The 137,522-nt window shown below is 46.5% G+C and overlaps 1 protein-coding gene across 2 annotated transcripts; it reads left to right on the forward strand.

Moving 5' to 3' along the window:
• Nucleotides 1-685: 685 nt before the first annotated feature.
• FAM163A (family with sequence similarity 163 member A) lies at nucleotides 686-81,362 on the forward strand. 2 transcript variants are annotated; one of them, XM_043567725.1, is made up of 5 exons: nucleotides 686-951; nucleotides 72,895-72,986; nucleotides 76,606-76,627; nucleotides 77,569-77,683; nucleotides 78,258-81,362. In XM_043567725.1, exons 4-5 carry the CDS (start codon nucleotides 77,591-77,593, stop codon nucleotides 78,663-78,665), a joined length of 501 nt encoding a protein of 166 aa, XP_043423660.1. In that variant the 5' UTR covers nucleotides 686-951; nucleotides 72,895-72,986; nucleotides 76,606-76,627; nucleotides 77,569-77,590; the 3' UTR covers nucleotides 78,666-81,362. The 2 variants fall into 2 exon arrangements, with proteins under 2 accessions (XP_043423660.1, XP_043423661.1); XM_043567726.1 differs by lacking the exon at nucleotides 686-951 and adding an exon at nucleotides 1,370-1,493.
• The last annotated feature ends 56,160 nt before the right edge of the window (nucleotides 81,363-137,522 follow it).

The raw sequence follows: 137,522 nt of genomic DNA on the forward strand, positions 1-137,522 counted from the left end.
AGTCCAAGACTGGAGAGCAGGGTCAGGAGAAACATGAACAGATTGGAACAGGCAAAAGTTCCACACTGAGATGCTTTGGTGACGCTAAAAAGTGAGTTTCCTTCCATCTCACCCCACCTACCATGTTGTCCAGGCAGACTGATGTCAGAACTTATTGGCTGGGGGTACAGCACATAAGCTACTTGTAGAGTTTTAAAACACTAAAAGAGGGTAATTTCAAAGAAATCTAGAGCACCGTTAACGTTTTCTCCTCCTGCTGGGGGATGGGGAAGACATTGTGTCCCCTTCCCTGCCTTTTCCTGCTAGATGTCGCGGTCACACTTCCAATTACAGATTGACTCCCTCTCTGCCCGCTACAAGGACGGGGTACCCCTCAACGGCGGGGGCACCCAGGTGTGACTGGACTTCCAGGGAACAGTGCTAGCCAGAAATAGGGAAGCAGATGAGCCTTTCAGGCGGCTTTCCAGGCAAAGTCCGGTGGACAGCGACACACCCTGGTCCTTAAAACTATCATTCCCACGGGATTTTCAATGCTGGACTTGAGCTGTGGCACATAGAGTTCCCTGTATAAGGCGTTCCTAGGGGGCCCGACTCTGAGCTTACATTTCTTAGGCGAAAAGGCAGTGGAGCTACGGGAAGGCTCTTTGGAAGACGCCAGCCTGCTCTGCTTGGTCCCTTCCCTCCGCCCTCGTGCAAGCAGCCTCTCTCGCGGGGGATTCTCCCAGGACTGGGGCCAGCGCCAATCAGGTGGCTCGGAACCTGCCCCCAGCCCGGGCCACCTGGAGGGGCGATGAGGCTGTTGGCTCCGTGCAGGGGCAGTTCTCGGAGCGCCGGGGAACGCACAGGAGCCTCACGTGGGCAGCCCCAGGCCCAGGCGCTCAGCAGGACGCGCGCAGAGCTGGTGCCAGCCCAACGCGCGAGTGGACGCCGGAAAGGAGCTGCTCAGCCGCGGTAACGGGTTAGGGTGCTCCTCGAGCGAGGTTCCCCGAAGGAAGAAAAGGAGGGACGGGGCGGAGCGGGGCGGGCCGAGGATTCCTTCCCCGCCCCCCACCGGGGCGCCCGGCTCCGCGCGGGGAGGTGCCCGGCCGGGGCGTACTTCCGAGGGCGCCTTAGCACCGGGGTAAGCGCGCCCCGGGGCCACCTTCCCCGCGCGCCCCTATCTTGACCGCGGCCGTGCCGGACTGGGTCTGGGTCGCCGCTTGGCTCTCCCGCTCCGCACCGCGGGCCGCGCGCTCCGAGGGGGTGGGGGTGGGGGTGGACGTCCTCGGCCTCGTGGCCAGGCCGCCGGTCGCGCTGTCCCCGCCTCGGGGCCGGACTTGCCGAGTCCCCGTCCCCGCCTGCGCCGCTGCCGCGCGCTCCTGCTCCGCGAGCGCCTTCCGCCGGCCGGAGCGCACACGGACCCGGCAGCCGCGCCTCGGCGCCCGCCAGCACCCGGGAGCATGCGGCGGCCGGGGCCCGCGACGCTGCACGCTCGGCGGGACCGCGGGGCGCGCGTGAGTGAGCCGGGCCGGGGCTGAGCACCGCGGTGGGTGGGTGCGGGGCGGGCGGGCGGGACGCTCCGCCGCCGTCGGTCTGTGCGTGTGGGTTCCTCCGAGCGCGCGGGCGCCTCTGCGCCAGCCCAGCACCCTGGTGATCCTACTCAAGTTTGACCACGCTAGGAGGGCGGAGGTGCGTTCGCAGTGCGGGGTCGCCATCTCCGCCGGGCCGTCCGGGTCCAAGACATCCGGCGCCGACGTCTGCCTAAGGGACAGAGAAACCGGACTGTTACCCGGGCCGCTGTCCGTTTCCTCCCGAGGAGGGAGCTTGCGTCCCGCACCCCTATCCCCAGGGCCGTGCGCGGCGGGCTGGGCTGGGGGCGCCGGCCACATAGAAGCTTCGCTCAGCGGCCGGAGGAGGGTTTGGCTCAAATAGAGCAGGGCAGGAGCGGAGAGCAGTGTCGGGCTAGGCCCGGCGTTCCCCTGCTCCCGTCCTCTTCACCCTAGCCGGCTGGGGTGGCTTGGGTAGAGTGCCCAGCGCGGCGCCCCGGAGACCTCCTGCCCGGGTGGCTTCGTCCGGTCTCTGCGCTTCCCGAGGCCGCGAGGGAGGGCAGGGATGGAGCTCGGTCTTCTCTGTCGGTGCCCTTGGGCTGCATACACCACCCGTGCTTTTCTGTCACACTTGGGCATTCCTTTTCTCTGGGTGGAACTGTGGGGCCCCAGAAGTTCGCTCTTCCTAGCAAGTTGGCCGCGGCGGGAAGGTGGTGGGGGGCAGGTGTGCAACCGCAGGCAGCCCCCACTCCCCCCTGCAGTCAGTTGAGGCACTTTCTCCTGTCCTTTCCAGTCTGCCCAGCCCGGGACCCTCCTTGAGGAGGCCACAGTCGTGGCCCGGGGCTGGAGGACCCGGGTTGGAGCTGGGGGTTCAGTGCAACCGGCAAGGGTGGACGTCTACGTAGTCGGATCTCTGTGCCCTGTCCCGCGTCCTCCAGTGGTTGAGCCAGATTCACGTTTTATACCGCGTGAGAAACAATGATGGGGGGACTTCAGATCTGGAAAAGTGCACTTTGCCTGAGATTTGCTGCGATTTGGGGTGTTCTTAGGGGGGTAGAGTGGGGGTGGAAGGCAACTTCCTTTCTGTGCTAATAAAGTGCTTGGAAGTACATTTGGCCCCTGCCCCTTCCCTTTATACTGGCAGAGGTGGATCAAAGGGGAGAAAGAGCAAAGGCATATTCTCTGGGAGCAATGATAATTTCTTAGACCCCTCTCCAGAGGTTCCAGCTCCCGTGTCTGTAGGGATCTAAACCAGTACGTAGAGACAGGGGTCGTGTTGGCACTCGGGGTGGCTCAGCTGTGGTCTTAGGCAAATCAGCTGCACCCTCCTCACAGTTCCCCCTACTCACAAGCAGAGCGGGGGCAGGATTTCTGCCCTCCTGGGGAGATGACCATGAGTGAATGAGAGAGGACCATGTGTGAATGGGAGAAGCCTCTGAAGTCCTCTGGGGGTGGGGGTAGGGTGTGTGTGTCACATGCATGGGTAGAAACCCTGGTGGTGGGTTTCACTGGCATTCCTGCCAGAACCAGAAATTTGCATTTAGTGACCTTATCAAAACCAGTGCTCAGGAAAGGCAGAATGGGCTCCAGTGCTGATGAGAGCAAGTGCCTCACATTTTGCTCAAGGATCTCTGCTTTGTCTCCAGTGTGCCCATCTGTAATTGGAAATGAGCTCTGCTTAGCTCAGAGCGGCTTCAGTCTGAGCGCAAACATCATCCGGCAACAGGGGGGCCTGTGTTGGCACGGAAACGACCCACCCTCACCCAGAGACCCAGGGTAGGATTTTAGTGATGTCTCCCGATAACCTTGGAAAGGAGGCTGGTGGCAGGGGGTTGGGGGGGGAGATCTTAGCAGAAACTGGGAATAGTCTTGGTGGCCCCTTTATCATCAGAATGGCCCTGGCTGGTCTCGTCAGTTGTGGAAAGTGCCCCGAGGTTTAGAATCTGGCCTGATGATCGTTAGCACTAAGGAAAACTGCCACCATGTATTGAGTACTTTCTATATGTCAGACACAAGGCTCTGCTAAATCAATATTATTATCCCTGTATTTCACACGAGGAGGCTGAGTTTGGGAGAGGTTAAATAACTTGCTAAGACCCTAAAGTGAGTCCGTGGCAGAGCTGTTCTGTGAAGCCAGGTGTCTCAGTTCCAAAGCCCCCTGCTCCCTCCACACGGCCGTTCTTCTCCCATTAGGAACGGACACATGTGGCAGCTGAAAATCCAGAACCGTTGTGAATAAACACGATTTGGAGGCGCAAGAGATGTTTGTGACCCCGTTAGGCTTTAGGGAAAGTGCTGGCCAGGTAAAACTGCTTGCTCTTCATTCCCTGTAGGACCCACGGGTTTAATTGTACACAAGGGATTGATCCTTTAACATGTAGACTGCAAACTGGCGGCAGTGGGGCAATGGCCTACTTATTTCCCTTTCAGTTAGCAAACATCAAAAAGATGGATAAACTGCTAATGAGGTTCTAGAAAAACAGCCCCTCCATATGTTGCTGTTGGAAGAGTAAATGGGTACAACTTCTTTGGAGGGTGTTTTATTTATTTATTATTATTTTTTTAAATTTTTTTTCAATGTTTATTTTTGGGACAGAGAGAGACAGAGCATGAATGGGGGAGGGGCAGAGAGAGAGGGAGACACACAATCGGAAACAGGCTCCAGGCTCTGAGCCATCAGCCCAGAGCCTGACGCGGGGCTCAAACTCACGGACCGCGAGATCGTGACCTGGCTGAAGTTGGACGCTTAACCGACTGCGCCACCCAGGCGCCCCTGGAGGGTGTTTTAGAACCATCTACCAAAATTAGAAATTCACATGCCATTGGACCCAGTGATTCCATTTTTAGGGGTTGAACTTGTCCTTACACTTGCCCATGGGCACAAAGACATATGTACAGTATAGCACTGAAAGAACAATCCACATGCTCATCAAAGATGAACTTGTTGAATGTCTTGTGGCACCTCCAGGCAGTTGGATACTGTGCTATTCATTCATAAAAAGAGACTTGGGAATTTCTCTGTAACTGACATGGAATGATTTCCAAGATATATGGCTAAGTGGAAAACATGCATAGAGTGTCTCTATGATGCTGTTTATGTTATAAAAGAGGAGGAAGAATTCCAAGAGAATTCCAAGATGTTTGCTTGTGTATGCATAGGTATGTCCAAAAAACCTGATAAGATCTGTTGCCTTCAGGAAGAGCAGACCTTTAAACCCTTCTGTACCCTTTCAATTCGGAACCATAGGGATGCATTAACTATTTAAAAAAAATTTTTTTAACATTTATTCATTTTTGAGACAGAGACAGAGCATGAACAGGGGAGGAGCAGAGAGAGAGGGAGACACAGAATCTGAAACAGGCTCCAGGCTCTGAGCTGTCAGCACAGAGCCCAACGCGGGGCTCGAACCCACGGACCGTGAGATCATGACCTGAGCCAAAGTCGGACGCTTAACTGACCAAGCCACCCAGGCGCCCCAGATGCATTAACTATTTTTAAAAATCCTCTTTCCTTGTCCTGTGCCTGATACATTCCCTCAAGCTCTTCTCCGGGTGAACGGTGTGGAGGTGGCACCCCCACCCTCAGGTTGCTTGAGGGGTTCCCTCTGGGGTAAAAGCCAAAGGTCCCTGAGAACACACAGGATCCCTCAGCTCTGGGCCATCCAGAATTCCCTTAAATACGTAGGTTGTGCTTGGAAAGCTGGAGGGAGAGGTGCCTTTAGACACCTTTCTGAGCTGGGTAGGCAAGATATGACCCTCTGGCCTTGAAGACAATACGAAGAAGTAGAAATTTTTTGCCCTAATATTCCCTTATACAAGAGAAACTGCCAGCACTGGGGTAGCCTCAGTGGGGCCGGGGGTAGGCAGGAGTAGGGGGAGCACTGTGCCTCGTCATCAGTGAGGGCAGTAAGTCTATTTCTGGTGTTGTATTTGGACTTCAGAAAGGAGAGGGAGAGAGATATACTTGAATGAAAAGTTTTGAAAATTATTCTGGGGTCTCGGGCTGTTTTGTCCCAGAGGAAGGAAGAAGGTTATTGACGCAGCTGTAATGGCATCAGTTGGTATGTTCTGGAATGCCCCTTTGGGCATCTCCCATCAGCACAGATGTCCAGCCCCTGCCCTGCTCCCCAGCCAAGAATTCCCTTCTGCTGACCACTTACTGTGGAAGCTGCTGGATGCATGAAGGGGATGGGAGCAAGTATTAGGAACTGCCTTCCCTCCTTCAGGTAAACAGACTGTTGAATAGCAGAAGCAGAAGAAAGACTTTGTTCCAGCCACACGAGAAGGGACCTTCCAGTAGGTGGGAAGCCTTCGTTAGGAACTTTCTGTGTCCAGGTACTCCGCTAAGCACTCTGCCTACATCATCTCATTTAATCTCCTGATCAGGTATGTGTGAGAGCCCAGGCTCTTTGCCATCAAGCAGCACCTTTTTTGCTCTTTCTTCGATGACTTTCTTTCCTGCATAGTAACCTGCACCAGAGACACAAGAGCATCCCAGGTGCTCAGAGACTTGGTTTGGGTTATAACAGTGTGTAGCTGAGCATTACATACTTTGATGGATGAGCTGGAATATTTGCAGTCTGGGTAGGTTTGTACAGGGCACAGTTCAGGGACAAAGCAGTCAGCATTCTTGGTGCAGGGTCCCATCTTTCCTGCTTCTGTCTCTGTGTGTGCATTAGGGCCAGGCCGAGTGGACTGTGAGTGTGATGTTCCCCAGGGACGGAAGGAGGAAAGGGAGTGCTTGTGAGGGTCGGTGTCTGCACCCAAGGAAGAAGGTGGGCAGGGTGGCCCCTGAACCCCCCCCGCCCCAGGTCTGTGCTGGGGGTCTGTCTGCTGTTTGGCAGAAACAGCCTGAGAGCCAAGGGCCTGGCTCATTGCACACCTTTCTCCTCCCACACAGCTTGCTGGCCAGGGCTCGCCTCTGACTCCCACTCCACTTCAAAAAGAAACCGCTCGAATTTTCCCCCAAACGAATTCTAGCGCAAAGGCAGCCATTGCTGTGGCTTATGGGGTTGAGAGCAAGAAGCTGGGCTAGGCGCTCAGCTAAGGCTGCCAGAACCTAGCCATGAGGGGGAAAGCCAGATGCCCAAATGGTGTTTTTAAAAAGTCCTCTTATGATACCCCAAAAATGATGTTTGCACAGCCAAGCAAAATAGTAGTGGATGATTGGTGTAATACACGTTAGAAAGTGAGTATTGCTCAAAGCACTGGGAAGACCAAAAGATGAGCAAGCCGTGGTTCCTGGGCTCGAGTTGCCCACAAGGCAGTGTGGGAGAGGGACATTTGCGTCAGCAGCAGGATCCTGCAGACTGAGGAAGCACGTGCTAAGTAGAGGTACAAATGGCATGTGGTCAGGTGTTGAGGGGTGACAGTGAGCCAGAGGTTGGCCCCAGTAATTTGGTAGATTGTTAAGGTCTTTTTTGGAGGAGTGATTTTTGAGCTGGGCTTTGAAGGTTGAGTATGATTTTGATAGACAAGCTCAGAAGAAAGGGTAGAAGAGGCCAAGAGAACGGTTTCGGTAGAATATGGAACATTTCAAGATACATTCATATCAGTAATGTCATTATTTACTCAACTTCTGCCACAGACATAATACATGGCATTTTCAGGTGCTTACAGAGTAAAACTGTTTATGCCCCCATAAGATAGGCAATCACAATGATTTTTTTTTTTTTTGGTGGTAAATCAACAGGGCTTGATGACGAATTAGATATTAGAAGGGCTTCTCAGAGGCACAAGGCTCTAAAACCATATTAGGCTTCTATCAGATTCATTTTACTTGTTAAAATAACAACAGGTGATATCGGACGTGTGTGAACTCGACATGTCTGTCCTATCAAACCACTGAATGACCATGAGCTTTCCAGTGGGGAGGCAGCGGGGTGCCAGGAATGGGGGCTCCAGTTCTGCCTCAGCATTTTATTCTGTGTTCACTCATGTATTCACTCGTTCATTTATTCCTATGGGCAATGAAGATGATCCATGTGCCCGAGCCAAGTGCTGGGCTGGCTGGGGGCAGGGGCGAGTGGAGGGAGGGAGAGAGAGGGAGGGAGAGGGAGAGAGAGAGAGAGAGACAGAGAGAAGGGAAAGTCAAGGGCCCTGTAGCCTCCAGGAGCTTGTAGTACATGGGAGATATCACAGGAGAAGGTGATAAATGCCATAGTAAAAATAGCAACAAAAGGCTATGGGAAAACGTAATATGTGCTCAATAAATGCTTGTTGCTAAAACACATAAACATCACGATCGGCAGTACCAGATATCACCAAGAGAACAAATCAGAGGGCTAAAAATATTTCTTTGGATTTGGCCAGTGGGTCTCACAACACTTGTTCATGTCATGAAACCCATGGAAATTATGGTGCTTGCTGGAGAATACCATAGAATTTTGAAAGGGCTGAATATATAATTTTGAGCTAAATCGGAGAGCATCTTATGCTAGATTCTACTACAGGCATAGAAGAGCAGACACCAAGTTTTAAGAAAGAAAACTTTATGAAACAAAAGCCTTAAATTGAGGATATTCTGTGAGCTATTTTTTTTTTTCTATGAATCAGGGAAAGCCTGCCAAGATTCTATTTTAGTGCAGGAAACCCTCAGTCCAGCTGGTAGAACACCAGGGATCCACAGGCGCATAGTTTTGGCAGTTTGAAGGTTGTTGATGACTCTAGCAAGGGCAATTTCAGGAGAGTAATGAGGCCAGAAGCCCGATAGAATTGGGTTGCATTTTCATGATGTCAACCAAGTATTTATTGAATGTCACAGGGGATACAGTGTCTGTGTGTGTGTGTTGGGGAAACCAGAACTGTCAAAGCCCCAGCCTTCATGGAGCTTGAAGTCATTCAGGGAAACAAACTTGTCACAAAGTAAATGTAAAGCGCCACTTATACAAGCAATAAAGTGGAGGTCCGTGGCATTGTCAGGGTGTTTCATAAGAGGTCTGGGCCACTCACGGAGGATCTGGGAAGTCATTCTGGGGAAATGATAGTTCAGTAGTCCTGGAGAGTGAGTAGGAGAGAAGGAGGTGAGTGGGGTTTTGGACCTGAGAGAGGATATTCCGGGAATGGGGGAGGGTCTTGGCTAGAGCAGGCATAGCATTTTGAGGTGCCAAAGGCCAGTGGCCTGGGGTGCCTAGAGGGAGAGGGAGAAGAATGTGAGATGAACAGGAGAGGCAGGAGGGAGTTAGAACTCTCAGTCTTATCAGCCACGGTAGGGATTCTGATGTTGATTCTACAGGAACAGGTAATCACAGAAGTACTTAAGCAGGAGGGTGATATAGTCAGATTTCCTACTTTAGGAAGATCTCTGTGGCTGTAGGGTGTGGACAGTATATTTGAGGTGGCCAAGGGAAGATCCGGGGAGACATCTCGAGAGATGGTTGTTTACACTGGGACATTTGTAGTGGAGAGAGAAAGAAGACAGAGTTGAGAGGTTTAGAAGTGAAATGGACAAGAAGTGATGGTTTGGTCAGAGGGGAGTTTTGGGGACGAGCCCTGGGCTGCCAGCTATGTAGCAGTGGATGGGGGTACCATTTCCTGAGACAAATGACATGAGTTCAGTCTCAGCGTGTTGTGCTTGAGGAGACTTTGAACCATCTGGGTAGAGGGAGAGCAGCCAAGGGGATATATGGACAGGAGTTTGAAGGAGAGGTCTGGGCAGGATCTATGCCCCCATAAGCTGTCAACATCCAGGGGTAAGTGAAACCATGGCATGGAGGAGGCTGCCGAGGGAGGAAGGACAGGCTTAGAAGAGAAGGCCTGGGGTTAACTTCGAGTTAGGATGGGCCTAGAAAGGAAGCAGAGAAGGATGATCTAGAGAGATAGGAGAAAAGCCAGGAGTGGGAAATGTCATGAAAACCAAGGGCAGAGTGTTTCCTGAATAAGAGAAGAGGAAGCATAGCCCATTATGATGAGGACCAATGAAAGTCCATTGGCTTCAGAAACAGAGATCACAGGTGATTTAAACAACAGTTTCAGGGATGTGATGGGCAAAAGTCAGACCGTAGTTGGCGGAGGGGAAAGTAGACGCTGAATGTACAAATAAGTCTTTCCAGAGGTTTGGAGAGGTGGGGTGGTTTTGTTCTGTTTTAATGGGGGACAGTTGAGCACCTTTACATGGCAGTGTGAAGGATCCAGTTGAATGGAAAAGCTATAGGTTCAAGGAAGGATAATTCATAATGTGAGGTCCCTAAGAAAAATGGGTGGACAGCATGAACCAAGCAGGTGGAGGGAATAGGCCTTAGGATGGAGAGGGGCCATGCTCTGGGATAACTGGAGAGAAGGAGGGGAGGAGAAGGCTCATGCCTGTTTGTTTTTATGAGATGGTGGAAGATGAGGATGTTTCCATCTGATGAAGAGAAGGAAGGATGGCTAGAGGGGAGAAAGGATGGAGGACGTTTACTTTAGAATGGGGGTGGTGAGGACAGTGAAGAGAGAAGGGGTGAAGACACTAGTCAAAGGTGATACTAGTCAAAGTGAAGACACTAGTCAAAGTCGAGCATGTATTAGCCGGGTGACATTGAGTCCATTTTCTTACCTGTAAAATGGGAATGATACCCACGATGCTTACCCCACAGAGTTGTGCCTGGCACGTAGAACACCATCAACAAATGCCTGCTGCTGTTTTGACTTTTCTTCTCACCGTCAGTGGCTAGCCTAGTGCTGAACACATAACTGGGTTTAGTATGAAAGAGTCGTCAACACTTCCAGGTACTTAGTACCTAAAATTTAGACGGACGTCTCTCCTTACACCACTTGTCTCCCTTCCATCAGCACCAGCCTCTTTTCTTCTCTAAGCAATTGGAAGCTTTTCTGCTACTTAATGCTTAGGGATTCATTTATATGTGGTGCTTAGCCAGGGCAGATTCTATTAGGGGAGTTAAGCATATGGACAGGGCACTGGGCCAGGGTGAGAAGAGACGAGGTTCAATTAATTCAAGAGCCCCATCTCCTCTGGCCTCATTGATACACAGAGGACAGGGCATCTGTGGGACTCACGCCTTCATCACTTTCCTAATATCCAGTGAAGCCAACTCTGAACCAGGCCTGTACCCGGGGCTGAGATACAGAGACTAATAGAAATGGTTCCTGCCCTTGTGATATTAATGTGATCAGATAAACGTTGTAATGGCTGCATCCCATGCTGGGGAGCATAAAAGAAGGAGCCCTTGGCTGTGCCTGGGCTAGGCAGGGAGGGCTTCCCAGAGGAGGTAGTGTTTGAGCTGGAATGTGAAGATCAACATCTTTGTAGAGCAGAAAAGGGAAACAGACAAGGAGGGAACATCTTTGCAGGTAAGAAGGGAAGTCTTTGGGTCCTTCAAGGCGCAGTTAGGCCCGGGAAGCTCAGGAGACGGTGGGGGGAAGCAGAGACTGAATTTGGTCCAGCAATGTCAGAGCAGGAAATGACAGGCGATGGGGAGGGGGTGAGACACAGGCCGGCAGGCTGGTGTTCTGCCTCCTGGCCTAAGGACCTGGACTTGAACCTGTGGGAGTGGTAGAGCCACTGGAGGTTTCTGAACAATGGCAGAGTGATTGGTCAAGGTTCAGTGGCGGTAGTCTAGGCGAGGGTTGACCGCAGGACAGTTTCAGTGATATGGGTCCAAGGTATGGTCATTGCTAGTGAATGAGTGAAATGAAACTAAAAGCCAGTGGCATTAAGGAAGTTGTGGAAATACGAAGCTAGGGCGTTTGGAGAGGCCATCTTTGTGTGTATTGAAACTTTCTACGATGATGACAGAACCTTAAATGAGGGGGGACAATTGCTAACGTCCTCAATGAGTGAGGGAGAGGCAGTGGTATGGTGAAGGATAGAGTGAAGAATAATCAAATATCATGGACCTCAAACGGATAAGGATTTTGACAAGATAACAGAAATGAAACACTCTAGACTCTAATTCTGGAAAACAGAATAAACGCCTGAAAGGACTGAACCGTTGTTTATTTCCAAGGTGAGGGGGCCACCAAAAAACAGGTGGAATGTATTTCCAAGCTGCTGGACCACTGAGTACCGCTCAAAGACACCATACAACATCACAGATGGGTGCCCACCAGTTCGAGATCTCAAAAATCAGCTGAGTCCTCGTGATGGCACCACAATCCATGATGCTGTCCTTGCTGGAGTCCATTTCCCAGGCCCCTCAGAGAATCATTTCCAACATCTTTGCTGAGGTCTTGCTGATACCAAGCATGTCCTCTCGTTGTGGCAGAGGAGTTAGGCACCCAGCACCCTTCACCTCAGGGGGCTGACAGCTCAACACCAGATTTCTCTTAGCAGATGGGTCTCATTGCCCGCTTTCTTCTCTGCTGGGCATACTCTGTACCCAGGGTTGTGCTCGGGACATTGGAGGAATCAGAAAAATCCCAGACATGGTCCGTGCGCTCAAAGATCTCAGGGTCTAAATAGAAAAGCCGGACTGGCACACCTGGAGCAGCGATGCCCTTTGTTGTTTGGTTTAAGGGAGAGGTGGTTGGGTGCAGGAAGGAAATAAGGCAGATGTACTGCAACTGTCTAGTCAAGAGTTGAGACAGAAGGAAAAGACAGAGTAAGGAACCTAAAATGACCTGCAGATTTTTGGATGTGGGGAGTAGGCCTGGCAAGTGGGGGTGCGTTCTGAGAGACAGGAAGTACAACAGAGGAGAGACTTGGGAGGGCGGTGAAGAGCTCTGACTTGAAAATGGACAGTTTGGGGCGCCTGGGTGGCTCAGTCGGTTGAGCGTCTGACTTCGGCTCAGGTCACGATCTCACGGTCCGTGAGTTCGAGCCCCGCGTCGGGCTCTGGGCTGATGGCTCAGAGCCTGGAGCCTGCTTCTGATTCTGTGTCTCCCTCTCTCTCTGCCCCTCCCCCATTCATGCTCTGTCTCTCTCTGTCCCCAAAATAAATAAACATTAAAAAAAAATTAAAAAAAAAAAAAGAAAATGGACAGTTTGCAGGCTCATTTGTAAATGACACAAGTAGATGTGGAGCTCGGTTGCCTTTGTTGACGTGACTGTATTAAGAGTAAGTGTTTTAACAAAGGGAAAAAAGTTAATGAGGAGGCAGATGAAGACAATGGTCATAAAAGGATGGAGAACGGATGTACTTTGGAAACATTTAAGGGATAAAGTGAGTAAGACTTGGTGGCTGAGTGGATTTGAGGGGAGAGATGGAAGGGGGAGACTGCAGTGATTCACACACCGCTGGGCTTGGGGACTGGGGGGATGGTGGTCCCATTAATTAGGGGGAGAAAGGCAGGAAGGCAAGCACTTTGAGGGGGAAGAGCAGGTGAGATGATGGCGTCTGTTGGAGGCCATTCGAATGAAAGATTCCTGTAGGATAGCTAAGTAGACTGTGTCCAAGCACCAGTTGGTGGTGCAAGTCTGAAAACCAGGCCAGCCGAGCTCACAGCTCTGTGACTTGCCCATGGACAGGCGAGGGCCTAAGGAAGGCATGGGAGGGCAAGAATGGAGCCTTGGGAAGGATTCACGTATAGGAGGGGAGTGGTGTAGAGGGGACAGTCTAAGAGGGAATAGTCGGGATGGCATGAGTTGAACCAGGAGAGGTAGTGTGATGAGTGGTTGATGAGGAGAAAAGTTAAGGGATAAAGAGTTTCAAGTAGGAGTGGGTAGTCAACGTAGATTGTTTGGGAGGGACAACACACGGGTCATTGGAGATCTTTGTCAGAAGTGATTTCAGAGTAGCGGGTGGGAGCTGGAGGTGGATTTCAGTGAGTTCGCAATGAATAAGTTATGAGAAAATAGAGAAACAAGTGTACAGAAACATTTGAGGAGTTTTGCTGTGAAGAGGCAGAGAAATGCAGCGGTATCTGGAGGATTATCATCCAGATGTGGAGACACCGAGTTTAGGCTTTTTAAAAAATGTTTATTTTTGAGAGAGAGAGAGAGCACAAGCAGAGGAAGGGGTAGAGAGAGAGAGGGACAGAGGATCCAAAGCAGGTTCTGCACTGACAGCAAAGAGCCTGATGGGGGGGCTCGAACTCACAAACTGTGAGATCATGACCTGAGCCGAAGTCAGGCACTTAACGAACTGAGCTACCCAGGCGCCCCAAGTCTTTTATTCCTAGTGGCTTTGTTGGGAAAGAGAAGAGAGACAGTTGGGAAAGTAGCTGTAGGGGGATGTGAGGTGAAGCGATGGGTTGTTTTCAGAGTGGAAGGAACTCGATCATGTCCATGGGCTGAGGGTTTAGAGATAAGAGAGGAAGTGGGAAGCCTGGACTGGAAGGAGAGGGGGAGGTGGGTGTTTGAGGGGGAGAAAGCTGCAGTTTCTTGGAAACAGGCTTTTCGTGGTTTAGGAGAAGAACAATAGAAAGAAAAAACCTGCTCCCCTCCCACCCCATCAGCCCCCCACCCCCACCCCACCTGTGTGCTCATGCTCCCACTGTATCTCAGACCTACCTTACGAGGTAAGTTTGAGTAAGTGTGGAGGACACGGAGATTCTATGTCTCCGTAGACACAAGAAAGAGTTCTTTCTTGCCCCTCACCTCTCTTCACCTCATTAGCCAGTTCATCGGAATTCCTGGCCTTCTGCACATCCATCCATCTGTCCAGGACTGACTTGGAGGAGGTATGAATTGGTAGGGCCATGCAGGGTGTTACAGTTTTTATAGACTTTCTTATCAGGTGGCAAATGGCCACTTCCCGGAGTTCCTTGAGTCCCCCACCCCTGGGGCTGCTCCCGCACCCTCCCTTAGGGCATCCAGACTCCCCACAGTCCAGCGACCAAAGGGAAAATGCCTCCTCTTCCCAGCTCCAGTGCTATGGTGGGCATCAGTTCTGATCGGTCCTGATGTGCCCTGCCGGTTATGAAATAGGTTTAATAACACCCCTTCATCACCTGTCAGTTTTTTCCACCCAGCTCCCTATGGAGGGAGGCTCACCGCACACACTGAGCCAGGTGCTGGAGATAGAATGGTGAAGAACGCAGGCAAGGTTTCTGCCTTTGTGGAAACTACAGTCTTGAGCAGTATTTTCTTTTTTCTTTTTTTTTCTTTTCTCTTCTTTTCTTTTCTTCTCTTCTCTTTAGTTTTCTTTTCTTTTTTTAAAATGTTGATTTATTTATTTTGAGATAGAGAGAAAGATCACGAGTGGGGAATGGGCAGAGAGAGAGGGAGAGAGAGAATCCCAAGCAGGCTCCACACGGTGAGCACAGAGCCAGATGTGGGGCTCAGTCCCACAAACCATGAGATCATGACCTGAGCCAAAATCAAGAGTCCAATGCTTAACCAGCTGAGCCCCCCCAGGTGCCCCCATGAGCGGTATTTCTCAGTCGAATCACCACTGACAGTTCTTTGTTGTGGGGGGACTGTCCCGTGCATCGTAGGGTGTTAGGCAGGATCTCTGGCTTCTGTGCGCCTAGATGCTAGCTGCACCCTCCCCCAGTTGCGACAGCCGGAAGTATGTCCAGACATTGCTGAATGTCCTGTTGAGGGACAGAATACACCCTCCCCCATTTAGAGAATAAAAAGTATTATCAAACAGCTGATCACAAAAATAAAAACACAATTACTAAGTATAAAGATACCCTGACAAAACATAAGCGTGTGCCATGACAGAGGAAGAAAGGAGACTTATTTTAGGTTCAGTTATAAAGCAAGGCTTCCTGAATGAAGTAACCCTGAGGCAGAAGCCTGGGGGCTGAGAAGGAGCCAGTCACATGAGGAATGAGGGACTGAACGTCCCTGGTGGGAGAAGACCCCAGTACAAGAAAGGGCCTTGGCTGTTTGAAGAACAGAAGGAAAGCTCGTTGGCTGGGGCTTAGGGACAAAAGGAGAGCAGTGCGAGATGAGACTGGAAAAATTAGTAGGGACTAGATTATGCTGGGCCTCATAAACTGTGTGTTTTAAGAGTAATTCAAAAATTTGTGCGGTGTTTTTAATTTTTTAAAATGTTTATTATTTTGAGAGAGAGACAGAGCATGAGTGGGGAGAGCGGGGGGAGAGAGAGGGAGACACAGAATCTGAAACAGGCTCCAGGCTCTGAGCTGTCAGCACAGAGCCTGATACGGGGCTTGAACTCACAAACTGTGAGATCATGACCTGAGCCGAAGTTGGACGCCCAACCGATGCCCCTGTACAGTGTTTTAAGTAGGAATGAGACACACCCAGGCTGATGTCTGAAGATCATCTGTCTGCTGAGTGGCAGTCAGTCGGAAAAGGGCTAAGTGGCCGAGGCAGGAGACGGGGGGTGGCCTGAAGCCTGGCACTGGAGACAGAGAGATGTAGATGGACTTGAGATTTGCCCCACCTGTTCGTGATGTCTCACATATTTTGGCCATACCCAAGGGTTGGCAGTATTGGTTCTGGGACCGCCTTTATTCAGTAACATTTATTGAGTGCCCACTGTATGCCCAGCATGTAAGACACTGGCCCCGTCAGCTCCAAGTCTTGTAAGGACACGGTCACAATGCGATCTGGGTGCAGAGGTGCGTGACCCTATAAGCGTGAGGTGCCACGGAAGTCTGTGGAGGTGGCGCTGGTCTGACCTGGGAGCGGGGAGGGCCAGGGAAAATTGGAAGAGGTGACACCTGCACCAGTTGATAAGAAAAAAATCAGTGAATCGAGTGAAGGGAAGGAGAACGCACATGCCAGGCTTCGCACAACCTGGCAGAGACCCGGAGGGTGCAAACAGCATGGCGGGGCAGAGGCAGAAGACCCAGGGCAGGGACAGGCGGGAGAAGAGGCTGGAGGGGTCGGCAAGGGCCAGACCATGACAACAAACCCAACCTTTGGGCCTCAAGGGCCAACTGACAGTGCGGTGAAGACGGGAGCCGATGCAAGTGCGGGGGTTCCAGTCTAGTCTCTTGCAGGACACCTGCTCTTGCCACCAGAGGGTCCTGTCAAAGTCTAGAACTGCAGAAGGTCTGCCGGTGTTCCTCTCATCTCCTGTGTCCCCCGAGGCTCCCCACAATGGCTCCCGAGTGTCATCATCCCACCGGAGCCTGGCGCACTAAGCGACATGTACTTTCATCGACTGCCACCTTCTAAACCCCGTCACTCACGCTGCTCCCAAAAAATCCCAAAAGAGAAAACACAAGATTTTTTTCTCACAGTGCAAGTGATGAGTAGCAACGGACCTGTTTAAGATAAGAAGGAATTTCTCCAGTAAACTGGCAGCCGCTTAAAATGATGTCGGAACGTATTTTACCTGAAAAGATATTCATGACGTATTGTTCGATCATAAAGTGGAGCGGAAGCGTGTGCGGGTGTGTGGAGGAGAGGATGACAAAGGGTTAACTGTGCTTATCTCCAAGTGGACAGAAGCACAGGGGATTTTCGCTGTGGGCATTCGACTCACCTATTTTTAAAATTTTTTAGTATAAGATTATTTTATGGTAAGACATAAACAACATACAAAGCTGCTCGGGGGGTCTGGTTGGCAGTGCTCCCAAGAGTCCTTGACCTCTAGCTGGTTACCCTGACTGCTCGTTGTAGACACGGCAGTATTTTTCTCCAGGAGGGCTGCAAGCAAGACTAATTCGTTACATGCTTTCCGTCCCGAAGATGACAGGAGCCAGGAAGGCATAAAGTCTTGTTACGACGACAGCCAGCCAACAGCCCAGCCGGTAGCCTTGATGTCTGTGTGTTTATTTATTAACGGGACTTTATGTATCCATCCTCCACAAGCTCCAGGAGCTCCCCAGCTGACTCTGATACAGATCATATTCTGAAAATGGTACAGCCCATCAGTCAGCATAAAGACAGGGCTGGCTCACCAGAGGATTAACACAAAAAGAACACTGTCCTAGGAAGCAAAATGAACTGGAAGTATTGACTGGGGCACGGCGTTAGGAGAAGGGAGTGTGGGGGAACAAGCTGGGTTCTTCAGTCACTTTTCTTAACCTGTCAATTATTGAATGCCTTTTCCGTGCCAAGCATGGAGTCTGTTTCTGTCTACACTTTCTCCTGTTTAAACTTCCTGACGGTTCTTTATTTTTAATTTTTTTTAATGTTTATTTATTTTTGAGAGGGAGAGAGACTGAGAGCAGGTGAGGGAGGACCAGAGAGACAGGAAGACAGGGAGACGCAGAATCTGAAGCAGGCTCCAGGCTCCGAACTGTCAGCATAGAGCCCGACACGGGGCTTGAACCCACGAACCGTGAGACCATGACCTGAGCTGAAGTCGGATGCTTAACCGACTGAGCCACCCAGGCGCCCCTAAACTCCATGACACTTCTATGAGGAATGATTCCCCTGTTGAAACAGGCTCAGAGAGAATAAATAACTAGTTAACAGCAGCTTAGGTTTTAACGTAGCTGTTTTTTCACCGAACACTACCCCTGCCTACATCTCCCTGCTTGAAGAATTCTGCTTAAAGGCGGGGAATTTTAAAGCTTGGAAAATGCCCCATTGATTTGGGCTTAGAAGTTACTCAGCGTGCAGTAGATGCCAAATGCTCTTGTTGAATGGACGGAGGGATAGAGGGAGGGATGGATGAATGAACAAAAGAAAGCATGAGTTTTGAAAGGTCATATAATCACATAAAGGCAGAGAGAGATAATCACATTAGAAAGCTATCACCAAGATAGTTGCCACAAATGAATGTGGCCAGGATTCAATAGTACTTTCTGTTGCTTACCCAAGAGTTACAAGAGATGGCTGTAATGGGAGTAAACGTCAGGAGAGTCATTTTTCGAGGGCTGGAGAGAATTGGGGTCATGTGGGTATGTGGGTCGGGTCAGTGCTGTCATGGTTCCGGGTGGGGAGGGGCTAGCCTGGTCGAGTTCCCGTGCACAAAGCTAGATGTCTGCTGTTCTCATTTGCAAATTGGTTACCAGGGTCCTACCGGGTCCTAGCAGTTTGCCTGGGCCTGCTCGGTTCTCAGGGCCTATGGACAGAGGAGCAAGGAGGCCTCAAACAGAGAAGCTTCTTGGGCCACTTGGGAAGAGCAAGGCTTTATTTCTTTATTTTTTTCAAGGTTGCAGCAAACTGACGGCCTTCCTTGGCTCCAGCGAAGAGCTGTTTTTCTCCACATGTGCCGCACAGAGATTGGTTACTGGGCCAGCAAGTAGAGATTGAGGAAAACCTTGGTTCGCATCCCTTATCTCCTCATTCATCTTCCCTGCTGTGCATAGAAGCTCGAGTGTTCCTTGTTCCAGCTTGGCAACGGGAGGGAAGGCCACGGCGTCCAGACTACTGTGGGAGCCTGGAAGAGAAATGGTTCGGGCAGCATGTTGGTCTTTGTCTTCCGGGAGCTCAGTTTCCTCTAGAGAATACACGCTACCCGTGGGGTTACAGTGCCACGCCGTTGAATCATGAAAATCCCGTGAGCGAGGTGGCCTCGGGACACCGGGCTGGCTAGTTTCTTCTTCTGAAAGATGAGGCAGTTGGGATGGCTTCTGCTTTTTCCGGTTCCCCATCTGCTCTAAGAATGTGTGATTCTCCAGTCTAATACGTCTACTAAGGTTGATCAGGAAAGATCTGAAGGAACTGACTTAGGGCGCAGCACTTGGGAGAGGTGCGTCCCAGCCCCGAGGGGACACACGGTCTCTGGTGAGAGGCTGTGGCAAGACCCATTTCACAGATGTAGAAACTGAGAGCCAGACCTACCCCCACTCCCCCCCCCTCCCCCCCCGCCAAAAGCAGGGAAATCCCAATGCATGGACCCCTGCAAAGGCTGCAGACAACTGCTTTCCCTGGTCTGAGAAGAGGGGCTTCCCCCAGAGGCCTCAGCCGGGTGTGTGGAGCAGTCTGAATTCCTCTCTCTGACCCTCCTCAGACTTTGCCCCTCGCGCCGTGCTTCCTCACCAGCCCCATCCAGCTGGGGTTGGGGAACTGCTTTAAAAAATTATTTCTAAAAGATCACACACACACACACACACACACACACACACACATGCTGAGTGAGCTCTTTGTATTTTATATGGGAAATCATAAATGGCTCTCGGGCTAAATGAAACCTGAACCAATCAAACAACTTTCCCAGGGGCTCAAAAGAAACAAGATTCACAGAACCGGCTGCCAGTCCTGCAGAAAATAGAGCTGATGGAGACACCCATGTGGGTGTCGGTTGACCTTGACAAGGGAAACACTAGCCAGTATTTTTATCTACCTTTCTTTTCTCAGGACATTGGTACTGTCACATGCACTAGCAACAGGCCCCTGTTTCTTCTGATGCAGTGCTCCAGCAGCTCAAATTCTATAATCTCAAGGATTTCCTATTACATTTCATTTCTTTTCCCTTTATTTCTCTTCTGTCTTTCCTCTGTGGGAGATAAAGCATCAGCCTGTACCTCTGAGGCAATTAACTTGCCCAAGACTCTCCCAATTTTAGCCCTGAAGGTCTCACATCCAGGGAACCCTCTCAGTCCTGGGCAAACCAAGACTGTTGATTTCCCTGAAGGTACGTCACTGCTTCGAAAGAAACTCCTGGGCTGGGGAGTGTTTCCCAGCTCCCTTCCGGGGGCGGTCTCACATGGCAATCATCCGTGCCAGGTAAGGAGCAGATCACTTGACCTCTCTGTGCCTCAGTTGCCTCATCTGTAAAAGGGGGATAATGATAATCTGCACCTGGAGAGGTTGCTATATGAAATCATGTAAATCAACACATGTATTTTGAAATAGTGCCTGTCTCATAGTAAGGGTCCAGTAAATCTTAGCCACGGTTATTATTCAGTCAGCATCTGCCTGAGATCACAGGCCCTCAGAATTGATGGGATGCCTTCTTAGATTTCATCTCAGTGTCCCCACATTTATTTATTTATTTTTTAAGTTCATTTATTTTTATTTATTTTTTTTTTCAACGTTTTATTTTTATTTTTGGGACAGAGAGAGACAGAGCATGAACGGGGGAGGGGCAGAGAGAGAGGGAGACACAGAATCGGAAACATGCTCTAGGCTCTGAGCCATCAGCCCAGAGCCGGACGCGGGGCTCGAACTCACGGACCGTGAGATCGTGACCTGGCTGAAGTCGGACGCTTAACCGACTGCGCCACCCAGGCGCCCCAAGTTCATTTATTTTTGAGAGAGAGAGGGACGGACAGGGGCAGAGAGAGAGGGAGGGAGAGAATCCCAAGCAGACTGTGCACCATTGCAGAGCTCAGTGCAGGGCTCAAACTCATGAACCGTGAGACCATGACCTGAGCAGAAATCCAGACTCGGAGGCTTAACTGACCGAGCCACCCAGGCGCCCCAGGGTCCCCAAGTTTAAATGCACTTTGTGCACTGTAGCAAGGTCCTGCTGTGTCTACCTCCCCTCTCTCTGCTTCCCCCGTCCCAACTATGGGGACAGCTGCAGCTGGTTAAAGTTGTTTGGATTGGAGTGGGTTCTTCCCCGCTTCACCTGGGGCAGGGGAGGTGGGGCGTGATGTGTAAGTGCAGGACCTCAGACTTGCTCATGCACACGAATCACCTGGGGATCTTGTTAAGTCTAGTTCAGCGTGGGTGCTGATGCATCCGCCTGGAGATCCCGCATTTCTGACAAGATCCGGGGTGAAGCTGCTGGCCCGGGGACCACGCTGTGAGAGCAAGGCCACACTGTGTGTCAGCCTATGTGAGTCTGGGCAAAAGCCTATGAAGTTCATGCTCATGTGAAGTTCCTAAAATGAGAGCATTAGAATGGGGTGGGGGGTTGTTGCTTAGATGTGCTCAAAGCGTTTGAGGAGAGCAGCTCAGGGACCGGGGAAGCCAGGAGGCTGCCAGTGCCCTAGGCGGGCGTGGACATCTGTGGTGAGCAGTGGTTGCAGGTAGTTAATAACACTGGGTAAGGAAATGAGCTTTGGGAATTCTTTTGCTTATTTTAAATATCAGAGCTGGTTCGAGGCTATAGCTTTAATCATACCTTTCTCATCTGTGTCCCTGGATTTGCACTCTTGAATGGTGGACAGAAGGCTGTACTCCCCTCCCCCCAATGCCCAGGAGTCACACGTGGTCAGTGTCAGGGACCCAGGGTGTGACTACAAGAAGGTTCAGAACTACTGCCTGAAGGGACCCAAGCCCCTAAACGAAGTTGGGCCCCCAGGCCCTGACCCAACACTCCTTCACAGTGACATTGCCTGGGAGGGATCTAATACTCCCTCAGGCATCTTGAACCTGACCTGTGAGAGCCACCTGGCACTTATACCTCCAGTTGGGATACCTCCAACTCTCCCAAATAATCTGAGTACCCAAATGAACATAACCGGTGACCTTCGCGTTTGAGACACCTTTATTCCTTTTTCTTTTTTTTAAAAAAAACTTTTTTTTTCAACGTTTATTTATTTTTGGGACAGAGAGAGACAGAGCATGAACAGGGGAGGGGCAGAGAAAGAGGGAGACACAGAATCGGAAACAGGCTCCAGGCTCTGAGCCATCAACCCAGAGCCTGACGCGGGGCTCGAACTCACGGACCGCGAGATCGTGACCTGGCTGAAGTCGGACGCTTAACCGACTGCGCCACCCAGGCGCCCCATCCTTTTTTGAAGCCTTGAACAGGATCCTCTCTGCCATTCTCCTCCCAGCTGTCTTCCCTCAGAGTCCCCGTCAGACACCGACACAATGTTATCACCCGGCCACGGTCATTTTGTTCTCTGCTCTCTGGCCTGCGCAGATTCCAGACGAGCCTTTTCAGAAGAGGTAGGAGAGGGGCGCCGGGTGGCTCAGTCGGTTAAGCGTCCGACTTCGGCTCAGGTCATGATCTTGTGGTTCGTGAGTTCAAGCCCCGCGTCAGGCTCTGTGCTGATGGCTCAGGGCCCGGAGCCTGCTGCAGATTCTGTGTCTCCCTCTCTCTCTGCCCCTCCCCCACTCGTGCTCTCTCTCTTTTTCTCAAAAATAAATAATAAAACATAAAAAAAAAAAAAAAGTAGAGGTAGGAGAGATGGAACCAGACAGGCAATTCTGCCTGCTGTTGCCTGGATTCCCTTAGGCCAGGCTTGTGCTAATCTGAAAAATAGCTTTAGGATAATGCACACTAAAAGCACTCTGCAGACCCTGGTGCCCTGGGAGGAGATTCAGGGACTCAGTATTGCCAGCTCCCTGCCCCCCCACGACCGCTGTCAGCATCTACGCACTTTTAATCTCCCACACGTCTGCCAAGTGTGGTACACATTTGTATCTGTCACTTCGGATCCCCCCGCATGGCTGCTCCCGGCCATCTGGGCTTTCTCCTTTCTTCCCAGAATGTTCCCCGAGGACAGCCTGGCCCCGGATAAGGGATTCCACTTTCTTTTGTTTCTCTTACTTGCTGAACCCCCCCACCCCTTGGCCCCAACAAGTACCTTACAGAGCCTGCCGGGTGCCCTGGCGCCCCGACCCGCAGCCTCCTGTTTCCTCCTGGATGAGGCCAAAGTAGAGGAGTTTCCAGACAGCTTCCCTCCTGCCTCACTCTCTGAAGGAGTGTAGCGGTGTTCTGATGTGCCTCCCAACCCGGCTCAAAGCAACAGCTCAGGATTTATCACACCCCACCAACTCCTACTAGGACGGGCTGCAGAAGTGTTTTATGTTTTTTATTGTGGTGAAAACCAGAGCATAAACTTTACTCTCCTACCTCTGCTGAGTGCGCAGTTTCGTAGTGTTCAGTGTATCTGCACTGTTGTGCAACAGATCTCTAGACCTTTTTCATCAAGCAGCACTTAAATTCTATACCCACTAAACACGGATTCACCTCCTCCCTTCCCCCAGCCCTTGACCAACCACCTTTCTACTTTCTGTGACTTTTGACCACCTCAGATACTTCACATGAATGGAATGAATCATGCAGTATCTGCCCTTTTGCACCTGGCTTCTTTTGCTGAGCACGATCTCCTTGAAGTTCATCCATGTTGTGGTATGTGAAGGATTTCCTTTTTGAGGGTTGTGTAATATTCCACCACGCACCACACACCACACAGTCTTTATCCGTTCATCTTTCTGTGGACGTTTGGGTTGCTTCCTCAGTTTTTTTAACCCCTTATTTTGTAGCTAGTCACCGCATAAACATTTAGACTTACCTAAGGCCACGCAGCCAATGAGATGTGTGCTTGCTCAGGATTTTATGTTGTCTCCTTGGTTTTGGCATCAGCATGTGGGAGGCTCTGGTCCAACCCGAGTTGGCTAAAATAGGATCTCCAAGAATTTTACAGGCCACAGAGTCATGTGATGACATCCAGGCAGCAGGTCCTGATGACTGTGTGCCTGTGTGGCATCTGGCTTTGGTTACGTGGCCAAAGGCTCTGTGTGTATGGATACTGGAGTTTTTAATCAAATTATGCAACTGTTATTAATTTGTTCAGGCATGCTAATGATACTGTGTTATTACAGGTTTTAAAAAGAGGTACTTTTAGGGAGCCGCCTGGGTGGCTCGGTTGGATAAGCGTCTGACTTTGGCTCAGGTCATGGTTTCAAGGTTCGTGAGTTCAAGCCCTGCACTGGGCTCCGTGCCGACAGCACAGAGCCTGCTTCAGATCCTCTGTCTCCCTCTCTTTCTGCCCCTCCCCTGCTTGCATTCACTCACTCTCTCTCAAAAATAAACATTAGAAAATAATTATAAAAATAATTAAAAAAGAACTACAGTACTTTAAAAAATGCATACTGCGGCATTTGTGAAATTAAATGTACGGTGTCCAAGATAATATGCTTCAGAATAATCAGTAGAAGGTATGGATGAAACCAGGCTGGGGCTCATTATATTACTCTCTCTATTTTTGTATATGTTTTCAGTTTTCTATAATAAAATGTTTTTAATCTTAAAAACATTTTTTTAAATCTTACATTTGGATAGGGCCACATGTACCCACTCTCCGGGAACTTAGCAGATTATTGCTGAAACAGGAGTGGTTCGGGCCATTATCGATTGCATGCTGTAGAGAATAAAATACCGCCACCATTGGGCAATGTGAGAACAAAGAGAAACCCTGCTGGCTGCGGGGGTGGCTTCTGTGTGTAGTCACGGGACAGAGCTGTGAGTGCGCAAGGGGCTCATCAGATTTCTTTACTGGAACAGCACAGGCCCTGGGCTCTGGCGTCCTTGAACCCGGGGGCTTCTCCACCAGACCTTCCCCTCAGCAGGGACCAGCTTCCTAACTTAAAAACGTTTGGCCACAGTAGGAAGTAAATATGTTTGTTTGTCCATTTATATACGCGTTCATTCGCCCATCCCTGGTTACTTCCTTTTCTAACCACCTGCGTCCAAGCATCACCAGCTATGGCTGAATTTACCTCCTGAATACCTCGAACCTGCCCACTTTAACCCGCGGCCCCTAGCCAAGTCCCTGCATCAGCATCTCTTAGCTAGGTAGTGCAACACCTCCTAATTGCCCTCCTTCTTCACACTCTGCCCCTTCCCTTCCATTCTTGGGTTAGATCTCGTCACCCAACCCTGCTCCAGAAAAACCCAGAAAGTCTTGCAGGTGCCTGGGTGGCTCAGTTGGTTAAGTGTCCGACTTTGGCTCATGTCATGATCTCACAGTTTGTGGGTTCGGGCCCTGCGTGGGGCTCCACGCTGACAGTGCAGAGCCTGCTTGGGATTCTCTCTGTCTCTCTCTCTCTCTCTCTCCCCCCCCCCTCCACCTCTCTCCCTCTCTGACCCTCCCCTGCTTGCGCAATCCCTCTCCCTCTCTCTCAAAAAATAGACTTAAAAAAAAAAAAAAAAGCCCAAACCCAGAAAAGTCTTCCCTCTGCCCTCAGATGTAGTCCAGACTGCAGTGGTGCTTCACAGAGTTGTTGGGGACGTGACTCTCCAGTCTGTCTGCACCCCCACCCCTCTTTGCCTGTGCCCCAGCCTCCCTGAGTTCTGAGTTCTTTCAGTTCCTCGGGACACCATGCTCTTTCTCACATCCGGGCCTTCGTACATGCTGTTCCCTCTGCCCCGGATACTCTCTCTTCCACCACTGCCTTCTTCTCAGTGACTCGCCATGGGAGGGGCTCAGTTAACCTCGCCACCCCCCCCCCCCCAAAAAACGTTCTTGCTGTCTCCCCCTCCCCCCGCCGGAAGACATGCCCAGTTGTTGGTGATCCTGCCGGGAGCATCTCCTGTAACTGCCCCCCCTCCCCCAGTGCGTTCAGCCCCACTTACTAGAGCTGCGCTGTACGAAGTTTTTGAATTGACAGAATGCATTTGACTTGAAAGCAAGGAGAAAGGAAGCAGAGTACATTGCAACAAGCGGGTTGCAGTATCTCCGCCCACAGATCCCCTCGTGCTCTGTCAGGCCGCACACATTCCCCGGTCTGCTGATCAGAGGCGGATTCCAGTTGCTGCTGGCGGGCCTGCTGTGTCTCTTGTGATCTCAGCTCCCCATCTTCGCAGCATCCCCCACCCCCCACCCCTGGCTCTGGCCCCACCACCCACGGGACCTCACACCGTGCCCCCTGCGTGGGGAGCTGGTCCCCTGGGTGGTCCCACAGTCCCAGGCCTGGTGGAGCTTCCTGACCTGGTGCGTGTCCTGTGCTTGCAGCCCCGTGGTCACCTCTGCGCACAAGCCTCACCCAACACCAGGGGCCCCACCTGCCCCTCAGATGCTCAAAATCCAGCTGCCTTGACTTCCTGCCCCCTGGGCCTTGCTGCGGTCCTTCTCTGAGAGCGCAGCCCCTGTGGTCTCCCCTTTGCAGGGTTTCTGTCCTTCCCGCATTCTCTTGTCGTGTCTCTGAAGTGTCCCTCTGGCCTGTGTGTCTACCTCACCCTCTCCTCCCTCGCTCGGGACCCTGTTCCCTCCCTGCCCCCATTTTCCTGGTATCTTTGGTCTGCCCCCCTCTTCCCCGTGTTAGTGTTCTCTCCGGTCTATGCCTGTGTTTGGATGTTTTCCCTTGTAAAGCTCTCCCTGCCCTTGTGACCCCGTAAGCTCACAAAGGTGGCAGAGAGCCCCCTTTCCTCCCCAGGGGAGTGTCCCCACCCCCGTGTCATCAGCTCTCCACTCCTCACTCCCTGTCACCTTGGCACTCCCCATATCGAACCCCGGGTCCTCAGGAGTCTCCTTGACCTCTGTGCCGCCCGGACCCTGATCCCATCCTCTTCTCTCGGATGTTCTCCTCAGGCTCCCTGGCTCCACGTCAGCCTGCTTCTGTCCTTGTCCACACTTTCTGACTCATCTGCTGGCACGTCCCCGTCTTCCCAACCTCTGAGAGTAAGTTTCTGTGAGACTCCGTCCTCTGCCTGTCCTGTCTACACAGATGCTCCGAAAGACCCTTCTGTGCTCTTATTTGGGATTTCAACGTTGTCAAATGGGCTAAACTCCACGGCTCCCCTCTGAATGGCGGCTCCTCCGGAGTTTCTCCTTCCAATAGCAGGACCGCCATTCTCTGGGCCCTCCCTCCTTCGGCACCGTCCTCGGCTCACGTCTGTCAGCCTGCAGGCCCCGCGCTTCCGCTGTCCCTGAGTTCCTCTTGGGTTAGTGGAAGCCAAGCTCCCCTCTCTCCTGCCCTCCGTCCTGTTTCCAGTCTTCATGTTTCCAGCGCACTGTTCACTCTCCAGGCCCCTGGACCAGCAGCTTCAGCAGCACCTGGGAGCGCATACTCTCAGGTCTCATTCCAGACCCGCTGCTTCAGGAGCTCGGGGTGGGGCCCAGCAGTTTCTGTGGGGTGATTCTGATGTCCACTAAAGCTGGAAAACCACTGTCCTAAAACACAGCACTAAACAAGTTTCTCCTCTGCCTAAAAACCTAAAATGCTTTGTTTACTTACGGTTCGATTCAGCTGGATGTAACAACAAAAGCAGTGGCTTAAACAAGATAGAAATCTATTTCTGACCTAAGAGAAATCTGGCCATCGGCAGTGCAGGGCTGCTATAGCAGCTCCATGGTGTCATCAAGAACCCAGAGTCCTAGCTTTCTGTTTCAACTCCTGGAACATGGCCCTCTTGTTATCAAGCTTCCTCATGATTCAATATGGCTGCTAGTGCACCAGCTATCACATCTTCCCAGAGATAGCATCAGATCCCACAGGTTAAGGCTTAGTCACAAGACTAAGCTTCCCCCAAAATTCAGATGCCATGTTCAAGTCCACATTGTCACCTGTGATTCTATAGATTGGAGGTTCCATCGACCCTCTCCTTGTGGGTCCATCAATTTGCTAGAGCAGCTTACAGAACTCAGAAAAATATTTTACTCGCTAGATTACTGGTTTATTACAAAGGATATTAAAGGATACAAATCGCCAGCCAGATGAAGAGATACATAGGCAAGGTGTGGGGGAAAGGGCTCAGAGCTTCCTTGGCCCCTCTGAGCCCACCTCTCTCCCCAATCTGTTCATCAGCCTGGAAGCCCTTGAATCCCTCTCCCAAGAAGTTGGACTGAAAGTCCAGCCCTTTGATCACAGGGTTGGTTCCCCAGGCAGCCAGCCCCATCCTTTGGTTGCCTAGGGGCTTTCTAGAAGTTACTCTATTAGCATAACAAAAGACACTTCTACTGCTTTCTTAGGAAATCCCCAGGGTTTAGGAGCTCTGTGCCAGGAACTGGATGAAGACCAAATTTACATTTCTTGTCATAAATCACAATATCCCGCATCCTAACACAGACCAGGAGGAATTGCAGAGGAGCCAGAGGACTTTTCCAGCTGAGTCCCCTTCCAAGCTTTAAGCAACCTTACCATGAGACCCAGATAACACTGTCACTTAAGTCCAGTTGGTCAGACTTTTGTCCCAAAGCCACACGAGATTCAAGGGAGGCTGGGAAATGCAGTTTTTGTTGTGGGTGGCAGAATGCCCGGCTAAAAATTGAGGTTCTTTCAAAAGGCTACCTCCTGTATGATTCAATTTATATAACATCTTTGAAACAGCAAATTTACAGCAAAGGGTAACAGATTAAGAGTCTCTAGGAGTTGGAGAATGGGGAGGGAGGGAGGTGATTTGGGCTGTCAAACGGTAGAACCAGGGATCCTTGTCATGTTACTGTTCTGTATCCTGACTGTGGCGGTGGTCACCTGTCTCTAGACATGTGATAAATTTGCATAGAACTAAATATACATACTGCGCAAACATGCATGCGTTCAAATAAAACCCGTGAAACCTGCACGGCACTGGATTGTATCAATGTCAGTTTCCTGGTGTGATGTTGCACTATCGTTTTTGCAAGATGTTACCTTTCTGGAAAAGTGGGGGAAGGGATCTCTATGAAAATTTCGAACTATAAGTACTTACTTACTCTTTCTATAACTTACAAATTTATGGTTTTCTCAAAAAACTTAAGAACAAATTGAGGTTCTATTACTGATGAGGAAGGAGAGATGTTAAAAGCAACAAGTGGTCTCTGCCCTAAACCGAACCCAGCGTCCTGCTGTAAACAGTACCAGCTTATTAGCATAATGAGGACCTTTAAGATCCCACAGTAGGGTGCCTCCTGAGCAGCCCATACCTTGCCCGTGTGGGGGAGGAAAGACTCTCCTCTTACACTCCTTAGTTCAATAGCTGGGTCTAGGAAACAGATAGACAACAGGCAGATTACCAAAAGGCATACAAATTTATTAATTTTTAATATTTTGTGCAAGGGGACCCAAATATTAATTCACAGGGGGAAAAAAGTGAATACACCGAAAGTCTGTGAGCTTTAAGAGCTTATATACAGTCTGGTTTTTTTTTTTAAGGTGTTTTTTTGTTTTTTTTTTTTTTTTTTTTTTTTTTTGGAGAGAGGCAGAGAGCACGAGTGGGGGAGGGGCAACGAGAGAGGGAGACAGGATCTGAAGCTGGCTCCGTGCTGACAGCAGAGAGCCTGATGCTGGGCTTGAACTCACAAATGGTGAGATGGTGACCCGAGCTGAAGTCTGATGTTCAATAGGCTGAGCCACCACCCAGGGGCTCAGAGTTTATATACTGTCTTAATAGGGAAGAGGAATGGGGAACTGAGGGGAGAGTAAATGATTTTTGGGAAAGAGAAATGGGCCCTTAGAAAATAGATGGAAGCTATGAGAGTTTGTGATAGTTTGCATGTGGTGTGGACTTCTCGTTCCTGGGATGAGTCAGTCTTTCCTGGTTGGGGAACCTCCAGGAAGGGGATTTACGACCACTTAGTTCTTGTTGGATGATCTGTCTTTAGGCAGGAGTTCAGAGAAGGCCCCTGTGTGCACCTGCTATTCTCCAAGTGCCTTCAGCTCAAAAGAATCCATATACTATGGTGGCATATTTTGGGTTGGTGTCTCCTGAACTCCTTCACCAGGTCAGTGTCGTGTGCCTTAAAGCGTTAGCCTCTAGAGGGCAGGCCCCAAAGGTGTGCACAGATTTGTGAAGCATTTACCTCTTCACCTGTATGGTCCCGAATAGAGCCAGTGAGACAGATTTTCCTATCCTTCCAGAAGTTTCCATTCTGAGAAAGCACCAAGATCCTTAGGTATGGCGCCATATGAAAATGGAAGAGAATGAAATGGACGAGAATGAAAATGGCCTTTTCTGGAGGAAAGGGGCAGTGAGCAGAGAGGGGCTGTTTAGATCCGTATGTTGCCGCGGTGACTGCAGTGAGGGGGAAGGAAGGACTGAAGCATATTTTAGCATGACTTTAAAAAATTCTGTCCTGGGGCGCCTGGGTGGCGCAGTCGGTTAAGTGTCCGACTTCAGCCAGGTCACGATCTCGCGGTCCGTGAGTTCGAGCCCCGCGTCAGGCTCTGGGCTGATGGCTCAGAGCCTGGAGCCTGTTTCCGATTCTGTGTTTCCCTCTCCCTCTGCCCCTCCCCCGTTCATGCTCTGTCTCTCTCTGTCCCAAAAGTAAATAAACGTTGGAAAAAAAAAAAAAAATTCTGTCCTGTCATCTTCCACCATGTTCTGGTGCTCCTTGCTTAAGGCATTGCCCAGCACCAGCTGCTTTCTCGCCCCAGGGCGGCTTTGCTGAACTTGACTGTGCCCCTATGGGAAGGAATTAAACTGCCTGTCAGGAGCTTCTGCTCAACCAGAATCCTGCCCAGAGGCTTCTCCTGGCAGCTCTTTGCTCTGCCCCAAGAGGGGCAGAGGGAGGGCTGAGGTGGGCTGGGGAAGGAGGGCTGCCCCACAGGAATGGGTGTCTAGGTGGCTGAAGAGAGACAGGGATGGGCATCTGGGGCAAGAATAAAGGGGTGAGGCACAGACCGGGAGCCGGAGAAGGAGGGCAGAGTCAGGCAGAGCGGGCATCAAAGAGCGAGTGTGGACCGAGAACAGGGATGCCAGCCCAGCACGGCTCTCTTTGGCCCTGAGGGCAAGCACATTGCAGGGCAGGGGCTGCTGGCTGCGGGGCTGCTGGCCAGGCCTCCTGGGCCTCCTGAACCCATGGACTCGCTGTGGGTGGGGGAGGGTCCAGCAGTGGGCTTTGGGAGTTTCCATGAATTGCCTGAACTTGTCGGCAAAATTCCGTATGTGCTTTTTTTCTTCAGGAAGGGTATCCAAGGCTTATGTCGGATTCTCAAAGGGATCCATAAACCCCTGAATGCTGAGAATGATACCCAATAACATCAAGAAAGGGAGATTTGGAGGAGGAGGAGTAAGGGAGGGTGTGTATGTAAGGGCCAGGTGGAGCAGACAAGTAGCCAGAGTAGAAAAGCTTGCGAGGAAGTACTTAGCTGTGGCTTATAGGCTGAGCGGGTGCAAGTAATGCTCACTGCTCCCCCCTCCCCGTCCCCCATTCCCCGTGGGGTTAGCGGGCCTGCCCTGCTCTCAGTCTGGGAGGAAGTCATGGCCAGGGCAGCCAGGAGCCTATTTCCATGCCCAGGTCCTGGAGGAGCCCTTCTCCATGTTGGCTCTTAACCTCAAGTTCAGGGAGACTTCCCTGAGGCCCTAGACCTGTCTGTTCCCATAGCCCCCTGCACTTCCTGTCAGAGCCTGCACACTTTTAATTGTGGCTGGTTCCCTCTTCAGGGGATCCCTGCCTGTCCTGCCCACAGTGTAGCCTCCCCCCCCCCCCCGCCCCAGTCCCCTGGCCCAGTGCCTGACCCATGATAGACACTCTATATTCAATAAATACTAATTCAATGGATTGATAGATAAATCTATAAAAGAATGTCTTGTCTTCTGGGTGAGGACATGACACCCCGGGAATAGTTTGAGGGCCCTTAGAAAAATAGCTGAAGCTGACCTTTAAGCCAGAGGGAAAGAACGGGAAAACAAGGTGAGCCTGACTTTGTGAAGTAACCCTATAAGGAGGTTCATCTTAATTCTACCCACAGTGGATATACCCTGTGGGGTCCTGGCCCCGTAAGTTTTATTCTCATCATTCTTTGCTACGAGTTCAAGAGCGGATGAGGCTGAATGGATTGATGGGGGTGGGGGTTCATTAGGGAAATAATTAAGTGTGAGGGTAATAGGTGAAATAGGTGAGTCATAGATTCAAAATACAGAAGCCTACACTTGTTTGTGGCCTAGTCAAGCAGTCCACATCTTAGGAGCACTTATTGTGGACTGAAGGCATTAAACCAGCGCCAACCCTATGCAGGAATCGCAAGAAAGAGAAATGACCTATGAGGGCCCTAACCTAATGGTATGCATAGGGCCATCTTACGGGCCACTCACCCCTCCGTTCTGCTCTCTAAGGAAGTCCGCGTGTGCGCATGGGCTCTGGTGAAGCTCTTCCGCTTCCGGGAGAATGTCAGCCCTCCCCTCTGCTCTGTTGATTGCCAAGCTGTGACTTGGCCTTTAATTGGCCACACTGTTGATCTAACCTCCAAGTTTTTCTATTTAATTTATTGAAGTTCACATAACATAAACATTTTTAAAATACATATATTAATTTTTTTTTCCAGTTTATTCATTTTGAGACAGAGAGAGAAAGAGAGCGAATCCCAAGCACTGTCAGTGTGGAGCCTTACGCAGGGCTCAAACTCACAAGCTGTGAGATCATGACCTGAGCTGAAATTAAGAGTCAGATGCTTAACCGACTGAGCCACCCAGGCGCCCCTTAATATATGTTTTTCATTTGTTTATTTTGGGGGGGGCACATGTGCGCACAGGAGAAGGGCAGAGAGAGAGGGAGAGAGAATCCCAGGCAGGCTGCACACTGTCAGCATGTAGCAGGATTCTCGCACAGAGAGTCATGACGCAGAGGCTTTTCTTTTTCTTTTTTTTTTTTTAATTGTTTTTTCAGTGTTTATTTTTGAGAGAGAGAGGCAGAGCACTAGCAGGGGAGGGGCAGAGAGAGAAGGAGACACAGAATATGAAGCAGGCTTCAGGCTGTGAGCTGTCAGCACAGAGCCTGACGCGGGGCTCGAACCCACGAACCGTGAGATCATGCCCCGAGCCGAAGTCGGACCCTCAACCAACTGAGGCACTCAGGCGCCCCCCAGAGGCTTTTCTTTTTAGGAAGCAACTTTATTTATGCTGGCACTGCTCAGTTGAGTTTGTACCCGAAGAACTGAGCCCCGAATGCCACATGGCATAGTTTTCCATACGTTTTTTACTTTTTTATTCCCCATATATGGTCACACACAAATATGTAGTCTGATTAAGTGGTCTTATGTTATAAGGTCGTGAGGGATGTTACATACGCATACAACCAGGTTGCCTTGAGGGTTTTTTTTTTTTTTTTCTCCCTTAGGGAGGGGACTTACCACAGGCACAGAGCCCAACGCAGGGCTCGATCTCACTGTGAGATCATGACCTGAGCCAAGATCAAGAGTCATCCGCTTAACTGACTGAGCCACCCGGGTGCCCCTAAAATAACCATTTTGTTGAAGTGTGAAAGTCAGAAGCGTTTAATGTATTCACATTGTGCGATAACCATTCCTGTTCAGTTTCCATTAGTCCAAACTAAAACCCCATACTCATTAAGCAGTTTCTCCCCAATCTGGGTCCTGTGTCTATGGATTTGCCTATTCTGGAAATAATCATGTAATATGCAAACTTTTGTTTCTGGCTTTTTTCACTTAACGTAATGTTTTTGAGGTTTATCTGTGTTGCAGCATGTATCAGAATATAATTCCTCTTTATGGCTGAATAGTATTCCATTATATGAATGTGCCACAGTTTTTTACCCATTCATCCATTGATGAACATTTGGGCTGCCTTCATTTTTTGGCTCCTGTGAATGGTGATTCAGAGAACATGGGTGCACGTGTATTTATGTGGGTACCTGCTTTTCGTTCTTCTGGGTACATACCTAATAATGGAAACCCTCTAAGTTGTTGCCCCAAAATTTAACCATGAATTTAAATTCTGCTGGCAAATGCTTACCCGAAGCTCAGTGAGGAGAAATATTACTCATGACAGGTTTTTAAACTTCAGTTTCTTGATGCAAAGCCCTTGTGTCAAACAGCTGATCCCAAACTCTAAGATAGGAAACAGAGACGCAGATGTGCTCCGGGTGAGGCAGACAAGGAGGCCAGAAGCGCCGGGAGATCAGCCTCCACACACCTCCCCTCTCCTCCATGTGCCCCCGAAGACCTGAGGCGGGTCCCCAGACCTCCCAGGCTCTGGGTGGCAGCCGTCAGAGCCACTGCTCCAGATGCCCCGAACTCCAGGTCAGGCTGGCCTGTCAGAACTGAGGATGTGAACACTATCACCTTCCAGTATGCTTGCTTTTTATTTTTTTATTTTTTTAATGTGTATTTATTTTTCGGGGAGAGAGAGAGAGAGACAGAGCACAAGCAGGGAGAGGCAGAGAGAGAGGGAGACACAGAATCCGAAGCAGGCTCCAGGCTCTGAGCAGTCAGCACAGAGCCTGACAGGGGGCTTGAACTCACAAGCTGTGAGATCATGACCTGAGCCGAAGTTGGACGCCCAACCGACTGAGCCTCCCAGGGCTCCCCCCCACCCCTGCCCCCAGCATGCTTTCTTTCAGAGATTTGTCTTGGGTGTTAGGCCCTCACACTGCCCTGGAAGATACAATAAGAAGCTGCTTTTTAGAATATATGTGACAATATAGTGACAGCTTTCCCTGGTAGATGTCAGTCTCCCCTTTAAGAGAATTCCTCTCCACTTAGTGCGACAAAGAACTGAGCCCCTCTTCAGCTGGGATTTGTTTTAACTGACCCTATTTCCCCTTTGGCTTTGATCGCTGAGAAGCTCAGAGGTAAATTTGTAGCCCACTTCCAGCAATTCTGAAAACCCACTGCTGGCTGGACACATGCTGCTATGAGACCCTCCTTGCTGTCTTTATCTACTTAATTTTTTTTTCTACTGTATGGTATGCATTTCTGAAGCACCCACAATTCTTTTTGGGTTCAGCTAACATGTGAAGAATCATGTTCTCGTCTTGGCAGTCTTGAGTATACATGGCCTCGCACCATCAACTCTGAGTACAGAATCCCAGCTGGTCCAGGTAAGATCATGAGGAGGCCAGAGCAGCCTCCTGACATTCTGCTGGCCCTGGTTCCCAAACAGGAGACACCACCCAGGACAGATCAGGTGAAGGTGGTCCCAGGGCCTTACCCATTCCTGATCAGTTTCAACCGACCCTCCACACCTACTGTGAACAGCATTTGTGGAATAAAATACCACATAAGGACGGTCTAAGGCCACTAGGAATTCCAGAGGGCGGGATAGCACGCAGGTAAAAGACTGTGGTTAGGACATAGAAGTGGAGTATCACATGCCCCAGGAACGAAGGGGAGGAAGAGAATTTTCTGACCGTGGGATGTGAAAAAAATGAAGACATTATCTGGGTTTTCTGATGAGTGGTGACAGGAAGGATAATAGCATTCCAGGCAGGGGAAATTGACAGTTTTAGGGGAAGGTACATAGATCAGTGTATCTAGACACACACTGTAAACTCAGGGGTATGCAGTTAACACACGTGTGCAAGGCTGTTTACGTGTGTGTGTGCGTGCATGTAAGGTACTCAGTGTCAAGCAGTTTGCAGGGGGGTCAGATACTGCCAGCACCAGCTGGTAACACTGCCCTTTTAAACACTGTGGGCCACCTGGGTGGCTCAGTCGGTTAAGCCTCTGACTTGAGCTGAGGTCATGATCTCACGGCTCAGGTCACGATCTCACACACGGGGCTCTGTGCTGACAGATCGGAGCCAGGAGCCTGCTTCGGATCCTGTGTCTCCCCTGTTTCTCTGCTCCTCCCCTGCTTTCACTCAGTCTCTCTCGCTCTCAAAAATAAGTAAAAACTAAAAAAAAAAATGTTTTCAACATCGTGAGGCATAACAGACCAGCCAGCCAGGCGCATGCTTGATGGCTGTGCATCTCAGGCTCTGAGCTAGAGTACCAGGGCTTGGGGACGAGGCTCAAGAGCAGTTGTTAGACCCAAGAGGGCAGCGAGTGTTAACGTTTTATCCCAGAGGTGGGAAGAACCTTTACAGGGTTTAGGCGGGAGAGCCACGCAGTTGCATTTTGGAAAGTAGCTTTCAAAACTGAATGCTGTCAATATATACTTATGTATTAAAAAAGAATATAAAATATGAACAGCAGTTATCCTAGGTAATAAGAATCAGTGGTTTTTCTTTTCCTTATACTTTTCTTTATCTTTACCAATGTTTATTTTATTAGAAAAGGAGTCAGTAAAAGTTATATCAAAATAAACACTTAAAATATTTTATACTGGCAATAGTCTGCGAGGAGTCACAGGCTCTGAACAAGGGAATTGGTAACAGTAGCAGAAAGAAGGGGTTGGATTTGAATATTTTGAGGAGGAAGTTAGCCTAGGGGCAGAGGAGAGAGAAAGAAAAAGTGACAGGGAAGAAGGGAGGGAGAGAAAGAGAAGTTGGATGGATGCATGGGTGGATGGGTGGATGGGCTGGAGTGGTCAGGGTCAGGGTCAGGGTCACACCTTTACTTTGTGGTAAGGCACCCCTGAAGAGCCCAAGTGCCTCCTTGGCCCATCAATGTTCCTGATCCTCTGGTACTTTAATGAGAACTAATAAGATTGGGGACTGTGGGTGGCTCTTTGCTGAGACAGACAGATGCTTCCTCCCAAAGGCCTTAAAAGCCCCAGTGGGACTTGGTTAGTGGGTCTCAGAGATGGACAATGACAAGACGATGTTTCAGCTAAATGAACAGACTGAGACGTTCCAGGGAACATGGTCTTGCATTGGGCACATTTGAGACAAAATGGAATACGAATGTGCATTCACATTTTCTGCTTACGTGCACCCATTGGTTTCTGCTATTCTACCGTAAATAAACAGATAGATTTATGTTGTTTTCAAGTGGAGGTCCCAAGACCTTCATATTGACAGATGGGGCTTTACCTCTGGGAATCCATGTGAATGATAAAGTGCTGATATGTGGCCATGGCCTTGGTTAGAGGCCTGGATTCACTACTGGCTGCAGGATCTTGGGAAAATCACCTTGGTAAACCGAGTCTCAGATTATTTATGGGTTAAATAGAATAATAATGCCAGACCACCTTACTTATGTCGTAGGATCTCTTTGAGCTTTATATGAGATGATGTGAAAATACTACATAAACTATATAGAGCCATATAAAACTGTGTGTGTATTTACTGTTATGAATATTACTATTTCTTTATGGAAGAGGAGTGGTTGTTTTTGCAAAGAGCACATGCCCTGAAGAATGCCTGGCCATAACTCAAAGTCTGCTGCTGGCTCCGTCCCGGGAGCAAAGCACGTAGGGAGCTAGGGCCATGCAGGTTCGTGTGGATATTACGATACAAGCCATGACCCATGTGTTCGGAGGGTAGCCCTTTAAGATGATGGGCCCAGAGGGCCTAGGACTATGCAAATGTGTGTTTATGTTATGGGTAAAGATCTCAAAGATGACCATAACTAGTACGAGGATATAGTCTGTAAATTCACAGTCACCCTTCTATTCAGAAAGGAAATTATTTACTACCTGATTATGCCCTTTGCAAGCACATTAAGGATTTCTGATCTGGGCTCCCTAGTGTGAAATGGAAATTTTTGAACATAAAACACACTTAAGAAAGTATAAACAGTGTTATTTACCAACGACTACCGTCAAGACAAGACTTCAACTTAATTAGCTTGAAGAAGTGATGTATAGACAAAACCAGATGCATCGATCGGTGCTCATTCTTCCTTGCTGTGGCCCTTAGTCAATACGGGGTGGTAACCATGCATATACTATGTCACTGGTTCTCTAAATGTGGTCCTGGACCAGCAGCATCAGCATCCCCTGGGAACTTGGTAGAAATGCACGTTCTCAGGGCGCCTGGGTGGCTTAGTCGGTTAAGCATCTGACTTCAGCTCAGGTCATGATCTTGCAGTTTGTGAGTTCGAGCCCTGCGTCGGGCTGTGTGCTGACAGCTCAGCTGGAACCCGCTTCTGATTCTGTGTCTCCCTCTCTCTCTGCCTGCTCCCTTGCTCTCACACTATCTCTCAAAAATAAACATTAAAAAAAAAAAAGAAGAAATGCACATCCTCAAGCCCCACCCAGACCTGCAGAATCAGAGACTCTGGGGATGGGGCCAGCAATGCATTCGAACAAGCCCCTCCAGGGGATTCTGATGCGTCCCATAGGTAGTGTGATTGCTTTACAGGTACCCACCCCAGAACAGTTTGCATTAACCATCTCTGTTTGGTTTCCTGTGTTTGCTTAAAATGCTTCATTCTTGATGTCAACATGAGTTGAAAACATTAGTTAAATGTTGAACACTACCTGATTATATAAGTTCGAGCAGAGATGTTCCGGACTTAACACCAAAGAACCAAGAGTGTTCTTCCCAGCATCTGGGTGGCGTGGGGACAGAGGGCACTTGACAGTCACGTTGTGTGGCAAGGACCGAGGAACCCGTAGCATTTGAGTGCTTTGAGGTCTTGGAAATGGAAGTATCTTATGTGCTCCGTGCAAAGGTCCTTTGGCACCCAGACATGACAAAGTGTAGAGATGGAAAGTGGGGAAAGCAGGTGTGCATGATGAGTCTTAGACCCAGTGGTTTAATAGAGATAGAAAGTAGATGAGTGGTTTTCCAGGCCCTTGGCAAGAGGGCAGTAACTGCCTGATAGGTATAGGGTTTCTTTAGGGTACAATGAAAATGTTGTGGAGTTAGGAGTGATGGTTGCACCACACTGTGGGTATTCTAGAATACCACGGGACTGCACACTTTAAAATGGTCAATATTTGGATTTTATGTTATGTGAATTTTATCTCAAAAAGTGCTTTTTATTTTTTAATTTTGTTTGAGAGAGAGAGCAGGAGGAGGGGCAAAGGAGAGAGAGAGAGAGAGAGAGAGAGAGAGAGAGAGAGAGAAAGAGAGAGAGAGAGAATCTTAAGCAGGCTCACTGCTTAGCACAGAGCCTGACTCAAGGCTCCATGTCATGACCCCAGGATTGTGACTTGAGCCGAAACCAAGGGTCAGACGCTCAACCGACTGGTTCACCCAGGTTCCCCTCAAAAAATACTTCTAAAAGCCTGTGATTTAATGGGGAGAAACGATTATACTTCTCTTCATTCCCTTCCTCCCACACCCAGTGGCCGCACAGTGGGGGACACACAACAGATGCTCAGAATGTTCTCTGTTGGCTGGTTGACAGATCCGACCCCTGAGGAAGGGGTTCCAATGAGAATTCCAATGGGAATTCAGGAGGCTGGACTGTGGCCCCTCAGGACGGCTCCCGGAGGCAAGCGTATCTTTTCTTGCAGTCCTCACCTCTGGTCTGGAGATTCCCCTGGGATCGTGGAGGAGAAAAGTGAATGCGGGTTTGAGAAAAATGACTCTTTGCTTTGAGAGAGAGTTGTTTCCAGTTCACTGTGACGAGCACAAATTTGTTTATGCCGGCAGGGGCAAAGCTCGGGAGGCCAGCTGCTCTCCTTGAAGTGAGGAGGCGCCTGCCGGCCGGCCGGAGACAGCCCCAGGGAGCCGGGGAATGATCTCACGGGCCTGGGTGGAGCAAGTGCCCGGACAGGGACCAGGCCCCTCTGCTCGCAGATGTAATCAGCTTTGATGGGCAGAGGCTGAGGCTGTTTTTCCAATTAGGGCTGTTAGAGGATTCTGGCAGGGGCTGCAGTGGGCTTAATTCGACAGACCCGGACTCATTGAATTAGCAAACGTGGAGGGGGTGAGGAGGGCCCTAATGTGGGGACAGAGGCGAGGAGGGGGCGAAGGGGGCCCGGGATGGAGTCGGTCAGCAAGGACGCAGTTCCTTTTGCAGGAGGAGCAAACTGTTTTCTTTTTTTTTCTTTAACGTTTATTTATTTTTGAGACAGAGACAGAGCATGAACAGGGGAGGGGGCAGAGAGAGAGGGAGACACAGAATCAGAAGCAGGCTCTAGGCTCTGAGCCATCAGCCCAGAGCCCGACGCGGGGCTCAAACCCACGGACCGCGAGATCGTGACCTGAGCTGAAGTCGGACGCTTAACTGACTGAGCCACCTGGGCGCCCCTGAGCAAACTGTTTTCTAGAGAAGTTGAGGAACTCCCCTGAGACCACCCAGCTCATGAGAGGCAGTGGCAGGGGTGTAATTCAGGCCTCCCTACGTCTGTCTCTCCCCGGAACATTCCACTGACACAATAGAAGAAATAGGAAAAGATAATCCAATTTCATATATGAGAAAAACAGGCCGTGGAAAGGTTGCAGAATTTGCCTACGGTCACATAGACATTAAGTAGCAAATCATAAGTCTCAGCCACTATGCGGGATGGCCACATGCTTTGCACTGTTTTATACTCCCCATTTTTTTCCTGCAATCGAGCACGTAAAAAACTCATGTACTTCCTGATGGGCTAGGCTAGGTGGCTCTAAGGAACATTTCCCCGGTTTTACCTGCTAGCTCCGGAGTTTGCTCAAAAGCTGGCCATCTTCACTCTTGGAGACACGTTTGGAAGAGAAGTCCCTAAGGAGAAATGGGCAGATGACATTCCTGCCTCCCCTGGCCCATCCGCACGGAGCCAGAGACTGGCTCTGGTCTGCAGTGACCGGGCTGGAGAATTGCTGGAAAGGCGATTCTGTGTTGGTTGTATTTGAAGATAAGCCTGCCCCATACCCACCAGCACCTTGGGCCTTCCAGAACCTCCTGTGCCCTCCAAGAATGACCTAGCCGGAGCCACATTTGTCCTTGTCCCCACCTTGGGCCAGTAAAGCCACACTGCTTAAGTTTCCATCCCTGCTCTGCCGCTTTCCGGTGGGGTGACGTGGGCAAGTTACTTAAATCTCTCTGAAACTCTGGTCTCATCTGAAAATAAAGACAATTCTGCATTATAGAATTTGTTGTGAGGATGAACTGAATTTGGAACATCGAAAGTGTACCTCTGGTGTAACCTTCTGTAATTCCCTTCCAGCTCTGTTCGGCATTGCCTTAAAAACCTGTATCCCCAAACCCAGAAAAAACATGATGTGGTATCATCCTTGGAGGGGCTTAATCATCTTGTGAAGGCAAAAATCCTTCATCTCTGCAACACAAAGTTAGAAAAATAGACTGGCATTTGCTGAATTCCTGTTTTATGCCAGAGAAAGAAAGAAAAAAAAATACTGCATCTCATAGCTTTTCCATAGAAGGATAGCCCAAGATTGAGACATCGCAGTGCATGAAAGCTAGATGCTGGGGCTTTAGGGCATTCCTTCCAGGCTCCTTCCTTGTGATTATTTTTATTTCACTGACTTAATGAGTGATTTGAATCCTCCCCATTCCTGTCCCTTCGGCTCTGTGAGGCAAGCCTGATTCTTCTGTTGCTTGGCTACCAGGCGGGTGGTCCCAAATGTGGAAAAAAAAAAAGCTGTCCATCCTTAGAAATTGGCCATGGACGTCACTGCGGGAGGACAAATAAATATAGAACATCAAGAGATTATTCACTTAGAGCCCAGCTTCTCCAACGTCTCCTCGCTGTGATGCACCAGATCAATTAAAGGCACTGTAATTCAGTGCATGGGGGAGGTTGTGAAGAGAACAGCTCCAACCTCCCCCTCCCCGGCACCCCCCCGCCCCCTGGGTCCACATCCCCTCCCCACCCACCCCCAGCCCTCACCCTGGCCTCTGATGGGATTTGTTTCTCCCTTGCTAGGGATATAACTTACCGCTGCTTGTTTCAAGAAAACCAATTAAGAAACCATAAGTTGCGGTCGACTAGAAAGGTCACTGCACAGGCTATAAATACAGGCGATTCTAAACTGTGAGCGAAAGTCGGAAGCCACACCCATGTCTTCCAGCAGACCTCTCCCTCGGATAAAATGAGAGAACAGCCAGCCAGGAATCAAAAAGGCATTCCCTGGGTTTTCGTTCTGCATCCTGTCATATGGCATGTTCCAGGGAATTCTCAGCCTCTGGTGGGACCGTATACCTTAGCTACCCCAACCCAGACTCCAGGTTTTGTTTTTCCACGTAACAGCTGTTTCTTCCCAATGTATAAAAGGTGTATGAGTTCGAAGTAAAAAAACTTGGAAAACACTGAAAAGTACATGGGGCGGGGGGAATAATAACCCATAATCCCGTTTCTTAAAAAAAGATCTATGAACATTTTATTTTTTAATTTTTTTACGTTTATTTAATTTTGAGTGTGAGCAGGGGAGGGGCAGAGAGAGAGGGAGACCCAGAATCTGAGCTGTCAGCACAGAGCCTGACACGGGGCTCGAACTCACAAACCACGAAAGCACGACCTGAGCTGAAGTGGGAGGCTTAACCAACTCAGCCACCCAGGCGCCCCTATTAACATTTTAGTGTAATTATTCCAGGCTTCCCTATTTTTCTAGGCTGTATGTGTACATATTTGTTTTTTTTATGAAAACGTGTATAAAGAGTGTCACTTCGTAATACTGGTTTGTAGCCTGCTTGCTCAGCAGTATTTGTGTTAATATTATTTTTTTAATGGCATTCTGTAGGTACCATAATGTATTTAACTTCCCCCTGCTGTTAAACATTTTGATTGCTTCCAAATGGTCACTCATATAGAATGCTTCAGTGATCATTATTGACTTAAAGTTTACGTGTAGCCATAATTCCTTATTTGGAGCAAATGTGTGAAGTAGAATTGCTGGACCCTTGATTTTTAAGAGTGGTACATGGGGCACCTGGGTGGCTCAGTTGGTTAGGCAGCCGACTTCGGTTCAGGTCATGATCTCACAGTCTGTGAGTTCGAGCCCCGTGTCGGGCTCTGTGCTGACAGCTCAGAGCCTGGAGCCTGTTTCGGATTCTGTGTCTCCCTCTCTCTGATCCTCCCCCGTTCATGCTCTGTCTCTCTCTGTCTCAAAAATAAATAAACGTTAAAAAAAAAAAGAGTGGTATATGTTGCCAAATTGCCTTCTGAAAAGGTTAAATGTATTTACAGTGCACTAGTGTATGCTTGTGCATATTACCCCACACCCTTGTCAAAAATGGACTCATTAGTACACATCTTTATTGACTGGTTTGTTGAGTTAAAAAAAAGCCATCATGTTGTTTTAGTGTAAACAGCCACTTAGAGGCATGTGGGTGGCTCAGTCGATTAAGCTTCCAACTTCGGCTCAGGTCATGATCTCCAGGTTCGTGAGTTTGAGTCCCATACTGGGCTCTCTGCTGTCAGCACAGAGCCCAATTCATACCCTCTGTCCCTTTCTTTCTCTCTGCCCCTCCCCTGCTCTTTCTCTCTCCTCTCTCAAAATAAGTACATAAAGTTAAAAAACAACAACAAAAAACAGCCACTAAGCCCCTACTAACACATCACAGAAGGCTCCCAAAACCACCAGGAACTCAACCTGAAGTGGGAGCAGCCCTGCCCCTACTTCGGATAGGCCTTTCTGAGATCCTCGCCCACAGGAGGGCAGCAGTCACAGTGCTGTGGTCCCAGTTAACCCTAGGTTGATCCAGAGCCAGGCACAAGTTGGTTGAAAGGTCCCTGTCCTGATCAGCCCAAAAGAGAAAGGACCCTTCAGGACTAGCCACCATGCTCGAGAAGTCATGAGCCAAGTGAAACGCACATCTGAACGGGAGCCTGGGCTAGAATGTGGGCTCAGGTGCAGGGGCCGGGCTGTTCTGCTTCCGTGGCTGAGCAGCGGAGAGGGGTCTCCGGGCCCAGTCTCACCAGCCACATTTGTGAGGTCCCTGCCTGCTGAGCCCTCTGACGTAATTGGGTCATTTAATCCTGAAGACAACCGTATTATCCCCATTGACAAAGGAAAGCGTCCAGGTTCGGAGAGATTGAGTAACTTTCTCAAGGTCAAGGAGAACCAGCATTTAAATTCAGACTTCAGATCCCAAATGCTGAGCATTTCCTATGTGACCCACGACCTCTCTGGCCCCTGGCGTTTCTCAGCCCAGCATCCCTGTCTGTGTCCTTATGCGTTTGTGTGTGTTTCAGGACCCAGATGCAGGGCCCTTTCTCCAGGGCCCAGTGGTGGAATGGGCAGGCACTCCCACCAGCGTTTTCTGCGTCCTGGCCACCTCAGGCTTGCTGCCAGGAAAAGGGAACATCAGGGATGTAGGAGGATGAATTAGATAAAGTCCATTAGGCGAACCCTGACATACTTTGACTTACAAAGCAGTATTATTAATAATGGTTTGAAATGAGATTATTTTAAAATATTAAGTGGTCATGGAACAAGTGATATCAAACCCAAAGCAGTCTTCCAGTTCCTAAACAATCTCGTTAGTCCAAGGCTACTTAATTTGTAGTAAATACAGTGAGATATTTGGCTGTGCAGTCAGCCCCGTGAGCAAGGGGAGCTCACCTTAAACACCTCTGTTCTTGGGACTTGCCCGATCTAAAGCGAAGAAATGATAGCTCAGGGTACCTGCGTGCATGCACTCATTCCTTCAGCTGGCGTTTATAGAGCCCCTACCTTGTGCTGGTCCCTGACTAGGTAGGAGGGATACAGGAATGAGCAAGACATAGCCCCTGCCCCGAAGGCTCCCTTCCCCGCGTTCTTGGGTAGTTAAATGGATCAATCCACAACCACCTAAGCCTGACAGTGGTGCTGATAGAAGATACACAGCACCTGCTACAGGCCTGGGGCGAAATCGGGAAACATTCCGCAGAGGAGCTTTGCACAAGGAGTGGGGTCGGAGTGGGGGGTGATGCCAGCAAGGTCTAGACACCCCACTGCACCACTTCTTCCAAGTGCCAGGCAGCAGCCTGAGGGAGTTTGGGGGGGCACCAGGGAGGGGCCTGATCGGGTGTGTTTCAGGGAACTTAGTCTGGTGGCAGAGTGGAGAAGGGACCGAGTGGGGCAGGACAGAGGACAGGAGTCCAACAAGGAACCCGTGGCAGGGCCCAGGGGAGAGACGATGGGATGATGGGAGGCGGTGGCAACTGACCCAGCTGAGGGCAGGTGCCCCAATCCCACGCCCCATGGGGAACCCTGTGGAGGGCACTTAACCATACAGCTTCCCACCTGCAGAAATTCTGATTCGTTGGTCTGGGGGGCATCTGGGGACCTGCCTGGTGACTAAACTCCCTGCTGCTGCCAGTTTGGGGACTACTCCTGGTGTGTGCTCCGGCTCAGAGACTCCGGGAGACAATGGGTTAGTATATAGGCTTCGTAGGCTGTAAAACGCTACGCAAATGAGTGATGTGTTTCTCAGGATTTTCTCTGCAAAGGTAATTTTGCCAACCACCACCTGACTACTTCTCTCAGCGTGCAATCAGTGGTAGGTTTGACCTTCACTCTAACACTTGTGCGTCTGTTTTCTTGGTCCTCCAGCTTCTAACCAGTCAAGACAAAAAAAGAATTCTTCTCAGAAGACAAAAAGGGAACCATTTTGAAAGTGAATGATCCTCCCTCTGTCCCACTGCCCACTCACCTGTTCCTATATTTGGTAAATCCAGATGATAGTCCTCTGGTTTGAAGTACGACCATAACTGCCAGACTATGCTTGTTAACCATTCAGAGCCCATTTGCCTCATTAAGAAAGTCTACTCTGGGGGCACCTGGGTGTCTCAGCCCGTTAAGCGTCCAACTCTTGGTTTCAGCTGAGGTCATGATCTCACGGGTCATGGGCACCCCTCGTCCCCGCATTTTAGAGATTTTAGAAATGGAAAACTGAGGCCCAAAGTGATTAAATGATTTATCCAAGATTACAAAGGTACCAAGCAATGAAGCCAGTATTTCGACCAAGGTCTGGCTCTCAGACTCTTAAGTCAGCACTGAAGAGCTGTTCCAACCCACCTGCAGATATAAGCTGGGATAAAGGGAGAGTTGGTTTGGTGAGCACGGCAGACCTAGCCTCTGTAGCTGCTGTCACCCTTCAGAGACCAAATTCACCCTTCCAGTGATCTGGGCAGGTAGCGGTCTGTCCTCACTGAGATTGGGATTTCTAGTTGAATACATTTGCTGTAGAAAAAGCCTACCGTAGGGGTGGGAGAAGGCAGCTCCAGTTCAGATTCTGAGCAGATCTGGGAAGATGGTGGTGGCCTTTGGAACATCAGAGAATGAGGAGAGAGAGGAGGGGAAGAAAGTTGTGGGATAAAGGACAAAAGTTCCCCAAATCCCAGAACGTTCTTAAGTAAACGACATTGTGTGGGCTTCTGGCCAGGAAGAAATGAGCAGAAAACATGGGGTGCCTGGGTGGCTCAGCCGGTTAAGCATCCGACTTCAGCTCAGGCCATGACCTCATGGTTCGTGGGTTCGAGCCCCACGTCGGGCTCTGTGCTGACAGCTCAGAGCCTCGAGCCTGTTTCAGAATTCTGTGTCTCCCTCTCTCTCTGCCCCTCCCCCACTTGTGCTCTGTCTCCCTCTTCCTCAAAGATAAATAAACATTAAAAAAAATGAGCATAAAATAAAGGGAAATGAATTTGAGTCCCCATCAGTAATTTGGTCTGGGTTTCTGCAGCAAATATTCCTTTTTAGGCCACTGAACCCAAAACTAACAGTCCAGCAAAGCTTCCCCGAGCCCAGCTCAGAATCATCCAGCCTAGAGGTCTTTGTCCTAGATGGAGGATTTTGTTCTTAAACTCAGATAATGTAAATATTCAAAAGAAAGGAAAAACCCAAGGAATTTAACATCATGGAACTTCCATGTTGGAAATAGTTCTGAGATCCCTGCAGGAGAAGCCCCTGTCCTCCCTCTCCTTGGGCCATGCCACTCATGTGTGAGGACAAGTCTGTGGGGTTGAGAGGATGCATCTGTGCCCACCTTGCCAGTCCGTACAGCCCCAAGCTGCTTTCAGAACCCGTGCAGGCCTCTTTCAGATCTATTCTTCCATGAGTATGCATGTGTAGGGTGGCCAAGAGGCAGATCTTGGGGACAGTGGATGGGGCCTGGACACTCAGACTGGAGTGTCCACTCTCCATGCACATGCGGCCTCTCGTGGGTATAGGACCAAGTCTGTGGTGAAGAGGGGTGGGGGGGCTGGGTATGAGGTTGCCAACTGGGCCAGCCATCACCACGCTGCCACATTTCAACATGGAGCTCCAAAGAATTCTAAAATGGAGCCTGGCCACCCAGGTGTTGTAAAAGGATATTTATCAAGGGAGGAAGATACAATTTATTTTTGTTTCATAGGTGCTAGCTTGACTTTTAACTTTTAAATATTTAGACACATAGTCTGCAGCCTCCATTTGTCGTCTTGCCCTGGGCCCCACAAGTGTTGGGAGCAATACCTCGGACAAAAGGAACCATAAAAGTCGTCTACTCCATCCATCCCACCAAATGCTTAACACCTCCAATTATGGTTGGCACTGGTCTCACTGCCTCCTCCCCACTCGTCCTCTCCTTTTTCTCTGTAGTTCCTCACTATTAAAACGTGCTCCTTTATTTTGAGGCGTGGTCAATCCTCCTGTTCCAGAAACAGCGTTCAGTAGTAATAATTGAATATTGAATCGAGCAATAATACGCAGGCGTTAATGCGCTTTGGCCTTATGAAGACCAGGGTCCAAATCCTGACTCTGCCACTTACTAGATGTGTGACTCTGGGAACATTTCTTAGTCTTTTGACCTTCAGTTTCCTCTTCTGTAAAATGGAAAATAGCAAGTTCCTCTTCAAAGCATTGTTTTGAGTAATAAATAGCTCTGGCAGACATTATTCATTCTCTAATTGAGGTGTAATTGACATGTAACATTGTATTAGTGTCAGGTGCACAACATAGTGATTTGAAATCTGTAAATATTATGAAATGATCTATACAATCGCCACACTAAGTCTAGTCAACCCCTATCACTGTACATAGTTATATTTTAAAAAATAAATAACAATGACTTTAATGTTCTTGTTTAGGTAGGATATCTTAAAATAGGACTCCAGCAAGGCTTGGCCATGATTCTCCTGAAAGCATTACTGTAGAAAACTCTTGTGACGAGTACTTTTATTTTTATTTCTTAATGCTTATTTATTTTTGAGAGAGAGCAAGCAGAGGGAGGGGCAGAAAGAGAGGGAGAAACAGAATCTGAAGCAGGCTCCAGGCTCCGAGCTGTCAGCACAGAGCCCAACTCGGGGCTCAAATTCATGAACCGCAAGATCGTGAGCTGAGCCCAAGTCGGATGCTTAACCGACTGAGGTGCCCAGGTGCTCCTGTGATGAGAACTTTTCAAATCTACTCTCTTAGCAACTTTCAAATATGCTATACAGTATAATTAACTGTAGTCACCATGCTGTACATTGCATGCCTGTGACTTATTTATTTCATAACTGGAAGTTTGTGCCTTTTGACCCCTTTCACCCATTTCGCCCACTCCCTACTGCCTTGCTGGCAACCCCCAGTCTTCTCTCTGTATCTCTGAGGACATTATTCATTACTGATGTTTTAAACAGAAGGCCCAGTCCCAGCAAGGAGGGATGTAATCAGTGCAACCACTACTGGCTTGTTTGTGATTGCCTGGGTGTTTTCATACTTTCTTCTCAGGGCAGAAAGAAGTTAGCACTTAACACAGGAAGACCTGAGAACCAGTCTGTGACACTGCTGTCAAGTCATGTGGACTTAGACAAGTCACCTGTTGTCTTGGGGCCTCAGTGACCTCATCAGTACAATGGAGGTGATGACGATCCTCATCACCTCGCAGAGCTTTATATGAAAAAGCGCCTTCCAAAAACTCATTTATTCATGTAATTTATTCATGTAAACATGCACGAAAGGTCTACTCTATATTAGGTGCTGAAAAACAAAAATGTGTTCCAGGGGCGCCTGGGTGGCTCAGTCGGTTAAGTATCTGACTTCAGCTCAGGTCACGATCTCACGGTCCGTGAGTTCGAGCCCTGCGTCGGGCTCTGGGTTGACGGCTCGGAGCCTGGAGCCTGCTTCCGATTCTGTGTCTCCCCCTCTCTCTCTGCTCCTCCCCTGTTCATGCTCTCTCTCTGTCTCAAAAATAAATAAACGTTTAAAAAAATAATGTGTTCCAGCTCCTCCCTGCAGGGCCTCAGACTCTAGTGGACGAGACAAAGAGATAATGTGTTTTATTATTTTTTTTAAGTTTATTTATTTTGAGAGAGAGAGCGTGTGAGCATGAGTGAGGTGGGGGAGCAGAGAGAGAGGGAAAGAGAATCCCAAGCAGGCTCCTGTAGGGCTGATGCAGGGCTCGAACTTGCAAAGTGTGAAATCACGATCTGAGCTGAAATCAAGAGTTGGATGTCTAACTGACTGTGCCACCCAGGCACCCCAAAGAGATAATATTTTTTAAAAAGAACAGCGTGATAGGTGCTGGCAGCCTGAAGGTGGAGACAACTGGCTTTGCCTCAGGAAGGCTTCACGGGAGAAGTGAAACTTGAGAGGTGGAGACAGTGGGGAAGGGAATATCATGAAAAAGAAAGCATGGAGTTACATAGTTTATGGAACAGAAATGCAGAATAAAACAAATCTTTCTTTCAAGTGACAGGTATTCACATATTAGACAGAAGTTATCATAGCCTCTCCTTCTATTCTTTCTCCAACAACTTCTCTGGGCAGACCCAACAAGACTGATTTCTCCAACTATTGCTCACCTGATTGGCTGTGAGTTTCCTGAGCCCCTCTCTGGACATGGTCCAGATATGCCCCAATGGCAGGAAATATTCAAAGGTCTACATATGCCATGTACATTACCATAACCAGTTTGTTAGCTATAGCATAATTGAAACCTTATTTTAAAGCTGTTTATGCTTTATTTGCAAAATTCCAGAGTCTATAAGCTATAGTACAAATTGGGAGACTCATTAGGCATTCACATAGTGATATATGGGCTTGTCTCATGGACACAGAAAAATATCAGCGTGAAGAAAGCGTGGGGCATAGGGAAGAGAAAAAGAACATGTATACACACATGCAGAGATTCTGTGGATTGCTGGCTTAATGCAACTAGGAGACAATGAAAACATCAGCTTTGGATGGTTTCTTATTAAATCTCAAGGGATTCTAGTGAGCTAGGTCAGAGACTAGTATTTTAGTAGTCTCTTAGGCTCAAAGTTCTCAGAACTGGCTTTGATAAAACTGGGTGCTTTTCCATGATTGCAGATGAAAAGGAAAGGCAAAATGAACATAAGAGAAGTTCCCCTGGAAGAATACAATAGTCCAGCCACAGGAGCTAGAGGCTGCAATGCCACACTAGGCATGTGGCAGATGGCAGGGTGTCACCCCTCCCTAGGTGGCTATTGTTGGCTCTGGGCTGTCTGACTTAACACACGTGTTCTTTCCCACCATTTTATGTGGGGCATAATTTGTGTAACTGCAGTCACCAGAAAGTCCCATCTCTGGGTGAGAAGAGCCCGGTCCTTCAAGGGGACACCAGGACTAGTCCTGTCAGCTTCATTTGTGGTGACCACAGTCAGCATCTCTCAAGGTATCAGGAGGCCATTGTGGGCCAGGACCTACCTAGGACACCAGCGGTCCTTGTTCTCACACTCTTGGCCGACTTCTACTTCTGCTCCCCCTAATGGCAGCACTGTAGCTGCTGGCTCAGCCCATCATCTCAGGGTCTTGTCCTTGTTGTGGCCTATGAGAGAATTAAAGAAGGGAAGACACCTGGAGCTCACCATGAAAGGATTAGAACCTTGGTCAGTGGTTCTCACACATCACAGTAAATAAGTAAAATTTATGACTCTTCTAGGTTTATGACAATTTTTCCAACGTAATTAATAGTGCCCCCTTTTCCTCAAAATGTCACAGTTTTGGGCAATACATTATGTAATTGCCCTACTTAAAATTCATATTTCCAAGCTCCGTTCATAGAGTCTGGTTTACTAAGTTTAGGGGTTCTTAGGAATCTGGATTTTAAACTAGCATAGGGGGCATTTTTGTTGCAGGTGGTGGATAGGCATGCTTTAAGAAATTCTAATGGTGAGGTAAAACCTTCTAGACCAAAAATCATTAATAATAATTCTAATTTAAAAAAACAGAGAGGGACTACAAAAACAGCCAGAAGGCAATTAACAAAGTGTCAATAAACACATACCTAACAATAATTATTTAAATGTAAATGGACTAAATTCTCCAATCAAAAGACAGAGTGGCTAAATATATTTAAGAAATAAGACCCATCTATATGCTGCCTGTAAAAGACAGTTTAGATTAAAACAAGGATACACACAGAATGAAACTGAAGGGATGGGAAAAGATATTCCATGCAACTAGAAACTAAAAGAAAGCTGGAGTAGCTATTCTTATGTCTAACAAAATAGACTTTAAAACAAAGACTGTAACAACAGACAAAGAAGGGCATGACATATGATAAAAGGGTCAATCCGGCAGGAGGATACAACATTTGCAAATATTAATGCATCCAACATAAGAGCGCCTAAATGTATAAAGCAAATATTAACAGATCTAAAGAGAGAAATAGGCAGCAATACAATAATAGTAGGGGACTTTAATATCACTTCCATCAGTGGATAGATCATCTAGACAGAAAATCAATAAGGAAACATTGGCCTTAAATTATACATTAAACTAGATGTATTTAGTACAGAAATACAGAACATTCCATCCAAAAGCAACAGAATATACATTTGCCTCAAGTGCATGTGGAACATTTTCCAAGATAGATCATAAATTAGGCCAAAAACAAGTCAATAAATTTAGGACGATTGAAATCATATCAAGCACCTTTTCCAACCACAGTGTTATGAAACTAGAAATTACATAAACAAAACTGGAAAATTCACAAATATTTTGAGATTAAACAACATGCTACCAAACAACAACAGGTAAAAATAGAAATCAAAGAGAAATAAAAAACACCTTGATGCAAATGAAAATTGAAGTGTAACATAACAAAATCTTTGGCATGCAGCAAAAGTGGTTGTAAGGGAAAAGTTCATAGTGATAAATGCCTACCTCAAGGAAGAAGAAAAGTGTCAAATAAACAACCTAACTTCTAGTTCCTCAAGGAACTAGAAAGAGAAAAACAAAGCCCAAGGTTAGTAGAAGGAACAAAAATTATAGTACAAGTAAATGAAACAGAGACTAAAAAGACAATAGAAAAGATGAAACTAAGAGCTGAATCTTTGAAAGAATAAATGAAACTGACACACCTTTAGCTAGAGTCACCAAGAAGAAAAGAGGACTCAAATTTAAAAAATCAGAAATGAAAGAGCTATTACAACAAATACCACCGAAATGCAAAGGATCATAAGAGACTGACTGATAAATTGGACAACCTACAAGAAATGAGTGAATTTCTAGAAATGTATGACCTGTCGAAACTGAATCATGATGAGATTAAAAATCTGAACAGACTGATTACAAGTAAGGAGATTGAATCAGTAATCAAAATTTCCCCCCAAACAAAAGTCTAGGACCAGATACCTTCATTGGTAAATTCTACAAAATATTCAAAGAAGACTTAAGACCAATTCCTTTTAAACTGCCAAAAAATAGAAGAGGAGGGAGCTCTTCCCAGCTCATTTTATGGGGCAGATTACCCTGATACCAAAACCAGACAAAGACACCAGGAGAAAAATTACAGGCTGATATCCCTGATGAACCTAGTTGCAAAAATTCCTAACAAAATATTAGCAAACCAAATTCAATAAGTCATTAAAAGGATCATATACCATGATCAAATGGGATTTATTCCAGGGATGCAAGGATGGTTCAACATGTGCATGTTAATCAGTTTGATACATCCACTAACAAAATGAAGAATAAAAATCATAAGATCATCTCAATAAACACAGAAAAAGCATTTGACAAAATTCAACATACATTTGTGATAAAAACTGTCAAGAATGCAGGAATAGAGGGAACATACCTCAACATAGTAAAGACAATATATGAAAAGCCTGTAGCTAACATCATACTCAACTGTGAAAAACTGATATCTTTTTCTCAAAGATCAGGAACAAGAGAAGGATATCCACTCTTGCCGTTTTTATTCAACATCATATTGGAAGTCCTAGCCAGAGCAAGTAGGCAAGAAAAAGAAATAGAAATCATCCAAATTGGAAAAGAAGAAGTAAAACTGTCACTATTTGCAGATGACATGATATTATATATATAAAACCTTGAAGAATTCATAGGAAAACCATTAGAACTAATAACTAAATTCAGTAAATTTGCAGGGTACAAAATCAATACACAAAAATCAATATGTTAGTAGTGAACTATCTGAAAGAGAAATTAAGAAAACAATTCCATTTACAATAGCATTAAAAAGAATAAAATATCTAGGAACAAATTTAACTAAGGAGGTGAAAGACCTGTATATTTAAAATAATCAGACATTAATGAAAAAAATTGAAGAAGACACAAACAGATGGAAAGATACTCTATGCTCATGGATTGGAAGAATTAATATTGTTAAATATTCATACTACTCAAAGAAATAGACAGATTCAATGCAATCCCTATCAAAATATCAATGACATTTTTCACAGAAATAGAACAAATAATCTTAAAATTTGTAGACCTTAAATAGTTAGAGCAATCTTGAGAAAGAAAAAGCAGGAGGCATTATGCTCCCTGATTTCAAGCCATATTCCAAAACTGTAGTAATTAAAACAGTATTGCATTGGCATAAAAACAGACACATAGATCAATGGAATAGAATAGAGAGTCCAGAAATAAACCCACACATATGGTCAATTAATACATGACAAAGGAGCCAAGAATGCACAATAGGGACAGAAGGGCCTCTTCCATAAATGGTTCTGGGAAAACTGGGCGGCTATATGCAAAAGAATGGAACTGGACCACTATCTTATAATATGCACAAAAATTAACTCAAAATGTATTAAAGATTTGAACTTAAGACCTAAAATCATGAAACTCCGAGAAGAAAACATAGGCCGTAAGATCTTTGGCACAGGTCTTGGCAATGAGTTTTTTAATACGACCCTGAAAGCACAAGCGACAAAGGCAAAAGTAAACAAAGGCAAAAGTAAAAAAATATCAAACGAAAAAGTTGACTTACAGCAAAGGAAACCATCAACAAAATGAGGAGGAAACTGGCTGAATAGGAGAAAATATTTACCAAATCACATGTCTGATAAGGGGCTAATATCCAAATTATATAAGGAACTCACACAACTCAATAGCAAAAAGACAATCCAATTAAAAAATGGGCAGAGGCTCTAAATGGACATTTTTCTAAAGAAAAAGACACACACATGGCCAATAAGTACATGAAAAGATGCTTGACATCATTAATCATCAGGGAACTGCAAATCAAACCACAGTGAGGTATCACTTCACACCTATTTAGAAAGGCTATTATCGGGGCGCCTGGGTGGCGCAGTCGGTTAAGGGTCCGACTTCAGCCAGGTCACGATCTCGCGGTCCGTGAGTTCGAGCCCCGCGTCAGGCTCTGGGCTGATGGCTCGGAGCCTGGAGCCTGTTTCCGATTCTGTGTCTCCCTCTCTCTCTGCCCCTCCCCCGTTCATGCTCTGTCTCTCTCTGTCCCAAAAATAAATAAAAACGTTAAAAAAAAAGTTTAAAAAAAATAAAAAAAAAGAAAGGCTATTATCAAGAAGATAAAAAATTATGAGTGTTGGTGAGGATGTGGAGAAAAGGGAGCCCCGTGTAACACTGTTGGTGGGAATATAAATTGGTGCAGCCATTAGGGAACACAATACAGTGGTTCCTCAGAAGGTTAAAAATATAACGACATATAATCCAGCAATTCCACTTCTGGGTGTTTATCTGAAGAAAATGAGGGGCGCCTGGGTGGCTCAGTTGGTTGGGTGTCCGACTTCGGCTCAGGTCAGGATCTCACAGCTCATGAGCTCAAGCCCCGCATGGGGCCTTGTGCTGACAGCTCAGAGCCCAGAGCCTGCTTTGGATTCTGTGTCTCCCTCTCTCGCTGCCTCTGCCCGACTTGTGCTCTGCCTCTCTCTGTTTCTCAAAAATAAACATTTTAAGAAAAGTAAAAAAAAAAAGAAAATGAAAACACTGACTTGAAGAGATATCGGCGCTCCCATGTTCATTGTAGCATATTTACAATAGCCAAAGCATGGGAACAACCTAACTGTCCATTGAGGGATGAATGCATGAAGAAATAGTGGTATATATTTTTAATGAAATATTATTTAGCCGTAAAAAGCATGAAATCTTGTTATTTGCAACAACATGGACCTTAAGGGTATTAAGCTAAGTAAAGTAAGTCAGACAGAGAAAGACAAATACTGTATAATCTGTCTTATGTGTGAAATCTTAACAAATAAACCCCCCAATACCAGTGTGTAGATAAGGGAAATAGATTAGCAGTGGCCAGAGATGGGTCATGGCGGGGGGGGAGGGGTGGTGGGAGAAATGGGTGAATTTTTTTGTTAGTTTAAATAAATTGAATATAATAAGAGGCATATTCTGCAAAAAAAAATTAAGAAACAGTAATCCTTTGCTTTTGTGAAGGGCTTATATGGTAGCTTTATATGTGAGACTTTGATTTTAACAAGTGTGAGTACCCGTGATGTACAGAGCCCTTTGCTAGATGCTGTAGGAGACAGAAGATAAATAAGGTCCCTGCACCAGAGAAGTTTATGTTAAAAAGGAATGGGAGACAGATAACACAGGAGGGTGAACTCAGGTAAATGTCCAAGGGGGACATTTACACAACAGTGTAAGGATGTAAGTAGGAAAATTACCATAAGGAAACGGAAAGAGGCTCAATGACTTATCTAAAGTTCCGCTGACCAGGAATCTAACCTGGCCCTCTAGCTCCAAGGCCGGGGCTTCTTCCCCACACACTCAGCACGGAAACTTGTAACCACAGACATCACCCAGCGACCTCACAGAGAGGCCTGCACATGAGAGGTAGTGGGAAGGGGGCTTGGGAGAAGGTCACCAGAGTGACTAGAATAACTGAAAAACAAGTAAGAATTAATCTAACGAGGATTTATAGAGCCAAAAAAGAGTTTCATAAAACTATTTTAAAATAGCATTACAGAAAGCGATAAAAATAAAGGGAAAAAATCATCTACGGTCCTTTCGCATCACTTCCACCCTCAGCCCAGTGCCACATAGTCCATTCTTTTCTTCACTTATGTTCCATGTTTTGCCTGGTTATAATCCTATTTTACGTGAATTTGTGTCCAAATTTGTCCTCTTAAACATTGTTCCATGTTAGGATAAGGTGTTTGTAATTATAACTCAGTAACTATATAATGTTTCATTGAGTACCTGTATAATGCATAAACAAATAGCTTCCTTATCACTAAATATTTAGCTTGTTTCCAATTTTTTCTCACTTATTTTTAAAAATTTTATTTTAGCGAGAGACAGCACATGCAAGTGGGGGACAGGGCAGAAGGAGAGAGAGAGAGAGAGAGAGAGAGAGAGAGAGAGAGAGAGAATATCTTAGGCAGGGTCCATGCTCAGCACAGAGCCCAAAGCAGGGTTTAATCCCATGACCCTGGGATCATGACCTGAGCTGAAATCAAGAGTTGGAGGCTCAAAGGACTGAGCCACTCAGGCACCCCCAATTTTTTCTGTTATAAATAACACTACAGTTAACTTTTTCTCTGATTCTAGCTTTTTCCTTATTTTGGATCATTTCATTCTGGCTATATTTCTAGAAATTAGAATGTTGGCTCAAACAATATGAACATGTTTCGATGTTACTCTCATTCACCAACTTTTAATTCAAATAGAGTCTTACTTTCCCTTGATCTCTTTAACATGTTCTCCATGGAAGAACTTTAACTCATTTAACTTCTACTGATGGATATTTATCACGTTTTTGCAATTACAAATACAACTACAAGGAATATACTTGTACTTGCATCGTGCTCATGTGCATTTCTATTGGGTGAGCTCTTTAGAAGTAGAATTGGCTGGGACAAAGTACACGTACCTTTCAAATTTTGGTACATATTATCAAATTATCGGTTCTGCTAGTTTACAACCCACCAACAAGTGCATGTAAGGGCCAGTACCCCCCCCCCCCCCCACTTTCAACAGCACTGGGTATTATCTGGCCTTTTACATTTTAGCCGGTCAGGTGTGATGCTGTTTCATTATTGTTTCAACTTATATTTCCTTATTACTAGGAAGATGAACAATAAATTTTTTGACTTTCAAGTTTGGGGCCCTGTCCACCCCTCCTGATCACTGGGATACTGCTTTTTTTTTTTAATTAATGTTTATTTTTGAGAGTGAGAGAGTGAGAGAGAGAGAGAGCGCGCGCACAAGTAGGGGAGGGGCAGGGAGAGAGGGAGACACAGAATCCGAAGCAGGCTCCAGGCTCTGAACTGACAGTACAGAGCCCGATGTGGGGCTCGAACTTATGAACCATGAGATTATGACCTGAGCCGAAGTCAGATGCTTAACCAACTAAGCCACCCAGGCACCCTGGGATACTGCTTTGTTTATCTAACTTTAGTGTCCATTCTAGGAGTTTCTTGTGGTGAAATTCCTCCTTCAGAGAACCTTGAACTTGAGCCTTATCCTACATCCCCATCAGCTCAGACAGTAGGGGGAGAAGCTGGCTTAGCTAGTTTGTCTGAAGGCCCAAGTTTGAGGCCTAAGGTCTTCTTCCTTCCTAAGGTCCAATGCCTCTGATATTGGGATTATGCCAGAATTCTGGTAGGAAAGCTACTTGGGTTGGATGTCCTCTTGGCCGTCTGTTATGCGGTCATGGGTTGTTGGGGTTCACCATCAATCTGCTCTCATCGGTTTCACCTCATACAGAAATTCCCAATTGGAGGCACACTGTCCTGATTTTCCAGTACTGCTATTAAGGTTATTTTTCCATATGTCTTCTATTATTTCAGTGAGACATTGGGAGGTAGGAAAGATAAATACAGCCTTCTGATCAGCCGTTTAGAACTAGAAGCCTTTGTTATGTACATGTGTAAAACAAATATTGCCAAGTATTTTCCCATGGAGTTTTACAAATTTCCGTCTAACAAAATAGGGTATCAAACCCCAATCTGATCAGCACTAGCTATTGTAATTTCCCCTAATTTAGTAGAAGGAAGAGATATGTCAATTTGCACTTCTTTGACTATTAGTAAGCTTGGATATTTCTACACATGTTTATTAATTCATTTCATCCTTTGTAAACTCTCCATTTCTGTACTTGCTCATTTACCTGTTTGATCTTAATATATTGCTTTATCATCAAGATTGCTTTCATATTTACGTAGTAACTTTCTCAATTTATTATTTACCTTTTCATTAATTTTTTGCTCTGAGTTCTTTCATACCTAAGTTTGAATTTTGAATGTATTTAGGTTTTTATTCTGTGCCTATAATTTGGGTAACCCACTTCACTAGCCTGGGTCACAAGTCAATTCATAGCTCTTATTTCTCTAATTCATTGTCCAACCCTAAAGTGTTTTTATTGGCAGAAAGTTCAGTATCTCTCTCTTGAGGCTTCTCTACCATCTTCCCCAAAACCTTAAGGGTCTCATTCAACCCAGAGGAGACGGCTTCTGTTTCTAGGTAGAAGACTGGAAAGAAACTAGAAATTCTGGTGAGTCTGCTTGCATTGATTGATGCTATGTGGCGTACTGCTGAAGGCTAGCTCTGTGCTGTCCCATGGACATGTATGTCCACTGTAGCAAAGTCCTCCTGCTGATGTGGTCCCTGAACAGGCCATGGTCCCAAGTTAACTAGCTCTTGGTTCCCATCCAGCCATTGTTCCCCACGGCGCCATACTATTCCAAGGCAGCTGGATGAGGAGAGGCTTCTGGCTTGAGCCAGGTGACATGTCAGAGCCAGCAGTTCGCCCACAACTGTGTGCCCTTCACAGATATCCACTTCCTCCCCACAGTGCTTTATTTCCAGCAGACCTTGGTCAGGGCGACTCCACAGAATTCTCTAACTTCAAATCTTGGGAAGAAGGAGTTTAAGTCTTGGTTTCCGCCCTCTCAGAAGAATCTTGGGATCCTTCTACAAATTCATACTCCGATGAGTTTTCAGCTTGGTGCATACTAAACGGTCTCCAGAAGAGAGGTACCGTTTTCTTCAAGCCGCAGAATGTTTGGGTGACCTTTCCTGGAGGTCAGTGGATGCCTACTCATTGGATCAGGCTGCAAAAACCAGAAATCACTCTACCCATTTTTTAGAATTATTTTCCTTTTTCTCGTTGTCTTTATTTTTGTTTTATTTCGTTCCATGCATTTCAAGAAAGATGTATTTAATACAGGGGATTAGGTGCTTACAAATCATTGGCAGATCTAAGGGGCAGGATCTGGGCTGAGCCCCTACAGGTGACTCCTGGAATAATAGCACCACGTCGGGAAGCTGAGGGATCATGAAGCAGACACTGTAGCTGCTGGCCATAGCTGCACATGGCCTGAGCTATAATCCAGAGATCCGGAAGCTGCCACCACAACTGTTGGCTCCAGAACCGCATGGATCCTGCCGGATCCACTAGTGCAAAAAATAGACGCCACTCGCCCTGCCTCTTGAGGGACCCTGAGACGTCTGATAACCCTGCTCCAGAAAACTCCATGTCTTAACTTGCCAGCAGAAGCAGCAGAAAAGCAGCGTCTGCCTCACTTCCACTTTCCAAGTCTCGCACAAGTGCATCTGGTTGGCTACACTTTAAGTTGTCCAGAACCCTCGATACAAGAGAGTCTGGAAAACATCACTTTTAGCATTCTAGCCTTGGCCTTGCAGTAAGACAGGCAAGAAGGAGGATGGAATAGACATTGCACTCCATCCACCATACCAGTCATTTGTATTTATATGACAAGAAGAGGCTGCTCAAGTGATTCCCACATTAGGCGAGAAAATCTGCTGCAAAGTGACTGTCCCTATCTATGGACATAGAAGCATCTGGCGTAATTTCCAAAGCCCCACATTACCCAGCAATACCTTACGCATCTAAACTTAACATCCCTCCTCCAAGGTCTTTAAAATGTTCTATTAGAATGGATGATTGTTGGATGAGATCGTAGATGTGCCTGGATTGGGCGTGGGGAGGAAGTTTTCCAAGAGGAAAGAAGGGTCTGTGGCCAGAGCTGAGGCCCTGTCCCACATCTGCTGTGGACTTTACTGTCAAGCAAGGGGGCAAAGTCGGCCCAGTGAATCAGCGCCAATCAGTTCAAGGCCAGAGGGCCCTGTTCACATCTGTGGCTCCACATCTTCTGATGGATGTAGGCAACTTGGGGCTCACTCTGAAGATGGAGACAGGGATGGTGAGAAACTGGAAGCCGTGCTGCTTGGGGAAAGGTAGAAGGAAATGAGAGCACTTAGCCTGAAGAAAAAGAAAACTAGGGGGAGATGCTCTTTTGTTCATTCAGTCAGTGAGTGTTTACTGAGTCGTTTTTGTTCGAGGCACTCCCCTAAACAGGTACAGGATAAAAACATCATTCCTAGGGGCGCCTGGGTGGCTCAGTCGGTTAAGCATCTGACTTTGGCTTAGGTCACGATCTCGTGGTTTGTGAGTTTGAACCCCACATGAGGCTCTCTGCTGTCAGCGCAGAGCCTGCTTTGGATCCTCTGTCCCCCTCACTCTCTGCCCCCCACCACTTGTGTGCTCTCTCCCTCCCCCCACCCCCTCAAAAATAAATAAACATTAAAAAACATTCCTGCTTGCACTAGACTTGCAGTTTAGCAAAGGAGGCAGGTTTTTTGGACGATTAAAAACAATTATAAATTATGAATTATAAATTATGCCACCGCTATGAAGGAGGTTTCCATAAGGTCGAGAATAAGAAGTGATTACGTCTGCCTAGACGCATCAAGGAACACCTAAAAGGAACAGGAGGGGTTCCTGAGCTGATTCCTCGAGGAGAAATTGAAATTTGCCAAATAGATCATGGTGGAGAAGGTGGCCTAGGAAGACAGAACAGTATATAGAAGGATGGAGAGGCATTGAGAGAGATTGGCTTACCTAGGATGCATTTCGGTATTTTTGGAGCAAAAGTGCAAAGAGATAATGCCAAGAAATAAAGATGGATTAGAAGTTAGGGACTGTGTTCCTCCTTACTCCTGGGCACATACCCCCCTTTATGCCTCCCAGGCTCCTGTGCAGTTGGGCAGGGCCTGTGAACAGCATGTGGGCGGGAGTATCGTGCATGGCTTCCTGGTCTGGCCCACAAAACCCTTCCTGCCATGATCCCCCACCCTTCTCTGTCTGGACGGCTGCAGGCAGAGTCACTAAATGGGAGGACCCTGGGTCCCTACATCACCACATGGAAGGCCCAGGTCCCAGATTTGGAGGCTTCTCTGTCCCGGCAAGTAGCTGAGCAAGAAGGGCCTTGGACGCCATGCTATCTTGAGACCTGAGAAAATGTCTTTAGAAGAGAGACAGATCTGTCATAACTGACCCTTGGGGGGCAAACCAGCTTGAGCAAACAGACAGGAAGTGTTCAGCTCACATTCTTTCATCTGTTACCCTCACCCCTCTCTCCCGGCCTCACACCTCCTCTCGGAAATTGAAGAAAACAGGGAAGCTGGTCACATCTGGCCACAAGACAGCCACTAGCTGTCTTCTCTTCCTCATGGTATGCTCCTTTTCTTCCTCTCACTGCCATGCTCAGCTGCTCCACTGTGGTGGCTCTTCCCCGGGGACTCCGGGGTCTCTGTCCTTCTGATGCTGTGCTGCGTCTGCTGCATTAGCGTCCATGAAACAGTTGAGTGGAGAAGGCAACCTCTCCTTTGGTGGCCCAGCCTTCCACCCTCCTGCCCCCGAGGCTCTGGTGTGTAACAGATTTGATTGGCAGGTAGGGAATAATTAGAAGGGTGACTTCTGTAGGGCAGAGAAGGATTTAAATGGATACGGAACCTGGCCAGTCAGATACTATAATCTAAAGGGATAGAAAGCAAGTTATTTCCCCCTTCGTCCTCCTCTGTCTCTTTTTCTCAGAAGGGACCATTCTTCCCATCTGTGACTCACAAGGTTTGATCTTTCCTTAGGATCTGTCCCCCTGTCCTTCCACAGCAATGCAAGGACACGGTTTGCCAGCAGTCCATTTCACAGAGTCTGAGCCAATCAGTGTAGAGTTATGGTGGGCACTTGGGGTGGGGCGGTCAGAGTTGGGCTTTGGCACCCCACATCTGTCTCTCTCTCTCTGTCTCTCTCAGGCAATGTGATGTGCAGAGATGCCTACTGTAGTTCTCCAGAGCACTAGTATTGGCTCAAACATGCGCATGCACACCCACACTCATATAACATACCTTCCAAGGTCAAATAATTCTCACAGTTCAGTCTAAACTCAAGAAGGAAAAATATCTTCTTAAATACAGCATCACCCATAAGGATTCCCCTGTCCGCAGTAGAGAAATGATTTTACAGTGTTACCCAGACCAGCTCTGATTTGGGGCTGGATGTCCTCCCCTGACAGCTCTCTGTAAGGAGCCCCTGGACTCACCCACAGCCCCCAGCCCACTCAAGGGGACTGTGTCCCAGATACTCCCCATCGCACTGGCCCGGATGGCGAAGTTTGAAAAGGGAGTGGAACAGCTCTTCTAGCTGTTGATGAGAAGAAACTGAGGGTAAAGGCTTCAGTCACTTTTCCCTTCTGTTCATTGACGATGGTTCAGTGCCCTTTCTGGTGGAAAAGCCTTAGAGCAGAGCCCAGATTTCTTTCTTATCATAGTCCAGCCACAACAATCTTCTCTACCGTGGCTTCTTGTTATGAGGCCCTGAGCCATCGTGTAAGAAGCTATAGCCCAAGAGTTAGCAGCAAAGGAGTTGGTGGCCACGAGAAAGTCTGGACTCTCGTGCCACCCAGCAGAGTTAAAGCAGGCCCATGAGCCAAAGCTCCAAGGGAAGCTTCTAGGGTGCAGCTTACACAGGTGTGTTCCACGTGAGAAGATTCATCAGGATGCTTATTTATGATTTGCGTACTTTCCATATGTTGCGTTTCAATAAAAAGTTAAAATATAGTTTTACTGGCTGTTAAGATGTATTACGAAGCAGCTTAATAAAATAGTGGGGTTTATTAATAGTTAATTATTAAATTAATTAATTTCTGAGTAGCAAATTCAGAAATAGACCTGTATATGAATAAGGCTGAAATTAATATAATGTGTGCATAATATGTACATAAGATGATAATTTAGTTTAAGAAAATTAGGCTCAACGGGCAGAATTGGTTCTCTATCTAAAAAAATATACTAAAACTGAAATCCTAGGAGTATGAAACAGATCTATGCTGGGTGAAGACTTACATTGAAAAAATGAAAAATGCCTTACGTAAACTTGTGTGCAAGAAAACTTCCTAGTGGGAAAACTTTCCCGGAGTAGAAAAATACTTATAGTATTTATGACACTGCAAGTGTTAATATGCCTAGTCAGTAGTTTTTCAAAGAACGTGGTAAGAGTTGTGAATTATACCTCCATAGATTGTTTGCGAGGATGTGAGAAAATGCACCAGCATACATTCCCAGTAAGAGTATAAATGCGGTGCGGTCTCTTTGAAGGGCAGTTTTGACGATGCCTGTCAGAATGAGCAATACAGACACACACCTGACCCAGGCGTGTCACTTCTAAGCGTCATCCTGCAGGTATACTCATGTGTGATGTAGAGACAGTCGTACAAAGATGTCCTTTGCAAAATTGTTTGTAGTAGCAAAAGACTGGAAATGACATAGGAATCCATCCGTAAAGGGCAGGTTAAATAAATTACAGGGCTACATTTTAATAGACTACAATGCAGCTGTTAAAGTAAGAAGGGAGACTGCCTTCTACTGATATGAAATGATATTCAAGATATATATGATATATTGACACACAGAAAAAAATGTGTAGAACAGAGTTTATAATATCTTCCCATTGGCATAAAAATAAACGTGCCTGTGCAATGTATCTTGAGAGGTACATAAAGAACTGGGAGAAAAAAGAGAAACTGATAAGAAAAGCACAAAATAACAAGTAGGAAAAATGAATGAAATTAAGAAGTGATCATTGACCTAGAAGGAGGTCTTTTTAAAGGACGTTTAATCCATTTGGGGCTTAAAAAAATGTCAGAGACTCAGATGTGCTCTGCTGCCTTGTCCCAGAGGGGTCACCTGCCAGGAACATTTTGAGGAATTGTGTATCATTCATGATTCCTACCAAATCCCTGTCTTTGTGTCTTTTTAGTTTTTTCTTCCGTTTGGCTTGTTTTTGCTTGTGGAAATGACCTCCTGTCTTGATCGTTCATACCTGATTTAAATGTAATTATTCTTCCTTCCTCGACCCGTAGAGGAAGACAGGAGTCTTCCTGGACAGAAACCCCCCTCCCTCTCTCCGTCCGTCCCTCCCTTCCTTCCTTGCTTCCGTTCTATTTTTATTTTTATTTTTGCAGCTGCTGTCTTCTTAGCCATTCCCTTCTTATACATTCTCCCTGTACCTCATCTCACTTGGTAGTCCTTAACCTCTCTGAAGTCACAGTGCTCTCTGATATCTGACAAAAGCTATACACTGCCTCTCTGGAAACTAGAAACACACACACACAGACACACACACACACACAAGCTTAAAGTTTTGGAAGTTCTTAAATGCTAATCTAGCTGTCTCTTTCTTCAGATTATTCAGATTTCTTTCAGATTTCTTCAGATTATTATTTCTTCAGATTTCAGCTGTCTCTTTCTTCAGATTTCTTCAGATTATTTTTCTTCAGACCAAGTAGTCTTTCTTTATGATTATAACCCACAAAAGGAAAGAAAAAAATTATCACATTGTCTCAGTCTCTTCGAGGTGTCTCATTCCAGGAAATTCAAATCCAATATGCAAAAAAAAAAAAAAATTTGGAGAGCAATTTAAACCTTTAATGCACATTTTGGGAAGATCCCAATGGGAGAAATTGTATTCATAATATATATTAAAAAAAAACTTCAAAATTTCATCTTCCCCCGTCTCCTGCTCTCCCTGTATCTCACCTTGAGCCTCCTGTTCTGTCTGTCCTTCCAACATGCTTTTCAAATGCCTTTCACACTGGCTCCTGGATCTCTCTTCCTGTCCTCTCATCGTCCAAGTGTATTCAGGTCAGTACTCTGACCTGTCTAGCTCCCATAAATTCAAATAGCATGGGACTTCCCAGCCTCTCTTTTACCCCAACTCTGCCTACTCCAAGAGATGAGCCAGTAGACATAGCTTAGCAGAAAGTAGAGGAGGAGAAAGCCTATAAATATTTTACATTAACACGTTTTCCTGTTACACAAAAAAAGCATGAAGTTGCTCTTTCTAATCTTCCTAACCTGTTTTCTGGCTTCTCTGGATCAACCTATCCTGGAGGCTTCCCTGAAGGGTAAACTGGCCACCTCAGTCCCCCTGCGCCCCCTCCTAAATCTCTATTTCTGGGGGAAGAGTTAGAAACCTGCAGTTTAGAATCTGTAAACCCCCCACCCTCAACCCCATCCACAAGGTGCAAAGGGATCAAGATTCAGCTGAAGGAACCATCACAAGACGACCACTGCCAGATAAGTCAGAGTATGTAGCTCAGCCAGAAATACGATTCACTGAGATCCAGACGCTGCTTCCTGAGTTTTGCTCCCTCTGTGTGCTAGGATGTTGACTGGACTAGTCAAGCAGGTCACTTGGCGGAAGAGTTTACCTTGGCAGTTCACAAAGACATGCAAAGCGTTAGTTGAGAATTACTAGACCCAGAATATGGAGCAGGTACCCTGTATATTGTGGGGTGCAGTGGCCTTGAGGATGTGCACATCCACTGTTAAGACGATGAGACATGTCTGGAGGTGAGCTCCCCCTTCCTGCTCACTAAGGGTGGGAGCTCCAGCCCGTGTGGACAAGGGGATGGTTTTGTTCTGATGTAGTCACGTGCCTTCCTTGCGGATTCTGCTGGCCCTCTCACAGACCTGCTGTGTCTGTGCCCGGCTTGCCGGTGGGGTTCTGCCCAGAGCCCTTGCTGAAGCCCTGGGTTTGGGCTTCCATGGCTTCCATAGAGGGCCACACCCGTGGCAGCAGAGGCCTGCCGTCTCCCTCACCTGATCTCCTGTGCCTGGACTTCTGAGAGTCCTCCCCGGGTGCTCTTGCCCATTTTAGAATGTTTTCTGTAAAATGATTCAAGGATTCTGCATAAATTCTGCTGCATTTTTTTAAGGTCCCCAAACCCAGAAGCTGCCCCATTCCGCCCTGGATGTCCCACCCCCCTCCTGCCCTCAGTCTGGCCCAGTCACACCCGACAGGTGCAGAAATAGGCCCTGTCCTCTGGACTGGGGGTCAGGAGAGGAGACCAGCTCTGTGATGCTCCCAAGCCTCCCTGTGCGACATGAGTTAACAGTTTCCAAACCTCTGTTACACTTGCTTATGTCCTGTGAGATTTGTCTTGGATTTGGTCTAAATTTCCCTCGGTCCAATTTTATCCCTATTTCAAATCCTGCCTCCCCTGGAAAGCCCTGAGCAAGCCTCCCACTTCTTCTTCCCCTGCTTTGATGACTGTGGGTCAATGACCAGTCTCTTATAGTCTAGCTCCCTCTGGCTGCCTTTTCAGTCCTAATGCCATGCTCTCCTTATCGCCATCTGGCCTCAAAAAACAAGCTCTCCGTCCCTCGCATGACCTGTGTTCTTACTTGGATCTCTTCCAGCCAGCTGACATCTTGCTAGAGAGGAGAAACAAACCCCACAGACACTTCTGCCTTTTCTAACAAGCCTGTTTAGCAGTCATCAGGCCGGAGGCCTGGTGCCTGGGGATCTCAGAACACCTTCTGAACAATGGTAGACATCAAATACAGATGGAGAGAAACGCAAGTCTATGATGCAGAACCACGCACTTTACGGAGGCCAATGGAGCCTCCTTCCCTCCTGCAAACGGTCAGGCCGGGAAAGAGTATGGAATGTGGGCTCAGAAGAGCTGGGGTACCACAGACACGGGCCACTCTGCATGTTCCCACAAAACCCACGCTGGTCGTGGAAGAACAGTGCCAGCAGGGTGTCCCGGCGCTCCCGGAATTAGCTGCGTCCATGGCTTTTCTGAACTTAACTGTTTTCTGTAGAATAAATAAAAAAACTGCCATGCCTGGAGATCAAACAAGACGAAGCCCAGGGAAATTCTGTAAGCAGTGATGAACATTGTTTTGAAAGGCAGAAAGGGAAACAAAGCCAAGTCTAAGGGGAGCCACACCCTTAACAAGTTTACTGGCCTCTGCACCCGTCTCCCTGTAGCAGAGAGAACAGATCCACCACGATCGGTGACCCTGATTTCAAGAGCTGCAGAGACAAGGGTCATCTGTCTAAAATAGCCATCCAAAGTGACACGTAATTAAGTCCCACTTGTGTGTACAGACTATAAGCACAATGGGGGTTTGCGGGAGGAGAGCTCAGGATGGCTGTAGACTGGGACAGGGGGCCCTGGGGGTGCCCATGTGATACTCTGCACTTCTGTGCCCGGTTTCCATGACCCGCACAGTGGTAACTGAGGGACCACGGGTCCTTTGGGTCAGCCCTGGGCTGAGAGGAGCAGCCCCTCCCCCCCATCTTTGCTATTTATCTGCAGTAAACGCTTACTGATACCCCCGGACACTGGTCCGGAGCTCTGCCTGCTCCAGGGAGTTTGCAGGCTCAAGCACCGTGGTGGTCTGATAGGGACTGCAGTCAGCCCGGGCCTTCCAACCACCGGGCCTGAGACCATGTCCCCCACTGTTTACAACGCCCCCCTCTCCCCGTGAGCTCCTCGAGGGCGCTCTGTCTTATCATGTTTGTGTTCCTGAGGCAAAACTCAATGCCGGGCACCGTGCTCAATAACTACTACTAATACTACAAATAATAACTACTACTAATAATAGTAAGTGGAGAATAAATGAGGAGAATGACATAGGGTGTCCATGAGTCTGAGACACAGAGGTCCCAGCTGGAATGCTAGTCAAGGTCACGATCGGGAACCTCAGGACACATTTGATCTGAGAGGCGTGACTCACATAGGAGCTGGGGTCATGCGTTGTAAGGGTCTCGATAGTCCTTGCTCAGCCCCGTCTGCTGAATTGGTCCTTACTGCGTCATCCGCATTCCACCGATCCGAGCCTGAGCTCAGCCTCTTCAAACTATTGCCACTATGAGAAGAATATCATTCACATTTGTGAGTTACCGACAATTTGAGAAGACACTGCAAAAAACTTAGAGACCTCCTTTGGCACTAACCAACTGCCGGGATTTTTAACTGGCCAAGAGACTCAACAGAAGCCCCCCAGACTCAGTCATTTTTTCTGGATCTCCTTTCTTTCCCATCCCTCCCTCTCTGGCCTACCTGCTACCTTACACCTCAATAAACTCTCTTAACTCTGTTATGTCGAGTGGTCCAGCTCTTACCACGTCTATTTCCAAACCGTGACATGGCCAACTCATCGAGGGACAAGTGAGAGCGAAGGGCCATCTCTTCTGTTGGCAGCAGAGGACCACAGGGACCCTGAGTCCTTGGAACAACATCCACTCTCCTTCGAAGCTGGCGTAATTTAAAAGAACACCCCCTTTCCCATAATCCTTACTCTGTGAGGGAAGGTGTGTCATTTACTTTCATTTTGCAGATGAACCTCAAAGAGATCATCAATTATCCAAAGTCACCGCAGGGAGCCTAGAAAGTAGAACTTAAGCGCAAATCTTGGCCCTCGTAGCCCGGTGCTCCTACAACTACCTGCGGCGGATGAGCCCAGAACACCCGGCTGTGTGTTGGAATAGCACTCTGCATACAAAGCAACTTCCCCATTAGAGCTGGTCATTCCATGTTTGGAATGTACACAACATCAAGCAGTTGGAGTGGAGCTTTACGAAGACACAGGATTCCAAGTCTGTGCCCTCAAATGGTCTGTAATCTAATGAAGGAAGCAAAGTACACCCCCACAGGACACGAGTGTATGAACAAATATAGTTGTCTGGGGACAAATAGGAAGGCTAACCAAAAATGTGCAACATTAAATGCATCATGGAAGGCTTCCTGGAGGTGGTCAAAGCCCCTTTCTTTCTTTACCCTTTGTTCAAGTTGGACCTCAGATGCAGACGGTGAAGATAATTATGCTGCGTGCAATCATAGCACATTACCACTTACCATGGGTCTGTGCCAGGTCCCTCTCTTGCGTTATTTGCTTGTCTCTTCTTCCAGTCCTGTTCAACTCCTTCCATCGGTGGCCATTCTAACACTTAATGAGATCCATTTTTTCGGTGTGTGTTCTTGAACATGTGAACCGTTGTTCTGTAAGCTTGGATTTTAAGTTTATGTAGGCACTATTTTACATCTCACTGTTTGGGGGTTTTTTGTCTGCTTTTCACTTAGCGCTGTGCTAAGATGTATGGTTGTTGCTATGGCCCGCCTCTCCACAGAGGCGTCATCCCTGATTTTACTTCTCCACTCCCCAGTGATGATCACTGAGCTTGCTTCCGTTCCCTGCCTCCATAAACAACACAGCCATGAACATCTTTCACACATGACCCCCTTGTGGACGTGTTGAGAAATTTTGGGGACATAGACTCAGGCGCGGAATTGCTTCTTGTGGGGTATCTGTGAATTTAATATGACGAAGTAACACCAGGTCAATGGCTGCTCTCGCTACGCCCCTCCCGCAGTGTCCCTGCATTCCTGCAGATGCTCGGATCCTTGGCATTATTCAGCTCTCTAATTTTTGCCAGTCCTACCAGCGTAAAGTAAGAGTGTACTGTGGTTTCAATTTGTCTTTCTCAGATAGTCATGAGTTTGGGCATCTCTTCACTTTCCTGTTAGCCTTTTTGGTTACTTCTTTTGAAAACCACCTGTCCATTGCCTGTTACTACATCCAGGTTCCCTTTATCCCCTTGATGATTAGCAAGGGGTCCCTTTAAAAAAATTATTTATTTAGATAGAGAGACCACATGCATGCACACATGCTTGCAAGCAGGGGAGGGAGGGGAGCTCTGTGCTGTAAGCATAGAGCCCGGTGCAGGGCTGGATCTCAAGAACCCTGAGATCATGACCTGAGCTGAACTCAAGAATCGGATGCTTAACAAACTGAGCCACCCAGGCACCCCTGCAAGGGTTCTTTGTATCTCCTACAGAGGCCTCTTCTCAAATAGCACACACCTCCGTGGGGCCGTCATTACCTATGTATTGGGCACGGAGGAACCTATCTGGCCATCATTCTTCCATGCCTTCATCCTGGGGATATGGGCCTGCCAATGGCCACAAGCACAGTCAGGGTAAAAGGAAACCCTTCCTCTGATCCCCTCTGCCAACCTCGTGTGAGGATTGCAGTCTAGGAAGTCTGGTAACAAGGCAAAAAACCTGTTCCTTTTCTCCAGGGCTGCTAACCTGCTGTGTCAATTTCATGAGTTAATAAATGATTGGAGAAGGCTTACTTGCCTCAGAAGAAATTGAGATCAGTGGTGCTTAGGCCCCACTCAATTAACTTGTGCTCCTAGGGGGGCTGAGTGGGGAGCAGGGGCAGCCGGTCGTTAATTACATGTACGGCTGCCAACTGTGGCCGCGTCTCCTGCCAGCATCCCTCAGGCAGCGAGGAGGTGACCCTGCGTCAATGAGCTGAAGTCACTCAGGGCAGGGGCCCTTCAGACACAGCACAGGCACTTGGCCTTGTGAGGAGTGGGACACTCACTTCCCAACACGTCCTGTCAGGTTGGCCGTTAATCCCCCCACCAGCCTCTACCAGAAGAATGGCCTTTAAGGTCCCCCACCATGGCGTCTTTGTTGGCCCCACCCCACCCAGGGTTGCCGAGTACCCTGGTTCTTCTGCACCTCCCTCTTCCTCCTGCCTTCTGGCCCACTTGCCCAAAGGACACAGAATCTGGAACCAATCTTATGGGCATCAGATGATGCTACAGACTCTGCAAAGTCACCTGCCTCCTTGCTGCCTGCTGCCTGAAGTCCTCCCAAAGACCTTCGTTCCTACATCATTTCCTAAAAGGGCCAGATGGGAAGACTCAAACCTGTAAAAAAGGCAGGTCCCCGAGCCCCTCCTCTGGAGATGCCTCGGTAGGTCTGGACTCGGGTGTCTGGACACCCGACTCAAGTGATTGTTACCGTCAAGCTGATTTGAGAGACCCTGCCTCAGGACACCGTAGCTCCTGGTGTAGTTAGTGCAGATCTTCTGGAAGGAGAGACAGCAGCCTAATGGCAGGGCCCTGGCCTGGGGCCAGGAGGCTCCACTCCCAGTGCCTCTCCTGCTCCACCTCTATTTTGCTGTGTGTGGTTAAGCCAGTCACTTGTCCTCTCTGAACTTGGTTTCTTCATCTAGAAAATAGATAACTGGGCCAGATCCCTTAGAGTCCTTCCATTTCCATGTGTTTTTCTGTCAGTAACTAATAGGTTAAACGTGCATATTGCATGATTTGTGCTCAACGAACAACTTTGGCTTTTTTTTTTTTTTCCTTTGAGAATCCCTTCATGTTAAAATGTATTCAGTGGAAGAAATCTCCCCCTGCCCCTAGATAAAAACTTGGGCCAGTCCCATTGCTGGTCACCCACTCTTAGGTGATAATCTGTGGTGCCTCTCAGCTGTAGCTACAGACTCAAGTTAGAAATTGGAATCATTGAACAATTGACAGTATTATGCTCCTCCTTTCTGCCAGTTTGGATCTGCTTTGGGCTGGAAGCAACTGGGGAGATGGGCCGTGTCCCTCTGCTGTCACACTCCCCCACCTCTTGCCTTCCTCCCGCTGCCCCCAAGAGCTGCTGTTTCACTAGCTGCCAGATTGAAATGGGGAGTTCTTACTGGTTAGAGAGCCGGGGAAGCCTCCTGGGCTCTTGCTTTTGTGGATGTTTTTTGTGGGCACTTTTGAGGGTCCCTGCTGGGCCCCTCTCTCCGGCAGCCCCTTTGCCCAGGCAAACACATCTCTCTGTCCCAGGAGGGCCTTGCGACTCCTTGCCCAGCCCCCGGGCGTCAGGATGTCCAGCTCCAGCCTGGTGGACTGGGCTTTTCTCGTGCCTCCAGGTGGCCCTACTGGACAGGACGCAGGACAGCCAACCTCTGCCTGCCCCTCGGCCCCGCCCCTTGGGGGTTAGAGTGAGGATTTCGTGGCTCAGCAACAGCTCTTGTCAAGGAAATCTTCTGCACCAAATCTTCTCCAAATTTTTGGCCCATCTGTATTTTACAAAGTGGGAGAAAGTTTCCTGGATCCTGAAACAGACGTTTTGACATTCCCATGTACACTTCCCTGCTCTCGGCCAGGGAAGAGGGACCTGTCCCAACCTTACTTCAGTCTTCTGATTTCTATCAATTGGCATCTCAATCAGACTTAGATAAGGGGGCGCCTAGGTGGCTCAGTCAGTTGAGCGTCGACCTCGGCTCAGGTCATGATCTCGCAGTTCCTGAGTTCAAGCCCCACATCAGTCTCACTGCTGCCAGTGCAGAGCCCCGTTTGAATCCTCTATCCTCCTCTCTCTGCCCCTCCCCCACTGCGCTCTCTCAAAACCAAATAAACATTAAAAAAAAATTTAAGAAGAGTCCCACTCTGACATCCAGCTACCTGTGATTTCCATATTAGTGAGAGTGAGAGCATCTTTGAGAAAAGAAAGCCGGGGTGCCTGAAACATCCCAGGCAGATTCCAGGCAGTAAGGCCTAGACCTAGAAGGGAGGTGAAGGAGGGGATGGGCTGAGTCTGGAGGTGAACAGCTGCCTTTCTCAACTTCTCCCAGAAATCTGCTCCTGAGACCAGCTGAACTCGGATGAACACAGGGCCTGGAGGCATGCTAATGTCTGCCCTTTGACCCCCAGCTTCTGGCTGAGGCAGAGAACCCTGAGGAGGTCAGCCCATCCCCTGTTGAAGGTGATGCTGTGGGTTCACTTAACAGCTGGGTTCCCTCTCAATACAAAGACACCCAGTGGGGCCTTCCTCCTCAGGACAATGAGCAGGGCTAAGCCTCCCCAGAGGGCATCCTTCCTCTCCCCACTCCTGTACTCTCAGTCCCAGACTCCCCTGTAAATAATTTAGAGAATTTTCGTTTGAAGGGAGCTCCAGTAATTAGCCTAGACTGGATTCCTAAATGTCCTGGTAGGATCCTGCCTCCCCCTTCTCCATCAGCCCACCAGCGTGAACTTGCTCATCCGACCGTCCAGTTGGTATGTTGTCCTGGGGGAGGTCAGGATATTGGAGTAAGAGGAAGGAGTGTGTGGCTCTGGGCACTGGGAATACGGGCAGGCCCAGGGAAGAGTGGGGAAGGGTTTGGGGAAGAGTGTGTGGGGCCGTGGAGAAAAGGACCAGCCATGCAGGCAGCAAGGACACGCTCGCCAGGGCACAGCCCAGAATTCTCCAGGAGCGTGAGCGACTCCCTGCCCCCCATTGAGCCTCACTTCCCAGAATAGGCAGGAGCTCGTGCCCAGTGTCCTGTGTTGGCCAGCGGGGTCCGGACAGCAGCGCTGAGGGCAGCAAACAAAGACGGGATAGGATGTGGCCTTACAGGTCTGTCCTTGGGCTCCTGGGCTAAGAGCCTCAGAGACTGAGGCAGCCATGGAGGTTGAGAGCCAAGGCCCTCTGGGGGGTGTCCATTCAGAATCTTGGGATCAGTTCATCCTCTTGGCCTCTCTCTCTAGCTCTCACTGATCTTCCCCTCTCTCCTCTGGCAGGAACTGATGTCCTTGGCCATGACGCACCCCCAACCGCTGTCTGCTCAGGCACAGCCTGTGTGACCGAGCCATTGCTGCCCCAGCTGTTTCACGTGAGTGTGTGGCTCAGGCCAACCCTCTGTCCCCAGGAGAAGGTGTCCGGGCCCTGGGTAGCGAGGGGTGTTGGTGGGGAGGAAGTCCAGAAAGTCCTGGTCACAGAGGGCAGGCCCGGGAGTCTTTAGCGGGCAACAGGTTTGTCCTCTTTGGCCGTCCTTGGTCCCTGACTTGGCCACCACTGAACCCATCTGTTCAGATCCACTAGGCCCCAGGAGGGGACCTCTTTCTCCTGTCCTTTGGAAGCTCCTCAGAAGGCAGCTGGGTATTATGAAGACTTTATGGCACTGGCCCTTGGGTCCTGACTCAGACACTTGACTTTAGGCACATCATTTATTTAATGGTCTGGCTTCCTCTCCTGCATGTGGGGTTTTTGCGTGGTGCTGAGGTGTATTAGTTATCTCTCGCTGTACAATGGGACTACTACAAACTTAGCAGCTGAAACAACACACACTGATTACCTTGCAGTTTCTGTGGGTCAGGGATCCAGGCGTGGCTAGCAGGTTCCTGTCTCTGGGTCTGTCAGAAGGCTGCATTCAGGCGTCTTGGGGCTACAGTTTCGTCTCAAAGCTCAACTGGGGAAGGACCCGCTTCCACTCTCACTTGTGCGATTTTCCAGTTCCATTTAGGTCATTGGACTGAGGGCCAGAGGCCACCCTCTGTTCCTTGCCACATGGGCCTCCCAGCATGGCGACTTGCTGCGTCCAAACCAGCAAGGGAAGGAGTTGGCTAGCAAGAAGGTAGTCAGAATGCTACAAATCTATTCACAGAAGCGACATCCCGTCATCTTTGCTGTGTTCTGTTGGTTAGAAGTAAGTCACAGAGGGCACCCACCCTCTAGGGAAGGCGACTACCCGAGGCATGGCTGCCAGAGGCCATCTCAGAGCCTGCCTATTGCAGGAGGGGCCGTAAATGGAAGCACACTTGTAGACTGTAGAGTGCTGTCCTTTGCATCGAGTTGCAGAGAGAACCTGAACCCACCGGAAATAATAGGAGCCACTGGTTATGGGAATTTCAATGCCAAATTGTACCGTTAGTAGGGGGCCCTCAGGGAGAGTGGCTGGGACCTGGCTCGTTCCCTGCCCGCCCTTTATCTGTGCCTTCGTGGCTTATGATTTTAAGGCCAGATTTAATCAGACACAGACAACGTCTGGGCCTTCCTTTTCCCCACAAATAGCTGTGTTTGCAGGATCTTTTGGAGTTTCCAAGGGACTCTTGCACACATGAATCTCACCTTTTCCTCAGAGTCATGCTTGTAAGCTGAGTTTTTTTTTTTTTAAGTCTTTCTTTTACAAGCGAGAAAGGAGGTCAGTTTCCAAGATGGGGTGGCTGCTAAATGGCACAGCTGGACCTCAGATGGGTCTTCAGATGTGCGCCTCTGCCTGCCCTGCCGTGCTCCCCGTTTCCAGGTCACTTGTACCGTACAGCGTCAGGGTACTGAGAGAGGGGAGGCCAGGCGTGGAGGTCAGAAGGAGGGGAGGGCACTGTTCTTATATAGCTTCATAATTCGCTGCATCCTAAAACGGGCTCAGCTCATCCCAGGGGACGAGGCCGAGACTTTCAGGTAGAGTGGGTCACTGCTGCCTCCAACTTCAGGTCACTCCACAGGCCTCTGTCTCTTCAACAGCCCTCCCTGGTGAGCAAGCAGGGGAAGTGGACTGATGTTGTAATGAGGGCACATACATTCTCCTAAAGCTGAGGTTCATCTCCTCACCCGCCGCCCGCCCCCAAGCCCAGCGAATGCCCGGTGAAGCCCTGAAGCATGGCCCACCGTGCATCTGGGCAAAGTCAACTTGGTCTGGAACAGTGATGCTCAGGTCTGAAAATGGGAAGCGAGCGGATAGATACAACTTGCTGCCCCCTGGTGGTGGGTCCGAGTCATAACTGCCAGGCCCCTGAAGGAAACGCTGCACCGTGAGGTGATTATCAAGTACCCACTTGGCACCCAGCACTGTGTACAACATTGCAGGCGTAGGAAGCAGTAGAGGACACAACTCCTGATCCCAAAGGACTTCTAAAGTACTGGAGGAGTTAAGATGTTCCCATGTGAAACTTTACAAGCATTTTACCGGGACAAGATTTGAAAAGCGGCCAATGGGGAAGCCTGGGCGGCTAGCTTGGTTAAACTTGACTTCCGCTCAGGTCGTGATCTCACGCTTCCTGGGTTCAAGCCCGCGTCAGGCACTGTGATGACAGCTCGGAGCCTGGAGCCTGCTTCCAGATTCTGTGTCTCCCTCTCTCTCTGCCCCTCCCTTGCTCGTGCTTTCTTTCTTTCTCAAAAATAAACATTAAAAAAAAAAAAAAAGAAAAAGAAAAGTGGCCAATGAATGGAAGGGGAGCCTGGGTGGCTCAGTCGGTTAAGCATCTGACTCTTGATTTTGGCTCAGGTCATGATGTCGTGGTTTGTGAGTTAGAGCCCTTCATTGGGCTTTGTGCTGCTGGTGCGGAGCCTGCTTGGGATTCTCTCTCTCCCTCTTTCTCCACCTCTCCCCTGCTCTCTCTCTCTCTCTCTCTCTCTCTCTCTCTCAGAATAAATAAATAAGCTTAAAAAAAAAGTGGCCCATGGAAAGGCTTTGCAGTAGGAGTCTAGAGAGAGAACACCACTATGGGGAGGTCAGGGAGGTCTCGCAGAGCCCTGGATGGTGGGTAGGATCTAAACAGGTGGAGAAAGCGGGTTCATGCACTCCTCTACCCAGAGTTCTTCAGGAAACCCCCTTGCCTCGAAGAGAGTTAAATGCCAATTCCCTGCCTGGCTCACAGCCTCTCCCACTTCCTGCCTACCCTGCCTGAGCCTTTGCAGATTCGCTACAGGTCCTGGAACCCCCTGTGGTCGTTCACATGCCTGGGCTGTTCATCCAGCCCTCTGCACTTGTCTACTGGACAAGCTCCCTGTCCGCTTCTAGGACTCAGCTCAAGTGTAACATCTTCCAGGGAACCTTCCCCGAGTAGTTAGCCACTCCCTCCTCTGTGTCCCCACAGCCCCTGGTCTGTGTGTCTCACACCATATCATCTGGTATATGAAGTGTCTTTTCATCATGAGGTTCTAAGCTTCTTAGGAACTGGGCCTTCCTGGTGGACGGAAGATTCGTGTAGGGGGGCAGTGGGAGGTGGGGAGGGAAGACAAATTGGTGGTGAGCACGCAGGGAACTGGGGCAGGGCAAAGCGTGCCAGGGCACATGACGGTGGGGGGCAGGAGGGACCTGGGTGAGGAAGAATCGCTCCTTCCACCAGGTGAACACGGCAGGGCCTACACCTTCCTCAGGGGCCCGCAGCTTGCGTTCCGGCCCCACTTGCCCTTTGAGTGACGAACATCCCTCCAGGCCCCTCGTGGCAGCCCTGGTGAGAGGCTGGAGGTGGGAGCAGCCCTCTGGAAAGAGGGTGATGACTTAGGCCGTCACAGTTGAGTGTGAGGTACCAGAGGGACGTGCGAATGAAGCGTCTACCTATCAGTAGCGGGAGGCATAGCTGGAGACCGGGCTGGGGACGTGTGGCTTTCTCAGTGGTGGACCACACAGAGGGGAAAGCAAGGTGAGGGCCTTAGGGACCGATCTAACCCTTGGGGCCTTTTTCAGGGGTAACACTTCTTCCAACATCTCTGTCCCTTTTATTGTCTTGCAGGTCACTGTTCCCTTTACTGAACGTAAGTGCTCCTGGTCACTCTTCCTTCCTCAAGATGCCGAGTCTCCTCCCACCGTCCCGCTCCATTAGCAGGGCCAGCCGTGGTCCCCAAGTGCCCGCGAGGGCGGGAAGTCCCCCTTCAGTGCCTGAGAGGGAGTCTGCCTGAGGCCACACAGCCTCACGTCCAGAGCTCACCCCTGGCCCATTATCCGCATTAGCAGGACCCGTCCTCCGGCCTCGCCGCCAGCTTCCGGGAGCCAGAATGCTGCCCGTTGCCCACTCCCCCTGGGCTTACCTTGCCCTTGTTTTCCATAAGAGTTGGAAAGAGAGGAGAGATGCCCCCGAAAGGAGTGTGGGTTTGAGCCAGGGCGGAACCGGGCAGAACTTTTCACATTCGGACCCTGTCCCCTCCACCTGGGTCAAAGGCTCAGGAGTCTGCCGTTTGTGTCCTGGAGGGCAGGGATTAAGAGCATGGCGTCAGGGGTGAACCAGGCTGGACAGGATCTCAGCCAAACCAATCAAAGCCTCGGTTCACCGTGTGTGAAACGGGGATAATGGATAACTATCCCAAGAGGTATTTTGAGGATTAACGGAGACAGCCAGGGAAAATTTAGGGCAGTGCCACAGACTAAGCCCTCAGGAGAGGAAGCTGCTGTCTTTGTGTCTTGGAATCATGGGGTGAGTGTGTGGAGAAGAAGAGAATTAGAGAAAGACGGCAAGATCCTTTGAACAGAAGCAGAGAGCAGAATTATGTCCTCAGTGAGCATTCTGCCTCCTCTCTTCCCTCCTGCAGCCGTAGGCCTTCAGGTCCGGCTGGCCCAGGCACAGGAAGTCCCTGGGGCCCCTCCTATTCCAGCTGCCCTCAGGTCCGCCCAGCCTCCAACTGTGTAGAAAGTTCCAGGAGGCCTCCCCGCCCTGCGGCCAGTGTGGCCGCCCCTCACCTCTCCGCACCCATCTTTGCAGAGTTTGATGGGGCATCGGGCGGATGACAGCGGGAACAGTTGTGATCACTGGCGGAATCCTAGCTACGGTCATTCTCCTCTGCATCATCGCCGTCCTGTGCTACTGTAGACTCCAGGTCAGTCCCCAGGGGGCACCGGGGGCAGAAACGGGGGGCCCACTTGGAGGGTGACAAAGCCCAAAGCCATGGAATGTGGGAGGCATAAGTTAAGGGGGCTGGGAATTGGGGGTGGCCAGAGGGAGCCATGCAGCCCCCACACCCTGTACACTTTGGGGTCCCCAAAGGCAGTGTGCTGGGAAGATGCTGGGTCACTGTGTTGTGTGTCCTGCGTATCTGAGCTTTCAGGAGTGGTGGGAAGGGCATCCTTCTGGGGAGACGGAAAACTGCTCCCAGCTGCCCCAGTCCTGTCCTGGATAGGACATACATGCCCCTCCTCTCTGCCGCCCCGCCTCTCTCAACCACAGCCCGGAGCTAACGTGCCGGGAAGCAGGGGGAAGGAAGAGGGAAGGTACTGGTCTCGCAAGGCTGGGACTGTGTATTGGTGGAACGTGGGCGTCTGGTGTTGCATTTTAGTTTCGACACCAGGAAGCTCTCTGCACAGGGTCCTCCGTGGACAGGGGCGCGGGTGCCTTTGTGCGCGCTGGAAGGGGAGCATCCAGCCCTCAGGCATCCCTCCCCACTCTCCCCTCAGTATTACTGCTGCAAGAAGAGCAGGGCCGAGGATGCAGACGAGGAGGAGGAAGAGCACGACCTGCCCACACACCCCAGAGGCCCCACCTGCAATGCCTGTAGCTCCCAAGCCCTGGACGGCCGAGGCAGCCTGGTGCCTCTCACCAGCGAGCCCTGCGGCCAGCCGTGTGGGGCGGCAGCCGGCCACTGCACCACCTGCTCCCCATACAGCTCCCCCTTCTACATACGGACGGCTGACATGGTACCCAACGGGGGCGGAGGCGAGAGGCTCTCCTTTGCTCCTACATACTACAAGGAAGGGGGACCCCCGACCCTCAAGCTGGCAGTACCCCAGAGTTACCCGGTGACGTGGCCAGGCTCTGGGCGTGAGGCCTTCACCAATCCAAGGGCTATTAGTACAGACGTGTAACCCCGTTCACCCCTGACCCCTCCGCGTACCGATGCTGCTCTCCCAGCAGGAGCCATGGGGGCGGCAGGTGATCCCCTCCAACAGCCCACGAGGACTGTCTCAGTTTCTTTTTTTTGGCTTTTCTTGCCCCACGGTGGAATCCAAGCTATTGAGTGCAGTGAGGACCAGGGCAGGGCCCAGCCCCGGGGCTCAGAGGTGGGGGCTGGCAGGTGGAGCGGGTGGCTTTGCAGGCTTCCGTGCTGGGACGGTCCTCGGCCGGCTCTGGCCCCGTCATAACCGCTCTCGCTCCCCTCGCTCCCCCAGCTTTGGTGGACGGCGGGAGGAGGCGCACCAGGAAAGCTAAGCAAAGGCCCCAGAGGCCTCCAGACTCCTTGGGGGATGGACGAAAAAGGGGCCCAGGGCCAGGGGAGACTTGAGAATCTGAGGAGGGAGAAGGAGGTGCTCCGGGGACCTCCCCAGGACCCGCGAGCTACGAGGAATCCAAGAAGTAGTTCGCGGTCTAGTTTCGTATTTGGTCATCACGAGGGCCACAGCCTCTGCATCTGCTCCAATAATGGGCATTGATTCCAGAACACACAACAGCTGTACTGGCCCCCTTCCTCGTGGGACACGTTGAGTTGACTTTCAAGGTCACGGCATAAGGTTGTTTGTGGGGGATGCACCGAAAGGGTCATGTCTAGCCTTGTCTCCCCGCAGATCCCCGTTCTCGGCCTTGGGAACCAGCTGCCCCTGCCGGAGAACCTTGTCCAAAGTTTTGCTGCTGAGTTTGAGCAGCTTAGCGAAGCAAGTCTACTTGCTGATGGTCTCTGGGGCCCCGGCCCACCTCCCTGAGCGCAGCGTGCGGGAGCAGTGTTGTGAGGGTGTGTGTGTGTGTGTGTGTGTGTGTGTTCTCCACCAACTGGTGGAGAACACACACACACACCAGGGGCTTTGCCACCTTTGGGAGCTGCAGAGCGAAGGGTCTCTGATGTTCCAGCTAGAAAGGAAGAACTGACCCACAGACAGCAGGAGTGAAAGGTGATTAAGGTGGCCGGTCCCCACGGCAACCAGCTGGCTGGTGGAGAGCCTGCAGAGTCTCCCAGGGGACATTCCCTGGTAGCTGGATTCCATGGATTCCGGGCTTGCTTCCCTCCCACCGCTGCTCCCCCAACCCCACGCCAGTCTCCAGCGTGGGGGGGGGGTGCTGTTAATTGTCCAAGCCCCGCCCTCAGTCCCCACTTAGAACTAGGCTGTGGCCTTATGCCACTTGAAGGAAAGCACCTGATGGGTTTTCTGGTTTCCTCTACAGTAAGGGGTAGCTGTTCCCCCCTTCTAAGGGCATACCTACCCCCCTCCCCACCACTGTGGCATCACAGAATGCTGCAGAGGGTGGGGCAGGGGAAGAGCTGGCCCCTTTGCTGGAATCTCAAATTTTGCATTTGAGAAAGGGCCAGGTGCAGCTGGGAGAGAGCGGGGCAGGGAGAGAATTCACCACACTTCTTGCTCCACTCTGTCTGGACACACTTGTCACCTTGCATCTCCTCTGTAATTAGTGCACACTGGCTGAAGAATCAGAGGACCTGGGGGTCTGGCACACACACTCTGGTCACTCATTAGCTCTAGGGCCAGTCATTTGTCGTCTCCGAGACCCCATTTTCTCCAGGAAAATGAGACCTGCCCAGATAGACCTAAGAGCCCGCTAGTACTCCAAACAGCCAGGACTTCCTGAAGAGACCTGCCCACTATGCTGCTTTCCTTGCCCTCACCCTGGCAGGGGCTGGATGTACTTACCGACAGCCTGATCCAGTGTGCCAGGATGTGTGTTGAGGGCTGAAGGACCACGGTGAAACACAGGTTTAGCAGACAAAATGATTTTCATGGTCAGGGAAAAGCAACCATGTCTGATCCTACTGAGTGATTTCAAATGGTAGCATTTCCTAACATCGGGAGGCAGCTCTGGGTGGGGGTGATGAGCTCTCTCTCCCAGACCAGAGGGACCAGCCTAGGGCAGCAACTTTAACCTGCTCCATCCCCTGAGCAGTCCTCATTGGCCCCAGGTGCACCCCCTTGACATGAGCTTCTGGGTCTAGCAGCCATTGTGGCTTCCCGATGACCAGCCCCAGTGCCTCCCCGCCTGGGAATTTCACAGCCAATCAGCCACAGCAAGGGCTGTCCCTCCTTTGTACCTCCTGCCTTTGGAGAAATCAAGACAGCCCAGTCAACTATCACCTGCTTCTTGCATCGATCTATTGGGGTCCCTCAGTGAAAAGCATCGTAGACAGTCCCCTCTCCTCCTATAGCTTTCTTAGCCTAAATCTTATCAATCTACACACCAAAATCTGGGTTTTGGGCACTGGAGGGATGATGGGCCATGGCCCTCCCCCACACAGCCCCACAGTGCACAGGACACAGTCTCCAGATTGCCTGTCTGTCTCCCTGTAGCTGTGACGGTCTAACCTACGGAAGAGGAAGCGCACCCATTCAATTGTGCTGCACTTTTTAGCTATGGAGTCTGTGCTATGGGACACTCTTTGGACACCTTTCAAATTGTTCCCTAACAGGAAGAAAAGGAGAGGCTGGGAGCACCCTGTCCTCTCCGCCATCTTGTCTCCACCGCCATGTCACTGCTCCTGCTGCACATTTCCTGTCCTGCATCTTTGATAACTTGGAGTCACAACCAAGTGAATGTCAAAATAAATGAGGAATTTGAAATAGAAATCCCACAGAATGCTCTGTTATTCACCTGAGGAGGGGGCAGCTGGGCACGGATTTAAGAGTGAACGCTCCTTTTTATTTCCCAGAATGTCCATTTTCTTTTTTTTTTAAATTTTTTTAACGTTTTTTTAATTTATTTTTGAGACAGGGAGAGACAGAGCATGAACAGGGGAGGGTCAGAGAGAGGGAGACACAGAATCTGAAACAGGCTCCAGGCTCTGAGCGGTCAGCACAGAGCCCGACGCGGGGCTCGAACTCACGGACCGTGAGATCATGACCTGAGCCGAAGTTGGCCGCTTAACCGACTGAGCCACCCAGGCGCCCCCAGAATGTCCATTTTCAACACCAAGATGCACCAGCTGCTTCTCCCTTCCTGCTTCCGCACTAATAGGTCTCCTCTGCCATGTCGCCTGCTGTCCCCCCGCCCGCCCTGCTACCTCAGTCAGAACTCGCACCCAGGGAGGATGTGTTGTTTGTTGGGAGAGGGGATGTGAAGATAGTAGCTGCTGCCGCCCCTGAGGCGGAAGTAGCCCAGCCCGCTTACAGGGAGCCTCACAGGGAGCAACCCAGGCTTCCGCCCTGCTCCCTGCCCCCACACCCCCTCACTGTCCAGGCCCCTGGTGTCCCCACCTGTAGTTCTGGGTTAAATCACCAACCCTCCAAAGCCTGAGGAGACCTGAACACACTGCCAGCCCTTGCACGTTGGGAAGAGACAGAAGAGGAGAGAGTTTGGGGATCAGAACCTGGCAGACGCCGCAAAACCAGGAGAGGAATGGAGTGTGGACCAGAGAACCCGGAAAATAGCTTTGTGCGTGAAAGGGAGCGTCCGGGGAGGGTGAGGATGAGGATGGATCTGTGTGCGGGACTCTGCGTGTGTCTGAGAGAGAGAGGGAGACACCCCCTCCCCTTCTCGGGGCCAGTGTGACTACAGCTGGGTGGGCAGTGGGCAGCCTGGCCTGCAGAGCTCAGACACTCTGTTCCTGCAGGCCTCTGGTAGTGCCGTGGGGCACAGCTTCAACCTCAGCCCTGGTGGCCATGGGCCACAGCGCGGCCACCAGTCGTCCTCTGGGAACAGAAACCTGAAGCTCTTCTGTCTCGTCACCACACCCACCCCAACCTCAAGCCATCTCCTCCCCTGCAAAGTGGCTCAGGCCCACTCTATCCCTGCCTCTCAGATGGCTCCTCTGGGAGGTTGGGCTGCCCCACATCTTTGTGCAGCCCCAGACGACGTGAGGGTCACAGCCCTGGCCCAGTTCTTCTCCCTGGTGGCACCTGAGTGCCCTCAGCCTCAGCCCCAGGCCTCGGGTCTTACTACACCTTCTATGTCCAGATGGGCAGGGACGGGAGGACAGGAGCAGTGGTCAAGATCACAGGTCCATCAACTCAGTACCCATGAGCTTCTGTGACCATCACAGCCCTTGGCACCCTAGACACTGTCAGCCCCCTAAGCTGCATCATGCCAGTCCGGATCCCTGAGGTTTCTCCAGAGAGAAGCTTCTTCCACTGTCAAAGCTTCTCATCCCATTTTCTATACTCAAGTTTACAAGTACTGCTCAGAGATCACTGATCATTTCCGGGAAAAGAGGACCAAACCATAAGTATCTGAGGCCAGGAGCTCCTGACAGCACAAAAGCAAGAAAAAGCATAAGGAGCCCAACCCCAACCCCCCCCCCCCCGCCCCCCCGCCCAGCCCTATTTGTTCAGAATGGAAATGGCCCCTAGTCCTTGAACCTCAGGCACTGACCTAGGCATGTCCCAGACAACAGTGACAAAGCCAGCCAGCACCTCTTCCTCCCTCGTCAGCCTGGTCCAGGCTGCCCCTCTCTCCTCCCTGTTTGGCCACCTTCTCCACCCGAGACCCCCGGCCCCAGTGGCCATCCGCCTTCCACTGCCTAACGTCTCCTTCTGTGGAGAACCCAGTAGCACACAAGCTCTTAAAAAATGCCCCTGCACCTCAGGTTTCTGAGAGTCCCCATAGCGTGTCTCAGGGTGCCCAGCACACAGCACCCTCCTGACCATCCCCCAGCCACAGCTGTGTGTGCTAGGCAAGCAGCCATCAGGAAGGAAGGGCTCCTTTCTCCCTGTGACCTAACATCCCAGCAGGTGCAGTAATGGAGTAATGGCGGTCAGAGGGTGGAGTTTTGTGTCAGACTCTGCTTGGAACCCTGGCTTTACCACTTGCCATGTGACTTTTCAGGCAGCTTTTTGCTTCTCTCTGATTCTGTTTCCTCCTGTATACAATTGAAATCAGAACACTTACCTTATTCTATCGCTGTGAGGACTGAGTGAGACTGGCACACATGGTCGCCATTGTCATTAGTAGGATTTGTAGGTGGGCCCAAACCTGAGTTCTGGAGGCAGCAGGACCCCAAGTTGCGATTGCTCAGGCCCCAGGGTGGAGGGCTGCTCTGGGTTGCATTTCATCTTCTTGCCTCTACTCTCCCCTGAGCCTTTCCTAAACCCCTCCTCCCTCACCGCCTCTCCCCGCCTGTTCCAGGCATTGTCGAGATCACCTCTCTGCTCCCCACAGCCTCTCTCTTCATTTGGAGCCCCCCTCCCCGATAGCTACCTATGACCCTTTGAGAGACCAAAGGTCCCATCAACCCAGGACTGCATTTTTTGACCCACATTGCTCCAATGAACTGGACAAATGAAGGAGGGTAATCATATTCCAACTCAAGACACAGCTCTCGGCTCGCCTCTGTGCTTCTTATTTCACTGGCTTCCCCCAAGTTCAACGTTTGAAAGTCAAGTCAGAAGGGATCCAGAGGAGCTCCAGCCCCTCCTCTTAAGCCGGGACTCCCCGACTCGCTCATCTCTGGCCCTGCTGGGCCTCACCCAGAACCAGCTGGCTTCCCTGCCACCAGAAGTGGATAAGGGACTCTGGGTGATAGTGGGGAGGTGGGTGCGGGGAGGAAGGGTGTCTTGATGTCTGGCAGGAAGGGACAGAAATGTGCTTTTGCAGGACACCATCTGCATCTTCACAGAGCTAGGAAACCAAGGAGAACCATCTGGTTCACACCCCCGTTGCCTCTCCCAGTGCTGGCTCAGTGGGACCCACCTTCGCTCTGCCCCGAACCCTCTTCCTCACGTACTGCCTGGATCCACGGAGGACAAGGAGAGACGATGGCATGGCTGTAACCCTCACCCACCGGCCATGGGGGGGCCTCGGCTTCCCTGACCAGACATCATATGGCCACTTACATCCCCTCCTTCCGGGGCTGTCGTTCCTCTGAAATAAAACCTCTCTTCACCTTACAGAATGGTTAGACTGACGCTGCACCTGCTATGCTCCTGTTCCTCTGTTCCCATGTACGACTCTAGGCAAGTTTTCTGTATAATCCTAAGTTGTCAGAGGGAATGTCGTGTCTCTGGACTTGTTCCCACTTCAGGATGAGTTAAGGCAACTTGACTGGTGCCGGGAGATTGAACTCTGGGACAATAAGACCCTGAGGCCCAATCCTGCCCATTCTGTGAGAGAGTTGCCAGGCAGTGCACTTGCCAGGCCCCCTGCACTTAGCCCCCTGGAGGAGGGTGGCCGGCAGGATTCAGACAGCCTGCCAAGCGCCACCAACCAACCTTCTGCACCACTTGCCTTCATCTCTGTCCTGTGCCTGCCGTGGGTGCCAGGCTTCACTGGGGCAGCTCCTGGTGCCTCTGCCTTTCCCCTTTTCTTACGGGGCTTAGTGGGTACTTTTACATGGGAGGAAATAAAACCTATACCTATACTCCTGGACACTTTGGTCATGGAGGTTTAAGACATCTTTTTAAATTTGTTTTTATTTAAGAAACAGAGAGAGCATGAGTGGGGCAGAGAGGCAGAGGGAGAGAAAGAATTTTAAGCGGGCTCTAGGCTCAGTGTGGAGACCCATGTGGGACTTGATCCCAGGACCCTGGGATCATGACCTGAGCCGAAATTAAGAGTTGGATGCTTAACCAACTGAGCCACCCAGGTGCCCCAATGATTTGTGTTCTGGATCTAAGTCAGCAAGTCAAGGTTAAACAGACGCCTGACCCTCCTCACAAAGCCCTCTGTACTCTCCCCCAAACATACAGGCCCAAGCAAAGGGAGAGGCCTTCTCCAGGTGACCAGTTTGTACTGTTACCCACAGTTGAGGAGGCCGTAACTCAAACCCAGGGAGGAGTCTCTTTAACTCTTCTTCAGGCAGGAATCCTCAGGCAGGACAGAGTCCTGGGTAGAGGGACAGAAGTGGAGTGGAGGATGGCCTTTCCACCTTCCTGTTCCCAATCTCCAAAAGGCAAGATCATTGAAAGTAGCCACATGCAGGCTATGAAAAGGTCAACATTCTCCACATAAGTGAAATTATTGTCCAGCAAGCATATTCAGATACATTCAGGCTAAACTCACTTGTCATGTATGTTCTTATAGATAATACGTTCTGCTTCTTAGCCCACTTGTTGGGCAGCCCTGAAGTCCGCCTAAAGCTTAGGATACGAACATCCAGCCAGGATGTTCCAACCAAGGCAGAAGTCACCCCTTATTCCAGAGGACTGCCCCCACAACCCCAGGTGAGGTCACTTCCCACGAAGTCCTTTACCAAGGGTGGCCGGTCCCTGTGGGAGGCTTTGCCCAGGCCTCCAGGAAAGCCCTTGGCTATCCCACTTCCTCTGTATTCTGTTATCAATGCCCACCCCTGTTCTACATACACACACATCACCACCACCACCAAGGAACCCGGCCACAGCTAAGAGAGGAGGGTAGGTGAGGCAGCCCTCTCCCCCTGACTGACTGGCTCCCACCCAGTGGGCAGAACAGTTCCGGTCTTCACAGGGGTAAAAGTCCAGAGACTTGGTGGCTGGATCACACTGGACATTTGACATCACCTTCCCTTCCAGGTCTCCGCAGAAGATGATGTGGCTCATCGGGCCCTGGCCCCAGGCCCCCGAGCACCTGGAGGAACGCTGTGCTCCAGTGCTGGCCTGCAGGCTCCTGCATCCACTTCAACCCATCTGATATCTACCTATCCTCCTGGGTTGGGTTTTGCCTTGGGCCACAGTTTTCTGCCCACAACATCCTTATTTCTAAAAAAAAAAAAAAAGACCTCTGCCCTTAGAGGATTTGTGTGCTGAGTCTAATTAACCATCTTGGAATTCTAGCGGAGGCCTGACCCTCTTTACAACGTCCTCTGGATTCTTTTTCCTTAGGTATAGAGCCTGACCGAAAGGATCCGCGACAACCAGAGGTCTGCAAACCCCAGGTCCCTGCATTCCAAGGGTCTTACCGGCACCCTCACCCTTCTGCTGCCTCTACCTCCCTCTCACCCCTCCCGCCCCCCCCCCCCCCAGTACACCCGTCCCAGGAGGAGTTAGGTACAAGTGACAATAAATGAGGAGGAACTCAAGAGAGAAAAATTAAGAATTCAACACTTTAAATAAGGGAGAAAATGGTAATAGATGTGCCTGAAATAGGCATTGGAAGAATACATCAAAAACTAATAAAACTGGTTTCCTTTGGGAGGGAGTGGGGAATCGATGAGATGGGAGCAGACACGCAACTTCAGGGTCTGCCTGGTTGTGTTATCGTGAATTTTGTGACTCCGCATTTTGAAACGAGTTTTTTCCCCCTGAGTTAAAGTACCCCAGGACCGTGCCCGAGAACAGTGCATGCTGGGTAGTTGCATGCAGGTGCGCGCGCAGCGGCTGTGGGCGGGGCCCCGGGGGAAGTCTGTGCTCTGGTCTCCACCGGAAGAGACGCTGGGTTGTCTGGCCGCCTGGGCCCGTCGTGAGCCTTCTAAGATGCTGCCACGTTTGAATCCCTCCACTCTTGGGGCTGGAACACGGCTGGCTGCCGTGGGGCCTCCCAAGGGACCCTCCACAGGCAAAGGGCCTTCTCGGCTTTGAGTGGGAAGCAGTTTTCTCTGCACCAGGCCAACGACGGGAAGACGACAGGGAAAACAATGTCAGCCAACAGCGGTTCGTATCATAATATATATGTAACATAAGATTTACAATTTTAACCATTTTGAGGTGGACGATTCAGTGGCATTAATTACTTTCCCAAGCTTGTGCGACCATCACCACTGTTTCTGAAGCTTTCCGCCACCCAAAACAGAAACTCTGTAACCATGCATGATTCACTTATTTTTAACAGCTATGTTTTATCTCTGCATGAAAACGATGCTTTCAGGGGGCCCTCCCGGTGCCCTTCCTGCCGGAAGTCTGAGGCTAAATAAAGCCGTAGGAAGGCAGGGTGATGAGGGATCCTCACCTCCCTGCCCCCACTATGGAATCTCCTAAACAAAACGTGTCTTCAAGGTAACTCCAAAGATAAATGTGTTGGAAAGTAGTTTTGCAGCCTATCCGGCGGGAAAAGTGGGGGAGGCCTGGGCGGGCAGCATATTTTAAGATGACAAGGAAGAGACTTTGGACAGTGGAGAGAATGAACCAGCTGTAAGAGTAGGTGCAGTGGGTGGCTGCCAGCACGCTCAGGTCCTGTGCTGTGCCACCCAACTGGATGGACGGCAGGGGCCTCATGCGGACCACTCGGGGGTCCCCAGGCAGTAGCCGTGCATGAGGGCAGCCTCACTATCCTTCCTAGCAGCAGACCTTGGGGGCCTGCTCCGCTGAGCAGCCACCTGTCCCCTTCATGTGTCTCCTGGTCCACAGCGGGTGGAGCACTAGCCACGGAGAGGGGAGGGAAAGGGATCAGGGAAGGAGCACACTAGCATTGCCAGACGTCCCCCAGGACCCAACCATGCGCATGTTTGAATGCGCACAGGGTTTATGAACCCACTGGGATTCAACATAAATGCGTGTGTATTGGGTATCCAAAAAGGGTCCGTGCCTTCCCCACCAAAAAGGTAAAACAACAACACCAGGAATTTTCTAGATCCTGTTCATCCCACCTGGAACGACTTTTCAGTTGCAACTCGAGCCCCACACTCCCATCTCCACCAGTGCAAATTTCCCCTGTCCTTCGAACCTTTTCCATGATTCAGTGTTTTACTCCTCTGTCGACACTTGCAGTAAGCTGTCCTGTTTTCTGGATAGCCAGAAGAGCATTCTAGGTTGGAACACTGATACTTGGGGTGCCCTCTGTTTCCTTGGCAGACAGAATGTTCCTGGAGGGCTGGATTCACCACCACATGAGCCCCGGCACCTGGTGCAGTGTTGTGCACACTCTTTGCAGTCAGCCAGAGTCTGCTAAAGGAAGCAGGATGCATTTCTCCCTTTCATTAGGCCGTTCTTAATAATTTTAAAAGGTCAGGTGTATTCAGAAGGGGAGAGAAAGAAATAGAATGATACCATAAATACAAGAGGACTAGACAAATCGAGTTCAGGGAGAGAAGAATGCCCCCCATCCCCTTTATATGTGTCTTTTAAGTGGCATTTATTTAGTTCCAACACTTGAGAAGATGAAATATTGGGCTTTATTTAGCCCAAAGCACATGATGATGGCAAGGATTTAATGAGGTTATAGTCTGCCTCCCTGGAAAACATGATCCCACCGCCAGTTTGCAACAAAGTAGGTAGCTGGGGAATCTGAGCAAGGTCCTAGGCTTCCTGGTGGGGAGCACCCCTTGGAGCATTCTCAGAGCTGCGACAGTCTTCTTCATCTGCTCCTGGATCCAGAGCACAAAGTCTGGACCATTAGAGGCTGCGCTTCTTTGGGAACATCTGAGTCTTCCGGTTTCTCCATCACCTCCTCGCTAAGCTCCATCTATTTTGGGATTTACTCAGCAGCCAGGACCAACCCTGACGAAAGGAGCTGGTCATTTATTGGTTCTTCCAGTGTGACGCTTCCCGAAATCGGCTCATGCAACCCCCCTGCCCCCATGCCTCTTTGATAGCCAGCTGTGAACAAGTAGTACCCTAAAGGCTCCCATGTGCAGCTCAAGGCTTGGCTTTTCTCAGATGCACATTTTTCAAGAGTCCCAGACTGACCTGGATGGAATGGCACCCACCGTAACCTCTTAAAGGCCTTGGCGTTGAAACGGGAGCATGCTGCTCCTTGAAGTTCTCTGAGTGGTCTGGGCAAGGCTGCAGACACACAGAGCCATGGCCATTTCTCAGGACTTGGCAGTCTCCTGCCACAGCAGTGGCCACAGTGGCTTTGCCCTTAGGCAGGAGCGTGGGGAACAAGCAAGCACGTGTACAAACTAGAGCCTACCTCGTAGAGACTGCACGGTGCCTCCCTCCTTGTCCGGCTCCACCTCAGGCCCTGCTCCTGTGCCTCCCCTGCCCGGAAGCTGTGCCCAGCCGGCCTCATCTGCTCCCGACCCCACAGAGGCCCTCGGGCTTCTGGAAGCGCTGAAGCAGCCCTACCTGCTGCCCATACATCTTGGCTGGTGCCTGGAGGGCTGTTGTGGCTCTGGGGATACGGGGAGCAGAAGAGTGAGCTGGTGACGGAGGAGGATAGTACTGTGAATCTCGTGGGTAGGAGGACCAAGCGAACACCAGAGGGAAGCCTCCCTTCCAGGGTGTCCTTCAGCCCCTCCTCCTTCAGGCCTCTGCCAGGCTGCTGGTCCTGCCCCTCTCACTGCTTTAGACAATAAGCATGACAAATTTGGGGGTGTGGATGGGGCGTACTCTGAGACAAGTCCAGAATGCTGATAAAGCTGCAAACTGAGGCAAACACCACTCTTTCATATCACAGGAGAGTTCAACAGTAGTTTCTTTTACTTATTTAACTTAAAAAAAGTAGATATATAAATGACCTAGAGCATTGTATTTGTTTTAGGTGTACCATCTAATGATTGGACATATATATTGCAATATTATCACCACAATACATTTAATTAACGTCCATCACCACATATAGTTATAAATTTGTTAGTGTTGTGTTGTGATGAGCTTTTTAAGATCTACTTTCTCCTGGCAACTTTCTGATACATAACATGGTGTTGTTACCATGCTGTACATCAGATTCTCATGACTTATTTATCTTGTAACTGGAGGTTTTCCCTTTTGAAAGTCGATGGCAATTTAACTCTGAATCCAAAGCTCTACTTAAAAAAAAATTATTTATTTATTTTGGGAGAGGGAGAGAGAGGAGGGAGAGAGGGAGACAGAGAATCCTAAGCAGGATCTCACGAACTGTGAGATCGTGACCTGAGCCGATATCGAGTCTGACACTTAACCGACTGAGCCACCCAGGCGCCCCAAAGTTCTACATTTTTACCTTCCTCTTGCCCCCCCACCCCCAATCTATGTCTGTGATATCACAGTAGGTTCTGTGCAATACTGGGCTTCTCTAGTTCACTTGCTAGGTTTCTCCACAAAAGAATGAACAGTGGCCTAAGGCTCAGGATTTCGGTTCTGGCCTCAGTTTGTTTGTTTGTTTGTTTTGCTTTGTTTTAACCATTTTTTAAATGTTTATTTTTGAGAGAGAGACAGAGTGCAAGCGGGGCAGGGGCAGAGAGAGAGAGAGAGAGAGAGAGAGAGAGAGAGAGAGAGAATCTGAAGCAGGCTCCAGGCTCTGAGCTGTCAACACAGAACCCAATGCGGGGCTTGAACTCACAAGCTGTGAGATCATGACTTGAGCTGAAGTTGATCTAAGCCACCCAGACACCCCCTGGTCTCAGTTTTGCAGTGACAACCACTTAGTCCCTCACTTAGTCCCTCAGTTTTCCCATCTGTAAAGTGAAGGGTTTTGACTATATGACCACTTCAGTCATTTCTTTGTAGTATTTCATGCCCTCCTTTCCCTACAGCCTCTTGACTTAGAGGCTTCTAGGCAAAGAATCTTACAGTCAAAGTGTAAAGAACCTATTGGTTATTCAAGTGTTGTGGGAGGTCATTGAGAGGATGTGACCACTGGTTGACCCATGAGCTGGACCTGGGCACCTGGAGGCGCCTCACCCCTATCCTTGTCCCTGGAATCTGGGTTCCACTTGCCTTTCCAGCTCTCAGAGTTTGTCCCAGGGACAGAAGTCAGAACATTTCGGTAAAGAAAAAATAACTCGGTTGTCAGAAATCTGACTCAGGTGTAACTTTCTGTATGTTGCATTTGTTACATATTCAGTTAAGTGGTCAGAAACTGTCATTCCCTTGGTTCTCTCTGCGGCTGTGTCCACAACTTCAGCCGTGTGACCCAACTCCGATTCCAAGGGTGAGCCAAAGTGCTTGTGAGCTGACATGTGCGGAAAAGCCAAAAGGCCCAGATTTTGAAAAATAGCCATTAGTGAGTAGGGCTAACGCAGGCACAACTGTTCATTCAACTAACATTTGTTGGGGAACCTGACACCAGGGGATAAACATTGTTCTAGGTGTTAGAGAAATAGAAATGAAAAGTGCACACCTGCCCTCAAGGGGTTTCTACTCTGGGACAGAGAATGAATGCACATTTTCACAAGTAAAAACCTTCCAGGGATTTGCTTGTCCTGGACTAAAACATGTAATAGGAGAGTAAGTCTGGTGGTCTCAGACTGGCAGGGGCAGAGACAAGGGTTCATCCGCCCATGAAGTGTGGCCCCATGACTTTAGGAAGTTGATACTGGCCTCAGCACTTCTCTCCGGCCGGATTCTGTCCTCAGCTTAGAGAGGAAGAGTGAGATTACCAAGCACGGTGTCTAGGTCAGTTCAGGCAGCTGTAACAAATTACCATAGGATGCGTGGCTTAAACAACAATTCTTTTTCACAGTTCTGGAGGCTGGGAAGTCCAAGGTCACGACACCAGCAGATTTCGTGTCTGCTGAGGCCCTGCTTCCCAGGTCATAGAGAGCCATCTCTTCACTGTGTCCTCACATGGTGGAAGGGACAAGAGAGATCTCCAAAGTGTCTTTTATAAGGAAACTATCCCATTCATGAGAGGTCCACCCTCATGACCTAATTACTTCCCAAAGGCTCCACTTTCTAAAACCATCTCATTGGGGGTTAGAATTTCAACATATGAATTTTGGGGGGACACAGGCATTAGGTTTGTAACAGATGAGTTCTAGGTCAGTGGGGGCAAGAAACCATTGATCAAGGTGATTTGTAGGCAGTGAAGACAGATTGAAATTCAGCCAGGGATGGGTGCAGATATTCTGAGGACGTGCTAGGTGAAAGGCGAGAGCCTTGGGAAAGCAGACATAGACAATGTGGTGAATTAAAGAGCCAAGAGGAGGGGCGCCTGGGTGGCGCAGTTGGTTAAGCGTCCGACTTCAGCCAGGTCACGATCTCGCGGTCCGTGAGTTCGAGCCCCGCGTCAGGCTCTGGGCTGATGGCTCAGAGCCTGGAACCTGTTTCCGATTCTGTGTCTCCCTCTCTCTCTGATCCTCCCCCGTTCATGCTCTGTCTCTCTCTGTCCCAAAAATAAATAAACGTTGAAAAAAAAAAAATTTAAAGAGCCAAGAGGAGAAAGAAGATAGGCGATAAGACTTGCTCCTGGCCATTAGGATCATGGAGTCCTAGGCTCTAGAAGACTGTCAGAGGCTGTCACATCTATTCCCACCTCAGTGCACTTCACAGAAACTATCTGACAGGAAACAAAAATGCCCAGTTTTGAAGAATAACCAGACAGTCCTGGAGTCGGAGGTGTTCATCACACAGCAGAGACAGCCTTGGCAGACCCCGCCCACCCCGCTAGTGTTTGGCAACTGTTATGGAGTCAATCACCTGCACAGGTTCAAGGGCAAGGGCCTTTGTCTTCTCAGTCCTTTCAGAAAACCCAAGCCCCTGCTGCTTCTCTACAAAAGGAAGATGTCTGGGGCGCCTGGGTGGCGCAGTCGGTTAAGCGTCCGACTTCAGCCAGGTCACGATCTCGCGGTCCGGGAGTTCGAGCCCCGCGTCGGGCTCTGGGCTGATGGCTCAGAGCCTGGAGCCTGTTTCCTATTCTGTGTCTCCCTCTCTCTCTGCCCCTCCCCCGTTCATGCTCTGTCTCTCTCTGTCCCAAAAATAAATAAATGTTGAAAAAAAAATTAAAAAAAAAAAAGGAAGATGTCTGAGCTACAGAAAACATGTAGGCAGAAGGCACTTCAAAAATAAAAGGGGTTGGGCCAACTGGCTCAGGTCATGATCTCATGGTTGGTGGGTTCTGGCCCCATGTCAGACTTTGTGCTGACAGTGTGGAGCTCACTCAGGAGTCTCTCTCTCCCTCTCTCTCTGCCCCTCCTCCTCTTGTACTCTCTATCTCAAAAATAAGTAAATATTTTTTTAAAAAGGAGGAGTATAATTCCCACTTGAGTGTCAGTTTCTTAGACACTGGACCCACAGGCACTAACTGGACTAAATGAAGAAACCCCAGGAGTGGCCACCGGGAGGACAAGATGCAGGTCTTGCCATGGCTTTGTGCGTCTACAAAAATAATTGCGTGTACAGGTGCTGGACCGTATGTAGCACACCTCGGTCATGCAGGCATTTGTGTCTGTACCCCGCACAGCTGACAGCCAAAGCCCTGGCACTGCATTGCCTTGGCTGTGGCCAGGAGGCCAGAATGTGGCCAGCCCGTGACCTCTTTGAGGAGGAGAAGAATGTGGACTTGGTATGCCTGGGCAGGGTGGCCACAGACAGCATTGCAGTGGGATAACCAATCCGGGCAGGCGTATGCGGCGAGACTGATTCCCTCACCATGTAGCCACAGCCCACCAGGCCATTTTCATTCATCTGCATCACTCCAGACCAAAGCAACCAGTGCTCACTCCACTTTTCAATATTTAAAAAATGTCAAGCTAGAGCAAATTGCAAATGACAATGCGTAGTTGTGTGCGTGTTGGCATGTGCATGTGTGTTTTCCACAAGGGCATTTCTACTCTTCCCGTAGGCATCTGCTGTACGCATTTGATAGAGCCTGTGATTCCAAGATCACTGGGCATCAGAGGATGAAAAAGAAAACAGAGTGAAAATGGTAAGCAAAAGGTTATGTGCTAATTTTCCCCCAATACAGCTGCACACTCTTCCCTCCTGTAAAATGAAGTTGTTTGCTTTTGCTTTTTAGTATGGTATGTTTTCTCTGGATGACTGAAGATTCCTTTGAGTTGATGCTTACAGGTGGGGTTGGTGTATGGAGAGCTAATTGAAACACTAAGCAACATAAATCTACAAGTTCTCATCCTTCCTCTATATATGGACCTGAACAAGTCATCCCACTATTTTTTTTAAGAGAGAGAGAGAGAAAGAGAGAATGAGCACAATTGTGTGCAAGCAGGGGAGAGGGACAGAGACAGAGAAAATCTTAAGCAGGCACTACACTTAGCACAGAGCCTGACATGGGGTTCGATTCCATGACCCTGGGATCATGACCTGAGCCAAAATCAAGAGTAGGATGCTCAACTGACTGAGCAACCCAGGCACCCCAAGAGAGATTTTTGGGTAAAGTGTCATGCCATTATCATTGACAATAGAACCAACATGGGAATTCAGTAACCAGAAGCATATGATTACTGTTTACATTATTTAGTAATGTGTCTGGTGAGTAATTATAGCCCCACATCATGTAATAAAATTACTGTCGATAAGCAGAAAGCTAGTGGGGCACGTTCATATTGACCTTGTTCAGCCAAAGACAAACTACATGACACAGAAGAGATTATTAAACTATGGAATTTAAGAACTAAAACAGATGAACATAGGGGAAGGGGAAAAAAAAGAGAGGGAAGCAAACCAGAAGAGTCTCTTCACTATAGAGAACAAACTGAGGATTGCTGGAGGGAGGTGGGTGGGGGCTGGGCTAAATGGGTGATGGGGATTAAGGAGGGCACTTGTTGGGATGGGCGCCGTGTGTTATATGGACGTGATGAATCAGTAAACTCTACACCTGAAACCAAATGTGTTAACTAACTAGAATTCAAATAAAAAGGTGGAAAAAATAGAAGAGATTATGAAACTGACTTGTAGCATACTTCTGTACTAGCATTCAAACTAGATGTTTTTTTAAAAGGCTCCTGGAAACGAAATAATTACTGAATATTTGCAGTGTAATGCCACCAATTTGGCAGGGGTTGCCAATAAGCCGTCTTGCTTATGTAACTGAACTTGGGTGCCTTGCTGGGAACACTCATGTTCTGTGTCCAGCAGCCCCTGCCTAACTGATTGCAACATCCATGTGGTTTCAGCCCATCTCACCACCTGGTTTTTATTCTGTTTCTGATCCTCAAAGATGCTTTTTTGTGTTTGAGCCTGGCTCTGTATTTTTAAAGTTCCCTTGAAATATTTTATCTATTATTGTTATGTGTTTGGAGTTACATAGGGTTGTTAACTCAAAATGAGAACCTAAAATGGCATCTTAGGTTAACACGACAATACAAGACATTACTACATTGATGGTTCATCTCAAATATTGATCTGTATTGATATTAGAAAATTAGGGAACCTGCAAAGTGTCAGACTACAGGTCAAAAAAGACAGTGTCTCGATTTTAGTGTTTGTGGGTGTGCAGGCTTCGCCAGGCCCTGAAGTCATATCCCATGTGGGTGGATTTCTCAGTCAGGAGTGCCCAGCACCTGTACAAAACGGGATCTGTCCACTCCGTTTCCTTTTCATAAAGTAGCGAAGGGTCATTCAGTAGCTTATATCCTTTCTTCATGTAGCTTGATGAAGGTACTTTGTTAAAGAAAAAAATATTCAGTGACACTTGTTAAGGATGGTAAGGCAGACTTTATTCAGGACTCTCCTGATAGGTGTAGGGAACACTGCAGTGGGATTTTACAGTGGGGGGATGGGGCGGGGAGACCTCAACTCTGAATACAGCACGGGCAGGGAGGAATTTATAGGCAAGGGGCAGGGTGGGGGTCGGTGGATGCATAACTACTAAGAGGAAACATCAGGGTTGGAGGGGGGGCAGTTCTGGTTAAACTGTCCTAACAGGATTCTTGCCGAAGACAGGCTGGGGTGATCAGACATCCCCTGGAGGGAGCCAGATCAGATATGAGGGTGGGGGTTCCAGATTAAACTGACTTAGAAAGGTTCTTGCTAAAGCTGTATTTTATAAGAAAGTGCATAGATGAGCCTACGAAAAGGCTGAGGAGCCTGACTAAAGTTTGGTCAAGAATCTTTGTTGGCTTCTGTATCAACCATTCAGTTACCCAGATTGCAATTTCAGACTTGACATCATTTTTATTATATACTATTTAAAAGTGTAATTCCCACAGTAAGTAAATCATTCATAGCACCTCTCTTCCTCATCAGCCAGTTTTCACAGTATGGAGGCTTCAGTGGGTTGCAATTTATTTGAAGTATGTAACATCCTCTAGTGGTGAATTTATGTATTAAAAAATCATGTTGCTGCAAACCTATTGCAGATCTTGGGAATGACTATTCAATTCTATGTTCTTTGCTTTTAGCTCTTTGGCTCTTGAATGTATTGTTAAATGAGGGCAGTTTCCTGTCCCATCATTAATGACACAGGCCACTTCTATACACTTGCTCTTTTTGGAACTGACCAGGCATCAGTCGACTGAGAAAAATTAAAAAGATTTAGTTTTGGTAACACAAGACAGCTAATTGGAATAAGGCACATTCGTCGACATCCATAAGAAGCAAACGGAGAAGCAATCACGGCTGCATAAAGGAGAAGGGGAATGCCAAGAAATTTGACATGAATATTGGCCAAGCCCATTTATTTCATTTTTTTAAAGTTTATTTAATTACTTTGAGAGAGACAGAGTGTGAGCAGAGGAGGAGCAGAGAGAGAGAGAGAGAGAGAGAGAGAGAGAGAGAGAATCCCAAGCAGGCTCTGCCCCGCCAGCATGGAGCCTCATGTGGGGCTACAACCCATGAAACCATGAGATCATGACCTGAGCCGAAACCAGGTGCAGGACACTTAACCGACAGAACCTCCCAGGCGGCCTCATTTAATTTTTTAGTAGAAACAAAGCAAAATGCCCTGTGTTTGGAAGTCAGGGTGCTGCTTCTTTCTTTTATGACCGGATGGGACATACATTTAAGTGGCTTATAATCTGATCTGCCTGGAGCTTTGTGTTGATACTGCTGAGGCCCAGTTTGGGTGCAGGGGAAAGAAGGCTGCCATTGCAATGGACCAATGGTGGCAAGCATTACGTCTTCTTGCCAGCTCTGCCTTATTGCAGTGTTACTCAGGCTCCTGCTTCCCAAGTCCAAAATATGCTTTTTGGTTCAGGTACGCGCTCCTTAGCCAAGGGTAAATTTAGTTTATGAGCTTCAATGAGAAAAGTGGGAGATCATCTCCTAGTACAGGAACCAATGTATGAATTTTTCAAGATATCAAAACAAGCTAAAATAGACACGGCAGGTAATACTGGAAAGCAAGGCATTGACTCTATTTTTACGGATTAAAGATTAGAGGATACTGTTGGTTTACAGATAGGGCTAAACTGGGCAAGCTGGTTGTGGTATCCTCTACAAGAGAAACCTGGGACCTCATCAGGTAGCCGGTGTACTGGGGACTGACTGTTGCCCATTTCAACTGATGGCTCAGAGCAATTTTCAATGGGTGGCTCCCTCCATTCTTAAGTCAGTGCAGTATTTAGGGATAGACCCCGGCTGCACAGGCCTGGAGGGCCCCTGACTGCTCGAAGGCAGCTGAAGGGGTACACGCTGAGCCATGCAGATCAAAGTAGCCAGGGACCTGGAACAGGGCAAGTGTCTGGGGAGGTGAGCTCACAGGAGTGAGCTTTTGGGGCTACGTGGTATCTAATTGCAAGCCTTAACCTATATAAATGCGCATATTCCCGTAGAAGGCACAGGGGAAGAATCTGGACTGCCTTGCCAAGGCTGGATGGGAGGGCTGGCCAGGGTGTACTCAGTAAAGAGACACCTGCAGGCCTTGATTGCACAGTGGCCCATCAGGCATTCTGTTCTCATGACTGATAGTCACCCTTTGCAGCTGCTGCCTCAGAGCGGTTTTCAGAAGGTGGGATCCGTAGGTGGCAAGGCTACACAGGGGGCCTGGCCCATGTTATACAGGCTTGGAGGACTGGGCCTGCCCAAGGCCAGCTTATTGGTGCATAGTGTACATGAGCGGGCTGGGCAGCTCAGCGTAGCCAGGGACCTAGAGTAGGGCAATGCTGGGTGAGGTCAGCTCACAGGAAAGGCCTCGAGGGGGTACTTGGGATTTGCCTAGTTCCAAGCCTTACCTACACAAATAAGCATACTCCCCTGATGACAGAGCTACAGAAAACTACGTTACCAGCGTGGGATGGTCAGAGTGATGCTGACAGGCTGGTCTGAGGACCCAGAGGGGGTCCTGCAGGATGGAAATCAAACATGAGCCAGTAGGAGGTGAAGGCAGAGTTTATTGAAGATACAGGGAGGGCAGATACAGATGGACCATCCAGGAGCCTTGGAAAAGGAAGGAGCATGAGTTTCATCTTTGGGGTCTGGTGTATGTGTTGTTTCAAGCATCCAGTTAGAACAAGGTTAGAACAAGGACAAGGTCACTTATTCCTTGAAGCCAGGGGTCTCAGTGTTGAGATGTCTAGTGCCAGTGGGTTAGAAATTATTGTGCTGGAAGACTCCAAAGATAACATTAACGCTTTGTCCCATACAAGGAAAACATTTGTTCCACGCATTAAAGCCTGTGTATGGTGGGGATGCAGATCCTAGCAAGAATAGGAGCAGGCAGAAAAAAAAGCAAAGGGTGAAAAGCACCTTTTTCTTTCATGGGGTCCCTTGGCTTCCCTGTCTCAAAAATACTCTTTAATAACAGACACATGGGAGCCTTGCCTGATGGAGAAGCTTGGGACCTCACCAGGGGAGCCTGTCCACTGGGACTGATAGCAGTTTAATGCTGATGCCTCAGCAAGATTTTTGGGGAGTGGGCAACTCTCCACCCTGGAGGCTATGCAGGTTTTGGCGACCAGCCTGAGCCCAAAAGTCCTAACATGCCCCAGCAGCCAAAGGCTGGCTGGTAGAATGTAGACTGCTCATGCTGGAGCAGCGCAGGTGAAAGGAGCCAGGAACCTGGAAAAAGGGATGTAGGGAGAGGCTGCATCACAGGAGCAGGTGATTTGAAGTGATGGCACCTGCCTCATTTCAAGCCTCATCCTACACAAAGGCGCATATTCCCCCCGAAGGTAGAGCGGGAGGAAATTGCACTGTCTTGCCAGCATCTGACCCAGCAGACTGGCCGGGGTACACGCCAATAAGACGCACCTGGGAGCCTCGATTTCTGGAGAAGCTGGGGCCCCCAACACGCTGCCAGCCCAAATGTGGACTGACCGTTGCCGGTTTAAAGCTGTCACCGGTGATTCAGGACCCACCTGAGCTCCACCCCCAGCGGGCCTCCGTGGCCTAACAGCATGTTCCTGAATGTGTACAAGCCGGCAGGTAAGGGTAATGGGGGACCTAGAACGGGACAAATGTCTGGGGAGGCTGGGTCAGGGAAGTGGGCTGTGAGAGTACAGGGCATCTGCCTAATCCAAGCCCTAACCTACACGAATGTCCTTATTCCCGCTGAAGGCAGATCTGGAGCAAATTGGACTGCTTTGGTACCCTCCTATAAGAGACCCCTGGGAGCTTTGATTGCTGGAAGGCCTCTGGACTCCCTCAGGCGGCCAGTCCAAATGGGGACTGACTGTGGCCAGTTAAATCTGCCGCCTCAGAAATGTTTTCCTGGTGTGGGCTTCCTCCCCGAGGCCATTCGGGAGGTTCAGTCCTCACATACGTAGCTCCACATGCCTGGAGCTCCCCCTACAAGCCCCCAGGTGGCTGGCAAGGTGCACATACGCAAGCTGCGCAGGTCGGGGAGGCAGGAAACCGGACACAGGGAAGTTGTAGACACAGGTCTGGTCACAGGAGCAGGCCACTCGGGGTACAAGTGTCTGCCTAGTCTCGAGCACTGTACAAATGTCCAAATCCAACCTGAAGATGGAGTTGGAGGAAACTGCACCGCTCTGCCAGCATCCAGCCTGGCAGGCCAGCCAGAGTATCCTTTGGTAAGAGACACTTGGGAGTCTCGATGGCTGGGGAAGCCAGAGGTTCATCAGGCAGCCAGTCCTCATGGCCTCAGCAAGATTTCAGGGAGTTGGATCCTTCCACCCAGGAGGCTTTACTGGTGGTTTGGGACCAGCACGAGCCCCACGGGCCTGGAGGGCCCCAGCTACACTTAGCAGGTGGACGTGGTGCATACTGTGCATGCACAAGCCATGCAGATCCGGGTAGTCAGAGACCTGCAATAGGGCAAGTGTCTGGAGAAGCCAGGTCCCAGAGATGGGCTGTTGGTGGCACAAGACATCTGGCTAATTCTAATTCATCTGGCTAATGCACATATTCTCCCTGAGGGCACAGCTGGAGGAATCTGGACCTGTCTAGCTAGGGTGGGCCACAGGATGGTCAGGGTCCCCTCCAATAAGAGACACTCGGAAGCCCTGATTGCTGGAGATGCCTGGGGCACCATCAGGCAGCCAGGCCAGCTAGGGATTGGTAATCCCCAGTTTCGAGTGAAGACTCCTATTTTCATGGTATGGGCTCTCTGTATCCTGAGGCCATTCTGGTGATTGGGGTACCAGAGCTCACTGCCAGAGCTCACTGGTCCTGGAGTGCCCCTTGCTGCCCAAGTCCTGCTAACAGGGTTTGGACTGTGCATGCACAGGTTGGGGACTGGGGAGACAGGTCAGGGTGGCCAGGGTCCTGAAAAAGGACAGTATCAGTTGAGGCCAGTCACAGGAGGGAACTCCTGGGGTCCCTGGCATCTTTCTAATTCTAAGCATTAACCTACACAAATGTACATATTCCCTCTGAAGGTAGAGCTGGAGGAATCTGACCTGCCTTGCTAGGGCAGTGCCGGATGAGACTACTGGGGTACCGTCTCTTAAGCAATCCTTGGGAGCATTGATTGCTGGAAAAGCTTGGGATTCTATCAGGCAGTCAGTCCAAATGGGAACTGAAAGTGGCCAATTTAAGAAGCAGTCTTGGAAAGATTTTGGGTGGGTAAGGCACTCTCAACCCTGAAGGCTGTGGACCAAGAAAACCATGAGGCTGTGGACCGAGAAAACCATGAGGCTGTAAAGCCTAAAGTGTTTCTTTGGGGCCTCAGGGATGGCAACATGGGAGACATGCAGTTGATCAATGGGTGAATTACAAATTGTGAGCCCAGGAGTACAGGCTTGTAGAGGCAAAACCCACAAGTTTACATGACTTGTTTTGAAAGAATTATGATTGGTGCTGGTGTAGTTAAACTGACTATCTAATGTAGGATTGGATATTTAGCTAGCAGGTATTACATTATGTCTATTTCAACCCAAAGTAGAAGAATACATTGCAGGAAGTGAGCCAGGTGCAATTGACAAAAGTCAAAAGTTCATGGTGTTCCAAGAATTGAACCGGAGACGGCATAGGTTCTGCTTCCTCACTGTCTTCCAGACTCTATTTTGAATGACTCTGTTAACAATGCTTACTTCGTTTTGGAATTTTCTTTCACATTTCTCCCTTTTGATCAAGATCTGTATAGCAGCAGAGAATCAGTGATTGATTTCATGATGCAGGAATTCCCTTTCGTTGCTGGAGCCGTTGGCAGCCTGCTCTTGGTCCATCATATCCCTCGGAAGAGAGCACTTTTCATACTTGGTTGAGATTTAGTATATTCAACAAGCGTGCTAGGTGAGAGTCTTATGGCCCACATTTAAGTAATAAGGAGGTTTGAGGAAATAAGGTCTAGATATCAGTTAGGTTCTCATTTATTTTAGTCAAAGGGTAGATCTGGTGAATGGTTTTGAGTCTTTGAGGTATTGTTCCTCTGACTTATTATATCAAATGAGCCTAATTAGTTTAATAGATACTTTGGAATGTTCCAGGGACCCTCTGGGGTTAAAAAACACCCAAATTTCTTCCAGGTCAGAGAGACTTTATTTAGAATTTGATCTGGGGAAGTTTGTTAAAAATAACAGGTTTGGACACTTAGCTAAATAGGATCACAGAAAATTATGAAAGTACCTAATTATCTACTGAACCAAAGTGGCAAAAAATATTTCAAGTATAAATATAGAAGATTACATACCTGCAAAAGTCTTAGCTCTTTTTGAATAGAGAAGACTCAGTTTTGCTAAGTAAAAGAAGATCATGATAAAGACAAAAACCCAGAATCATTGTCTCCCAGGCAGATTACATTAATGGTAAAGAAACTTTGTTTATAATTTCTTACTAACAACAGGCTAGTATCTGAAAGTGAACAAAATAAGAAATAAGAAAATTTTGTTGTTTTAACAGAGAGAAAACCAAACTCTAGTTTGGTATCGCTACACTATTGAGCTCATTTAAAAAGATCTATAAATAACATTCAGTCTTAGCCAGTTTTGACCGTACAACATAAAACTCCTTTTCTACAAACTTTCTACAACATTCTGCATCCCATTTTGTTTGTCCCTTGTTCTTTCCACTTCTCAAATTGTTCTTTTATACAGAACAAAAAGCACACATTCTATTTCCTTTTTGCATACTTTTCATATACAGTTGTTTTCTCTCATCCTTATTGCTTTTAGCAGTTTTAAGTTCACATACATTAATTAGAATTCTCAGACCTTAGAATCCTTAATTTCCAGCAAAAACAAAGAGGTAACCAATTATGGACTGGCAAATTTATAAATACATTTAATAAGCGTGTTTATAAACATGTTCATAAACACATGAGAAAACATGTGTTTTCTCAATGTGACATAAAACATGTTTACTAATAGACCTGAATATCTTTAGTTTCTCTATAATAAAAAGCCCAATGTGGGCAAATCTCTGTTCAGTAATTAATGTTTTGATATCTTATTTAGAAAATAAAATATTATTACTTTCCCTAAGATCCAGAACAAATCTCCATCCCCTTCCATATGGCTTGTGAACAGGGAAAAGGGGGGTGTCACAGAGACTAGTACAGGGGACAATGAATTTTGTGTGTGTGAATAATCTTCAATTTAGCTAACAAGTGTTCATTACCTCTATTTCAGTCCAAAGTAGAAGGATGTGTTTGGGGAGGGCATGCAGTTGCAACTGACAAAAGTCACAAGTTCATGGTGTTCCAAGAGTTGAAACAGGAGAGTGCGTAGGCTCTGCTTCCTCAATAGCCTCCTGCCTCTATTTTGAATCACTCTCTTAGCAATGCTTACCTCACTTTGGAATCTTCTTTCACAAGGCTATGCCGGCGTTTGGGGACCAGCCTGAGCTCCACGGGCTTGGCAGCCCCGGCAGTAAAAGGCTGACGAGGTGGGACTGCCCGTTTGCTAGGGAGGCAGGTCAGAATAGCCAGGAACCTGGAACTGAGTCAGAAGTAACCCAGTCACAGGAGCAGCCTAGTGGTGATAACTTGGCATCTGCCTCATTCGTAACCTTTACGTGCACAAATGTGTATATTCCCCTTAAAGGCAGAGCTGGAGGAACCTGGACTGTCTTGCCTTTGTGGGGCAGGGTGGGACGGCCAGGGTACCCTTCAATAGCAAACACCTGAAAGCCTCAACTGTTGGAGAAGCCCAGGACCCCATCAGACAGCCGTTCTAGTTTGGGGACTGATGTGGCCAGTTTAAAGCTGCTGCCTTAAAAGTATTTCAGAGGAAGGGCTCTTTCCACTCTGAGGCCATTTAGGTGATTGGGGTCAGGCCAGAGCTCCACAGGGCAGAAGTGACCCCTGCAGACCAAGGCCTGCTGGCAGAGGGCAAACTGTGCATGTGTGGGCCTCACAGAGCAGGGTAGCCAGGAACCTGGTGTGAAGCAATGCCAGGCAAGGCCAGGTCACTGGAGGGGACTTTTGAGAGTACCTGACATCGCCCTAATTAGAAGCACTGATCTCCACATATGTGAATATTCCCCCTGAAGGCAGAACTGAATGAATCTAGACTGCCTTGCCAGGGCTGGTTTGGGTGAACTGGTTTCAGTGGGCTCCAGTAGGAGATGCCTGGGAACCCATCAGGTAGCCATTCCACAAGGGACTGACTCTTGGCCATGTCGGCTATGTCTCAGAGTGATTTTTGGGGGGTTGGCCTCCTCCACACTGAGGCAAGGCATTAGCTTGGGGATGGGTCCCAGCTCCACAGGCCTGAAGGGCCCTGGCTGACCAAGGGCGGGTGGTGAAGTGTGGACTGCATGAACAGACTGCAGGGTTCAGAGTAGCTAGGGACCTAGGATAGGGCAAGTGTCTGGAGAGGTTGGTTCACAAGAGCAGGCTCTTAGGAGAATAAAACATTGGCCTGATCTCAAGGCCTACTGACCCACTGGGGAACATTCCCCCTGTAGGCATTGCTGGAGATTTGTCAGCTTCCCCGCCAGGGAGGGATTGGGCAGGAGGACAGGGTATCCTCCATTAGAAGACACGTGGGAGTGCTGGTTCCTAGAGAAGCCTGGAACCCCAACAAGCATCAAATGCACGTGAGAACCGTTGCCCGTCTGCAGCTGCCACGTCAGAGCAGTTTTCAGGAGGTGGGCTCCATGCCAGAGATTATGCATGCGTTTGAAGGGAGCTAGAGTTCCCCAGGCTTACACGGCTGGGTCTTCCCAAGGCTGGCCTATGGGTCTGTACCTGGCACATGTGAGCCATGCAAGTCTGGGTAGCCAGGGACATACAGCAGGGCGATGCTGGGTGAGGCTGGGTCCCAGAAGGTAGGGCTCTTGGGAATACCTGGCATCTGTCCATTCCAAGCATTAATCTCCACAAATGCACGTGCTCTGCCGGAGTCCAGCTCCAGCAGGTCCTGGTGTTCCCGAAGGATGAACGGCGTCGGCAAAAAAATGAAAATAAAATAAAACAAAAATAAAAGTGGACACAGACAACAGCAGTGTGTTGAACTGGCCGCTTTATTGTGGCAAACGTGGCATTATATTTGTTAGCAATTTCCTTGTAACGTGCGTCATCTATGTTTTCTAGCATTACCTAATTCCAAAAATGTTCCTATGCGTAATCACCCTTTAAGGAATAACATGGTTATTTTCTCATAATGTTCCCTCCTGCCTTTGCTTATTGATTAATTTCTTACATTATTTTCATTATGTATCTACGTTTATCTATAAAGCATTTGCTCTGCTGTTTTCGTGAAAGGTCATCTATCTCTCAACACCTCAAGTGGAACAGTTACAGGGATGTGACCTTTTAGTTGTTTCCCCGAACCATTTGTGGTTTGAGGAACAAAAGTGTTCGCCTTGGTCCGAGGTGCCAGGAGGGGGCCAAGAGGGCCTTAGGAACGCACGCCTTATACATTCTCAGAGAGACAATGCACCTAGGAACTAATGAACCATTCTGTACTTTAACCGACTAGGTTCAATCATCATCTGGAATGCCTCCTGGGGGCCAAGTGGGCCTAGGGGTTGGAGTAACTTGTGCCCATAGATACATTCCTTTGTTGCCGGAGTGGGGCTTTTAAATCCATTTGTCCCTCCTTGGTTGGGAAATGTATGAGGCTAGCCTTCCTTTAGGTGAAGGAGTCTTTACAGGCGGTGGCAAGGGCTAAACGTAGGGCCGCACAATTTCCTTGTGGAGCCTTATTTCTTTCCCAATGGTTCTTTTTCCAGGGGGCCTGTCGAGGGCAATTCCCCAGGTACTTTTATTAAGGCCAAATTACATAAAAGCAGGAATACAAGAAGCTTCACTGTCGGTGGGCCGCCGCCCTGCAGTCCCGATCCGTCCACCGCCCAGGCCCTGCCATCAGGCTGGTTGGATAGCTCGGCTCTGGAAGAAGAGCTGGAGGAATCTGGACTTCCTTGCCAGAGCTGGAGTGGGTGGGTTGGCTGCATTGCCTTTCCTAACAGACACCTAGGAACCTTGATTGCTGGTGAGCCCTATACCTCACCAGGCAACCAGTCCAAATGGGGATGGAGTGTGGCCAGTTTGAAGCTGCCACCTCACAATGGATTTTGGGGGTTGGATTCCCTCTACACTGGAGATTATGCATTTGTTTGGGGACCCATCTGAGTTGCCCAACCCTGGAGTACTCAGGTAGCCCACGGATGGCTGTCAGGGTATATACTGGACACTCATGGGCCACTGTAGATCTGGAAACTCAGTGACCTGAATGGAGCCACATTTGGAGCATCTAGTTCTCACAAGTGGTCTCTTGGAGAATCCACAGTATCTGCCTTATCCTAAGCCCTAACCTACACAAATGTGCATGTAGGGGTCAATGACAGTCTGCCCTAATATGCACCTTTGGTATATTCATTATTTTGAATTAAAGTTATGTAAGAAACAGCTAGTGCAAAGAGAACACCCAGACCCCCACTTTATTTCCCCAAAACAGGAGATAAATTGCCCACGTGAGAGGCTGGGGATACATTTCCCTGTACCAGGATATGAAGAGACATTTTTATCACCAGATTTAGGGAATTCAGAGCAAAGAAGGCTATATAAACAAATCTTGTTTCTTTTAATAATTTACTACCTCAGAACAAATTCTTTTTACACTTCCTTACTAACTGAAGCCATCAAACATAAATTTTCTTTTTACTATTATTCACAGGTTTGTTGTTTCTTTGCCCAAAAAGCATAAAAGTTGGCTGCCTTGGTCATTCCTTTGGGTCTCAATTTTAATATTAGACCTTCATGCACAGTTAATTAAACATTTTTTTTTCTCCTGTTAATCTCTCTCATGTCAATTTAATTCTTAGACCAGCTAGAAGAACCTTGAATGATAGAAGAGTATTTTTCCTCACCAACAGCTGGCATACCCAGAAGGATGAACTTCCCTGGCTGGACACTGCTACCGTTGAGAGATCCTGGGACAGGTGGTAAACAGCAGACGTAAGGTAAGAATCCTTACCTGGTTATCTAACTGCAGGGTCTAATGGAATAAGAATGAAGAGACTCCTTTTAATCTCTTTCTAAAGGTAGATTAGCAGGAGAAAATATTTGTGGAACTAGTTGCTTGGGCTTAGCATCTCTGGTAAATTTGGTAAAGTACTCTTTGCTTGGCCCATTTCCTCTGAGAGATGATCACTGTTTGTCTTTGTCTTCTGTGTCATTTGTCACAAAAGGAATTATGTTACAGAAGGGACACAGGCATTGGTCTTATCAGCCTGCTGTTTGACCTAGCCTCACAGCCTGGTGAGTTCACAGTTCTCATCAGACCAGCGGCTAGACAAACTTTGCTGTGGGCCCATATATGAAAACCAGACCAGCTTTTTCCTTTCGTCTTGTTTTATGTCTTGAAACCTTTACTTTGTGACCAGTGAGAATATTCTGTCTGGTCTCCGCCATCTGGAGGGTGGCTTAGCTGGGCACAACTTGATAGCCAGTTGAATAGACTGGGTTCAGAGACACGCAGTTGCAAGCAGCTGTCTCTTTGGCTGTGCCAGCCCTCTGGGGAGTTTGTCATAAGAGGTCCCTGCCCATAAGGGACTTTTGTCATCTTAGCCTTTATTGCTTGGTAGTGATGGAAAAGTCCCATTGCAGAAGTGTCGGCCTAGTGTCACAGATTAGCATGACCAACTGGAGGCATCTCACACTTTGTGGGAGACCAGAGACCTCATTTTCACTACACCATTGTTATTACTAGTGCAACAAAGGCCTTTGTTTTCTTGTGCTATTTTGGGGCACAAACTTGTGGATCATGGGGACTGCATCATCTCTGTGGTATCCAGGGATGCCTCCTGCACCCAAGGACAAAGCCTGGAAAGCTACCTCTGGGTCGTTTCATAAAAAGGCTTTTTGGTTTGAGTCACTATTGAGATTAATATGATCCTACTCATCAGAGCCAGATGATGGCTCCTTTAAATTGGGTGTATTTGAAAGAAGAAAAAATTCTTTATAGAATGTTTTCAATTGTCCTTATTAGTGTAACAGCTGGCCTTAAGGACTCCCTTGGCAAGATGAAAAAAACAGAAATTAGACTTAAGATGAAAATTAATATCCACATCTGTAAGTTCCCCTTCTCAAAATTTGGCCCCGTCTGCCTATTTAAAAATATTTTTTCAATGTTTATTGATTTTTTAGAGAGAGAGAGAGAGAGAGCGAGCAAACTTGAGCAGGGGAGGGGCAGAGAGAGAGGGAGACAGAATCTGAAGAGGCTCCAGCACAGAGCTGTCAGCACACAGCCCGACGCAGGGCTCGAACCCATGAACCATGAGATCATGACCTGAGCTGAAGTCAGACGTTTAACCTACTGAGTCACCCAAGGATCCCCCTACCCCTGTCTGTCTCTTTTCCCTTTCTCCTCCAGAAAGATTCCTGTCCACTAAAAAGCAGAGATCTTTTAAGTTAAAAAGTCCTTTTACCTCTGTTTCAGAAAAACCTGTCAAATTTAGAGAAGAATTAGAAAGATTAGTGGCCATTCATGGCACTTCCTCACAGAGAAAATAGATGACCAAAATTTCTCCTAGGCCTTCCTACAAATGATCAGTGGAAGGACGATGTTCATCGACTGATAAAAGTGAAGGTTGAATTGTATACTCAGAAATAAGGCCTTTGTCAAAATTCTTTATACAGACTTTATAAAGATATGAATCTTTTGATTCTCATTTTAGTTAAAAATCTTCCAGATATAAAGATGCAAGTTTAGTTAAAAAGGTAGGTCAGTCTCTTAATATTCAGGCTGTAATCCAGTTCTTTGGGGATTAGAAACAACTGTTTTTGTCTTGTAGATCTCTACAAAACCAGAAATGTAACTCTAGAAACAAGTCAAAACCCACCTATCTTTACCAATCCTAAAACCTTGCCTATTCCTGTCAAAATGTTTGTAGACACTAACAAAACACCAGAATATTAGAACAAGTTGCTCTGAAATTTAAAAAGGTAAATAATAATTACTCCAAAACTAAAAAAAACTTCCATTCTCTATCCCTTAAGGTTATAAATGTTATCATACCTTTGAAATGTAAACACAGCACACAATAATCTGAGACTGAAGAACACAAAAAGAGAGAGGCCTTTTAAAGTACAAACAGCTAGGGGGGAGGAGCCAAGATGGCAGAACAGCATGGAAGTTTTTTGTGTCTTGTGTCCATGAAATACAGCCAGACCAACACTAAACCAACCTGCACACCTAGAACTGATCTGAGGATTAACACAACAATATGCACAACCTGAACCACAGAATTCAGCAGGCACGCAGTGTGGAGAGGTGAACTTGGGGAGAGAGAAGCTGTGGATGGCAGGGAGCTGCTTTTAAATGTGGAGAGAGGATGGACACGGGGGTGGAGTGGGGGGCAGAATATGGGAAAATCACCCCCCTGCCAAAAGCAGCTGGAGAGAAACTGGAAAATTGGAAACAGCCGCAGGGACTGAATTAAAAAGGGAGAAAGGAGAAAGGAGAGGGTTTAAATTCCATTAAGACTGTAAACAGGGGGAGCGCAGAGTCTGAAACTCTGCAGCTCGATATCTGGAGGTGCTCTGGTGCGAAGGGCGAATCCCCAGGAGCAGAGTGGGGTCTGGGAGGTTCTCGGGCCGCATGGGGAGAAGGGGTTCCACTGCTGGAAGGACACTTGGTAGAGGCTGTGAGGCCACCTGGCCCCAGCAGACCCCAGAGAACAACAGCTGCTGGTGCTGGAACAAGGTTGTTAAGGGTGAAGCCTGGTGATGTGTGTTGTGATTTTCCAGAATCCCTGAAATGCTGCTACACCATCTCACGAACTTTTTCTGGGGCAGGCTGGCACCCAGGCATAGTCTCTGGGCATTGGCAGCATCATGGTGCTGTGACCTTTCCTGGGTGTGGCCGGCATTTGGCCATTGCTCGGTGAGACCGTCCGCAGAGGGCCAGAATGGGTCAAAGCCGCAGTCCCTCAGAAATAAGGGGCCGGGAGAAACAGCCACATCTGAGACAAAACTAGGGAGGGAGGTGCTGCCTGGGACTTGGTCACGGACTGTGTAAAAGCGGAGCATGGATGGAAACTGAAGACAAAGGATGGGTGTGTGATTGCTGATTGGGGAGAACAGAGTTCTGATACTAGAGATTGGGTAGATGGGTGACGCCATTTTCACCGCTCCCGTGCATGCGGTGTGTGCGCACACACAGACCTACAAGTGCCACAACAATCCACCCCAGTAAGCTAAGCAGCACCATCTAGTGGAAAAGGGAGCCGTTACACTAAGCCCCGCCCAACTGGGCCAACCTCAATGTTCAAGAACACAAGTCTCACCACTTGCTTAGTTTATGGACTATAAAGCGCTTCATCATTTGACTTCTAGTGGAAAATGAAATAATTTTAGTCGTATTTAAGTCTGTTAGCTGGTTCATCTATTCAATTTTCTTTCTCTTTTTTCTCTTTTTTGTTTCTTTTCTTTTTCTTGAATACAGAAAGAAAAAATCATTTTTATTTTCAATTTTTATTAAAAATATTTTTCTTTAAATTTTTTCTACTATATTTTTTTCTTTTGTGTAATTTTTTCAAATTCTATTTTACTTCCATCATTTCATTTTAGGCTACTTCAGTGTATTCATTTTTTCAAATTTTCAAATGATTTCCTTTTTTTCTCCCCATTTTTTCTCTAATCCATGAAGCCACTTTCAACACCCAGACCAAAACACACCTAGCAGCTAACATCATTTATTTGATTTTTTTTGGTGAGTGGGTTTGTTTTTAATTTTTTAATTTTAATATTTTTTAAATTTTAATTTTTTATACCTCATTAATTCCTTTCTCCCTTCAAAATGACTAAACGAAGGAATTCACCCCAAAAGAAAGAGCAGGAAGAAACGACAGCCAGGGACTTAACCAACACAGATACAAGCAAGATGTCTGAACCAGAATTTAGAATCACAATAATAAGAATACCAGCTGGAGTCAAAAATAGGTTAGGATCCCTTTCTGTGGAGATAAAAGAAGTAAAAGCTACTCAGGATGAAATAAAAATGCCATAACTGAGCTCCAGTCTTGAATGAAGTCTATGGCGGCAAGGATGGATGAGGCAGAGGAGAATCAGTGATATAGAGGACAAACTTACGGAGAATAATGAAGCAGAAAAAAAGAGGGAGACTAAGGCAAAAGAGCATGATTTAAGAATTAGAGAAATCAGTGACTAATTAAAAAGGAACAACATGAGAATCATAGGGGTCCCAGAAGAGGAACAGAGAGAAATAGGGGTAGAAGGGTTATGTGAGCAAATCATAGCAGAAAACTTTCCTAACCTGGGGAAAGACACAGACATCAAAATTCAGGAAGCACAGAGAACTCCCACTAGATTCAACAAAAACCGACCATCAACAAGGCTATCAGAGTCAAATTCACAAAATACTCAGGCAAGGAGAGAATCATGAGAGCAGCAAGGGAAAAAAAGTCCCTAACCTACAAGGGAAGACAGATCAGGTTTGGAGCAGACCTATCCACAGAAACTTGGCAGGCCAGAAAGGAGTGGCAGGATATATTCAGTGTGCCGAATCAGAAAAATATGCAGCCAAGAATTCTTTATCCAGCAAGGCTGTCATTCAAAATAGAAGGAGAGAGAAAAAGTTTTCCAGACAAACAAAAATTAAAGGGGTTTGTGACCACTAAACCAGCCCTTCAAGAAATATTAAGGGAGACTCTCTGAGAGGAAAAAAGATGAAAAACAAACAAACAAACAAAGACCAAAAGCAACAAAGACTAGAAAGGACCAGAGAACACCACCAGAAACTCCAACTCTACAAGAAGCATAATGGCAGTAAATTCATATCTTTCACTTCTCATTTTAAACATCAATGGACTCAATGCTCCAATCAAAAGACATAGGGTAACAGAATGGATAAAAAAACAAATCCATCTGTATGCTGTTTACAAGAGACCCACTATAGACCCAAAGACACCTTCAGATTGAAAGTAGGGGATGGAGAACCATCTATCATGCTAATGGTCAACAAAAGAAAGCCAGAGTAGCCATACTTATATCAGACAATCTAGACTTTAAATAAAGACTGTATCAAGAGATGAAGAAGGGAATTATATCACAATCAAGGGGTCTATCCACCAAGAAGACCTAACAATTGTAAACATTTATGCACCAAATGTGAAGCACCCAAATATATAAATCAACTAATCACAAACATAAAGAAACTCATTGATAGTAATACCACAATAGTAGGAACTTCAACACCCCACTCACAACAATGGACAGATCATCTAATCAAAAAATCAACAAGGAAACAATGGCTTTGAATGACACACCAGATCAGATGGACTTAACAGGTATATTCAGAACATTTCATCCTAAAGCAGTGGAATATACATTCTTCTCCAGTGCACATGGACCGTCCTCCAGAATAGACCACATACTGGGACACAAATCAGCCCTCAACAAGTACAAAAAGATCGAGATCATACCGTGCATATTTTCAGACCACAATGCTATGAAACTCGAAATCATCCACAAGAAAAAATTTGGAAAGGTAACAAATACTTGGAGACTAAAGAACATCCCACTAAAGAATGAATGGGCTAACGAAGAAGTTAAAGAGGAAATTAAAAAGTTCATGGAAGCCAATGAAAATGATAACACCACAACCCCAAATCTCTGGGATGCAGGAAAAGTGGTCATAAGAGGAAAGTATATAGCAATCCAGGCCTTCCTAAAGAAGGAAGAAAGATCTCAGATACACAACCTAACCTTACGCCTTAAAGAGCTGGAAAAAGAACAGCAAATAAAACCAAAACCAGCAAAAGACAGGAAGTAATAAAGATTAGAGCAGAAATTAATGCTATCGAAACAAAAAAAACCCCAAACAGTAGAACAGATCAATGAAACCAGGAGCTGGTTCTTTGAAAGAATTAACAAAATTGATAAACTACTAGCCAGTTTGATCAAAAAGAAAAAGGAAAGGACACAAATAAAAAAAATCAAGAATGAAAGAAGAGAGATCACAACCAACACAGCAGCAATAATAAGAGAATATTATGAGCAATTATATGCCAATAAAATGGGCAATCTGGAAGAAATGGACAAATTCCTAGAAACATACACCACCAAAACTGAAACAGGAAGAAACAAAAAATTCGAACAGACCCATAACCAGTAAAGAAATCGAATTAGTAATCAAAAATCTCCCAACAAACAAGAGTCCAGGGCCAGATGTCTTTCCAGGGGGAATTCTACCAAACATTTAAGGAAGAGTTAACACTTATTCTCTTGAAGCTGTTCCAAAAAATAGAAATGGAAGGAAAACTTCCAGACTCTTTCTATGAAGCCAGCATTACCTCGATTCCAAAACCAGACAGAGACCCCACTAAAAAGGAGAACTATAGACCAATTTCCCTGATGAACATGGATGCAAAAATCCTCAACAAGATATTAGCCAACTGTATCCAACAATACATTACAAAAATTATTCACCATGACCAAGTGGGATTTATACCTGGGATGCCAGGCTTGTTCAATATCTGGAAAACAATCAATGTGATTCACCACATCGATAAAAGAAAGGGCAAGAACCATATGATCCTCTCAATAGATGCAGAGAAAGAATTTGACAAAATACAGCATCCTTTCTTGATAAAAACTCTCAAGAAAGTAGGGATAGCAGGAGCATACGTTGGGATCATAAAAGCCGTATATGAATGACCCAATGCTAATATCATCCTCAATGGAGAAAAACTGAGAGCTTTCCCCCTAAGGTCAGGAACAAGACAGGGATGTCCACTCTCACCACTGTTATTCAACATAGTATTGGAAATCTTAGCCTCTGCAGTCAGACAACACAAGGAAGTAAAAGGCATCCAAATTGGCCAGGAGGAGGTCAAATTTCACTCTTTGCAGATAACATGATACTCTATATGGAAAACCTAAAAGATTCCACCAAAAACCTGCTAGAACTGATTCATGAATTCAGCAAAGTTGCAGGGTATAAAATCAACGCACAGATATCGGTTGCATTCATATACACCAACAATGAAGCAACAGAAAGAGAAATCAAGGAGTTGATTCCATTTACAATTGCACCAAAAACCATAAAATACCTAGGAATAAATCTAACCAAAGAGGTGAAAAATCTATACACTGAGAACTATAGAAAGCTTATGAAAGAAATTGAAGAAGACACAAGAAAATGGAAAAAGATCCCATGCTCTTGGATAAGAAGAACAAATATTGTTAAAATGTCGATACTACCCAAAGCAATCTACATATTCAATGCAATCCCTATCAGAGTAACACGAGCATTCTTCACAGAGCTAGAACAAATAATCCTATTTCTAGAAAGTCCTTCTAGAGGTCTGACCTTTAACTGGCCGTGGTCAGTGCTCACATACACTTACCATCATCAGCTGTGTTCCTGGGCATCAGTGGCCAGGTGAGCAAGGCTCCCAGGTGTCCCTTTATCGGCTGGAGGTTGCCATGGCCAGCTTGTTCAACCCAGCTCAGGGGAAGCAGCCCAGATGACTACTGAAGGGCCTCAGTAGGAATATGCCCCTTTGTATAGGTTAAGTCTTAGGATCAAGTAGATGCGAGTAAGACCAAGACCCTGCTCCCGTGACCCAGGCTCTTGGTGCCCTTCCTGGTCAGGTCCTTGGCTCCCTTGATCTGTGCCATGGCGTGGGCACAGTAACAGGGAACACACTGGAAAGCTGGCCAGGGGCAGACCCATCCCTTCAAACCTGTGGAACCCTGGCCAGTCCCAACCACCTGCAGATCTGAAGGCATGGAGGGAAGACCTGCTTCCCCAAATCACTTTGAGAGGCCAGCTCCAAAAATGAGACTCTTGTGGACCTGTAGCCTGATGGGCTCATGGACTCAACAGGGAATAAGGACTCCTAGGTGTCTCCTAATGGACTGATACCCTGTCCTTGAGGACTAGCTGTCTGTCAAATGGGAGCTAAAAAGTCAGTGCTGGTCTTCTCCCAAAACTAGGTCACACAGGTATCCCTGATTTTATGATACCCTAGTCAGCCCTCCCAACACAGTCCTGCAAAAGCAATCCTGTAACCTTGAGCCCTGCCTTCATAGGCATATGCCCATTTTGCAGGTTAGGGTTTTGAGCAAGACAAATGCCTTGTGTCTCCATGATTCCGCTCCTGTGACTGATCTTTCCGATCTATTGTCTGTTCCACATCCAAAGTGATTACTGATCTGCTCTGAACACCCATGGCAGTATGTACCCCTTCAGCTTGCCTTAGGGATTGGGGCCTCTAGCACTTTAGGCCTGGGGTGACCCACAACCACCTGTGTATTTGCCATTGTAGCTGGCCCCCATCCCTTAAAAATCACCCTAAGACTGCTTCTGCTAATTTGCTATAGTCAGTGCCCATTTGAACTTGCAGCCTAATAGAGTCTCCAGCTTTTCCAGTAACCGGCTCTCCCTGGTGTCTCTTTTTAGATGACACCATGGCCAGTCCTTGTGGCCCCATGCTAGCAAGACCAGCCTGTGCTGAGCAGCGCCCTGTTCCTGGTCCTGAGCTACCCTGAGCTACTGGGCACATGCATGCACAGTGTGCAACCTTAAATCCTGCCTTAGGCAGTGGGGCTTTCTAGGCCCAACCACCTCATGATCTCCAGAGTGGAGGGGCCCATCCCCTGAAAATCACCTTGAGGTGGCAGCTACAAAATGATGACAGTCTGTCCCCATTTGGACTTGCTGCCTGATATTGTAGATCTAGGCTTCTCCAGCAGCCAGGGCTTCCAGTGGTCTCTTACTGGTCAACATTCTGACCAGCCCACCTTACCCAGCCCTGGCAAGTCAGTTGAGTTCCTTCTAGATCTGTTGTCAGGAGAAATGGAGGATATTGGGTAGGTTAGTGCTTAGAATTGAGCAGATGCCTTGTTTCCTCATTAGTTTTCTCTTTTCTAGTAATATCATATTTTAGATTATAATTATGTGTTTGAAAACAATTTTTTATAGCATAGGATCATATCCTAAAAAATGACAAATATAACCAGGCAGAAATTTATGTGGTATTTTTCCTAAGAAGGGAAATCATTATATGTTTCAGAGTAAATTGGGCCATAAGTAAAGGTGGCTCGAGGCACATTAGTTATAGAATATATAAATACTAAGAATTTGCTTTAGCCCTTTTACTAGATACTGAGTAGTGAATGCAATGAAGTATTGTGAAACTACTGAGGGGAATTATTTAGGGATTTTGTATAACTCTTTGAACTTTGTTATTTAACTGGATGGCAACAATTAACTAGTTTCACTGTAATGCACTTACATTCAGGGTCTCACCTGCTAACTGCTAATGAAGCAGATTTACAACCCCAAACAACTCAACTGGAAAACTGTATTAACTTAGCATTGAGAATATCTAATATGTGATTACTAGTCAATGTCATTCTCATCTTGTGGGTTTCTTGCTCTCATGGACGAGGTAAGTTGAAACGGTTTTCAACATTCAGCTTCCCTCTTAAATATAACTGTCTGCTTTCATGTGGGTATATTTTTGATTGGATTGACAGGAAGAATAGTCCGTATTGTTAGTTAGTACTAAAGAATACCTTTGTGTAAAAATTGTTACATATTCACCTAAGGGTAACGTAAAAAATATGTTTTCTGTTTTCTGAGTTCTACAGTGTGAAAGGCCAGTTAACATTGATTATGGAGATCTGTAGATATGTTCATGGAAACTTAACTAGAAAATAAGACACAAAAAAGCTGGATTGTAACTTCAAAACGTATCTGGGATTCTTATATATAATACAAGGAAACTTTGGGGAGCGACAGATACCCTCATAATCTCATATGTGATGATGGTTTTATATGTCAAACCTCATCAAGTCGTGTGTTTTAAATACATACAGAAATTTAAAATATTATTCTATTTCAATTATACCTCAATTCATCTGCTAAAACTCAGGAACATTACCATCAGTTTAATATTTTAGTAAAGTTAGCTATGTGTAGTAGGCGTATCTCTTTTAATAAAATGTAGAGTGTATTCTTAATTCCCAGTGTAATGCCCACACATTTTAATTCGTTTTCTGAGACCATTGGCAACTGTTGAAAATAAAAGAAAATTTAAAATCATTTCTATTACGAAAATGATAAATTCTTCATGTGTTTTTTTTAAAAGTCTGTCATTTTCTTTTGTTATCCAGTCTTCTATTTCCAAGCTACTGTAAATGAAACCTCTAATGAACTTATGGTACCTCATTAAATACCAGGTACAAGCAGACTATGCATCACTGAGCATTCTTCATTTCATAATTTGTTGCATGCTGGGTTTTGTATGTTAGTTAAATCTATATTTGGGAAATTTCCTTCATTATCAACAACAATGAAAAACAACACAGTAAAGCTTCCTGTCCAGTCCTAAGTGTTTCAATGAAAAGTACCCCAGTGCACCAGTAGGGAGGGCTTTATCATCAATGTGCTTGCTGAGCAGCTGGGAAGATGTGTCATTTGATGGTCTTTTCCTCCTGACTCCCAACTGTATGCTCTGGTCCCCTAGATCATATTAGAATTGGCATTAAAAGGATATTTCTAGGGGTGCCTGAGTGGCTCAGTCGGTTGAGCGTCTGACTCTTGATTCGGCTCGGGTCACAATCCCAGGGTTGTGGGATCGAACCCCATGTTGGGGTCTGCACTGACAGTGAAGAGCCTGCTTGGGATTCTCTCTCTTCATCTCTCTCTGTCCCTTCCTCACTTGCCAGCTCATGTGCGTGCTCTCTCTCTCTCTCTCTCTCTCTCTCTCTCAAAATAAATAAATAAACATTTCTTAAAAGAGGATATTTCTAGACAAGAGAAATAGCAGAGGAAAGGGAATATGCAGACATGAAAGTTAAATGTAAAACTTGAACAACCCTTTACCCCACATTCCAGTTGAAAACTAATCTTGTTTTAGGAGCTAGTGAACTCTTTCTAGAAAGGGTCTTTGAGCTAAATGTCCTACACATTTATGCTGCACCTATGTTTGCATAGGTGTTCCAGTAAAGAGGTTGGAAAGGGAAAGAAATCCACAACCATGCCCCACAGCACTTTACTTAAAAAAGAAAAACATTTAAAAAGGAGTAAATCTATGTGAGGTAAGAGTTTTCACCTTCCTTTTTTTTATTTGGTGTCTAGAGATTTAACTTTCTTATGAGAACAACTATACATTTGAGATAATGCGAGTACTATTCTTCCTGGCTGGTAGGTGCTTCACAATTGCAGATTTCTTAGGACAGCCTAGTCTTCCATCTGGTAGATATAGAAAACCATACCTCTTTTAAAAAATTAAAATTCACAGAGCTTTAAATTAAAATTTCATAGAGATTAGTCATTTGTGCTTCGTGACTCATTCTCATCATGTTTGTGTCATTTGTGTGGCTGATTTTCAATTTTTAAAAATATGAAGTTAATAACTATTAATAATGTGTAAACTCGCTTAAACAAATTAGCCAAAGTGAAAGCTAGAACCCCTACAAAAATTCCCCTATTGTTAATTATATGGTGACTCATGAATCACCTTCTCCCCCCTTCACTTGGAGTAAACACCACCTGGTATTTCCTAGTCATTATTTCCTTGTTTTCTCTCTATACACCATGCTTGCCTCTGCATATATTCCTAGAAAGTGTATTTTATTTTAATTCTTTTTAATTTTATCAAGGTGGGTTCATCCAGTATGCACATTTTGGAGCATCAGTTTTTACAAGTGATATTTGTTACATTCCAAAGTATCACCTGCATTTTAATGCAGCATTACAGGAGTTGTTTGTCTGTATATCATCTACAGAGCAATGCACTTCTAAAGCCAAAAAAAATTAGTTGTTGATATATAAAAGGTATTTCTCAGAAAAACACTTACACAATGTTATATATCTATTATATCTCAATAGAGCTCAAAAAAGAAATCTTAACATTAAATTATTTAAAAAATAGCACAAAGGAAGTCAAAGATCATCAATAAGGTTAATTCTAAATTTTAAGCTAATGTATATTGTTTTGTGACGTTTCAAATCACCAAAGGTAAAAAGAACATTCTTAGAACTCAAATAACCATGTTATCTACAAAAAACAGCTCACAAAAACTAAAAACTTCCCTAACATATACAATAGAAGACAATTAGTGAGCATTCAAAAAGACCTATTACATTTAGAAATATACCACATTCAGGAATAGGAAGGCACAACATTATAAAGCTATGAATTTTTTATAAATTATGAAGTTTAAAGGTAATTCTAAATGAAAATAAATAAGGCTATTAAAAGGAACTTGATAAGTTGATTTAAAAGGTATATGGAAGATCAAAGACTTACCCCCTTCCCAAGAGACAAATAAGGAAAAAAGATTCAGATGAAAGCCCATGAGCAGTTTTCTATACTTATGATAAATAATAGCTTATATTCTATCCTGTGATCTATCCTGTAGAATGTGCATGTGAGCTGAGAAGGATGTGTATTCTGTTTCTGTTGGATAAAATGCTCCCTGTTTGTTTATAAATTCCATCTGGTCTAAAATGTAGTTTAAGTCCAATGTTTCCTCATTGACTTTCAATCTAGATTATCTATCCATTGTTGATAATGCAATACTGATGTTCCCTGCTATTAGTGTATGGATTATATCTCCCTTCAGATTTATTTGTAATGCTTAGTGTATTTAGGTGCTACAATGTTGGGTGCATATATATTTACTATTATATATCTTCTTGATGAGTTGAAGACTCATTCTTATCATTGATGATAAAACTCATTCTTAATCATTCTTATTACATGATCACCTGCTTTGTTTCTTATACTGTTTTTTTTTAAAGTTTATTTATTTTGAGAGAGACAGAGAGAAAGAGGGAGAGAGAGAGAGAGAATGAGCAGGGGAGGGGCAGAGAAAGAGGGGGACAGAGGATCCAAGGCAGGGTCTGTGCTGACATCAGAAAGCCTGATGCAGGGCTTGAACTCACAAACTATGAAATCATGACCTAAGCTGAAGTCAGGCACCCCTCTTGTACTATTTTTAAGTTAAAGTCTGTATTATCTGATATAAGTATAGATACCCTTGCTTGTTTTTGGATTTTACTTGCATAGAATATCTTCTTCCATTGCTACACCTTGATTCTATGCGTATTGATAAAGTTGAAGTGGGTGTCCTGTAGGCAGTATATTCCATTGCCTTTTCTATAGCATATACATATAGGCCACTCTATGCCTTTTCATTGGAAAATTAATCCATTTATAGTTAAAATAATTATTTATAGGTAAGGATTTACTAATGTCATCTTATTAATTGTTTTGGGGTGGTTTGCAGTTCCCTTATTCCTTTCTTCCTCTCTTACTGTCTTCCTCTGTGGATTCATAATTTTCATCTTGGTATCTTTTGAATCCCTTCTCTCTATCTTTTGTATATCTACTGTAGGTTTTTGCTTTGTGGTTACCATGAGGCCTGCTTCAAATATCTTATAGATATAACACTGTATTTTATACTAATGACAATTTAGCTTCTATTGTGTATAAAAATTCTACCCTTTACTCATCCCAATATTATATGTTTTTCATGTCAAAATTTCTTTTTATATTCTGTATCATTAAGTATTGCAGGTATACCTATTTTTATTTCTTTGGTCCTTCAGCTTTACATTAGAATTAAGTGGTTAACACACCACCATATTACAGTTTAGAGTATTTTGAATCTGACTATACTTACCTAGCAGTGTGTTTTATTTTTATGTTTTCATGTTAACGTGAACAACACTTTGTTTTAAGTTGAGGAACTCCTTTCATCATTTCTTGTAAGGCTTAAGTCATTGGCTGTTGGCAATAGATCCAACCTCTGGAGGTCAGGGGACTGAACAGTCCAGCTCTCTAAAATCAGGGCTGGTTCCTCTGGCAACCAGCCCCTATGTTGGTGTTTTCTAAAAGTCACCTCATTAGCATAACTAAAGACACTTTTTATCACACTCATCACTTAGGAAATTCCAAGCATTTTAGGAGCTCTGTACCAGAAATGGGAAAAAAAGACTAAATATGTATTTCACAATATCACAACTGTTAACACTGTTGTGAGTAAATTGGGATTGTAGCATATTGGCAGCACGGTATCTCAACAGCTCTGTTTTGTTTGCTTAAGGACATTTCTTTCTATTTGTGTTGCAAGAATTTTATTGTATTTTCTTTTTTGACCAAGAGTTTGTGTTGAATTGTATTCGATTATCACTTTAGCTGCATCTGTTAAGATGTTTAATCACTAATAACATTCTCCAAGCTTACAACTTGGTACTCTGCTGGTTTAGAAGGCAGGTCGTAAGAGACAATGCTTTCACTAGGGACAGATCAATATTTCCTTTTACTGGAAGTTGTTGGTAAATCTGTTATCTTGGGCCTCTCAAGTCACTGAACTAACAGGCATAGAAGTGGATTATGTACACAGGCCGGGGATATTGAGTTGAATTGTGACAGGGTTATTGTTTACCACTACGTGATGAGAACAGGGAAATTATATTTGAATGCGGAAAACACTGAGGCTTCTTCTTTAGACTTCTCTGTGCATCAATAAAGGTTAATGGAAGACATCCGCAACCTACTAAATGTGAGGTTGCTATGGTCTCTGACAATTTGGAAATGAAGTTTTGGTTAGCCCCATCAGGTAGAGGATCTGGACTAGTTTAGATGCTGGCTGCAGAGGAAGGAAACATGGGGTGTAGAAAAACATTTATAATATCAACCACAGCCTAATGATCAATAACTTAAATGAGGACTGCAGCACTATACTTTCTGTTTTGATTCTTCTAGGGGAATTTGTATATTTTTTAACTGTTTTCTCTTTCTTGACCTTATGCCTTTGTGAAAGGAAATGATTTAACTTTTAAGATACAGAATACCTCTGTGGGATTGTGACTAAAGTAAGGTAACAACATCACCAAGTATCAATAGGATGACTCTTGGAAGTTTTGATTCCCATTTATAGAAGAGAACAAAGTCATCTTCATGATAGGAAAGCAAAGGTAATCTTGTCATGTGGAACTATCATTATCATTATTGTGGTAGACTGTGTTGATTATTTAATTGATGTCATTTAGCACCACACCCAAATTTCTATACAAAGCTGTGTATTCTTAAGACTTAGAGCATAAAGTATATTTCCCACTGTTCTTTGTTTGTCGGTTTTCAATGAGTTTTGCCCATAGAAGTAGTAGTGGGAAATCAGAAACAAGGAAGAACATTCTGGCTCTCCCAGACTGGCAGTTCCTAACAGTAGTTAGAGACAAGGCATTTGTACAATATAATTCAAGTAGCAATTGGGTGATCCAGAGGGAATGCCGTTTTCGGAAGTCCTGCTAATTTGTTCCTTCTTCACTAGAGCCAGAAGTAACCATAAAACTCCAACAACAAAGCAACAGGTGCAAGCTTTAGATGCCATCTTGAAAGCAATGGTATCTTTTGCTTTTTGATATTATACTTATTGCTGTTCATGTCCCCCGGCTTCTTCGTTTTCCCATTTGGTCTTGTAGGCCTTTCTACACCTTTGCAACTAATTATCTGTATTTAATTTTCACTTGTAGAAATAGATGGATTGGTTTCTGTTCCCTGACTGAATATGACTAATGCAATAAGTCATATAGAAGAAAGACATATTTGTTGTATGCAAAGTTGAAGATGTGGGGAAAGCCAAAAGGAAGTAAGATTTCCACGTTTTACGTGAAGTGGTAAGGTGTCAGTACCAGGGAGTGATAAGCTTTATATGTATATATTAATGCTTAGATTACTACTGCTAAAACATATGAAGAGATATAGTCAACAATATAGATATACCAAAATTATTTTAAAATGTTGAAGAAATCCACAGGGAAGACAAAAAAGGAAATAGGAATGAGAAACAGGACACACACACACACACACACACACACACCAAATAATAAAATGGCTGATGTAGCCATTTAATATAAAAATAATGACTTTAAATGTCAATGGTGTAAATAATTAAAAGACTGACAATGGCAGGGTGGACACCTAAACAACATCCGGCTATATGCCATCTACAAGCAATTCACTTCAAACTTGAAAAGATAGTTTGGCTCAAAGTAAAACAATAGAAAAAAAAATCACGAGGTGCCTTTGACATATTTCATTCCAAGCACTGGCTGCTGTCCTCTCAGCTGCGCACTGCTCCAAACCGCAAAGCTCATGGATCAGTACTCTGGATGCAGCAAGAGAGAAATGGGCCTCCTTGGCAGTCTCTCACACAGCTGGGAAGCCTTGGACTCATTCACATAGCCTCACTTTAACCTGCGGGGAGGAGGGGGGGGGGGAGAAGAATCATGCACCAAGAAGCTCTCTCTAGACCCCTGAGGAAGAGGTATCAATTGTAAAGCCAAACTGACCCTCGTCAAAGCGACTAGTCTTGGATCTTTTGCTGCATCCACGTACTGGAAATTCTCTGCTGGACTGCTGGACTTCTACAAAGACTCTCTTATCTATGCGTAATTGTTTAAATTGGCATCCTCCAGTGGCTTCTAGACTGTGACTGAGAGGGGCTGGTGCTGGTTCACAGGCTGCTTCAGGGTCCAGAGCCAGGGCTGAGGTCTGTGTGCCTATTACTATGCACATGGGTGGGTGAGACTCCTTCCAGGTCCCTTGGCAGGTGGTGCTGGTTACAGAGTCAAAGCCAGATGGGGCTGTAGCCCAGTCCTTAGGATTGTGCAGCTGTTTCTGTGTTTCTAGCCAGGACCACAATTGGCAAGTCAGCCCCTGGGTGCAGACCTGTTTTCTCAAAACGGCCCTCTTGTTCTTGGACTTCTCTGGGGTTTCACAATGTCCTACCTGGATCCCACATCTCCCCCAAAGGCACTTTTGTCTGTAACTAGATGCCAGCTAGTGGTTAGGCTAGGCTATTGTGAGAAATACTTTATCCACCATCTTGCTGATGTCACTCATTCCTTGTGCTATTGATGCTGGCAGGCCAGGTCCGGTGACCCAGAGGGGGTCCTGCAGGACCAGTCAAGATCTTTGGCTTTGTGTAGGATGGAAATCAAACACAAGCCAGCAGGAGGTGAAAGCAGAGTTTACTGAAGATATAGAGAGAGCAGATACAGACAGCATCTGGGAGAGTCAGAAAGGAAAGGAGCATGAATCTCGTCTTTGGGGTCTAGGGTTTTTTATTGAGGATGGTGGTCTGGTGAAGTGTCCCCTCATGCATCCAGGAACTGGCTAGTACAAAGATGGGGGAAGATGGGGGTGGGGTGGGGAGGAAGGCATTATTCCTTGCAGCCAGAGGGCCTTGGAGATATCTAGCACCAGTGGTCTTGAATATGCATATGATAGCTTCATCAGGTCATTCTCACCTGGTCTTTCCTTAGATGTTATCTATTCTAGAGAAATCATTAATTCCTTGTCTCTTACAAGGAGGACATATACTGTTTGCATTACAAGGTATGTGTAAAGCGGAGTGGGGGTGCAGGTGCTGCCAAGAATAGAAACAGGAAAAGGAACAAAGAGCAGATTTTTATGGAGTTCTTCAGTTTCCCTGTCTCACTAGTTTTGTTTTTATTTCTTAATATTTTCTGTTCTTTCTGTCTGGAGTTTCTTATTATTCAGCTTGATTTTCTTTGAAACATAGTATTTTTCTCGTAATTCCATTTATTTTCACTTTTTATTTTTTATTTAGACAGATTGTTTTTTTTCCTAGTAACTTAATCACTTGAAAATTTTTTGACAACTGTATGTTTAGTTTCCAAGTGCTCATTTTATTATTATTATTATTATTATTATTATTATTATTATTATTATTTTATTCTCAAATTAGTTAACATGCAGTGTAATCTTGGCTTCAGGGGTAGGACCCAATGACTCACCCCTTCCATATAACACCCAGTTCTCATCCCAACAAGTGCCCTCCTTAATGTCCATCACTCATATAACAACCCCCCCCCCCCCCACCATCAATCCTCAGCTTGTTCTCTGTATTTAAGAGTCTCTTATGGTTTGTTCTCTGTTTAGGAATCTCTTATGGTTTGCCTCCCTCTCTGTTTTTATCTTATTTTTCCTTCCCTTCTCCTATGTTTATCTGTTAACTTTCTCAAATTCCACATATGAGTGAAATCATACGATATTTGTCTTTGACTGACTTATTTCACCTATCATAATACCCTCCAGTTCCATACACATTGTTGCAAGTGGCAAAACTTCATTCTTTTGCATCGCTGAGTAGTATTCCATTGTATGTATGTATATATATGTGTGTGTGTGTGTATATATATATATATATATACACACACACACACACACACACACACACACCACATCTTCTTAATCCATTCATCAGTTGATGGACATTTGGGTTCTTTCCATAATTTGGCTATTGTTGATAGTGCTCCTATAAACATTGGGGTGCATGTGCCCCTTCGAATCAGCATTTTTGTATCCTTTGGATAAATTCCTAGTAGTGTACTTGCTGGGTCATAGATCAGTTCTATCTTTAATTTTTTGAGGAACCTCCAAACTGTTTTCTAGAGTGGTATTCCCATCAACATTGCAATAGGGTTCCCCTTTCTCCACATCCTCACCAACATGTTGTTTCCTGAGTTGTTAATTTTAGCCATTCTGATGGGTGTGAGTTGGTATCTCAATGTGGTTTTGATTTGTAATTCCCTGATGCTGAGCGGTATTGAGCATCTTTTCACGTGTGTTTTTGCCATCTGGATGTCTTCTTTGGCAAAGTGTCTATTTAAAAAATCATCTCCATATAGGTGTGAATTATATACAATAAAATTCATACATATTAGTGAGTAGGCCAGTGCTTTGACAAATGTGTACATCTATGTAATCACAAACCAAGTCAAGCTAGAGACAGTTTTCATCTTCTGAGCCAGTTCTGTTCTTCTCTTGCCATTCAGCTTCCCCCAGCAACACCACACCAGGCAACCAATATTCTTTTTGTTACTATAGAGCAGTGTTTCCTTTCCACAGTTGCATATCAATGGCTTTATAGAAATGGATTCTCCTATCTGGCTGCTTTATTTTAGCATAATGTCTGTGACATTCTTCTGTGTGGTTTCCTGCATCAGTAGCTCATTTGTTTTCATAATAGAGTTGTGTAGCATTATATGGATATAAAATGTGTTTATCCATTCCAATATTGATGGATTTTTGGAGTGTTTCCAGGTTTTGGCAATTATGATTGAGCTATTTATGAACATTTGAATTTAAGTCTTTGAATGTGCATATATTTACTGTTTGTTGCATAAATATCCAAAAGGGAATTGCTGGGTTATGTGCATGATTAAATCTGTAAGAATCTGCCTTACTGAATTTCAAGTTAACTGGCATTTTGCATCCCCACCAGCAATGTTTGAGAATTCCAGTTGATTCTCATCTTTATTAACAAACAGGATCATCAGGTTCAAAATTTTAACCATTATGTTGTGCATATTGTGGGATGTCATTTTGCTTTAATTTTACGTTGCTGTTTGACTAATGATAGTGAACACCTTTTCATCTGCTTATTGGCCATTATTAGGTCTCCTTCTGTGAAATTGAATTTTTCCCAAATTTAAGTAGGTAGTTTGATATTTGGGAAACAATTCCTTTATCAAGTATACGATTTGCAAATATTTTCTCCCGTTTGTGTCTTATCTTTTAAGTTTCTAACAGTTTATTTCCAGGAACATATGCCTTAACTTTTGATGAAGTCCAAATTGGTCAATTTTTTATTATTTATTTTGTGCTCTATATAGGACATTTTTTCCAACTTCAAAGTCGCAAAGATTTGTCATACTTTTTTTTCTCTCCCAAGTTTACATATGTACTTTTACATTCATGTCTATGATTGATTTCTAGCTATTTTGTGTATGCAATAGGGTTCATCTTTTTTTCCTCATATGGATTTTCAGTTGTTTAGCACAATTTGCTGGAAATGATATCCTTTTACTTCCTGCATAACTTGTCAGTTTTGTCAAAAATCCACTGAATATAGGTAAGTGTGTGTGTGGGTGTGCGCGCACGCGTGCGCGCACGTGAACGTGTGTGTCTATTTCTGGACTTTTTATCATTTCCCACAAATTTATATATTTATCCTTATATCATTATGCCTTCCCTTGATTACTGTAGTGTGAGTCCCCCCATCTGTTCTTAATTTTGGGGGGTAGAATAATGGCCTCCCCAATGATGCCCATGTCTGATCCCTGGTACCTGTGATTATGGTACCTTACTTAGAGAAAGGAACTTTTCAGATATTACTAATGTTAAAGGCCTTGCAATGGAAACTTTATTCTTGATTTTCTAAATGGGCTCACCGTAATACCATATGGAAAGAAGGGTGGGATTGAGAGAGGCAGAGATGGAGAAAGATAGAGAAACAAGATGAGGTAAGAAGGATCAGAGAGAGACAGTTGCTGGCTTTGAAGATGGAGAAAGAGACCATGAACCAATCAATTCAGGAAGCCCTAGAACCTGGAAAAGACAAGGAAAGTGATTCTCCCTTGGAGCCCCAAGAGAGGAACACAGCTCTGCAACACCTTGATTTAGTCCAGTGATCCACCTGTCATATTTTGAACCGACAAAAATTTAAGAAATAAATTAGTACTGTTTAAACCTGATGTAAGTATGTGGATTTTCTTTGTAGTTGCAGTAGACAATTCATACATTAATTTTTAATGTTTTTTTTCTGGCTTTTTTTAGCTGTTTTCCATTTTCTTTGAGTTTTGGTATTACCTTGTTAATTTCTACGGAAAGTCTACTAGGATTTTCATTGGAATTGAGTTGAATCTGTATATTATTCTGGGGACAGTTGATTGTAAAAATATTTTTTCCTCCAATTTAAGATCTTGATTTATCGCTCCAATTATTTAGGCCTCCTTCAAGTTTTCTCAGGGAGGTTATATAATTTCTGAATACAAGCCATGCACGTGTTTTGTTAAATCTTTCCTTTTGTGGCACAGGTTTTTTTTTTTCTTTTAATACTATTACAAATTATAAAGTTTTGATTTTCCACTTCCCATTACTATTGTATCAAAATACAATTTCATTTAATGTATTGACCATTTAGCATCATCTTCCTTAATTTACTATTAGTTTGGTAATATTTTTGTAGGTTCTATAGGTTATTATATCAATTATACAGTATTTGATGATTAAGAAGATTAGCAGGACTCCACAGCATAGATTTACATTAGGGTTTGTAAAGGTTAAAGACTGTAGTACAACAGGAGAGAGAAACAAAGGCAATTGTAGAGAAGTTTGAACACTTACAAGCACAGCCATTCCGTACCATTTTTTCCGGATGTTTTTCATCTTTGGGTTCCAAATCACCAAGATGCATGTAAGGTATCTCGTTTTCAGGTAGGCTAGTACACAAATTTACAAAGAGGTCTCATACCATTATGCTTACTTACTTAAACTAGTCTCTGTAACTGATTAAACCAGGTATAAACCATAAATCTATATATTCCTACAAAATTTAGACAAGCTTGTACAGTGTGTCTCCAGGGGAGTTTCATACTTAAACCGCACATTATAAATCACTGGGTACTACATGCTTATCTTGGCCAAAGGGTTAGCACTAGAATCCTAGCTATCCCTGGAGATAACCTTAGAACAGTTTCATTCCACCTGCAAAATAATCCTATCCTTCCATAGTTCATCTTCCTGATCCTTTGTTAAGCTTTCTGAAGTACAGATTGCTCAGGTAACTGCTCTTTTTTTCCATGCATTTTCAACAACATTTATAGACTAGAAAAAGCAAAAAGGCAAGCAACAATTGCACATAGGTATTTCTTTCAAGAAACATTTAAGTTTTAACAAATAAACATGTTTCTGATCTTGACAACTCTGCTGCCTCCTTCCAGAACTCAAATTTGAACTTTATGTAGGTATTAGGAGAGAGATTTGATTTCACTGTAATCAATTTTCCATTACAAGATTTCTTATTATGGAAGGGAAAATGTCTTACATAATACAAATACATCAATCTTTTTATTTAATTATCCATTTTTCTCTGGTATATGTATTGCAACTGCCAAGAAGTTTGGCATCTTAATTCTTAAGATGCTATTCTGGTGTCCTAGAAAAAAATACTATATGCTGTAATGGCCTCTTTTATTACTAGCATGCTATGAATGCATAAATATAATTGAATTGAGAAAAATGTTCCTAAAATAAATTTTCAAAGCGTTTTAGTGATGAGAAAAAACTTTGTAGTAACACTGTTTTCATTTTTGGTAATTATTTTAAGGCAATTCATCACCGATCTTTTTGGATTACTTTTACTTAGTGTTTAATTCATTAGCACATATTAATTGATAAGGCTTTTTGTTCTAGGGATGGGATTATTAAGTTAGGTTGTTCATTAATTAACATTATCAATAAAATCTTCAATTCTGTTATGAACTAGCATCTTGTGATATGCCAGGATTTGAGAATGCCAGACTCAAAAGTGGTGGCAAGTCGTTTAAGCTCAATGACGAGTCAGAATTTGAGTGCTATGATGGATATGAAAGCAGACTTGGAGGCAACACGGTTCCATAGTATGTGGTAACAATGGCTGGTCTGATACACCTACATGTTATGGTAAGTACTTTCATTTCAGGTATTCTCTCTTTTTTTTAGGATAAAAAAGTCTGTAATTGTTGAACGACTATGTTGTGCATCCGAAACTAATGTAACATTGTCAGCTATACTTCAGTTAAAAAAATGCCGAGGAAGACAGATACCATATGTTTTCATTCTTATGTGGATCCTGAGAAACTTAACAGAAACCCATGGGGGAGGGGAAGGAAAAAAAAAAAAGGTTAGAGAGGGAGGGAGCCGAACCATGAGAGACTCTTAAAAACTGAGTATAAACTGAGGGCTGATGGGGGGTGGGAGGGAGGGGAGGGTGGGAGAGGGGCATTGAGGAGGGCACCTGTTGGGATGAGCACTGGGTGTTGTATGGAAACCAATTTGACAATAAATTTCATATTAAAAAAAAAACCTTTTTGTCTTCAAGAGCAGTTATCAGTTACCTCAACATAAAGTTTGTAAAAGGAAAAATGAGTTAAAAAAACCTGTATGTGTTCTTTTTTGTTGAAAGAGAGAAAGAGCACGAGTGGGGGAGAGGAGCAGAGGGGATAGAGAAAGAGAGAGAGAGAAAGAGAATGTTAAGCAAGCTCCATGCTCAGTGTGGAACCTGACGCGGGGCTCGATCCCACAACCCTGAGATCATGACCTGAGCTGAAATCAAGAGTCGGACACTCAACCAACTGGTACCACCCTGGTGCCCCTATCTCTGTGTTCCTTTTTACAGAATTTTGAATGATCTGGAGATATTCTTTTTTTTTTTTTTTTTTAACATTCACTTATTTTTGAGACAGAGAGAGACAGAGCATGAACGGGGGAGGGTCAGAGAGAGGGAGACACAGAATCTGAAACAGGCTCCAGGCTCTGAGCTGTCAGCACAGAGCCCGAAGCGGGGCTCGAACTCATGGACCATGAAATCATGACCTGAGCCGAAGTTGGCCACTTAACCGACTGAGCCACCCAGGCACCCCTGGAGATATTCTTAAGGAACAAAAGTCGAGGCGAATTCTTCTGATTTAATGTAAACTGGGAAGAGAAGGTGTTCTGAAGCCCAAAGAGAATACTCTAATTTTAACACACTGTATTAATATTTCCTATGGGCCAGATACATCACAGATTTGTGGTTAAAGTATAATTATTTTTGTTTTACTAAATGAGAGCTTTTAAATTATTTTAAATTTAGCTCTCTTCAGTAAAATTTTAGTTTCTTACAAATTCTGCACCCATCTTGGTCTTGAGTTTCTGTTTTGTACCTCTCATCTTGAGAATTAATTTCTGCCGGTCTTGAGAAAATCTCTCTGTTTTCTGACTTTGACAAGTTCTGTGGACTCTTACATGAATTTCTCTTGTGTTTACCAATCAGCTGTCCAGAATAAGAAGGAGAGCTTGATTACGTGGGGAGATGAATGGATGTAGACTGTGCAAAACTTTGACAACAGAATAGTGTTTGGGGAAATATTCCGGTAAGTGGATTCTAGTCAAGATGTGGGAGTTTTATAAGCTGAAGCTAGATAGGAGGCAAAGGAAAGATTATTTAGGTTATATTAGGGCATGTCAGCATTTAGATTAATTTAATCACTACTAAAAAAGCCATAAAATAGTTTTTAAGGAATGATATAATTTGATTTGAAAATATTTAAAGTAATTTTTTAAAGTTTGTTTATTTTGAGAGAGAGAGAGCACCAGTGGTGGAAAGGCAGAGAGAGAGAGGGGGAGAGAGAGAATCCCAAGCAGGCTTTACACCATCATTGCAGAGCCCAATGTGGGGCTCGAACTCATGAACCATGACATCATGACCTGAGCTGAAACCAAGAGTTGGACATTTAACTGGCTGAGCCAGTTAAGGAACGCAGGGCATAGAACCTACATAGAGTGTACCGAAGAGAAATCATCAGTGAGAACTTCAGAACAGTATGTGGTCATAAATCTTTCAAGAAGTTTATGTGAGCATGTGAATAGAAAGTTCAGAGTATTGCTAGAGGAAATCATACACCAAAGGGAGTCTTTTCTAAAGACGGAGGACATCAGAGCCAAGTGAATGCGGAATAGGCTATAACAGAGACTGAGGACGTGAGGTGGGCGGTTCCCTGTGGAGGTGGGAAGGAAAGGAAACCAGAGCTCCGTGGAAGTACGAGGCTTCTGTGGCGACAGAGCCACTTCCAGTTTTGAACAGGAGAAAGGAAGGAAAACGGATGTGTCAATTTCATGCTGGAAAGAAGTGGGAGCTGATGGTTTCTATTTTCCTTTGAGATACAAGACAAAGTCACCAGAGATGGAGTTGTGCATGGGACAAAGAGGAGAAGGAACACTTAGAAGTGTGGGAAATGGTTTAAAATAGAGACTTCAAGAAAGGAGCACGCAGTGAGTTTGTTATTGAGATGAGGTAGACTTGCTGAGTAGTGTGTTGGTCCCAGTGAAAGTTGATTAATTCGGGCTGTTGACAAACACCCATTTATGAGCTCGATATAGGCTAGGAGAAAAACATGGGTCTGCCTTTTGGGAACTTTCAACCCAGCATGAAAACAAACCAACAAACAATGAATTAAGCCCAATAATGGACCAGATGATAAAAACACATTTTAAATATATTTTATATGTAACCTTGTTCAAAGAAACAAAAGAATGCAAGAGCTTAGAAAATGAGAGGGTGGGGACGGAGGGCTCAATTTTATATAGGACAGCATATACACAAAGGAAGGTTGAAAACCCTTCAGGATAGAGATGGGGGTCTGTGCAACAGCTGAACAGCAGGGAACTTGAGCTATTTAAAGAAATCCAAAGATCATAAAGCCTGGCATCTGGATTGACAGGGGGAGAGACATGGAAGTTACATTGGAAGTGTGGGCAAGAAATGGATCATAAAGAGTTTGGGTTTTATTCTAAGTAGAAGGGGAGACTTTTAAGATGATCATGAATTTCTTTTCTGGGATTAGAGACAGATACAGGTTTTAAAAAATCAGAAGCTTTTACAATTTTGAGGGGCCTTCTTTAAAAAAGAATTCAAAATCTTAAATATATAATTCCCATAATCTTTCCAATGTCACCACATGTCAGGAAAATGGGATGGAGTAGAAGTTGGGGTGACAAGGACAGTGGTAGAAACAGATGTGGCCAATAAGGCTTTTATTGCAAATTTTATAAAACTTATGACCCTATGAACTCATTGGTAGGAATTCACCAGCATGGTAAGGCCTCCAAAAGTTGAATGAACAAATGACAGTTTAGTGTTCTTTTCAAATGACTTTCCTCGACCATGTAGCAGAAAATTGCACAAAGATTGAATGATATTGAGTTTATTTCAAATGTCCTGGGCATTCTCCCCTTTGGGGGGAGGTTTCCAAAGAATTATGGTTGTCATAAACCACTTAAGCTAAACAGTATTTCCAGCAATATTAAATAAATGTACACTTTAAAAAATTTATGCTAGCATTTCTAAGTATCAGTGCCTGGATTTAGGATTTTTAACTTTTGGATAAAGATAAATATCTCTAATTCAAGATAAGCCTATTCAAACTCTTCTTTAAATCACAATTTAAAAGTCATTAGCTTTATATAAATATAACAATTGGAAAATAACCTATGGCCAAGATTTATTATTATTATTTTTTTGGTGTTAAGGCAGAATTTTTCATGATGTGTTTAAAGATAGAGAATATACAAAATGAGCACAAGGTATATAAACAAAGATACGTAGAAAAAAAAGAATTGCTACATAGAAGACTGGAATAGAATTTTAGGAGAGGAATTCCTATAGTTCTCATCAGGTGTGACCTCAACTAATCTATAAAACCCAAGATTAAAACAAAAGCACATTTGTGGAGTTATTTTTGTGGCATTACTTTTTTAAAAAAGCTTATTATGTATTTTGAGAGGCAGAGGGAGGGACAGAGAGAGGAGGAGAGAGAAAGAATCCCATGCAGGCTCCTTGCTGTCAGCGTGGAGTCTGATGTGTGGCTGAAACTCATGAACTGTGGGATCCTGACCTGAGCGGAAACCAAGAAGAAAGCTTACCTGACTGAGTCACCCAGGCGCCCCTAGTGGCATTACTTTAAAAATAGTTCTCTTACATCTAATTTTATGATTATGTGTTAATACTTCTAGATAGTATGAATTTTCTTTGGAGTATGATTCAAATTTTTAAATTCCAGTTTTTAATTTTATAAACTAATTAGCAATATAGGAGGATTCTCAATAAGAAAAATGCAGTTTTTGATACTACTTAGCAATGTCACAAATTTTACAAATTTTAAGAGATAATTTTACACACTCCTAATTTGAATCAGAACAACCAACAATTTATTAACAGTTAGTATAATTATAAGTTTATATATAACATACATATTATAAGTTAATATAATATAATGTAATAATAATAGTTGGTTGTATATTACATAACTATTCATGACACCTAGAATATAACTCTATGGCCTTGAACATCTTTCTTCATTTTGTTTCATGTTTCACTTTGATTTCTTCACTTATAAAGTATCAGTTAAGCTTTTTAAATGTTCCTCTAACTGAAATACATTAGAAATGCTTCTCTTTAGCATTCCAGGTCCCCAATTATATTAAACAAAAATACCAATTCTTATTTAAGTGTGCAATTTAAAAATTGTAGCATTATTTTTTTTGAGTTTTTAATGAGAGAATACTTTTCTCTTTTGAGAGTATAAAAAATATAACATTAAATTTTGTAAATGTCAGTGATAAAATCAGTTCCAGTATAGGTAAAGTGATTTTACAAATAAATTTTCAGGATATATCTATTGCTGTTCAACACCTTAATATTTCTCAAAGAGTCCTGTATGGCTTTAGAAGGTATATAAAACCTAATATGTAAGTTTTCAAGGAAGAGAATTTATCTGAAGTCCCTCTGTAAATATAATACATTGCACCTCATTATTACATGAGACATGTAAAATTTACTTTGGCAATGATTAATTATATATTCTCATTAAATTATTTTACCTTTTTTTTTTATAGAAAGAGAATGCTCGATTCCAAATAGAAAATAGAAAAATTTTCCAAATAGAAAAATACTTAATTCCTAAGCCAAAAAAGGACAAATAGAAAGTTGGAGATGTGTTGCAATTTTCCTGCAGACAAAAACTTCCAAGAGTTGGACCAGATTCAGTTCAGTGTTCCCATTTTGGATGGTCCCCTGATCTTCCAGCATGTAAAGGTGAATATTTATCCTACAATTGCTGAAACAATTGAGTTTTGGATATCAAGTTTTTCCTCTCTTAATTTTCTTTTGGCTTCCATTGTGTCTACAATCTAATGCATTAAGCCAGAGATAGACCCTGTGCAGGACATGTGTTGGGTAGTAGATATTTTAGACTTCTTATTTAAGAAATTAATCTCCAATTGTTCATTGAAATATGCAGTGGAAATATGAATAGATGTTTTTATGATGTCTGACTCTGAAGGGACTTTTGTTACTTTTCCTTTTGCCTACAATTCCACTATTAATACTGGACATTTTTTTTTAAAAATTTTTTTTCAACGTTTATTTATTTTTGGGACAGAGAGAGACAGAGCATGAATGGGGGAGGCGCAGAGAGAGAGGGAGACACAGAATCGGAAGCAGGCTCCAGGCTCTGAGCCATCAGCCCAGAGCCTGACGCGGGGCTCAAACTCCCGGACCGCGAGATCGTGACCTGGCTGAAGTCGGACGCTTACCCGACTGCGCCACCCAGGCGCCCCTAATACTGGACATTTTTAATAGCATGGGGCTTAACTCATTTCACTGATTGTATCTAAACTTTTGGTCAGTTCAGTCACATATATGGATTAATCAAAGTTAATAATATTGATCAAGTGCTCATCTCAAATGATGTTTTTTTTTAGAAAGTTTTGATAAATTTTTTGCATGTAATATGAATATTAATATAATTGTACAGTCATATTTACTAATTGGTTTGAATACCTCTTTAGAATATCTAGATTATTGAACAGATTTCTTTTGCTACTCTTTCCTGTCTGAGCTATACTTTCAAAATTGAATTCAGGGTGTGTACCAAGGTTTCTAATTCACCCTTGAAGTTTAGAGACAGGTCCTAAAGGTGCGGTGAGGAGAGAACTACAAAGCAGGGGCTAAGACTCTTCCGGAGCGCAAGCATCGGTCCCCTGGCTCAAGCCTCTTTCATTTTTGCAAACTGTCTGACAGCAGCAAGAACATACAACACGGTATTTGACATCTGGACAGGCCATCCACCTGCAGTGTATTCCATACCGGGTCATGAGTACATCTGGCGCCGGAGGAAACATTCTTTTCCCAGGCCTGGCGCCCGTACGATGTCCTTCTGGAGAGAACGAGCAGTCCTGGCGTCCTTCCGGCGTCCTGGGAATGAAACAGCTTTCAGTTCCTTGCTGCTCCGTCCCTTTCCTTCAGGACATTCTTACCGTGCCTCCGGCCTCTTGTTCTCCAACAGTTTCTTACGTTTACAGGATCGTAAGGTAGTCAGAAAATATTTTTTGTGTCTTTTTTTTATGTGTCATATGTAAGATATTTTACTAATCTCAGTTCACAAAGATTTTCTCTTTTGTTTTCTAAAGGATTTATAGTTTCTGGGTTTACATTTAGGCCTATGCTCTATTTTTGGTTAATTTTTGTATGTGAGACATGAATATGAGGTATGATAGAATCAAAGCTCTGATTTATGTGAGTGTCCAATTCTACATCATTTTGTAGAAAAAACTATCATTTTACCCTGAATGGCCTTTTGTAGGTTTGTCAGAAATTAATTGTCCATATACATATGGGTCTATTTCTGAACCTCCTTCTGTTTTCTTTTTTAGTCTTTCTGTCTTTATGCCCAAACCACAGCTTCTTAATTACTGTAGTGTTATGATTAGTATTGAAATCACATCATGTTATTCCTTCAAACTTTCCTTCTTTTTCAGTTTTTTAGCCATTCTAGGTCCTTTGCATTTCCATGTGAATATTAGAATCAGTTTGTCAATTTCTACAAAAATACCTGCAGTGATTTTGATTGGGATAACATTGGCTCTATAGATCGTTGGGGAAAATTAATGTTTTAACAATATTAAATCTTCCGAACTATATTTCTTCATTATTTGGGCCTTTAGTTTCTCTCTACAGTGTTTTCTCATTTTCAAGTATCAGTTTGCATATCCTTAGTCAGATTTATGCCTTTGTATATTGAACATATTTGCAAGGCTTAAATATACTTCTAATAGGTTAGTTCAGTAGAAGTAATAGAACTGGGAAATGAATCTGGTGTAAACACCATTTTTTATTGTTTAAGAATGCTATAATAAATTATGTAATAAATAATAAATTGATTAAAGAAAAAAATCTCTCCACTCTAGTGGATTTTGAAATTATAGACACCGTAACCATTATTTACACAGTATTTCTACCGTAGGGCAGGTAAAATCATGTGGTATGCCTCCTCAACCCCCCAGTGGGGAGATTAAGGAAACAAACAAATAAAAATATGAACTTAACGAAGCGGTGGAATATGTTTGCAACTCTGGATTTTTGATGACGTGTTCTAATAAAATTCAGTGTGTAGATGGAACATGGACAACCTTGCCTCTATGTAGTGGTAATGTATAAAAAGCACGAACACTCAAATGTGATTAAATCAACACTTTTTGTTATCTGCATATAACCACATAAATTATATTTTAAAGAGAAACATATTTTTGTGAAGTTTTTACAGAGGGCAGTACGTGGGGTGACGTACCTGGACTTGCTTATGGTTATGTTGTGGAGTCTTCTGCCCCTCCCTTTCACCATGGAGCTTTAGTGGAGTTCAGTTGCAGAGAAACATGTACATTGATTGGACCCAGATCAATTACATGTGACAGTGGACGGTGGACCCCACTTCCTCAGTGTGTTGGTGAGAATAGTATTTCTTGAATTGCCATTCAGTAAAACGTAACATTTTTATTGTAACAACTATATCTGTGACAATATTTTTGAAATTTAGAGATATTTGTGAAACACATCAGGTCTTAAATTATATTCAAACATTTGTTGTTACAGTTCAATATGTACCAACAGAGGAAAAATATAAA

This window comes from Prionailurus bengalensis, chromosome E4, assembly GCF_016509475.1.
Source record: "Prionailurus bengalensis isolate Pbe53 chromosome E4, Fcat_Pben_1.1_paternal_pri, whole genome shotgun sequence".
Lineage (NCBI taxonomy): Eukaryota > Metazoa > Chordata > Mammalia > Carnivora > Felidae > Prionailurus > Prionailurus bengalensis.

Excerpts from the sequence above, each read along its gene's own strand:
- FAM163A (XM_043567725.1), top strand. The coding sequence starts at position 77,591 with ATGACAGCGGGAACAGTTGTGATCACTGGCGGAATCCTAGCTACGGTC. Across the intron at positions 77,684-78,257 it reads TGTGCTACTGTAGACTCCAG|TATTACTGCTGCAAGAAGAG; the intron begins GTCAGTCCCCAG and ends CTCTCCCCTCAG.